This window comes from Pecten maximus, chromosome 11 (assembly GCF_902652985.1).
Source record: "Pecten maximus chromosome 11, xPecMax1.1, whole genome shotgun sequence".
NCBI lineage: Eukaryota > Metazoa > Mollusca > Bivalvia > Pectinida > Pectinidae > Pecten > Pecten maximus.
In genome coordinates, this window is record NC_047025.1 from 29,507,186 (window position 1) to 29,633,621 (window position 126,436).

Genomic DNA, 126,436 nt, shown 5'->3' on the forward strand with positions numbered 1-126,436 from the left:
TTTAAACCCCTACCAGTGAGCCAAAATTTTGGGAGGAAAACTTAGAAGGGAAAAAGTTTTTATATTTTTTCTTTTTCCAAACCCCCCCTTGGGGGGGGGAAAGGGGAAAAATTTTCCCCTTTAAAAACCAAACCTAAAGGGGGAAAAAATTTAACCAAATTTTTCAAAAAACCTTCAAAAATGAAAGATTTGAAAATTTTTTTCTAACCCCCGGGGGGAAAGGGGGGGCCAAATAGGGGGAAATTTCTTCCTTAAAAGCTACTGCAATTTTGAAAGTTTTTTAAACCAAATTTTCAAAATTTTGAGAAACTTTGTTAAAAATTTTCCAAAACCCCCGGGGTGACCCAAAAAGGGAAAAAGGGACTTTTAAAAAGTACTTCCTAAAATTTTAAAAATTTGAAAATTTGGGCAAATTTGGAATGAAAGGTTTGTATAAATTTTTACTCTGAACCCCAGGGGCCTGAGGGCGGGGCCAAATAGGGGAAATAGGGTTACTCCTTTAAATCGCTACTAGTCATAAAGTTATGAATGAATTTGAACCAAATTTGGTCAGTAACATCCTTGGCAGAGGGTGAACAGAGTTTGTATAAATTTTTACTCTGAACCCCCAGGGGCCTGAGGGGCGGGGCCAAATAGGGGAAATAGGGTTACTCCTTTAAATCGCTACTAGTCATAAAGTTATGAATGAATTTGAACCAAATTTGGTCAGGACCATTCTTGGCAGAAGGGGAACAGAGTTTGTATAAATTTTTACTCTGAACCCCCAGGGACCTGAGGGGCGGGGCCAAATAGGGGAAATAGGGTTACTCCTTTAAATCGCTACTAGTCATAAAGTTATGAATGAATTTGAACCAAATTTGGTCAGGAACATCCTTGGCAGAAGGTGAACAGAGTTTGTATAAATTTTTACTCTGAACCCCCAGGGGCCTGAGGGGCGGGGCCAAATAGGGGAAATAGGGTTACTCCTTTAAATCGCTACTAGTCATAAAGTTATGAATGAATTTGAACCAAATTTGGTCAGGAACATCCTTGGCAGAAGGTGAACAGAGTTTGTATAAATTTTTACTCTGAACCCCCAGGGGCCTGAGGGGCGGGGCCAAATAGGGGAAATAGGGTTACTCCTTTAAATCGCTATTTTTCATAAAGTTATGAATGGATTTGAACCAAATTCGGTCTGGAATATCCTTAGGGGAAGGGGGAAAGAGAGTTTATATAAATATTGACTCTGACCCCCAAGGGGCCTGAAGGGAGGGGCCAAATAGGGGAAATAGAGATTTGAGTTTTAAATGGATTTGAACCCAATTTGGTCAGAAACATCCATGGTGATGGGGATACAGATTTTGCATAAATGGTTACTGTGACCCTCAATCCCATAACTATGTATAGTATCGCTGGGCATTAAGGGATAAACACAATTCTTATGTAAAAATAGGCCAAAGGGTTTTCCCCACCCTAAGGGACTTAGTTTCTTTAAACACCATTATGGTGTAAAAATAATCCATATGGTCTTTCAGAGAGTACATTTTTGTATATGTATTAACAAATTGAACATGAACATTATTTTGACATTTGGTCAAATCCAACCAGGTGAGCGATACAGGCCCCATGGGCCTCTTGTTTTTCTGTTGGAATTGTATCACAAACAGGATTTCCCTTATTTTTGAGCAAGTCGATATTCAGTTCTTCAATTGGTTCATTACCGTAATTTGACAGATAACACGTTTGGACCTGACCAAACTCACATGTTCGTTGTATTCATTTTAGTTAGCCAAAAGCCGTTTGAAAGTGTTAACATAGTTGTTTTATTGAATATGGTTGATGTTAACTTATTGCAACACATGTTGTTGACTTCTATTACATGAACGCACAAGTCAAATGTAACTAATTTAGGGCCTTTTGATTTTGTGAAGCAGTGTCAAGGTAAAAATGAATGTCAGACGGACACTGCAACATTTTGAAGCGTTTTACCCTGGTCATTGTATTGAGAAGATTTAGTGAAAAGACTATTCCGACTCTCAACGCTATCAGATTAATTAAATCTTAAAGAATGAAGAATTTGGTCGGACTCTACTAAGTTTAAGGAAACCCGCCATATTCTGATTCAGTCATTGCGTGGAAAGGGTAGGTGGTATATCTTATCAATAAACGGGCCACAAATCCACCGATTGCAAAAGTGGCAATCGAACATGGCCGAACTGTTAAGGCATGTCAATCTGTTACTAAGTTTGATGGAAATCTCTCGGACTACGCATACTCCCAAACAACCTAAAATTCTACTTGCACACACGTATTAATGGCAACCCAAGATCACATATATATGGCTTGGTCAATGCCTCCATAATATTTATATCTGTTTTCTATGTCAATGCCATGAAATTGCGAAAAAAAAGGGGGGACGGAGTTATGAGGAAGAGTACCGGGAGCTGGCAACGGTGTTTGGTGGATTTGAGATATTTGCCGAAACGGACTTAGAATTACCGAAACGGAGAGAAACAAGAGACCCCAGAGGGATCTTGGCGTCCACCATTGAATGATTTGTATAGATTCCATGTCAGATTGATCTTCTCTCTATTTTCTCTTCCTCTTACTAATCTGTGTAAATTGAGAAACATCCCTCCAGTACTTTTTAGTTTGGTTTAGTTTGTTTCAAGTCCTATTAACAGCAAGGGTGATTTAAGGACGTGCCAAGTTTTGTAGGTGGAGGAAAGCCGGAGTACCCACCGGCTTACGGTCAGTACAAAGGGAACCTATATATGAAATTTGGGATTTAGCGATAATGGCTGTCTGTCGTCCATGTTGTTTTCAGATTGGTCCCAAAATACAATACGAGGGACTAAGAGGAACCTACATATGAAATTTCAGGAGGATCCCTTCTGTACTCTCTGAGAAATAGCGATAACAAACTTCAATTGTCAAAATCTAAGATTGCTGCTTGTCGGTCATGTTGTTTTCCGATTGGCCCCAACATGAAATATGCATAACTAGGGACCAAGGACAACCTACATATGAGATGGTGGGCTAAAAATGGGGTCTTAATTGGTATTAATTTCAGAGAATGGACTCAAATATAATTATGTTCTTCATTGCACAACTGTATCATATGTAAAATTTTAGGGGTTTATTTTTTAATCATTCGTGATTCACAGCCCGATTTCCGTCTGAGTTGAACATTAATTCAATAATTCTATATGTTGTTTAAATAGCATAATTATTAAGACATAAATTGAAATATTAAAGACACTTGAATAAACTGTATATTATTCAATAATCAACACAAAGGTTGCTGTATTGAAATCATTTAAATTTTAAGAATATCTTGTTTTGATATACATATGTTACACCATAACTTTTTTACACGTTTTATAATTCCAATATCCTCATTATGCAAATTCCACATGAACTTGTATAATAGAAAATAAGAATAAACGATAATGATTTAATATATTATCCATGGTTATGCATATTAACCTATAGAACTCCATTTTTCACCTGCGAGATATACCCAGAATTTCCTAAGACTGTCTTTATAACAACTTTAACTAGATGTAAATCATCTTTGACTGAAGGTTTAAAGATACAGTATAATTTATCGTTTTGTATCGGATTAGAAAACTCTACTGAGCTAGATCTAGTTATACTTCTTTTGCATTAAAACATATGTACTTGTGCAATTAATATAATAATTAGAATAAGACCATCAAATGTTAGATGGCTATTAAAATTCAAACTTTACACGGTGCAGATATGATTAAAAAATTGTTACATTCCAATTTAAATATATAAAGTCAATTTCGGATCAATATTAAAACGATTTCCGGTGAAGATAGACGACAGAGTTTTTACAAGAATTTATTTAATATATCTGTGTTTCTTTTATACTCAGAACATTTTAAACATACAGTTATTACAGTCACAATATGTATATAAGTATATATACGTCTGTCTTTTTTTTTTTTTTTTTTTATAAAGATTCATGTTTATAAGTTTCGTTTGAAAAAAAAAAGAAAAAAAAAAGAGAGATTTTGCCGATTTTTGTGAGAGAATGCCTGCAGTTCAGTCCCAATATTCTTATGTCAATTGAAATATACTGTCTCTTAGCAAATATATTTAGGTTGTAAATAACATGATTTCACTTCAGGTAAAGCTGTTAATTGGAGAATTCACCTGTGACCCAATTTGGCGACAGTCGGAGTGTTTTACGGTTGGCTGACTCTTGTAATTAACCCCTTAGGGTCAATTAGTGTCACTGACCATAGCCAGAGACCTATATAGGTCTCTGCCATAGCTAACCTACACTTTGGTGAGTCTGTATATAGGACAACACAAAAGAACTTACATGCAGCACTAGTGTTAGTCAAAATTTGAAGCGTCAAATTGACGAGCGGCTCAAATTATTTTCTGCGTCAATGCACTGATTTAAGATATTGAAATTATTATAAAATTATATTTGCGAATGAGCTACGAAAAGATAGTACTCAAAATAAGTGTGATATTGATAAAATGATAATCGATAGATTTTAATCATTGTAGATATTACTAATCTCTCTGTATATATGTCTCTGTAGATATCAATGATAATGGATAGCATTTCTGATAGCTTATATTAGCAGCTACCATTTTTAACACGTACAAATGCAGGAAATATATACCAACAGCATTGTTATCGTATGTTTAATTCTCCTGAAAGTAATATCTTGTATTTTGTATATATGAGGGTTGGAGACTAACCATGTTCTACACTATAGGATGGTACAGTTGTAACTTTCATATATGCAGTGTGAAATTTAATTAATTATTAAGATGAGCAATTTGCTCATTAATATGCAGTACAATTATTTACTAATTAATTCAAGGCTCATCTGTAGCCTGATAATACCATAACTATTACAGACTAGTGTTAGTCTCTGAACTCCAAAAAATAAGTATGTGACATTGATAATCTATATATTTTAATCATTGTATAATTTAACAATAACGGATAGCATAATTGATAGCTTTTAATAGATTTTAATCGTAATTAGTGTCTCATAAGCCAATAATGGCTGGATGTCAATATGTATTTTATTGTTCTTATGTACATTTTTTAATCAAGTATTGTATTGACATGTGACACTCAAATAAAATAAAACTTGAACTTGAACCTGAACTTGAACTAAATCTATCTTTAGCCTACTGTACTACAGCTTAGCCTTACTGTTGTAAAAAAAAATGCGCGTTGCGTGCTCATCTCTCAAAAGCGGTGACAATAGTTTTAGCGCTAAAAATCAAAATCATATATTTACCACGGGAAACTTTACAGCCATGTTGGAATTACCACGGAAACTTTACATGTTATATCTGTCTGAGGAATTACCACGGGAAACTTTACAGCCATGATATATCTGTCTGAGGAATTACCGCGGGAAACTTTACAGCCATGTTATATCTGTCTGAGGAATTACCACGGAAACTTTACAGCCATGTTACATCTGTCTGAGGAATTACCACGGGAAACTTTACAGCCATGATATATCTGTCTGAGGAATTACCACGGAAACTTTACAGCCATGTTATATCTGTCTGAGGAATTACCACAGGAAACTTTACAGCCATGTTATATCTGTCTGAGGAATTACCACGGGAAACTTTACAGCCATGATATATCTGTCTGCGGAATTACCGCGGGAAACTTTACAGCCTTGTTACATCTGTCTGCGGAATTACCACGGAAACTTTACAGCCATGTTACATCTGTCTGAGGAATTACCGCGGGAAACTTTACAGCCATGATATATCTGTCTGCGGAATTACCGCGGGAAACTTTACAGCCTTGTTACATCTGTCTGCGGAATTACCACGGAAACTTTACAGCCATGTTACATCTGTCTGAGGAATTACCGCGGGAAACTTTACAGCCATGTTACATCTGTCTGCGGAATTACCGCGGGAAACTTTACATGTTATATCTGTCTGAGGAATTTCCACGGGAAACTTTACAGGCATGTTACATCTGTCTGCGGAATTACCGCGGGAAACTTTACAGCCATGTTACATCTGTCTGCGGAATCACCGCGGGAAACTTTACATGTTATATCTGTCTGAGGAATTACCACGGGAAACTTTACAGCCATGTTACATCTGTCTGAGGAATTACCACGGGAAACATTACAGCCATGTTATATCTGTCTGAGGAATTACCACGGCAAACATTACAGCCATGTTATATCTGTCTGAGGAATTACCACGGGAAACTTTACAGCCATGTTATATCTGTCTGAGGAATTACCACGGGAAACTGTACAGCCATGTTATTTCTGTCTGAGGAATTACCACGGGAAACTTTACAGCCATGTAATATCTGTCTGAGGAATTACCACGGGAAACATTACAGCCATGTTATATCTGTCTGAGGAATTACCACGGGAAACTTTACATGTTATATCTGTCTGAGGAATTACCACGGGAAACTTTACAGCCATGTTATATCTGTCTGAGGAATTACCACGGGAAACTGTACAGCCATGTTATATCTGTCTGAGGAATTACCACGGGAACCTTTACAGCCATGTTATATCTGTCTGAGGAATTACCACGGGAAACTTTACAGCCATGTTATATCTGTCTGAGGAATTACCGCGGGAAACATTACAGCCATGTTATATCTGTCTGAGGAATTACAGCGGGAAACTTTACAGCCATGATATATCTGTCTGAGGAATTACCACGAGAAACTTTACAGCCATGTTATATCTGTCTGAGGAATTATCACGGGAAACTTTACAGCCATGATATATCTGTCTGAGGAATTACCGCGGGAAACTTTACAGCCATGATATATCTGTCTGAGGAATTACCACGGAAACTTTACAGCCATGTTACATCTGTCTGAGGAATTACCGCGGGAAACTTTACAGCCATGTTACATCTGTCTGCGGAATTACCGCGGGAAACTTTACATGTTATATCTGTCTGAGGAATTTCCACGGGAAACTTTACAGGCATGTTACATCTGTCTGCGGAATCACCGCGGGAAACTTTACAGCCATGTTACATCTGTCTGCGGAATCACCGCGGGAAACTGTACATGTTATCTCTGTCTGAGGAATTACCACGGGAAACTTTACAGCCATGTTACATCTGTCTGAGGAATTACCACGGCAAACATTACAGCCATGTTATATCTGTCTGAGGAATTACCATGGGAAACTTTACTGCCATGTTATATCTGTCTGAGGAATTACCACGGGAAACTGTACAGCCATGTAATATCTGTCTGAGGAATTACCACGGGAAACATTACAGCCATGTTATATCTGTCTGAGGAATTACCATGGGAAACTTTACAGCCATGTTATATCTGTCTGAGGAATTACCATGGGAAACTTTACTGCCATGTTATATCTGTCTGAGGAATTACCACGGGAAACTGTACAGCCATGTAATATCTGTCTGAGGAATTACCACGGCAAACATTACAGCCATGTTATTTCTGTCTGAGGAATTACCACGGGAAACTTTACAGCCATGTAATATCTGTCTGAGGAATTACCACGGGAAACATTACAGCCATGTTATATCTGTCTGAGGAATTACCACAGGAAACTTTACAGCCATGATATATCTGTCTGAGGAATTACCGCGGGAAACATTACAGCCATGATATATCTGTCTGAGGAATTACCACGGGAAACTTTACAGCCATGTTATATCTGTCTGAGGAATTACCACGGGAAACTGTACAGCCATGATATATCTGTCTGAGGAATTACCACGGAAACTTTACAGCCATGTTATATCTGTCTGAGGAATTACCACGAGAAACTTTACAGCCATGTTATATCTGTCTGGGGAATTACCACGGGAAACTTTACAGCCATGTTATATCTGTCTGAGGAATTACCACGGGAAACTTTACAGCCATGTTATATCTGTCTGAGGAATTACCACGGGAAACTTTACAGCCATGTTATATCTGTCTGAGGAATTACCACGGGAAACTTTACATGTTATATCTGTCTGAGGAATTACCACGGGAAACTTTACAGCCATGTTATATCTGTCTGAGGAATTACCACGGGAAACTTTACAGCCATGTTACATCTGTCTGAGGAATTACCGCGGGAAACTTTACAGCCATGTTACATCTGTCTGAGGAATTACCACGGGAAACTTTACAGCCATGTTATATCTGTCTGAGGAATTACAATGGGAAACTTTACATGTTATATCTGTCTGAGGAATTACCACGGGAAACTTTACAGCCATGTTATATCTGTCTGAGGAATTACCACGGGAAACTTTACAGCCATGATATATCTGTCTGAGGAATTACCGCGGGAAACATTACAGCCATGATATATCTGTCTGAGGAATTACCACGGGAACCTTTACAGCCATGTTATATCTGTCTGAGGAATTACCGCGGGAAACTTTACAGCCATGATATATCTGTCTGAGGAATTACCACGGGAACCTTTACAGCCATGTTATATCTGTCTGAGGAATTACCACGGGAAACTTTACAGCCATGTTATATCTGTCTGAGGAATTACCGCGGGAAACTTTACAGCCATGATATATCTGTCTGAGGAATTACCGCGGGAAACTTTACAGCCATGATATATCTGTCTGAGGAATTACCACGGGAACCTTTACAGCCATGTTATATCTGTCTGAGGAATTACCACGGGAAACTTTACAGCCATGTTATATCTGTCTGAGGAATTACAATGGGAAACTTTACATGTTATATCTGTCTGAGGAATTACCACGGGAAACTTTACAGCCATGTTATATCTGTCTGAGGAATTACCACGGGAAACTTTACAGCCATGATATATCTGTCTGAGGAATTACCGCGGGAAACATTACAGCCATGATATATCTGTCTGAGGAATTACCACGGGAAACTTTACAGCCATGTTATATCTGTCTGAGGAATTACCACGGGAAACTTTACATGTTATATCTGTCTGAGGAATTACCACGGGAAACTTTACAGCCATGTTATATCTGTCTGAGGAATTACCACGGGAAACTTTACAGCCATGTTATATCTGTCTGAGGAATTAACACGGAGAACTTTACATGTTATATCTGTCTGAGGAATTACCACGGGAAACTTTACAGCCATGTGATATCTGTCTGAGGAATTACCACGGGAAACTTTACAGCCATGTAATATCTGTCTGAGGAATTACCACGGGAAACTTTACAGCCATGTTATATCTGTCTGAGGAATTACCATGGGAAACTTTACATGTAATATCTGTCTGAGGAATTACCACGGGAAACATTACAGCCATGTTATATCTGTCTGAGGAATTACCACGGGAAACTTTACAGCCATGTTATATCTGTCTGAGGAATTACCACGGGAAACTTTACAGCCATGTTATATCTGTCTGAGGAATTACCACGGGAAACTTTACAGCCATGTTATATCTGTCTGAGGAATTACCACAGGAAACTTTACAGCCATGATATATCTGTCTGGGGAATTACCACGGGAAACATTACAGCCATGTTATATCTGTCTGAGGAATTACCACGGGAACCTTTACAGCCATGTTATATCTGTCTGAGGAATTACCGCGGGAAACTTTACAGCCATGATATATCTGTCTGAGGAATTACCTCGGGAAACTTTACAGCCATGTTATATCTGTCTGAGGAATTACCGCGGGAAACTTTACAGCCATGATATATCTGTCTGAGGAATTACCTCGGGAAACTTTACAGCCATGTTATATCTGTCTGAGGAATTACCACGGGAAACTTTACAGCCATGTTATATCTGTCTGAGGAATTACCACGGGAAACTTTACAGCTAAGTTGGTATATTGCCCGAAAAGAATACATGATTGTATTAATGACACATACTAAAGCAAAGTCGTGAAAACTAAATTCAAATGAAATAAATGTGTATCTATCTTCCTTTTCTTGACTTCCATTGCAGTTCTATATATAAACACAACAAATAAAGATATGCCTCCATTTTTAAATGTCAGTCAAAGCTTGTTTAACACGTTTTACCTGTCTGCCCACGCACATTTCGCGTTCTTCACTTGTAGAACGCAATGTTCTGCATGTCGTTACAGGAACCCATGTGTTATCGTCGTACAGGGCCGACTCGTGGTATTGTTTAGTGCACTTGAACTTTGTAGTTTTCGGCGTTTTAAAACATTTTAATGGAGAATAATGCGGACTACTTATTTTTATTCAACTTTGAAACTTTATGAAATATTAACCATAATTGGGATCCGATTACTTTTTCCCCCAATGGATTAGTTTCCCCGCCTTGTAGTGATGCTATGTACTGTTACATCATGTCGGGAATTACGAGGTAGTATATAGCTTTACTATCAACAGTTGTCAAGATAATTTTACGACTGCGATATTAAAACAAGACTTTTACGGTCCCCCTGGTCGCAGTCCTCCCATTTAAACGATTTCTGGCTACGCCCTGATCTGTATCGCCTATTTGTGTTTTGTTCATCATTCAAATTGTATACTCGGTCAAATCTACCTGAAATAAACGTTTCAAAACGCTGAAAATACTCTAAGGTGGTGCAACTTTTACACAAAACATGAATTCCTTAGGGAAAACATTACCGAAAAAATACACCAGGGAACCCCAAAAAGCCCGAGTAATCCATGCTTCACAGTCATCTTCCATCTCCAGTCTTGTCGAGGATTAGGAAGTCTGCTAGGTACCTGATGCCTTATTAGTTTTCATGACATTGATGTTTTTGGTCTTCAATAACTGTGAAGCGGCTACGTACAACACTCTCCAATGAAATACGGTGACATCTGATTGTCATTCGCTTGCAATGAAAAAGCCGAAATTTGATATTTGTTAATTAGGTTGTGTATTTAAACATGCATTAATAAAACCTAATCGACATGTGATGATTGTGTCTGTCCGTAACTGAACTCATAGACCCGTAACTCATAGACCTGTCGACAATTGTGTCTGTCCGTAACCGTAACTCATAGACCTTCCGACAATTGTGTCTGTCCGTAACCGTAACTCATAGACCTTCCGACAATTGTGTCTGTCCGTAACCGTAACTCATAGACCTTCCGACAATTGTGTCTGTCCGTAACCGTCACTCGTCTATAACCGTAACTCATAGACCTTCCGACAATTGTGTCTGTCCGTAACCGTCACTCATAGACCTTCCGACACTTGTGTCTGTCCGTAACCGTCACTCATAGACCTGTCGACCTTTGTGTCCGTTCGTAACTCATAGACCTTTGCGCGCATACTTATAAATCAAGGGTTAAACGTACCTTTTCCAATATTAAACAAATATCGGATATACTTTATTAATTGTTACAGCTGAAAAGGGCGGTATTAACATGGCCTGTTCTAGACAAAGACTTTCAAGAATCGGTCTTGGTGGTCTGTACTTTTGTTCTGAGTGTTTTCGTTTACAGTACATTGTATCTTGTAATTTAATAAGTTAAAGTATTTAATATCATATCGATTATTTAGACACAAAGTAAAACCACATTACGTAGATGAAATGCAGTCGGTTTTTTAAGTGTCTCTCACATTAATTAATTAGATAGTATTTCTTGAGGGCGTCTATAGGAACGACGAAATCAAAAAAAAAATAGCTTATTCACATTAAGGGGATTCATTGGTGTCAAGAAACTATAGATAAAGTCGGTCTCTCCCCTATTTTGCGTAAATACTGTTTTAACAATGCGACATCTTTGCATACGAATATCATTGCCGGCGATGACCTGATTACGATGTACACATGTACCTTTGCAGTGTGCAAAATTCATTAGATCCATATTGATCTCCATTTTATCAGTAATGCTTAATATGCACAATTATTATTGATAACGTCAGTCAGGAAATCGACCCCCCCCCCCCCCCTAATAGTTGATAAGATTGTTGTAATTACCTGGGCCAAGTTGTTCAAAAGGTGATTAGCTTAATCACTTGATTTGTGAAAATTTCATTTCTCATTTGTTGCAAAACCTGTGAGTATATCATCTTTAAATTATGCCAGTTGGAAGAGAATTGAGAATTACATAATTTCAAAAAGTTTTGACAAGCTAGTTCTACCAGAAATTATTATATCAGGATCTGGAAAATGTTGTAAAAATGTGATTAGCCTAATCACCTTACAGCGATTCAGCGTAAGCCTAATCAGTATCTTTTATTGGAGATAGTATTATATACTATTATTATGTGTTCGTTTTTACATAATATACCTGAGAACATTAGAGTATGTCGACATCACCAGTAGTAAAGTCGAGAACGGTGTACATGTGTTTTTTTTACCTGGAGTAGATATAATCACGTGACTTGTCTGGAGGTGTCGGCGGAACCTGTCATGACAGCGCCCCCTGTCGGAGTGATTGAGTTTGAGCGACATTGTAGACTGTCTACCGGATTCGGATATAAATCGCATGAAATGTAGTGTATGGAGTATTTTCTACTTATCTCAGGTAAGTTTACAACCCTGTCCTGTTTTAACCAAAACTAATTCAGTCTGTGATTTCTTTCCCGATACTCTTTTACGAGAGTGTAGCAATTCTTCGTTGTCACCTGTTTTTTCAGGTAGTTCAGGTGTGCAAAGTGTGACAAGTCGGGAAAGTGTTGCTTATCCGCATTAAAGCCACAATGTATACCTGATTGGACGTGTCCTGTTCAAACTTCTGATCAGATAGGTTATAACAATGTCAGAAATACCCCGATGCGGATAAGAAACATATGTTTTGGGATGGGAAATGTCCGAAGGGGCCCAAGACGGGGTGTGACCCTCTTAGTCATTTCACCTGTCGCAGTAATTGTCAAATGCCTGTCGTAATAGGACCTAAAAGTTGCTTAGAAGAACCACTGTCCGCTTCTGATACGTGTTACCTCCAGGGAGCGTTAATTATACAATTCTTAATTTTAATATGAATAATTTTATGCAAATATTCCAGGTACAAATTGCATTTGATAAAAAGTCAACTTTGTTTACATTACCTGGTGTATACCTGGCAGACATACATTTTCTGTTTCCTGTTAGGTATCTTTCGCTGTTTGTATTTTGATGCTGACTCATGTCTACCTACATGCTCTCTTACCTAGGATACCTACCAACATATCTATATATCTGTACACACAGTATTATCAAAATGTATACAAAACTATTCTTAATCATATGTATACTAATTAAATGGTGATATAGTGTTAGTTGTTTCTATCTGATTGGTTATATTTTATTATTATAACAGTTTCTACATAGAGTGGGAAAATGTAATGAAATAAAAAAATCCATTTAGATAAATAAACCTACCATTGTCAACTAGTGGAAACAGTGTTTTTTTAGGGTGTTAAACAAAAAACATCACCAATTGTAATGGATATATATGTTCATGTATTACTCATCTCTGCAATAACTGCACAGTAAAAGTTAGTAAATTGATAAATCTTGATAAATTTTGAAAAATAAAAGAGGAATAGACTGCCTTTATGTGTGGTATGATATATACAGTCCTGTATATACTGGACATGTGGTATGATATTGTCCTGTATATACTGGACATGTGGTATGATACAGTCCTGTATATACTGGACATGTGGTATGATATTGTCCTGTATATACTGGACGTGTGGTATGATACAGTCCTGTATATACTGGACATGTGGTATGATATTGTTCTGTATATACTGGACGTGTGGTATGATATTGTCCTGTATATACTGGACATGTGGTATGATATATACAGTCCTGTATATACTGGACATGTGGTATGATATTGTCCTGTATATACTGGACATGTGGTATGATATATACAGTCCTGTATATACTGGACATGTGGTATGATATTGTCCTGTATATACTGGACATGTGGTATGATATATACAGTCCTGTATATACTGGACATGTGGTATGATATTGTCCTGTATATACTGGACATGTGGTATGATATATACAGTCCTGTATATACTGGACATGTGGTATGATATTGTCCTGTATATACTGGACATGTGGTATGATACAGTCCTGTATATACTGGACATGTGGTATGATACAGTCCTGTATATACTGGACATGTAGTATGATATTGTCCTGTATATACTGGACGTGTGGTATGATATTGTCCTGTATATACTGGACGTGTGGTATGATACAGTCCTGTATATACTGGACGTGTGGTATGATATTGTCCTGTATATACTGGACATGTGGTATGATATATACAGTCCTGTATATACTGGACATGTGGTATGATATTGTCCTGTATATACTGGACATGTGGTATGATATTGTCCTGTATATACTGGACGTGTGGTATGATACAGTCCTGTATATACTGGACGTGTGGTATGATATTGTCCTGTATATACTGGACGTGTGGTATGATATAGTCCTGTATATACTGGACGTGTGGTATGATATTGTCCTGTATATACTGGACGTGTGGTATGATACAGTCCTGTATATACTGGACGTGTGGTATGATACAGTCCTGTATATACTGGACGTGTGGTATGATATAGTCCTGTATATACTGGACGTGTGGTATGATACAGTCCTGTATATACTGGACGTGTGGTATGATATTGTCCTGTATATACTGGACGTGTGGTATGATACAGTCCTGTATATACTGGACGTGTGGTATGATATTGTCCTGTATATACTGGACGTGTGGTATGATATTGTCCTGTATATACTGGACGTGTGGTATGATACAGTCCTGTATATACTGGACGTGTGGTATGATACAGTCCTGTATATACTGGACGTGTGGTATGATATTGTCCTGTATATACTGGACGTGTGGTATGATATTGTCCTGTATATACTGGACGTGTGGTATGATACAGTCCTGTATATACTGGACGTGTGGTATGATATTGTCCTGTATATACTGGACGTGTGGTATGATACAGTCCTGTATATACTGGACGTGTGGTATGATATTGTCCTGTATATACTGGACGTGTGGTATGATATTGTCCTGTATATACTGGACGTGTGGTATGATACAGTCCTGTATATACTGGACGTGTGGTATGATATTGTCCTGTATATACTGGACGTGTGGTATGATATTGTCCTGTATATACTGGACGTGTGGTATGATATAGTCCTGTATATACTGGACGTGTGGTATGATATTGTCCTGTATATACTGGACGTGTGGTATGATATTGTCCTGTATATACTGGACATGTGGTATGATACTGTCCTGTATACTGGACATGTGGTATGATACGGTCCTGTATATACTGGACATGTGGTATGATACGTATACAGTCCTGTATATACTGGACGTGTGGTATGATATTGTCCTGTATATACTGGACGTGTGGTATGATATTGTCCTGTATATACTGGACGTGTGGTATGATACTGTCCTGTATATACTGGACGTGTGGTATGATATTGTCCTGTATACTGGACGTGTGGTATGATATTGTCCTGTATATACTGGACATGTGGTATGATACAGTCCTGTATATACTGGACATGTGGTATGATATTGTCCTGTATATACTGGACGTGTGGTATGATTTAGTCCTGTATATACTGGACATGTGGTATGATATTGTCCTGTATATACTGGACATGTGGTATGATATTGTCCTGTATATACTGGACATGTGGTATGATACTGTCCTGTATATACTGGACATGTGGTATGATACTGTCCTGTATATACTGGACATGTGGTATGATACAGTCCTGTATATACTGGACGTGTGGTATGATACAGTCCTGTATATACTGGACATGTGGTATGATACTGTCCTGTATATACTGGACATGTGGTATGATACTGTCCTGTATATACTGGACATGTGGTATGATACAGTCCTGTATATACTGGACGTGTGGTATGATACAGTCCTGTATATACTGGACATGTGGTATGATACTGTCCTGTATATACTGGACATGTGGTATGATACTGTCCTGTATATACTGGACATGTGGTATGATATTGTCCTGTATATACTGGACGTGTGGTATGATTTAGTCCTGTATATACTGGACATGTGGTATGATACAGTCCTATATATACTGGACATGTGGTATGATATTGTCCTGTATATACTGGACATATGGAATGATATTGTCCTGTATATACTGGACATGTGGTATGATACTGTCCTGTATATACTGGACATGTGGTATGATACTGTCCTGTATATACTGGACGTGTGGTATGATACAGTCCTATATATACTGGACATGTGGTATGATATTGTCCTGTATATACTGGACATGTGGTATGATATTGTCCTGTATATACTGGACGTGTGGTATGATATTGTCCTGTATATACTGGACGTGTGGTATGATACGGTCCTGTATATACTGGACGTGTGGTATGATATTGTCCTGTATATACTGGACGTGTGGTATGATACGGTCCTGTATATACTGGACGTGTGGTATGATATTGTCCTGTATATACTGGACGTGTGGTATGATTTAGTCCTGTATGTACTGGACGTGTGGTGTGATATTGTCCTGTATAATGGACGTGTGGTATGATATTGTCCTGTATATACTGGACATGTGGTATGATATTGTCCTGTATATACTGGACATGTGGTGTGATATTGTCCTGTATACTGGACGTGTTGTATGATATTGTCCTGTATACTGGATGTGTGATATATATAAACATTGTAGTACCCACCAGGTGTAATATCTTACCATGCATATAGGTAATTCTATGATACTTTGATAAACTAGTTCTGCCTTAAAGCACAGATGAAATCGTCCCGTTGAATAATGAATCATGATCTACAAAATTTTACTATTTACATCATGGAACAGGTTTTAAAGTTCCTTTTCACCGCAGATCGACTAGAATTTATGTTAATCTAGTGATGTCATTTGTTATTTAACAATGGCAGCTCCTTAACTCAGGTAAGAAGTTTATAAAATTTGGGTAAAGGTAACAAAAAAAAAATTACCTGTTTCAAATTCCTGATAAGAGATCATAGCATCGATGTGCTCTTTCATAGTAGAAAAAAAATACATGTAAATAGTAGAGATAGAGAAATTCATTGTCAAGGTAAGGACATTAAAGCTGAGATAAGGATATTCTCCCTTGGACAGGTGAATCGGCATTTTACTGGTGTGAAATTAATATAATCTTTTTCCCTTGGGGATGAGATGGAGGGAGTTTAAAACAGTCTTCCTAAGTGGTTGGCAGCTTGTCCTGAGATGGTCAGATGGCCGTTTGTTGGTGACCTTGACCCACATCAATATTTATGTGTTGGTGAGTTGTCACAACCTATTATTTGTGTGGTCAGTCAGATTTTATAGGTTACAGTTGTTATTGTGTGGTGAAGCATGTCCAGGATTTCCAGATGTAGTTCCTAATAGAGTTGGACAGGCACGGGATCTATTTACGTTACTGTATGTGATAACGTTGGTAACAGATGTAAATATCCAAATTGTAGAGAGAGACTTTTCTCTTGGCCTGGACAGGGAAAGTATCCATGATTTGTTTATCCTGTCTTACTGTTGAGACAAGCTACATTCTCTTTGCATGTGAATACTTTGTATGAAGCCATGCATGAAAACAATAAAATTATATCACATCGACAAATAATCAGTGACATCATGCAACATTATAACATAAATATAGTATAAATCAATTAATTATTCACCCCTTTGGGAGTCAGAGACAGGGAGATTTCAACCCTTAGACTTGGGACAAGATTCTGAAGCTGCCAAATAGTCGGCAACTCTCATTTTTCTAAGAATGATCCAATCGATCATCCCCCTCAGGTTGAGATCCCCATCTCGCCCTAAAGGGGTGCAAGATTTAATTATACCTGGGATGCATGTGATCTGCTTTTGTTGAGGTTCTTTATAAATAAAAAAAAGACATGGATTCTTGTCTCCGCAGCTCTGGAGCTTCACTGAACTTATATGTACCGCTTCTGATAAAAACACGATAAAAGTGGTATGGGAAACTGTTCTATCTGAAATGGTGATGCTTTTACTAACCTTCCCATCCTCCTTCCAGATATCTGCAGGTTGTTGGTGACAGCTACAGGGCTTGGATTCGACAATAGATGCATTCACTGCTGTTTCACAGTCAATCCAATTTCCATTCACTGTTATTAGCTAGATGTTCTCACAGTATTTGGTAGATGAGGTGGCCCATTCAGTCACGGAGAGTGTTTTGACTCAAGGACATGTTTAGTCAACAACAATGGCCTTCAGACATGCTTTTAATGTACTTTTTTAATCACTCAAAATGAAGATGAATTAAGATATGACAGGTCCACATTACATGTATTGAGTGGGCTGTTACACAGATGTCCCTACTGGATGTCACCACATTTAAGTTTTACTAGAGGTTTGTAGGTCCATGTCGTAACTATAGTCTCGCTCCCAAATGAGATTAATTTTATCACAAAACACTATCTAAATCTATGCATATCATAAATGCTTTATCAGAAGATATTTACAAAGTGTTCGAAATTTAGATAAGTAAAAATGATAATAAAAGACTAGAAATCTGTACATTTTCATTTGACATCAAATTTGATTGCTCGATCAATGACATTTGAAATACATTTTTAATTGGATATAATATCCCTTGATATTTTCATTTGCATATGAATCCCAGATTTACATCATTGTCCCTTTCTTAATCATAAATGGTAAACCTCCAGTCATTTTGAATAAGCAGATGATTTGAATACATAATTTTTCCAATAACATTATTTTTTTTCAATTTATAATGGTAGTTTGAACCTGGCTGATTCATATATGACCCACATTTAAGATATAATGAATTAGCTAGGCCTTAATTACAAGACGATAAAAGCTAAAGTTGATAAGAATTTATGTATCAGCAATTGAAACATCAGCCTCTCAAAAATGAACAACATATGACATAGAAAGAAATTTAAGTAAACTTGTGATAAATGGAGTCCAAATTTTACAAAAAACTCAGAAATTCAAATTTTAAAGGTTTAATATTTCAGTCTTTTAGTTTGGACAGTTCGAATATGATTGTCAATATTTATTTTTGTTTGAACTGAGTGCATGAAGTTTGCCATATCATGGGCAATAGTGTGACCTTGAATGAAAGGTCAGTATGATTATAAGTATGCTTTGCTTTGAATTGTTTAATATTTATATATAGCCATTATCAATCTATGGCAGAGTGTACATCCTACATTTCTGAAAAACTTTTAAAAGCAACCATCTTATTATCATTTTATTAGATGAATTTATAGCTTATAAGAAGTATGAAAAAAAATCCAAGTTTCATATTTGCGCTGGCATAGTTTGGTTTTTGTACTACAGTTTGTATATCTGTTTTACTGGCTCAGATAAAACTCCATTTGTTACAGTATATATATATAATTCAATACCCATTAAGGTTAAATTCACAAGATGGAGACTGGAACATCCTAGGTAAAATCCTAGGACCCTCACGTACGTCCTAAAAATGCATCTGGAATAATTAGAACACTGTAGCCTGCATACTGCTTACACATACCTTTAAACTTATATCAGTGTGTTTTGGCCTGTAAAATTTCCCCAATGACCTTTGAACTGGTGTAAGGTACATTTGTATATGACATAAATACACAATAAAATGTATGTGTATATATATACATGTATACCATTAAGGTGTAAATGTGGACCAGTGTTTCACTGTCCAAGTCTGCTAGCTGTGATGGATGGTGGTAAATCCAATCTGGTGGCCCTGATTTGTAGAGTGATCGCATGTTGTGACATTATTGGACGGTGAAGCCATCATTATAATAGTCATTATAGCTGATAATAGATTAACTTTTCTATCATTATATTAATCAAAAAAGGCGCTAGAATTCCAGCACCTGAATGTTGGTGATATCTTTGTAATTGTAAGAAATAGAATCTGATATGTCTTCATCAGTTGAACCGTATTGACAAGTTGATGATGCCAAGAATGTCATTATCTTTCCATGATGCCAACAGATATGTTTCCTGAAGGACACAGATCCTGTCATTTTCCTGTAGTAATCTTTATACCTGTCAAGTTTTTACAGTCAAATTTCCATTGTAGAGAATGCAGAGGCTTTTAAATTCCAAACCTCCTACAGAACATTAACAGGGTTTCCAGTAGGTAGTCACATTTGAGAGTGTTTTTACTCCCCAAACAAGATTCAAACCTTCAGTTTGAAGGGACATGTTTTAACCTATCAGATTTTCTAAGAAATGATGTTTTGACTTCTGAAATTGCTAAAAGTCCAGACTTAATTTGAAGCCATGCGTTCATAATTTTTATACCAACTTAAACAATGATAACATTAAAGAAATATTTTGAAACTGCTCTGTTTGATGAAGTAATTCACTTTTCGAAATTTTGAATAGTAAAGTTTTACTGATGTCTAAAATTAGGGCCAAAAATCAGTAATCTTCTGATGAAATAGCTATATATATATAGACAGGCCTAGGGTAAGTGTGACAGTTTTATACATTTTACTATGTTTTATATATGTCTGGATTTATTTAAGCATTGATGTCATTTTTTTTTTAGTTTCATCGGGGTATGAAACAAATTTTGTTTGCAAACTGTATGAATCCGCGTAGTGGATTCTTACAGAAGTTTGCAAAAAAGTGAAACTGAAAAATAATTGGCATCAATGCTTAAAATTAATTTTTGAAAATGTTTTTTTTTAATTTAAAACATGTTTTATGTACAATTTTACTGGTTTTAAAAAGGGATTCTTCTTCTCAAATCAATATGCAACGTCAATTGACGTCACATTTTTCGCGCCATTCTCAGAATTTCTTTCATAGAAGAATGAAAAGAATTTTTCGACCAATCACATTTGAGTATTTACCATGAAAACAAAGAAAAATTAATTATTTAAGTATAATGAACAGTAGTACCATTTTATCAGATTTTATTTTGTAATTGATCTTTTTGCACATCTGTTATATCAGCATTTACATGCTTTCTGATTTAAATCTAATACGTTCATTGATATACATGTATGTAGAGAGAGAGTGTGTGTTAGAATGAAATTTATTTGAGAAAGTGCCATGGGAAGTCAATCACCAAAACTAACTTTTCCTGAGATATTTAAAAATTTTGTTGACATTTTTATGTCGGAAGAGATTTCTAATTGATCAATAAAGAGTTTCATATTGTGAGGAAAGTTCTCCCGTTCATTGTGCAATACATCCTCAATTTTGGGGTGATGCCAATTCCAGATTCAAATCTCTTGGGCATTGTAAAATGTTGTTTCTTTGGGGCATGTATAATTGCTTTTAGCAAGAAATACAAATACTTCCAAGAAATATAATATGATAGATGGTTTGTCTGATTAATTTCTTTTTAGCCTGCAGTTGCAGTCAATATCTTGACCTTCAGGAATTTAAAGTTTGCTTTGAAAATACATTGTAAAATTTTGTATGTTGGTACATGTATTCTAATACCATTCATATTTATATTTGTAGCAGTGATTATTCTGAGGAATAAACTTTTATACAGATGAACTCTGACCTCAATATATCTCATAAAAGGTTCCAGTTCCTGTACCCAATGACCCCTTTGAGTTGTGCACTGATCTATCTACACCTGGATTTCATACATATAATATCCTAATTCCTGCATCTGATGATCTCAGCATGGTGAACTTTGACCTTAATATATATATATATACTTGATATAAGGTCCCAGCTCAGGATCCTGTATCATATGACTGCTTTAACCACAATATCCAGTGTACTTCAAAAAAGAATCCCAGTCTATTTCCAGGTGAAATCACTGCAAGGTGAATTTTGACCTTATATAAGGTCCCAGCTCATATGACCTATGTCAGATGATGAACTTTGACCTCAATATATCTCACACAAGATCCCAGTTACTTCATGTTTTATTATATCATATGGACTGGGGGTGTATACTTCATGTAATATCCTAGTTCCTGAAACAGTTAAACAACAACCTTAAATATTTTCCCATATATGTATATATAAATATATCATCTCAGATATCTGGAGCCTCTAAGGGATATACTGCTTATATGTAGTATGTTATATTTACATGTACACCAGCCCATGGCTCCGGACGGATCACCCCTCTAATTTTAACCCAAGTCTGATGAAGCATTCAGATTCTGACACAGGTGAATTACCATGTAATTAATTAGCCTCGCATGTATACACAAGTACACTTCTGACACATAAGTATGACCATGACCCCATGGCCACCATTATATCTTTAACAGTGCATATGATCACCACCAACATCACCCAGTCACCCTGCTGAGTATGTGCTGGTCTCTCTCATAGCCAGTATTGGCCTTGCCCTATCATGTGTAGTTCTCACGATCAGAGGATATTGGCAGGGGATGTAGACAGCTTCATATCCAGCTGGTTGTTGGACTTTTCAGGAAATTGTGTCTTTTGTGATTTACCTTAGATTTGTGTTTGGACTACTTCACATGTTGTTGACTGGTCCAGCTGTAGTGGCCTGAACTTGACCACAGCTGGTCAGTGGTGGACAGTGGTACTCTAGGATTATGTAATATCTCTTGTTTCCTAGTTAATCAGCTGATATGACCTGGCAGGTAAGACTGATTATGTACAGTAGAATTGTTTATTTCACTAATGTATAGAGGATAGGTATGTGTGGTATGTGTATATAAACGTGAGCAGGCCAGGCAGATTAGACTAACCTACAATATCTCAAGTCTTATCATTCTCAATTAATTTTTTTCTGATACAAAAGTTTATCACTTAAACTGCTTGTTTATTATTTGAATTAAGTATTATTATATGGTGATTAGGAGTGTTATAATATATGAAAACAAGTTGATAGTTTAAAAATCATGAGACCAGTATACGTAGCTTTCTTCTGATACAGGAGATATGATTATTCTAAATCTGGGTCCATACAGGATAATTACAATTTACCGTCCGTGTTGGTGACAGACATTGATTTTGATAAACGATATAAGTTTATTTTTGTTTACCTCCTGATGCCTAAAATACTGATACTACGTATAACAATCAGCTACTGTTGTTGTTAAACATCGATGACAAATTTATAAATTATAAAATAAATTTATCAATAGCTAATGTGTATTCTCTTCATTAGGACTATTGAGAATTATGTAATTGGGCGATCCTATTTCTGATCTTTGTGACTACTTTATATCTGTGACAATTACCCCCAGTACTATAATGCTTGACGTTAAAAAAATGATATATATATATATATTTATAAATATTCAATATTTTAGGGATTTAAGATAGATATATTACTGATATATATACATCTATGTACACGTCGAATATAAATTGAACAATCAATATATATCCCTATAACAAGGTACCTGAAACTCATTAAATCTCTGAAGTTAATTATAATTACTATGACAATATGATAATTTCACCAAGAGCAAACACATCATAAAATAATTACAAATGGCTAAAATATAAGTTTTTCTTCTGAAAGAAAACAAACAAAAAACCAGCTGCAGTCTGTAGAATAATACTGTATTGGAACATTTTTCTGGTTCCTGTCTTTCTTTTAGTCCCACTAGGGAGAAATCACCATTGTATTTAAATGTCTTACAGTAATTGAAAATCAATAAAAGATGACATAGATATAGACAAACATTCCTCAGACTGAAGAAGGAGCCTAGAAGTTTTCAAGAGTATTAGTATGGAACTGGCTGAGGCATATATACTTCTCCTCGGAGAGTATTTGGTCATGAAACTATCACGGTCACTTTTTCTACCAATAGCCAACGGAAATGCTACAATCGTAAAAATAATACCGCAAAATCGTTTGCAAAATTATCAAAAGCATTTCGAAATATCAAAAAAGAGATTGAAATTATTAGATTTTTTTTAAAGATCGTATGACAAATTGAAAATCTTGCAGAAACATTGTGAGTTTTTGACAGATTTAAATATTCTTATATCAAGGGAAATCATCAGTAAACCTAACTTTGACAATGACATTTAAAATACATGTACTGTCACTTGAAAGTTCAAATTGAAATGTTTTGAAAGTTCAAATTGAAATGTTTTGATAGATTTGTCTATGTTTTGTTCATGGGATAGGATACGTATATGTACAGTATAATTATAAGCAATAATATCATTTAGTTATAAGTAGTATACAAAAAGATGTTTTATGTCTAGCTCAAGCCTCTTAATTTAGACGAAGTTTACATTAACACCAGTGTAATATTCTATTTCTCAAACCTCCTTCCCCCATTACAGTAACAGCAGCAGTGCATATGTGATGGATGTGTCATACTAAATTATCCACAGCTTTGACGGCAGTTTTAATTTCTGTATTTCAAAGTACGTTACCATTTCAACATTACATATTTGTATGGATACCGTGATCAAGCAATATGGAATTGGTTTGGGGAATTGCAATCCCACGTCATTATAAACAGACTGTCATAACTGTTTCACCTGCACAATGTTACAATCAGCTCAAGATTTATAAAGACTCACATGGACAAAAAAGTTTGGCTTTGGCTCCAAATCAACAATGTCAGAGCAAAAAAAAGTTTTTATTAAAATTTTTAATTTCCATGCTGTTAGAATGCATATATATAGCTTTAGTTTTTGTGATGATAACAATCATATCTGGCTTGGTAGAATATTTTTGGCTGTCAGTCAAAGGCTGAGGTATATATGGAACATATATATATGTACTTTGTTTATTTGCTGTCATTTTTTTTTAATTCCTTTGACAGAAATGATTTTCAAAATTTAAGAGAGAACACTATATCTGATATATCTTATAGCTATTTTTGAGTTAATCACAGAAACTGGTTGATATTTGAGTTAATCACAGAAACTGGTTGATATTTGAGTTAATCACAGAAACTGGTTGATATTTGAGTTAATCACAGAAACTGGTTGATATTTGAGTTAATCACAGAAACTGGTTGATATTTGAGTTAATCACAGAAACTGGTTGATATTTGAGTTAATCACAGAAACTGGTTGATATTTAGAGATTGATGCTACGGAATGTGTCCATTAGTTTATGAGTTATTCTGTGAAGTTTTTGCTGTGATGGGGACATTATATGCTGTTTACTTGTTGATCATGCCTTGATGTTGTTGAATTAAGACTGGGAGATTTGTGATGATTTAAGTAGGTTCTAAGATAACTATAGAATCCGTCAGATATTATCAGCAATGCAATTAATGTATTAGGATGGTTTTGCACACAACATCTAGGAAACGATGGCTCTGCTGGCTCTGCGTGTTGGTGAGTCCTAAACCGTCACTGCCTCAGAATTTCCGGCTCTCTCATGATCAATGTACCATCTACTGTAGGCTTGGTTGATTTCGTTCTGGATTTTGTATTTACAAGGTATACATTTGGTCTCTTATTACACACATGGACTTAAAGGAAAATAAGAAAAAAATCTCCAAATGTTGTTAACTAAAGTTTTCCAACTGCCTGAATACAATTGAAGACTTCATTGCAAAACAAGTTATATCAACCTGTATTAATCAGTCGTGTTGGCTTGGATGGAAGCGTGCGAATGGTCTTACGGCGGAATAGGAAACCAGAGTACCGAAGAAAACCCATGTGGCCATGGGCAGGTGAACCCATACCTTTTTCTCGTCTGTTGGGGAATCCAACCCAAGGTCAACTAGGTGAAAGGCAAGTGTACATATTTAATTATACCGCTGTGCCACCCAACCACCCACTGGAAAATATGGTTGATTTAGACAGTACCTTGCAGTATAACTATTTTAAGTGTACTTCATCCTACATGTACTTACTAATAAGGAAGTTTACAATAATCCAGGTTTTCATTTGACAGTTAACAATTACTGAAGTTAAGTGATACGTAACTTTATAAAATTTTGCGTGCCAAAACTTACATCAATTACACATCAAACTCAAGAAAGTCCATGATTAAATAACCTTAATTTTGGTTGTGTTTTTTCAATAACAGGCTTACTATGTTCTTGAGTTCTATCCATCATGTTTTATATTTAAGAGTTGCTCAAGAATTTGAAATATTATTGGTGTGTTCTTTAAATATCCATAAAAGTATATGTACTGTATACAGACTTCGTTTACAGTACGTCTAAGACTGTGGTGAAACCAAACCAATTTGGGTACAGTATACATGTGCATTTTAAAGGAAAGAAAAGATATATTTCAGATTAAACATCATGATTCTGTCTTACCTGATATCAGCTGAACAAGAATCTGTCCATTTAAAGTGTAGCTCAGAAATTGATCTGAAGCATTACAATTCATACACATGGTATCCTGAGCTGTAGACCCTTGAGAATGAGTGTTTTTGACTCACATAAATGAGATGTATCCAACTCTTGGGATTAAAGGGACATTTCTATTTGACATATGTTTTGACCCTTCAGATTTCTGAGAAATAATGATTTTACTTCTGAAATAGCTAAAAGTTCAAGGGTCAGCTGGATGCTATGTACACATATAGAAGATATGTTTATGACTGTTGCCCTGACCTGCAGGCCTCAAATTTAAACACACAATCTACAGTACCTGATCTCCTCTCCAGAAATACCTGCAGCTAATACCACTGCACCACATTCATGGTTTTTAAAAAGAACTTTTCATTGGTGCAGTGATGGTCGGCCTGATACCCTGGTGTAATCATAGTGACAAATCATCTATTAGATGATATGAATACCTGGATCACAATGTATAACATCTACATAATTAATAACATCTACATAATGAAATGGATGCGAATTGTACATATTTCACATGTATTCAACACAGTACAATTATGGCAAGAAATACAAATCTTTAACCTGAAGATCTAATTACTGATATACAAGTTCTATGCATGGATGTTTAAATATTTTGAACTTCTTTAAATTTCTGTTCCATTGAACACAATTAGCAATATATTTGGATAGACAATGAATTGTGTACATCATTATTAACCAGACTACAGGCACATCAGCAAGGCAGTCTTGTGATCAACAAAGAAAGGAACATGCTCAATACAAAGTGGCTGTAAATTATTGATGAGAACCAGGACTGGGTGTAAGGCTGCATGATAGATTGACTGACACCAGTGTTGTAGAGGGATGGCAGGTCAGACCTCCCTAATCCTGATTGTATAGGAACTTATAGCAGCCCTATCAAGTGATTCTGGGAAGTGTGTGACCCCTATTAGAGTTGATATCTCCCCATTGATTGACAGGCTGAGTCCTGGAAACTAGTGCAGGTTATATAGATTAATTAAGGGACTATGTGAGGATATATATCTGCCTATCTAAACTTCCATCCATAAAATACCATACACACTCTATAGTGTATCACAAACTTTAAGTTTGTAGTTTCTTGAAGATTATTAACCTGGCAGTAACAATGTCAGTTTTTTTTATGAAAATAACCCACCTTGATGAAGTTTCAGGGAGGGACCTGTTTTCCGAGATATTTCAAAAATGCATAATGGATCTTAATTTTTCAGTTATTTTCTATGGAAACGGATAGACACTATAAATAGACATTTATATTATCATAGTCATAATTCAGTGCAAACAGCACTAAAATAAGTCTACCACTAAAATATTTCGGCTTACAGTATCTGGTAGTGGTTTATGTTTGGTATTGTAACATGAGGTCTGGTCGGGACCAATGATGTTTTCCCTCTGTCTTGTTATGACTAGTGGAAAGGTTGTAGACACACAGCAGGCACCTAATTATGACCCCAGGGTCCTGTATATATGCACAGCTGGTAGAGTAGGAATGCACTCTCACAGATTCATAGACATGACCAAGACTTTGTTGTGTGAAATAAATAGTTCACCAAGCCGTTGTGTAAAACCAGTGTGTATTGTGTCAGAATTCAGTGTAATTAATCACAAAGATAAGTGTTATTTGATAACAGACTTGTTATATCAGAAATACACCTGCTGGTGGCCTGGCTTTAGTCAGACTCTCCTATGCTTCTTACACGCAGCAAATATCTTTAATGATGTTTTTATACAACAAACCGGGTATACAGGCCACTCTTTCTTTTTGTCAGAAGTTGATTCAAGGCCAGTTCATGATCATTACTGTCTAAGGTTTCAGTACAAGCCTGCAGATGTAGGGAAATGTGTGATGGATTCAATAACATTTTGTTTTCATGCTGGCAATCAGTAATGATTTGAGAAAACAACCAAAACAATGCATCTATACAAGAAACAATTGGTGTAGTGTTTGTTGTCACTTACTCTATATACAGTATGTTTGTTAGTTAGTTACCACAGGAGTACCAATCTACATCACATTGGGATAGTTTGGTTTATTTTGTTTAATGTCCTATATTAACAGCCAGGGTCATGTAAGGACTGCCTGGTTTTGAATTTGGAGAAAAGCCGGAGTACCTGGAGAACAGCCGCTGACCTGCAAGCCTACGGTCAATACCAGGCAACTGCCCCATGCATGTGGGTTTCAAACTTGCTACCCAGTGGTGGAGGGCTAGTGATAAAGTGTCGGACACTTTATACCACTCTGCCACCGCAGCCCCTTAGTATTTCTATTTAACATTAATGACTGTTAGAAGTTATTGATATGACCAACCTGCTGGTGATCATGAGGTGGTCAAAAATGACTGCCCTAGCCTCTTATGAAGTAGATAATATAGGCATCTACATTCATGTTTCCAGCTTCAGAAAAGTTTTCATAGTGACTGGTTGAAGTTATTGTATCAGAAGATACATACCCTGGGTATAGGTATTTTAGACAGGTAACTTTTACTATTTGAAATTGTGTCACTATCACTGTATCAGACTGTATAATACTCCTCTCCTGTCATGGCTTCTGTTCTTAAGAAAAAACTAACAAGCTGTATCATTCCCCTTCTCTCGAGGAGTCAATTAAGTCTATATATAATGTTAGTCCTTGAACTTATTACAGGATAGAGTAATTCTGTCCACATGGTAGAGATAGTAAATGGGAACTTATGGGTACTGCAGGAGAAGTTGAGGGTGAGGGGGTGTGAGGGGTGTGGACCAGGCATACAGATATATTATACAGTATATATACACGCAAGCGAAAGAACCAGCATCTTAACGATCTGTCTGAACATTGTAGCAGTCATAAATGAGAATCAACACCTTCCTGTGTCAAGATGGCTTTATTTCCATTCAATCAAAAAATGACTGCTACCTGCAATACATACACATACTATAATCAGTTAATTATAAGCATTCTTGAGAACTTTCACAGGAAACATTTTTGTGATCTTTCTTCAAAATTTTCCCATTTTTCTTGTGGCAGTTATATTCTCTAAAAGTATCTTAGTGGTTCAGATGGTTTGTACCAGCTGTACAAATACATGTACAGTCGAACCCACTTAATTTGAAATCGGATATATTGAAATATTGTTTAATTTGAAGAGAAATAAAATCCCCGTCCAAATGCCTTCTTTGTCTTTGTATTGTTTCATCGGTTATTTTGAAATCGGTTTATTTGAAATATCGCTTTATTTGAAAGGAAATTATTGCCCCCGGCAATGCTAAACCATTGTTTATGTATCGCTTAAATTGAAAGTCGCCACGACTGGCTTCGATTATATAATTTACCGACCATTACGGTACGTGCGTCCGATCAAAATGACAGGTAAAAACGAAATTCTGATTTACACAATACAAATAAATTGTTACTGTTAATCATTAAATGCGTTTGTTATGTGCATGAATCTGTATGTTTACGAGTATACATTGAGGGAAACAGCTTATTTTGGCTTCTGCTACATATACAGTATACATCAAAATTGACTCTCATTTAACTACACGTGAGACAATTACAAATGACGAGGCCATTATTAGGGATTTACCAGACAATGATAACAACTTAACCAGAACAGTGATATTGACAACGACCCTCAAACAATTCGTGAAAATCCATCTATCACCGACGTACAGGTCCGATTTCAGACGGTAGTTCTTGGAAAGTAGCCCGGATGTACCGGAAACTGTTCTAACGTGTGTCCGGGAACTCAACATAAACAAAAACAAGCAACAGTTGAATACTTCTCCCGTCAAATTTAACATTTTTTCTTATAAACTATGAAACTACTATCATTTTGGAATTGATTGTAAATACTGACAAAGTAAAATGTCGATTAACTATATTGAACAATGGTGTGTTGTTTGACGTAGCGCGATACTGAAATATGTCGGCAAAGGCTGGATCCCGGTTATATTGAAAACCGGTTAATTTGAAGTATTTTTCCATTCCCCGAGCATTTCAATATAACCGGGTTCGACTGTATACCAGCTGTCACAATTAGTGTCGCTGTAATGAAATGTCTGTCTCATCGTTAAATCAGTGTGGAGAAATATTCATTTAAAAACTCTTGAAATGATAGCCTAATGTATTGAAAAAAAATTTACCAGTAGATCACAGTAGCAATTTTTTTCTTAGAAAAAAAAAAAGTTTAAAAATTGCATATGCTTCTTGTACGAATTAAAACAAATATATAGACTTGTGTGTATTCCAGTAACTTGTGGTGCTACTTCAGCAGATATATATGTATATATTGATTAAAGAAAATTTAATCTAATTTCTAGCACACGTAGAAGATACCATGCAAGAAAAAAATCTACTTTACATATAGGGTAAGTCAGAATACAGTCTGATTGTCTTGTGAAACTTCAGCACAGGAGTGGGTGTGGGAGTCAGGCTAATGTATACCTGAAATGATTGTACCGGTCGTCTGTCATGTTCACCGAGATATAACCTGCAGGACCATGGGTCTTCTGTCATGTTCACTGAGATATAACCAGGACCATGGTAATTATAGTTCCAGTATAGTTATATATATATATGACTACAGAGACAATAAATTGTGTAAACAAACATACAAGTATCCTTATATTTCATTTTCTGTATTGATTTAGAGAATTTGAATTTGCATTTAAACACAGGGTTACTTCTAAAATCCATTGTCTGCTTCAGAATTAAGGGGTTAATTTAATTTGTTCTTGGGAAGGCACCCCTATCTGAACTCAATCTGCCTATCATGTCTTGAGGGATTTTTGAACGGTTTTGTGCGATTTTATCATTCCATGTGCTTGGTATTTTGCAGAAACATGTTCAGTGTCTGATAGCTATATATGTTGCAGAAACATTTTCAGACCTGATAGCAAAGACTGGTCATAGCTGGGCCCAGCAGATGCATGCTACTCGGATCATTATACATCATTATTTAGTCCAAATTTGGTACGATAGATTAGGTGCTTATGCGTGATATATACTGGATAAGGAAACTTGGCCAGGTATGTTATCATGGTAGACTGGCCAACAGCCCCTTAGTTTTTGAACGGAATTGCCCAGCTAGATTTATTACAATATTATCTCCCCTTGTTTGAAGCTTAAAACTGGACATATTATATGGAACTCAATTATAAAGCTCATTTTTTTAAATTTAAAATCTATGATATTCTAGAGAGGGCTGTCTGTTACCATGGATTGTATTACTGTAAAAGTGGATATTTTCGCTTGTGTAGATAATTTTCGCTTAGCCAGCTTCCAAAGTGTTCACGGTGTGGATATTTTCACGCCGTCAAGATTTTTTTGCGCTAACTTGTATCTTTTATATTTAGTATTTTTATGTGTCAATATATTCGCGTGTGGAAATTTTCGCGGAGATTTACTGATAGCGAAATAAGCGAAAATTTCCACACCGCGAATATTTCCACTTTTACAGTACATGTTTACATTCCCACCAAAAGCTGTCCTAACTAGTACCCCCACATCCCTATATACCTAGTTCGTGTACTCTCAGAAATGTGACTGGTCCGGATCCTGTTTAAGATAAAGTGGAGCCTCAATCTCAAGAGATTCCTGTGCAGATATACATGTGTTTCATTGGTTGTTAGCTGAGAGCCACAACCTTGGGACATGTTCTATCACAGCTGAACATGTACATTTCATTGGATAGTATAGAGCCTCATTCTCAGAGACTCTCTGCCACAGATGCCTTTCATTGGTTGATACAGGGCATTTTTTTCAGAATTTTCTTGTCAAATACATTAAGTTTGGTCATTTCCAATAATCTAGGCCCCCAATCGCAGAGATGGGCTACTGATATAATTGATTGTTTCGATTCCCATCTTGAGCCTCACTTTCTGTGTCTTTTCCTGAAGAGTGATGTGTTAAGATAGTGTTCACAAGCCCAGGAGTATATTCCATGTAGCATTATATTACAAAAGACTGCTGCTGTTGTTTACTTTGATATGCAGTAAAACATATAAAGAGGGAAGAATATAGTATTTATGTTCGAAACTCTCACGTGAATTATGCCTCTAAACATCAAGCAGGATCGGACTTGGTTATATACATGTAGCACCAGTACAATCTTGTTACTGTCTTTTATTGAAATACATTAACTGTGTACTAGTATTATTTCATTAAGTAAACATAATTATGAGTAGTCCCTGGGTGCTTCAGTTTAATATGATGCATGTTTAAATAGATAACATAGGATTTGTTTAGTCCATCCACTCACATTTCTGCACTTTTCCCAGCCATGCTTCAAGGTATTTTGGTGGTATTTGGTATGTAATATAACTTCAGCATGAGTAGCTACAGATCAAGTTTTAGTTTCAGGGCAACATTTTCCAATAATGCTCTACCGATGGAGTTTCACGTCCTTTAGATATCTCTGGGACTGTTTAACAAAAATGGTTACAGCAAAAACAATGCATATTTTAATTTGTGATATGTAAACAAGGAAAAACTCTGCTTATCAGTTCCTCAAAGACTGATAGCTATATATAGTCTTTGACATTTTTTTTGACATTTTTTTTTTTCTGAATGAACTTACATTCTGTCAGTCAACATATAACATTCTGTCAGTCAAGATTTATCAGCAATAACTTCTCCTAGTTCCTAAGTTTATGTTTTTGATAGATAGACACAACCAGAAGTGGTGCGGATAGTGTGAGTAATATCAACACAGAGCTGCGGGTATTGCACTACTTCCCAGACTTGGTATATCAGACCATTGTAATACACCATTGACTACCATTACTGTTATAGATTGTTGCTCATTTAGATATCAGGATGATAGCTGTATAAATTTGTCTATTCCAATATTGATTGTATATAAATTTTCTCTTGTCTACTTATAATTGTTATTTAGTAATTTTATAACCCGGTTTACAGTTTGGTTTCAAAATTACATAATAGTAAAATTTCGATCCTCTTGTGATAATCAATTTCACCATCCAGTTAATAATTTTAATATGGAGGATGTAGAAGTACACAAAACTTGATTGAGTTAGATTAGGGGTTACTCTCTTTCTCTTGGTTGTTTAACTGTTCGGAAGGTGATTATGGATGGTAGTATCCTGGCATAAACAACAATCAATACATAAAGCTGGTAGATTATGGAGTCCAGGACTTATATATACAGTTACCCAATTATCACAAGTAGAACCAAACTTTACTTGAAACAAAATTATCTTGGTTAGGATATGAAAGCCATTTTACATTAATAACACAGGAAGTTTGACCTTATATGAAGGGATGAACAAGTGGGCATTATCATATTTCTAGACATTTGTGACAAGGAGAACCTGTTATCTGGTTAGTGTGTACATCCAATCAAGATCACCAGATCCTATTAACTTACTGGATACCAAATAAGGACATGTTCTTAATTCATCAGTAGCAGCTCATCTTTCATTAGGGTGTCCAGTTATATATAATTATCCAACACTGGGATTTGAAATCTGTCCATGATGGAGCAGTAAGGAGAGTTCAGCCAGCTGTGATGTATGTATGGCATATCTTAATTCATGTAGTGGTCAGTGCTGCCCACTGGTCAGTGACTTTTTCCCTGTGTAATGTTGGAGGATTCTGCCATTGACCAGCTGAACAACATACCAGTCGTAGTGGACATGATCTGTTCTACACCATTATCTGGGATCCCCTAGCCTCTTGTCAGCATGACTATCATATTCCCTTTCCAACTTTCAGACCTCTTGTCAGCATGGCTATCATATTCCCTTTCCAACTTTCAGACCTCTTGTCAGCATGGATATCATATTCCTTCTCATCTTGAACCCATTAAGCACTGACTGACCTCTTGTTGGCATGGCTATTACATATCCAATGCATGCAACTTGTAAACCCCATCAAGTACAGGTACAGGTCAAGACCTCTCTCCATGTCTCTGGAATAAGTAAATAAAATTTATGTATGTAATTTTGGTCTCTTGGATATCGAAACTAAGGGAGATAATCTGCATGGTGTAATAGCCGTCTGCCCTATAACCACAGCTTAATGGCATTGGAAGATTAAAGGCTCAGTTCTCTTTCATGTTCTTTCTCATTTTCTTTGTACTGTTCAGTTTCCTTAAGTTAAAATGCTTGCGTCAGGGTATTAAGATTTTTATGTGGCCAAGGTAAATATAAGTTTACAAATGACAATTTTTCTGGAGAAGCAAACTTAGATCAAAGTTTAAGATTACTTCCTAGCATACATAGGTAAGAGGAAGGCAGATCAAAGTACAAGGATACATGTATGTAATCTACGGCACTGTGACCAGTATACTTATGTGTACAAAATTGACTTAGTCTAAAGTCATAGTGACACACATTCCAACATCGTAACTTATACTGTATCAGTAAATAATCCTGAATAGTTTCTGTTGTATGGACACAATAAGCTGTAGGAATGGTTTGACACTGGTATATTATGAGCATCATGGCAAATTGTCTGTTCTTTGAAAAAAAAGGAATAGCAAACATTGTTTTATATGGCTATTTGACACTGTTATAATATTTGGCTGATCTAGATATATACATAGAGAATTTTTTTTTTCATTTAGTCTTACTCTCCTACACAGATGTTGAAGGATATGTTTTAAACAGGAGCCTGGACAATTGACATTATATCCTAGCTGGTACTACAATAGACCACTGGGACCAGCCCCCTAGGCTGGGTTTATCTGTGAATTTTTCTGTTGTTATTTTCTCATTGACAGAGATGACTCATTACGTGTACTTTACTGCATGGACCAAAGTTGTACTGTATAAAGTATACATACTTCTAAGATACCGATGTATTACACATTTGTGTCTGGTTCAATAGATTTGTCGAAATGTGTACAAATAAGCATACAGTTCACTTATTGTTGTTGCTCAGTATTTCGGAATTTGAAAATTTAGGGAAATTCATTAAAGTTTGTCAATCAAACCACATTATGACCTATTTAATTCTGTTTTTAGCTCACCTGGACCGAAGGTCCGGTGAGCTTATGCCATGGCGCAGCGTCCGTCGTCCGTCCGTCCGTCGTCCGTCGTCCGTCGTCCGTCGTCCGTCCGTCCGTCCGTCCGTCCGTCAACATTTGCTTCAAATCGCTACTAGTCATAAAGTTCTGATTGGATTTTGACCAAATTTGGCCAGAAACATCCTTGGCAGAATGGGAACAGATTTTGCATAAATGTTGACTCTGACCCCTGAGGGGCCAAAGGGGCGGGGCCCAATAGGGGAAATAGAGGTAATTCCTTTAAATCGCTACTAGTCATAAAGTTATGAATGGATTTCAACCCAATTTGGTCAGAAACATCCTTGGGGGAAGGGGAACAGATTTTGCATAAATGGTGATTCTGACCCCCGAGGGGCCAAAGGGGCGGGGCCCTATAGGGGAAATAGAGGTAATTCCTTTAAATCGCTACTAGTCATAAAGTTATGAATGGATTTGAACCCAATTTGGTCAGAAACATCCTTGGGGGAAGGGGAAAAGATTTTGCATAAATGGTGATTCTGACCCCCGAGGGGCCAAAGGGGCGGGGCCAAATATGGGAAATAGAGGTAATTCCTCTAAATCTCTACTAGTCATAAAGTTAAGAATGGATTTGAACCCAATTTGGTCAGAAACATCCTTGGGGGAAGAGGAAGAGATTTTGCATAAATGGTGGCTCTGACCCCCAAGGGGCCAAAGGGGCGGGGCCCAATAGGTGAAATAGAGGTAATTCCTTTAAATCACTACTAGTCATAAAGTTATGAATGGATTTGAACCCAATTTGGTCAGAAACATCATTGGGGGAAGGGGAAAAGATTTTGCATAAATGGTGATTCTGACCCCCGAGGGGCCAAAGGGGCAGGCCAAATATGGGAAATAGAGGTAATTCCTCTAAATCTCTACTAGTCATAAAGTCATGAATGGATTTGAACCCAATTTGGTCAGAAACATCCTTGGGGGAAGGGGAAAAGATTTTGCATAAATGGTGGCTCTGACCCCCGAGGGGCGAAAGGGGCGGGGCCCAATAGGGGAAATTAAGGTAATTCCTTTAAATCGCTACTTGTCATAAAGTTATGAATGGATTTCAACCCAATTTGGTCAGAAACATCCTTGGGGGAAGGGGAAGAGATTTTGCATAAATGGTGGCTCTGACCCCCGAGGGGCCAAAGGGGCGGGGCCCAATAGGGGTAATAGAGGTAATTCCTTTAAATCACTACTAGTCATAAAGTTATGAATGGATTTGAGCCCAATTTGGTCAGAAACATCCTTGGGGGAAGGGGAAAAGATTTTGCATTAATGGTGGCTCTGACCCCAAAGGGACCAAAGGGGCGGGGCCCAATAAGGGAAATTAAGGTAATTCCTTTAAATCGCTACTGGTCATAAAGTTATGAATGGATTTGAACCCAATTTGGTCAGAGATATCTTTGGGGGAAGGGGAACAGATTTTGCATAAATGGTGGCTCTGACCCCAAAGGGGCTAAAGGGGCGGGGCCAAATATGGGAAATAGAGGTAATTCCTCTAAATTGCTACTAGTCATAAAGTTATGAATGGATTTGAACCCAACTTGGTCAGAAACATCCTTGAGGGAAGGGGAAAAGATTTTGCATAAATGGTGGCTCTGACCCCCGAGGGGCCAAAGGGGCGGGGCCAAATATAGGAAATAGAGGTAATTCCTCTAAATCTCTACTAGTCATAAAGTTGTGAAGGGATTTGAACCCAATTTGGTCAGAAACATCCTTGGGGGAAGGGGAACAGATTTTGCATAAATGGTGGCTCTGACCCTAAAGGGGCCAAAAGGGAGGGGCCCAGTGGGGGAAATAGAGGTAATTCCTTTGAATCCCTACTAGTCATCAAGTTATGAATGGATTTGAACCCAATTTGGTCAGAAACAGGGGAACAGATTTTGCATAAATGGTGACTCTGACCCCCGAATGGCCAAAGGGGCGGGCCCAATAGGTGAAATAAAGGTAATTCCTTTAAATCGCTACTAGTCATAAAGTGATGAATGCATGTTCTATAAACAATTCTTGAGGTCTTTCAGACCTTAGAGAGTCTGGACTTCATTAATCTTTAAAGCAGTTCGGATTCCCACACTATAACCATATATAGCATTGTTAGAGTTTTACAAATAAAACAATTTGAATATGAATATTATTTCAACATTTGGTCTAATCCAACCAGGTGAGCGATACAGGCCCCATGGGCCTCTTGTTTAGAATGAGATTTCTAGCATTTCACTGTCATTTTCACAATTCCCGTAGTATGTATCTATATCTTCATCTCATTCTTTAACGAGGTGATATATATATAATGTAAGCTCTGTCTGTTGTGTCTTCAGTCAATCTCTCTCTAGCATCTTCATTTCTTTGAGAATTTTGATCAAATTACCCCTGGTATGTAGAAAGGTCATATAACTGGGTTATAGAGTGGTAACACATGTACCCTAGCACCAAGGATGTGAAAAGGTTGGAGGTCATGATCACCTGCCTGTCAGGTTGGTTTTCACAAGGTATTCGGTTTCAATCCTGCAGTAAATATAAGACCCCTAGCCTCCAGTAATATCAGTTGATACGACTTGTTTGTAATTGTTGTAAAACAGGTTTATAAGAAATCATATTTCCACATGTGTCCACTATGCATATAAGACTCTCAAAGTAGGGGATATGCATATGCTTATTGTAGCTATAGGACACAGTGAAATTACATTTATATTATTGAGCTTATTTTCAAACATACATGATTATTGTTGGATAAATAAATATTTATATGTATATATATATGCTGTTGTTACTTATTTGGATTGTGAAAATGAAATAAACATTCTATTATGCTTGCTTGCATGACCAGTCAAGGTAAGGTACGTTATTTTTGAGCATATATTGTCTGAAATTGACCACAGTATGATGCTCATTGCCAGTGGCCTGCGGTATCCAGTTCTGTACACAGGAGAAGTCAACACACCTTGATGAGAAAACTGATTGAAACATAACGTATCAGGCCAAGACATTGAAGGATGATGATGTGTTTTACATGATATGGCCTCAGGGGTCATGCCTGATTTGACACAAGGTGACCTGAAGTGTGCTAACAGTACTAACAGACCAGAGTGGAATCCATTTAGCATTCCAAAGAGATGGGGGGTATAACCTTTGTAGGTATACGTATGATAGATGGTATTTTGAGGAGGTGAGAGAATGTACCCCAGTGTTTTGTCAGAGGAGGCTGGTCCTTACCCCACTAACAGTTCATCAATCTTCTGAGGGACCCAGACACTTAGTTTATAGCTTACCTCTTATTACCAGAACTATATATATACACCAGACAGATATCTAATTAAATACCTTCCATTGCAGGTTTTATTAGCCTAACAGAGTATTAACTGAGATTCTGCCCCCAGTAATAATCAAGTATTGGTATTTATAACCTGTCCAATAAACAATCATTGTGGTCAAGAGACCAGATGCTGAATACACAGGTAACACAGAACAGGTGTCGGTTGTTTTGTTGACCAGCTGCTTTGATTAGTATCCCTTTGTAATATATAGGTTTGTTACAGGAATGCTGATAATTTAATAGTTATAAGGGGCATGTAATCTTTTACTGTACTGAGCAAACTTGTGGGTATGATAGTGTACTTGAGGATGTGTATCACAGTTGGTCATTCAAGAGGATGGAATTTTGAGGTCAGTGGTCGAAGTTCAAGCTATTACACATGCATGTAACATCCAGATAAGTACACAATGTAGGCACATACCTATATACACTAGTGGCCATACATGTCAACTGTACGCAATTTCATTCATGCTTGCATTGATAAAAAGATTGTGCATGGCAAGAAGATGAACCTGTATTGAATCTGAATGTCAAAGGTCAAGGTCACCGTTGTCAGGTTGTTGTTTCTATACATTTGCTCTTGTAACTAACCACTTAATTTATTTCTTGGGGCAATTCATGTGTGTATTCCTGTTTTAAAGGTTCTGCAGTCAATATTACTGTCACCATCTACCCTCTACAGAATTCCTTGGTTACTTACAGACACTAAACTGTCAAAGAAATCTAAATGTTTGTACCTGGACACTGAAGTATGTCGATACTGTGTATTTATCAGGAATATAGGGCTTAGGACAGAACATATTCAACAGGATGTGAATTATAAGTTAACACACCATACTGCGATAACAGGTGTGTTTTGTCTGGTTTGTGAACAGAACTCAATATGTCAGTTTACACCTACTAGTGTTGTACCCTCATATTCAGTGTAAATTACAGGTGTTCTGTGTCACCTGACTTTTCTACAAAAGTCTCTTGAGATATGTCTTGTACATATGTTGTTTCTGGGCTGTGTATAATGTTTGGGAGGATAATTACTGTACATGTGTTCCGACCACATCCACATGTGTATCCCCACCACTAGCACACATAAATACCTAGCCCCGCATGTGTATCTCCACCACTAGCACACATAAATACCTAGTCCCATACGTGTATCCCCACCACTACACACATACATACCTAGCCTCACACGTGTATCCCCACCACTAGCACACATAAATACCTAGTCCCATACGTGTATCCCCACCACTACACACATACATACCTAGCCTCACACGTGTATCCCCACCACTAGAACACATAAATACCTAGCCCCACATGTGTATCCCCACCACTAGCACACATAAATACCTAGTCCCACACGTGTATCCCACCACTACACACATACATACCTAGCCTCACACGTGTATCCCCACCACTAGAACACATACATACCTAGCCCCACATGTGTATCCCCACCACTACACACATAAATACCTAGCCCCACATGTGTATCCCCACCACTAGCACACATAAATACCTAGTCCAGAGGTGGTAATACACCAGGTCAACTGGTTCACTTCATTCATGACAGAAAACAGGAACAAGATTACGATCAACACATGTTCAAATCAATGAGTTGAATTTGCTACAAAATTGAATTGACCCAGTTTTAGGTAATTACACGATGGTGTATATAGGGTATATATACACTGGAGAAAGTATCACTTATCTTTGATTATATGGTTAGTCTTTTAATTTAATCAGGAGATGGGTGATTAAATGTAAAACAACGGTTGTGAAGAATGGCGACAACTTAAAAAGGGCAATAACTCTTTAAATATCATTTATAACAGGACACAAAATCACCAATAGGAGTCATGGTATTACAGCTGTTAACAAAAAAGATAAAACAAAAACAGGAAGAAAAGTTATTATTAACCTTAACTTACTTATATTATCGATTTATTACCTATAGTGATCATCATGAGCTTATGTTGGGGTGTTTGGCATATGTCGTCTGTCTGTCCCTTGACAATTTTCCCTTTAAACAACTTCTTTCCAATAACGAAAAGGCCCAGAGATGTGATATCAGGTCTGCAGTATGCTAGGATGAAGTGATACCAAGACCAAGTTTAAAATTTGCTAAAATAAATTATCTTGACCCACTTTCAAGGTCACAGAGGTTTAATGTGCTAAAATCTTTAAACAACATCTTTTAAATAACCAAACTGCCCAGAGACGTGGTAACAGGCTTGTAGCATGCTCTGATGAAGGGCTAACAAGTTTGTTCTAATTAATGACCTTGACCTACTTTCAATTGGTTTGGTTTGGTTTATTTTGCTTACGTCCTATTAGCAGCTAAGGTCATTTAAGGACGGCCTCCCGTGCGTGCGAAATGCATGTGTGTGGTGAGTGCGTATGTGTGTTTTGGGAGGCTGCGGTATGTTTGTGTTAAGTCTCCTTGTGATAGGCCGGAACTTTTGCCGATTTATAGTGCTAACTCACTGAAGCATACTGCCGAAGACACCCAGCAGGACACTCCCGGTCACATTATACTGACAACAGGCGAATCAGTTGTCCCACTCCCAAAATGCTGACCGCTAATTAAGTGAGGCATTGTCAAGGGAGACATTAGGAAGAAGAAAGTTGTAAAGAAAGAAGAGAAAAGATAAAATCCCAAATTTAGTCGCCTCTTACGATCATGCAATGGGGGCAGCAGGTACAATTCTTACGCCCTACCTGCAGGGAAAGAAGTCACAAGGTTCAAATGTGTTAAAATCTGTAAACAATTTGATCACAATTACCAAAGGGCGCAAAGACCTTATATTGGGATAAATGGCTACCAAGTTAGTTCAAATGAACCTCTTCTGCCTACTTTCAAAGACTCGGCGGTCAAATTTGTTTAATAATTGTAGTGAAGACGTATTGTTCAGCTAGCGCTTAGTATTAACATTATGATGGCATATATAACTGTCAAAAGTTTTATTAGTAGCATGCAGTGTTTATTACAGTGATGTATTGTGAGAGTTACCTGCCATGGTTGTGGAAGATAATGATGCCAATTGTCTATGGTAACAGATTGATCAGGACGCACTGCTTTGTTATATTAACTGTGGTACTACAGCACTGTGTCAAGGCTGTCCGGTGTCACCACATTGAGCCCAATGTTTGTGTAGGGTTAATAAAGCGGCCAGATTGGCCAGCCGGCCGTAACAATTTGGACACATCCTAAGTTATTAGAGTACCCTTTCCTTCATCTGCCTCGTGGATCCAATTTGGCTGCACAGATTTGATTTTGTGTCCTTTCCAATGAGATGCAGTCCCGACAGAAGAGATGGAGGCAGCTGGTTTTACATATAGGACAGTTATTGAGATTAAAACATGTAAATGTCATTTGGACTCGGCCAGTTTGTAGATGGGAGTATTACTGCAGTGACGGGAGAACAAACCAATCTGCTACTGTGTGACAAGAGACGTATGTTACCAAACCAGTCGGGTGACAGTCTGATAGAAAATGGGTGACATTCTGTATCACACACTACTGTACGTCCTATTGACAGACGCCAGACCCAGTAGTCAAATCAATTAACCTGTCTTAGCCATCCACACTTCTTTATATAGAAAATTTAGATACAATTGGATGTGCCTATTACAGGTTCTGTAATTAGATACCCTTTAAATGCTGAAAATATTTGTTGTGCATTACTCTGTAAACATGAATCATACGAATATTTAGATTTTTTTTTAATCATGCATACAATACGTATGTACATGGAGATGTAATGAAAAAAAAATGTAACAAAGTACAGGGGACCTGGTGATTGCTTGAGGTTTTAAAAGAGTTCTTGAGACTTTGAATTGTTATAAGACAGAATACTCAATAAATGTGTTAAATTAATTTTATTTGTATTCCCTTTGGTATAGCATTCCTATATATACTTATAGCTACCAACCAAAATTTGGATTTCAATTGCACCAATAACCAATTACTATATGGGAATGTTTCCTTATCAGAGAGAGTTTTGGTGTTTCTGCCCTACAGATCTATGGAGGTGTTTCTGCCATATTTAATATACAGATCTATGGAGTAGGTGTTTCTGCCCTACACATCTATGGAGTAGGTGTTTCTGCCATATTTAATATACAGATCTATGGAGTAGGTGTTTCTGCCCTACAGATCTTTCTGCCCTACAGATCTTTCTGCCCTACAAATCTATGGAGGTGTTTCTGCCATATTTAATATACAGATCTATGGAGTAGGCATTTCTGCCCTACAGATCTATGGATTAGGCATAACCGTATTTATCCTCAAATAAGCCCTCAGGCCTCCGTTTATTGTAAAAATTAAAGTTTGGGGAGGGCATAATTGTGAACCACTTTTTCATTACTATTTCAAAATTTATGATTTTGTTAAACTTCTTTGTTGATAAAGGCTTAATTGTAACAAATTAATGTGGTACTTATCATATTAACTTGAGCAAGACCCATGGCAGCACTAAGAAACGACACCCCAGCATACATTACGTCAATGGTATATCATAAAAGGGTTCAGTATTTGATAAATTCTGAAGGTAGTGCCTTCCAATTTCAGGTAACAGATTAGCACAGTATAAAGTAACTACCCTCCTTGGGACTGGAGACATTAGTGATATATTGTCAGAATGTCAGTAAATTGAACTGTCAGGATTGTGAACAGACATAAGCAGAGTGATACCCATCGATACTTTGGATTCTCTACCCATTGTGTAATTCCATCTATGTTGGAGATAAAAATGTAGATGTATCTACAAAGACTACGATGTGCTGTATTTCCTAGTACACTTGTATATTACCATTTCAGCCGCTTGCGAGTCGTTTTACTGTAATTCAATCAATATCTCTAGATTTATTTGCTACAATAATGCTACAGTTCTTAAATATCTAGCCTCTTGATACTCCGATTTGGCTAAGGGAGTTTTCCTGTTCGTTCTATCATCTCCATCACTGACTCCGATAGTGCTGGGTTTAACTCTGGAAAAAAGGGGATTGACGTTAAAGTAGGAATATTGAGAGTTTGATTATTTTTGTCTGGATTTTGTTATGGTATACATACTGTAGTCTTTCGATGAATCTCAACATGATGGTGTCTTAAAATAAATACATACAGATCTAGATATCTACAGCCCTTTATTACTCTTTTGATTTGGTGCAAGTATCATCTATTTAAAAAAAAAGAAGTAAATTTTTGAAAATATATTTAGCATTACATCATTGCCAGCAGGAGATGGTGATTTTAGTGATATCACATACCAATGTTGTATATAGCTGACTGGGTTAGATTTGTACGGACTACTCCACATATACCAATGTTGTACTACCACTGACAGGGTTAAATTTGTACGGACCACTACATGTATACCAATTCTGTACTACCACTGACAAGGTTAAATTTGTACGGACTAGTACATATACCAATGTTGTACTACCACTGACAAGGTTAAATTTATACGGACCACTACACGTATACCAATGTTGTACTACCACTGACAAGGTTAAATTTGTATGGACCACTACGTATACACGTATACCAATGTTGTACTACCACTGACAAGGTTAAATTTGTACAAACCACTACACGTATACCAATGTTGTACTACTGACAGGTATAAATTTGTACGGACTACTCCACGTATACCAATGTTGTACTACCACTGACAAGGTTAAATTTGTACGGACTAGTACATATACCAATGTTGTACTACCACAGACAGGGTTTAATTTGTACGGACTACTACACGTATACCAATGTTGTACTACCACTGACAAGGTTAAATTTGTACGGACTACTACACGTATACCAATGTTGTACTACCACTGACAAGGTTAAATTTGTACGGACTAGTACATATACCAATGTTGTACTACCACAGACAGGGTTTAATTTGTACAGACCACTACACGTATACCAATGTTGTACTACCACTGATGGTGATGGTGGTGACTATATATTTGACCTTTACTTGCACTATTTTCTACTTAATATGCATTACCCACAGATCATGCCTTTACATGCATACTCATCATACAACCACACAATCATGTAATGATTTTCTTTAGGGATAACTGGGAATTCTCGAGCCATTTCCCACCCAGAAGATGGAACGGCCAATAGAGGATTAGGCAATTAGTAGAAGAAGTCATTTAATGGAATAGCCTTTCTTTAATTAGCCCTGTAACAGGTTATTTACAACCCATTAGCGGGAACCACACTACAGGGATGTACCATGGCAGATCGATGATTACAACTACCTGGAGACTAGATCATTTGCATAAATTGAGTGTTTAAGAATTGGCAGTTGACATGGAAATCATTTTCAGTAGAACTTTGGCCTGTTTTTAAGTGAAAATTGTATTATAAAATCTGTATTGGCATATGATTTATAGTACAAAGAATGAGTTACATTGCTGTTGTAGTAATATATAGTGATGATAGTGTGAATAGCTACATAAATTGATATTTGGGTATAACAGGCGATTTCAATTGGTTGTAAATATGTATATCATCCTCATAAAAGACTTCTTATTATAGAAATTTCAACTTATCATTAGTAGTCTTGATCATTGATCATTATCCTTCAACTAACCTCTGTAGTGATGTAGGCCTAGCCTCCGTCATGTGTTGTTGCCGTGAGATAGAAAACGTTGGGTCAAGTTTCACAATACAAAAACAGGACAATGTGTTTTGTCACAATTCAATATATGTGAAGAGGAAACCTGATAAGAATATTGGCTGATGGAATTGGTTAGGGGTGTCCGGTGTCCAGTAAGGAGAGGTAGGGACAGACAGACTGGTATTAACTGATCACTGTATCTGTGGTATGGCACAATATCTATATATGGAAGTGAGAGATTCTTCAGGTCTCGTATGTAAAGTTCTGAAAAAGTTCTTGTTTCTCATGTCCATTGGTACCGATACATTGGGCATGGTTATATTAACGTTCTACACATGCATATTAAAATGGTAAATTATTATGTTTTTAGTTATTCTATATTTCTGTACCCAAATATACATGTGTATGCGTACAGGTTGTTTGTTTAATTGCATATACATGTATAATTATTTACCAAAATGTATAGAAGGTTCACTGTGTAGGAACCAAAATGTATAGAAGGTTCACTGTGTAAGAACCAAAATGTATAGAAGGTTCACTGTGTTGGAACCAAAATGTATAGAAGGTTCACTGTGTAGGAACCAAAATGTATAGAAGGTTCACTGTGTAGGAATCAAAAGGTTCATACCAGGTTCCCATAAGCATAAATATCCATAGTAATAAATGTCAAGACAAATATTGATTTCTAGATGTAGATCACTATCTATTTAGAATATTACGTAAACATGGTCTTTCAGATTGTTTTATCAAAACTTTAGTTTCATTCAATACATTCTATATTTTTGTCTTTTTGTGATCAGGTAGTGGTCTGACTACTGTCACCATGGATACTCTTGGCTGACCTTGTGCGACCTTGTGGATTGCCCAGGATGAACCGCCTGTGACAACAGGAAAGACTACTGTGTTGAACCCACCTCATACCATTCATTGAGCCAAGAGAAATCCACATTCCAAAATGACGGACCACCAGGATTTAATCGCAGAGATTGCCTCTGTAGAGAAGATGGCCACACAGGATCGACTGAAACATGCAAAGAAACGTCGATCCCAGCAGCTTAAAAAATGGGCAAACTATGAAAAGCAACTAGAAAAGGATTCAAAACGTAAAAAATCAAAAACTCAACAACGAAGGAGTGGGAACCGGGCTAGGGTGCGATTCCCTGGCAAGATTGTTCTTCTGGAAGCAGCCGCCAGGAACGATATTGATGATGGTAAGAATGACTTTTACCGTCATATATTCACCTTCAAACATCTAAGTTATATAATCATTTTCATGTCGGTTGATGTAAGAATGATTATAGTATACGTATATGCCTCTAAACATCCAAGTTACATAATATACATCTTTAAATATCCAAGTTATGCAAGGATGACTATAATAAACGCCTTTAAACATCAAGTTGTATTATCACTTTTAATGCTCAGAAAATGTCAAGGTACTATCAGTATAGATGTACTGCTCTGAGGGAATTTCAGCAGCTTGTAGGCGTTTATGTTAAAGATTTACTGTTGCCATTTTAGTGTACTGTAATTACCCTTTGTAATCTATATATCCCTCATCAATGTTTGGTATTTCTACATTCCTCTAAATTGGAACGGTTTACTACCCCATAAATGTAGAGACTGGTAAAGATTTATAATGTGCCCTCACACTGGGGAATACAAAAATGGCATTTTCCTCGCCCCAAAGGGAATTATTAACATTTTCTTGAAATATTATCTTCGGGGCGAGGGGAATGCCATCAAGTTCTGAAGAATCACATTATATTCAGGAAAATGACATTGTCCTTAAAAAATGCCTCTTGTCCGAGGAAATTGACATTTTTGTCCGAGGAAATTGCCATTTTCCCGTCACGCCTGAGTGCTGCCAGGGTTTACCTGTGCAGCGGCGAGACGGCTAGCTAGCAGCACACGGCCGCCAGCTCGTTATCGACACACGTGTACGATTGACAACGCGGCCGACCACCACTGCATGTCGCGTAATCGGGCTTTACATGGAATGAAATCCTAAAATAAAAAAAGCTGTAACAACCATGCTATTAATAAACGTATCCGATATTTGCCTTACCTTTCTTATTTTAAATGGCACGGTTTGGTTCACGGTATTTTTTATCTCGCATCACGGTACGCTCATGATTCGGGCCGTCTCCGATTTTCTGCGCGGTAATTTGTATCGCCCATTTAAGTTTGATTTATATAGAAACTTTTCATGATCCGTGTTCAAAACAGGCGGTTTAAATTCATTTTAAATCGTTTCAGAATCAAAATTGTCGAGGCGAAGTGTTCCCGATCTACTGTCAGGAATCCTGTATTTTGATTGGCTGATGACGACTCACAGATCTAGGTTATTTCCTAACCTGAATAATGTTTCTCGCTGCTGCATTAAAGGCGTATTTTTGCTACAGATCGTACGGCGTACACCAATCATGCTCATCCTGCGTAAATCCCGGAGCCCTCCACACTTGACCCCGACAGGATAAACTAATGGGGCACGCTGTAAATGATACGTATCGTACCGTGAGACAAGTATCTACGTATCGTAGCCATCGTGGAGGAAGCGTATCGTTACAGCCACATGATATTGATAAACATATCTAATATTTGCCTTTTCAAGTCTGATTTGTAAACTACAACGAATTACCACTAAGATGTATTTTACAGCCAAGGGTTCATCTCGTATAGATTGATATTTGTAGGCTGGTTTACAAGGTTTCAAGGTTTTATTGATATCACTTGACACACTGACGTGTGTAACAAGAGATCACATATATATACATAATAACAATGATACATGGCGTAAAGCTATACAATCTTACTATGTTCTATGCAATAAAAAATTGTGATAATTACAAAGAACTTATTAAAGAATTTCAAAATTTTACCGATTAAACACTTGTATCTGAAATTTGTTTGTTTTAGTGTACTACCCATCGACAGCCATGCTCATTTCTGGCAAAAAACACACTTAATTGATTTTATTTGAGTATAAATACAGATTTAAAATGAAGACATATTTTAAAAGATTCGCATTGTTTATTCAGATCACTATGACTTTAGGTTGGTTAAAATAAAAAAAGATATATTACGAATAGATTATGTGACGTTTTTGATGTTTGTGTAACATTGAAGATAGTAGGTAAAATGACCTCAAAGGCTATTGAGATTGATTCCTTATAATTAGCATTATATTAGAAAGTGCCCAAATGCATTGCTGAAAGTCATAATTACGTAATCTATTATTAGTAGTGGTACTTCAAACGTCCGTATTCTGCGCAATATAGAATGCCGATGTATTTATTGCAATGAATTTTGCGGGATTTTTTTTTCGAGTAAACACTAGTGCTTTTTAAGGAGACTGCGTGGCCCTTAAAAGGGCTGTGATGGGTGGGTGGCCTTTTTATGATAATACCTATCTGCCTCATCGTCTGGATTGCATTTTCTATACTTTTTGTGAAGGCGAACTCCATCGTTACTGTCAGATGTGTGCCGTTCCTGCGTCGAATGACATTGGTAGTGTCATGTCTCCAAATCTTCTACTGTAAACTTTGGTTAGTATTTTTTTTAGTAGAGACGCTTTCTTGTTGTAGTGTCGATCGTGACGCGGAAATAATCCGGCCTGAATGAATACAGCGCTGTATGCGGGAAAGTCACATTCGACGTAATGATGTCCAAGTGTTGGTAGCTTTAGTCCGTAATAACGTGAAACCATATTGTTTATAAAGTTACATAACTATAATTCTATTTTTCAATTTGTCATTCTCATTACAAAATTTGAAACGAAAACCATTGAAGCAGATATCTGGACAAGTGAACGTACATGATGGACAGATGAAGAGATTGAAAACAATGGCATACCAAAGTAAGTCCCATAAACTAAATGTAGTAGAGTGATTTAATGTAGTTTTTAATAAAATATATAAAACATTGATGCTGTGTTGTTTTGTTATATATATATATATATATACATGTATATGTATGCATGTATAGAAGACCAGTATGCAGTATTTTACCTGTAATATGCCCAACATGTACTTTAATTTGAATTTTCGAATGCAGTGGAACCATGAGAAATCTTCGAGTTATCCGAGTTATCCGGACAGAAAGACAAAAGTGGGTATATTTTAAGACACTGACCATGAATTATATTTATCCTTCAGTGCTTAGCAAACATGGTAGAATTGACGTTTTATCCGATTTAATAGACAGCACTGACCGGCGACTGTTTCATTTCTAAACGTAGATAAGTTCCGCTTGAGCGAGCGGGTAGATGAATTGTTGACTATCGTGTGTACTGTTATCGGCGACCGCCTTAAATCTCTATAAAAACCGCCCAAGGGGGAGGCAGACAAATCGTCACTATAGAACGGTTGCTTAAGTTATAGTTATTGAATGACTAGACGAGTGTATCACGAGATATTTCGGTGGGCGGTTACGAGTTCGCGTAGCGAACGAGTAACGCCCACCGAAATATCGAGTGTACACGAGTCTAGGACATTCAATAAAATGGCTTGTATCATTGCCCGTCCATCGGCTGTCATTAAACTTCTAAAAACCAATCAGAATTGTCTCGGGTTTCTGAGTGAATTCCCCGCCAAAAACAATCAACGATCAATTAGGAGTACATTTCCCACCAAAAACGTTATCAGTTACATGTAGTTCAATGCGCACCCGACTTTGTAAGCGGTAAGCAGCAGGATGTCAACCCCTTCAGCTAGCTTAATGGTCAGTTTAAAGTACAGGGATTTCCTTTCATTACAAGGGGATGATTTTGACGACATTGTGTTATCTCAAGCATTCAAGGATATAGAAAACGAAGTGAAAGTTTTTGATGGGATTTCCGACATGTCGCTGACACCTAACGGGAAGGGGATGCAAAACATATTTAGGAGGACTGGAATACACCACATTACCAGCAAGAACAGACATTATTACAACCAAGAAGGTAAGTTATTTCTTAAATAAATGAGATAACGGTAAAGATGAAAATCAAATAATTCTTCAAACCCGATTTTAAAAATTATCTATTTGGATGGTACATAGGGACGTCGGGATTTCGCACGACACTAAATATTTAGCAAATAATCATACACATTCTGAAATCACGTTAAAAAAAGGAGTAATCAATGAATAAAAAATATATTGCTCGAAAACCCCAAAACTAGTCCCTGTGCTGTGGCCCTATTGATTCAGCATGAACATGTAGTTTATTTAAATCAATTTGACCTAGATCGATTATGATTTAATGATTTCAAGTTACTTGATTTCAAGTAAATTCATTTTTCTATAATGTTTTGTCATTAAAAAACTTGAATTCTATGAGAATATATTAGTTTTTTTTTTTTTCGAGATGCGAGTTATGTCTGATATTTCGAGAATCTTTTTTTTAAAACCTTTCTAAACCATGTCTAATACGACAACCTGTTAGCCCATCCTACCATGTCTTTATCATAGGATAATATCTAGTAATAACTTGTTTTCCCCCACTGACTTGCAGGTGACCGATGTATTCCGGAGTACTTCGATATGTACAATGATGTTTATACAGGAGACTTCTCGGAGGAACCCCCATTTGTTATGGAAGACAGGTCGTCGGTGTAAACAAACCAAAACAACATGTGAAAGTGAAAGGAAATTACACACAACTTACACTATTGTACAAATGCGGCAAACTGGACAACTGTTACACGTTATGTTAAATTTGTAAACAGGGAATCGTATACATAATATTTGTAACCAAACATGTTTTTTTCAAGTTTTAATAACACCTATGTACTACAGACCCTATTCGGCATTGATACAAAAACATCGAGATCGCTGTAAACACTTGCGCTTGACCAATGTTTATTTTACTCACCTGTATGTAATTGGGTCTTAAAACGACCAACAGCCACATAATTATTTTAATACAATGATTAATAAAAAAAAAATGTACGGTTATTACAATGTTCAAGCCTAGATAGGCCTAGATAATCTGATCACTTGTGTATTAATCCGTCACAGCGCCACCTAGGAAGGGCGATCACACGTAACGGTAAAACCAAAATCCGGCACGAACAATGAAGGACTGGATGTTTATTTTACCTTCCGGTCAGTGCAAAGTTTTCTAAGAGATTAATAGCCATTCTTCTCACCTGTGGATACACTGGTCAGTAAACAAAAGATCGATAATTACGTATACACACGCAAATGGCCAGTTTGACACGAATTACCGTAAGCTGTTCACGGCTCGGTGCACCAGGTAAATTTTTAGACACGACCAACTGGTCATAATTGTGGGAGTAATTAACGTTAATTAGTGGTCGTTGGGACTGCACAAGGTGGTCGTAATACGGAATAGCGGGGTGGTCGTAATAGTGAAGCGACCAATACAAAGATATAGAGAGAAAAAATCGGGACTGAAAAAAAAGTGCCCGTAATAGCGGGGTGGTCGTAAGGTGAGGTTTCACTGTATAATATATAGAGGACACGGCCTTCAGCTTTAATTTTCTGTGATCGGATTGACATGAGGACACTGAAGTTTAATAATTACATTAAATAGAACTAACATTGACTTTTTGCATAGACAAATTGGAAATGATTGAATGCCTTGAAGTTTTTGTTTCATTAAAGTTGAAAATTACGGAAATAAACTAATGGTTCTGTGAGTTTTTGACTGTATACGTTGCTGTATACCTTCGGTAGCCAGTAACATCCAAATTTGGGGAGTTAGTGTACACTTTGATGTACAACAACTTCCTAGTATGTGAAGTTATTGGACAACTAAGCTCCGCCTCTTAACTGGGTATTGGGATTTATTGTACACGCAACCATGATACACACTTACTGTTCATAAAACTGATAATACTGATTGATACTTTTTGTGTTGACAATCAGGGTAAGTTCATGCAAGGCCAGTATGTTTCTTTATTATAACAAAATTATTAACGCAAATCCATATAAAAAGATATTTAAACTTTAATTTAAACCTTTTAGTTATAGGCTGTAATAATTTGAATAACGATTTAATTAAACATTGAAATAACTTCCCTATAATGAAATCTGCATAAATGGTTATATCATCTTTTTTTTTTTCAAATTTTTGCTAAGAAAAACATCATTAAAAACTTACTGAAATCAATGCTGTAAATAGACCCTTGTGGAGAACCTATTTAATTGAAATGCAGAGGGACCTCACCAGGTGTTCCGATTGACACACCTGATGACCAATTTTCACGTATGCCTCCGGGTATAGAAGAAGTGGTGGTAGGCCGATCTTCACGACTCGGTGCACAAATATAATAAAGTGGAGTCTCTAATCCAACTTGTAGCTCTAGTCTGCCTTAGTTTGTTGCCAATACCAATAGTCTTTTTTTTTTGTCTATCAAACATGGTCTTTTTTTTATTTTATTTTATCAGTCATTTTATCAATCGAGTTTTAAACAATAATAATGTTCATTGATTTAAAGGAAAGTTATTAGTTTAAAAGATCCACATGACCCATAACGTGAACAGGTTACTTTGATTCATAATAAAAAAGATAAGATTCCGTTTTCAGAAAATGCAGATGTCAATTAACAAATGCTGCATGCATTGTACAGTATATTACTCTCCGATTGGACAGCTAGTATATACTATTCACGACTGTCTAGGTCCAAGCTCATTTAATTTATTGACGTTTTAAGCATTTATTTTAAACATTTACAGATTTCAGATTTTATTGATCACTATGAAATCACACATTTCTTACTTCCAATTTTAATCCGGAAGATTTTCAACAACGTGGAGAGAAGTTTGGGTCAGTCATCCGTGTCGACAACTGATCAGCTTGCCCGCTTACACGTTGTCAAAGCAACCGCTGCGAGGTCTTGGCCCCAGGCATTTACCTGTGCAGCACAGTTTTTGTAACCGTACTTTGTTTTTCACTACTTCGATTTTAAAGAACGGTTATAGACTGGCCCTGTTTTTGTTTCAAACCTTAAGCAACTGATAACTAGGGTATCAACAAATGCTATTCCGTAGTTAGAACGAGTCCATAAAAACATACGCAACCAAGATAAGATTATTATTGATCTGGAGTAAACATAACAAAACACCTTTGTGCCACTTTTACATTCTGTAGGGTAATGATTACGTAAATGTACAGTAGCGGGACGTAGCTCATGTGTACTGTTTGAAGGTCACCATGACTAATCCTAACCCTAAATGATGGTCCTCTTTAAATTTCGTTTATTTAAAATTGTAGAAGAATGAAACGTAAACCAAAACAATAATAAAAAAAAGAATTGATATTCACAAAAACATACCAAATCATTGATGAGTTGTCAATTAAACGTTTCCAAGTGTATGTAATCAAGGGAAATATCGCGTCCTCGACAAATTTATTCACAAAGTCCACGAAATTCAGCAGTCCGGAAAACTCGTAATCCAGACGGTTTGTGCTGGGACCAACAGTGTCCGGATTATCTTCGGTCTATTGTACTGTAATTATTGGCTCATGCATTTGATCCGATGAAGGAATTATGGTATGTGTTTTAGTGGACAATGGATTATTGACGTTTATAATGTATTGCATGTGTAAGAATACGACATGTATAAGTTTTTAATTGTATTTAAAGATAAATATTGTGTAGATCGTTTAGAACATTGTTTTATGATATAACCTTATGTAGTATCTTCATCTGAATCTTATATTTCTAGATATGTCTTTCTTCCTACCACTTTCTTTGCTTTCTTTGTAATCATAAATATAATGTGTCGCTTTCACTATCTTTGTAATATGAATTTTAGGGAAAGGGATTTTATAAGTTGGTAAAAATCTTTTGCCATATCCAATTGTGTGTAAACGATGATATATATATCTTAAGATAAGAAAAATATATAAAGAGGGTTGGTCATTTCCCGCTTATCCTGACCTAGGCCACCGATAGTCTGGACTAAACAATCAATACCATATGAAATAAAGTAAAATTGATACATTAAATATGAATTTTACACTACCCATCCATATATGCCTGTTGTCGTCGCTGCAGTTCATTTACATTTTACCGTGAATGATACGGGGTAAATCGGTTAAGTTATGATTTTGACTTTTTTTTATGTAAGTGGAATTTTTCTATCTCAGCATTAAAGTAATCAACAGACAAGCACGATAAGTGTGGTGTTGTAGGAATATCCGACACACACAACGCCAATCGACGGGTATTATTTATGTTCAAAGATGAGTCAAGAATCCACTTAGATAGCATTTACGGCCGTAGCAGGACGTATCGTCGTGTATGAGAGAGATTCTGAGATATCTGCGTCGAAGGACGACGTTCTCTTGGTGGTTGCAGTGTCATGGCTTGTGGAGAGATCACTGCCCATGGGATCTCTGCCCATGGCAGAACTTCTCTTGTAAGGCACAGGTATAATTTCACTGAAATTCAATACAGAGATATAATGATTAATCATTGTACAACATGTTGTGCCCTTCATCCGTGCCCAAAAATGTTAAGTTACGCTACAGCAAGACAAGGAGACATTTCAAGTGCAAGTTATTCTGAGTAAGAAATAGAACGCATAAACTAACGAACCGGATATTTTCAATATTACGAGTATTGGAATCCAAAACAATAAGCAAAATCAATACAATGTAATTCCAGTAACAGTAATAATCAGAAAATTACAAGAAATAACGTAAACAGGGTCCATGCCTATTATCATGACTAACATAATATTACCGTGACGTGAAATGGCGTGGATATTGAAAAAAAAACACCAGTATTGATTTTTACGCGATATGAAACTTGTCTTTATGTGAATATGTGAATACCATGACCCATAACGTCAATCGATGGAAAAGACGCCTTGAAAATGCAATATTCTGTGCCATTTTACGTCACGGTTATGTTTGTCACATTAATAGACCTTGTCCCTATCATTTCAAAGAGTTAACGATTGTCTACTTGAGTACACATTTAAAACACAACCCGTCTCGTAGACGAACATTTTCGTGTAAAATACAATACATACACCATATTTTTTTATTTGAGTTTCAAACATTTATACATATGTATACGTTTTAAGTACAATAAATTACAGGAAATAACGTTCAAAATGATGTCCTGTATCCAGCTTACGCTGAGGGGCTTTTTCATTAACGCACCAAACAAAATCGCATTCATCTTATGGCCGGGCGACAAACCTGTTAAAAACGAACACGGGAATCACTGGCTGACATTAAATCTTTATTTCAATTCTCTCTTTCACAAGATTATATATACAGAGAAAAACATACATGTATACATTTCCGATAAATAGCTGTGGGAAAACAATGTGGAGGCCTCCTTGGAATAAACAAGCATGATATATGTTATTCCGATGTGAACGAACTATTACATATAGGGACATTGGCATGCACATTAAGGACAAATCTTCACGTCTGCATTTATATATCTTTGTTGTTCGGAAATTCGGAATTTTATTTAGTCCCAACAAATACCAGAGACATATATCTATGTATATGTCTCTGCAAATACGAACCGTACACGGCGTACGTATTTTCACCCATGTTCTGCAGTAAAAAAAAAAATAACTACGGGACACGGCGCAATACATACAGTAGAGAAAAGAACGAACATCTTAAAAACTACTTTTTGTTTTCGTTCGTGTCACTGTACTGTAGAGATTTCAATTTCAGACTTTGATTCGGTCTCAACAGTGCACAATAAACTACGGAAAACTATAATGAGTAGGTCCTAGCCATTTACAAATCGGGCATGAAAAGGCAAATATTAGATATGTTTATTAATATCATGTGGTTGTAACTAGTGCTGCAACGACACGCTTCCCTCACGATACGATAGGTAGATACTTGTCTCGCGATACGATATGACGGTACAGCGTGCCCCATTAGTTGGCTCCGGGATTTACGCAGGATAAGCATGATTGGTGTACGCCGTACGATCTGTAGCAAAAATACGCCTTTAATGCAGCAGCGAGAAACATTATTCAGGTTAGGAAATAACCTAGATCTGTGAGTCGTCATCAGCCAATCAAAATACAGGATTCCTGACAGTAGATCGGGAACACTTCGCCTCGACAATTTTGATTCTGAAACGATTTAAAATGAATTTAAACCGCCTGTTTTGAACACGGATCATGAAAAGTTTCTATATAAATCAAACTTAAATGGGCGATACAAATTACCGCGCAGAAAATCGGAGACGGCCCGAATCATGAGCGTACCGTGATGCGAGATAAAAAATACCGTGAACCGAACCGTGCCATTTAAAATAAGAAAGGTAAGTCAAATATCGGATACGTTTATTAATAGCATGGTTGTTACAGCTTTTTTTTATTTTAGGGTTTCATTCCATGTAAAGCCCGATTACGCGACATGCAGTAGTGGTCGGCCGCGTTGTCAATCGTACACGTGTGTCGATAACGAGCTGGCGGCCGTGTGCTGCTAGCTAGCCGTCTCGCCGCTGCACAGGTAAACCCTGGCAGCACTCAGGCGTGACGGGAAAATGGCAATTTCCTCGGACAAAAATGTCAATTTCCTCGGACAAGAGGCATTTTTTAAGGACAATGTCATTTTCCTGAATATAATGTGATTCTTCAGAACTTGATGGCATTCCCCTCGCCCCGAAGATAATATTTCAAGAAAATGTTAATAATTCCCTTTGGGGCGAGGAAAATGCCATTTTTGTATTCCCCAGTGTCACATCACACTAAACCTACCTTACAGCCCTAATACAGATATCTGTTGAAGGATTGGTTATTTTCTCCCCAAGGACAATTTTTAGCTCACCTGGACCGAAGGTCCGGTGAGCTTATGCCATGGTGCAGCGTCCGTCGTCCGTCGTCCGTCGTCTGTCGTCCGGCGTCCGTCGTCCGTCGTCCCTCGTCCGTCCGTCAACATTTGCTTCAAATCGCTACTAGTCAAAAAGTTCTTAATGGATTTTGACCAAATTTGGTCAGAAACATCCTTGGCAGAAGGGGATCAGATTTTGCATAAATGGTGACTCTGACCCCCAAGGGGCCTGAGGGGCGGGGCCCAATAGGGGAAATTGAGGCAATTCCTTTAAATCGCTACTAGTCATAAAGTTATGAATGGATTTGAACGCAATTTGGTCAGAAACATCCTTTGGAGAAGAGGAACAGATTTTGCATAAATGGTGACTCTGACCCCCAAGGGGCCAAAGGGGCGGGGCCTAATGGGGAAATAGAGGTAATTCCTTCAAATCGCTACTAGTCATAAAGTTATGAATGGATTTGAACCCAATTTGGTCAGAAACATCCTTTGGGGAAGGGGAACAGATTTTGCATAAATAGTGACTCTGACCCCCAAGGGGCCAAAGGGGCGGGGCCTAATGGGGAAATAGAGGTAATTCCTTCAAATCGCTACTAGTCATAAAGTTATGAATGGATTTGATCCCAATTTGGTAAGAAACATTCTTGGGGGAAGATGAACAGATTTTGCATAAATGGTGACTCTGACCCCCAAGGGGCCTGAGGGGCGGGGCCCAATAGGGGAAATTGAGGCAATTCCTTTAAATCGCTACTAGTCATAAAGTTATGAATGGATTTGATCCCAATTTGGTAAGAAACATTCTTGGGGGAAGGGGAACAGATTTTGCATAAATGGTGACTCTGACCCCCAAGGGGCCTGAGGGGGCGGGGCCCAATAGGGGAAATTGAGGCAATTCCTTTAAATCGCTACTAGTCATAAAGTTATGAATGGATTTGATCCCAATTTGGTAAGAAACATTCTTGGGGGAAGGGGAACAGATTTTGCATAAATGGTGACTCTGACCCCCAAGGGGCATGAGGGGCGGGGCCCAATAGGGGAAATTGAGGCAATTCCTTTAAATCGCTACTAGTCATAAAGTTATGAATGGATTTGAACCCAATTTAGTAAGAAACATCCTTTGGGGAAGGGGAACAGATTTTGCATAAATGGTGACTCTGACCCCTAAGGGGCCAAAGGGGCGGGGCCTAATGGGGAAATAGAGGTAATTCCTTCAAATCGCTACTAGTCATAAAGGTATGAATGGATTTGAACCCAATTTGGTCAGAAACATTCTTATGTGAAGGGGAACAGATTTTGCATAAATGGTTACTCTGACCCCCAAAGGACCAAAGGGGCGGGGCCTAATGGGGAAACAGAGGTAATATCTTTAAATCGCTACTAGTCATAAAGTTATTAAAGGATTTGAACCGAATTTGGTCAAAAACATCATAGGGGGAAGGGGAACAGATTTTGCATAAATGGTGACTCTGATCCCTGAGGGGCCAAAGGGGGGGCATGGCCCCATAAGGGAAATAGAGGTAATTCCTTTAAATCGCTACTAGTTATAAAGTTATGAATTGTTTTTAACACAATTTAGTCAGAAACATCCTTTGGGGAAGGGGAACAGATTTTGCATAAATGGTGACTCTGACCCCCGAGGGGCCAAAGGGGCGGGGCCCCATATGGGAAACAGAGGTAATTCCTTTAAATCGCTACTAGTCATAAATTTATCAATGGATTTGAACCCAATTTAGTAAGAAACATTCTTTGGGGAAGGGGAACAGATTTTGCATAAATGGTGACTCTGGGGCCAAAGGGGCGGGGCCTAATGGGGAAATAGAGGTAATTCCTTAAAATCGCTACTAGTCATAAAGTTATGAATGGATTTGAACCCAATTTGGTAAGAAACATTCTCGGGGGAAGGGGAACAGATTTTGCATAAATGGTGACTCTGACCCCCGAGGGGCAAAAGGGGCGGGGCCCCATATGGGAAATAGAGGTAATTCCTTTAAATCACTACTAGTCATAAAGTTATAAATGCATGTTGTAAACTCAGAGAGTCTGGACTTCATTATTTCTTTAAAGCAGTTGGGATCCCCACGCTATAACCATAAATAGCATTGTTTGAGGTTAACAAACAAAAGGAATTGAACATGAACATTATTTTGACATTTGGTCAAATCCAACCAGGTGAGCGATACAGGCCCCATGGGCCTCTTGTTTGTCTGTGTTTTAAAAAGTAAATAACATAAATATGGAACTTTTTTTACTGTGATACGTACATATATATTCTGTTTTAGTCAGTGTTTCATCTCTCTCAAGGCATTATATGTTGGTTACCCAATATCAGCCAATGTTGAAAGTGCTTTCTGTGGTGAATAAAATTGTGTACAGTTCATGCCCTTTATATATTTTTTTTAATACTTTACTAAATCAGGACTTCAGCATCACTACTATTACTGCAGCTGGTTCTTTGGGCAAGTTTAATTTGGGTTCAAAAGAACTGTCCATACTTATACAAAAACGTATGCATCAATCTTACTGCTAGTCTGAATATTCAAAGCTGTAAGTTTTTCGGTTTAGATCATCAAGATGTAGGTGTTAGAGGAGCAACACTAGTATAGGTAGTTATATTTTGGTAATCCTTTGAAACAAACATAAATGCTCAATTTTTACTGAAGTAAAACAATGGATAACATTTTGAGGCAGGTCATGCCTTATCGTCACTTTGTCTGGTATGGATTACTTATGGGGTATTCTGCCCTTCTTGTCCAAATTTTTGTTCAATTCAATCGTCATTACAATTAGCAAAAATGTTTAAATGATAACTGTAAATTTTTGTCTTAGGTAATTTCTAAAACTTTCATATAAACAATTACAATTGTGACCAGTTGGGTCAAACCTGGGCCAGCCCCACTGATATAATTAGAATAATGGGAAATATCCTCTAGAATAAAGGGAAATACCCTCTAGAATAATGGGAAATTCCCTTAGAATAAAGGGAAATACCCTCTAGAATAATGGGAAATATCCTCTAGAATAATGGGAAATATCCTCTAGAATAAAGGGAAATACCCTCTAGAATAATGGGAAATTCCCTGTAGAATAAAGGGAAATACCCTCTAGAATAATGGGAAATAGCCTCTAGAATAAAGGGAAATTCCCTCTAGAATAAAGGGAAAACCCCTCTAGAATAATGGGAAATACCCTCTAGAATAATGGAAAATTCCCTGTAGAATAAAGGGAAATACCCTCTAGAATAATTGGAAATACCCTCTAGAATAATGGGAAATTCCCTGTAGAATAAAGGGAAATACCCTCTAGAATAATAGGAAATTCCCTGTGTCACAGCTGGTATACAATTAAATTCTGCTACAGGAAACCAGTCATTAACTGGTATGTTAGTTATAATCTTGTCATGTTGTGCTGGTGTCTGGAGAAAGTGTATGTAGTAGGAGTTGGTAATGCTGTCATACATTTTCACATCTTATCAGGACATCAGTTAACAAGCTGCTGTATCTGGCTGTCTGTTGTGATTAAACCTATATATACTATAGAATATGTTCATCAAACCATACACTTTCTTAACAGAACTTTTCTTAGCTTGATTCACAATTTTGTGTATTGAAATGAAATTAACCTTTTTTTTGTGGGAAACTGAATAACAATTTTCGTATTTTATACACAATATTTTATACACAGTATTTGACAGACCAATTATAGTCTGGCTATGGGCCAGCACAGAAAGACAGCAAAGACATGATCTTGGTATTTATATTGGTACAGACCTGGGCTTGTGTATACATGTATATATAATCCTCATGCATTCATGAAAACAAGAGGAAAAGAATCTGATTAAAGTAATGAAGCATGAAGTTTGGAGATAGAGCCATGGATGGGCCTACCATGTGAGTGAACGTGGAGCTCACTCCCTAATATTCCCTAGGAGCAGCAAACATCAATATATATATAAGGATGACCTCCCTGACCAGCAAGACTAGATCGGAGGGACATCAAAGATAGATGTTGATGTATTTGTCTTAGCATGCGCCATACAAATCATTTTCAATTTCTCTTTAAAGTGCCATTAATATTGCTATCAAGTATACATAACTATCATTTGTAATGTAGTACGTAGTGTGGCTGGGAATGGACTTCTGGTCGATAGACAGTCACCAATGCTTCAGAGGGCTCCAGTTTCCTATTGCATTTTTTCCTTTCTACAAAAAAAGGCTTAAACAACATGTCTCGTGATCAGCATGGTGTCTTTAATTTGCAATTGACCAAATATGGCTTCTAACTAGATATTCAATCCCCGACCATCATGATTTATTAACATGCAGTCTGCCATTACAAAGTGAGGACATTCATATATATTATGGTGAATTATCAATATATCGTGACTGAGAGGATGCATCATTAGGCGGATTTGTTCCTATGTATCCAGCTGTTGACCATCTTCCAATATTGTAGAGGCTGTACAGATCAAGAATGATGTAATTTGTTACAGATCTAGAGACTTTGAATATTTCTTGGCAATTAAAAAGTGATACGTATATATATACCTGCTGGAGAATCAGAGTTCTTAGTCCCAGCTAGACACAAGTTAAAGATGTTCTCTTCTGTCATTTGTGTTTACAATCAAAATGAAGATCTAAGCTTTCAGATTTGAACTACCTGTCGTAATTTAGAATTTGAACTACCTGTCGTAATTTAGAATTTGAACTACCTGTCGTAATTTAGAATTTGAACTACCTGTTGTAATTTAGAATTTGAACTACCTGTTGTAATTTAGAATTTAAACTACCTGCCGTAATTTAGAATTCAAACTGCTTAAAATAATTGTATTTTGTATCTTACATGTATCTTGTCTTGTTAATAGAAACATGATTGTGAAATCCACATCCCAAAGGGCGGTATATTTATTCAGACCTATTTAAATCAGCGATTAACCTTAAGAGCTATGCATATTGTTATTGTCTATTTACATTTCCATACAGTGAATCACAAATCCCCCTCAATCAGTTCTCTGAATCACAAGTATGTATTCTGGAATTAAACAAATAAATAAGAGACATTTAATGTAGCCTGAACAATTTCTAAATCTGCCGTTAGTTTATCTTCACTTACGTACCTTCTGTATTCCACAGAGAGATCCTGATATTTTACCCTAAACTTAGACATTAATTTCTTTAGAATTCTTACTGGCGCTATCCTAATTAGCATACTTAATACTTCAGAAACATTTTATTCAAAAAGCCCTTTTGATATTATAATAAATTATATGAGTTCACGCTTCAGATATGTTGAATTAGAACCATCCATTATTTACGCAGGTAACTCCTAGTTAATTCATTTATATCATTTTTCATAATTTTGAAAATGGAATCAATTCAGCTGAAAAATCAGCTTAGAATATGTCTTGTTTCAAGGTTAAAGTTTGTGAAGAGGATGTCTGTAAAATATTTATATGCGCCATGGCCAGGAAATTTTAAACATGTTCGATCGAGTTCTCCTCAATGACAATTTCAAGAAGTTGACAAGTATATCTACAATTTCGCTAAAAAAAATAACAAAAAACTCGCCCCACCCCCTCCCTCTGCCCTGGTTAATGTGGATGTTAACACAATGGCATAATTAAGTGACCATCATTAGGATCATCTGTGGTGAATTAGGCCAGAGTCTACCTTTGGGCCAATCAATAGGAGGGGATGAGGGAGCATTTAACACCCTTATTAGGTTGTCGGCCATGATGGCCATGCCAGACCGGGCAGATCGGTCCATATTCCCAGCCTGGTAGATCTGTAATTGTATATAGTTGCGATGATAGAAAATCTGCCACATCCTTATAAATATGAATTACAGATTAGTGCCAGTGAAAGGACTGGGATACAGCGGTCACTGTCAATGAAGCATAAGTTATGGCTATTAGCTATGGATCTGAATGATGGTCTCAATGACTGACAAATTTAACTGTACTGTATAGGAATCTCACAGAATAACAGTATTATGTAATAAAAGTGGTAATAAAAGGAGATAATTAGAAATGTTTACTGTTATATTTTACCTTTTGACACTTGGAGGTATTAAACGTTTGTGATGTGTTTACTAACATAATACAACAATCACTTACAGTCATAGTTCTCCTCCACTGCTGGGTGTATAAGTGAATAATAGAGGCAATAGTGTTCCTGCATGGATTTATTATGTAATATAACGATATCATCGCCAACAATACCATTAACATCATTGCTAATACAAGCATTGAAATGACTGGGCTTACAGATCTAGATAAAAGATTCTTCCTCAGCCCTATCTAAAGTACACCTCCCCGATGCTGATTGTATACAGTATGCAAAAGACAACATGCCATTTCCCTTCATTGAATTGAATTTCTGGTGGCCCCCAGATATGTTGAAATTGAAAAGAAGCTGTTGTGACAAAGTTGACAAGTCTGGCAGAAAAGATTATGTAAATGTTCATCACAAAGGAATGGGCTTTGGAATGTGCTCCGAGACTGCACATTATATATACAAATTATATATGTAGGAAGTCCTGTCATCAGAATACATTGTACATACAGTCCGGGCATTTGTTCTTGCCTAGCTAGTCTGCTTTAATGTAGAGGAATGCAATGTCATCATACAAAGAAATCCTATATACATTGTACATAAAACAAACATACAATAAAAACTTTTATAACATTTTGATCGATGAAGTTTCACAGATTATCAATTTGGTAAAAACTGATATCACTGCATGCTTACATCATTCATCGCTTATCATCGTCAATATGACTTTCGTTTTTGACCAATAAGAACGGTTCTTTCTATTCACTGGATTAAAATCTGTGTTTTTGACCAATAAGAATGGTTCTTTAATTTGTATTAACCAATTGAAATCTATATTTGTGACCAATAAGAATGGTTCTTTCTATAGTTACTGGATTGAAATCGGCTGATTGTTCTAGATCTGTTTCTCCATTTTTTCGTCATTAAGAAATGAAATAAATAGAAAATTTAATGTTTTTTTGTTTCTTATATGCAGTATATTTCATGACTATGACAGCATATCAAAGCTTGAATGAAAAACTTTGTTTATTCTGTAATTCGAGTGAATGATTTGATATCCTCTATATAATACAGCACTTCAAACTGATTCAAACAGAAGGGATTTTGGAATATGTGTACTTTTTATCAAACAAGATGTACATTATCACAGGAAAAATTCAGGGGAATTCATGATATACGGTAAACCTCCGGTTAGATCGAACACGCGGATAGTTCGAACACACATTTTTTTCTAGAAAAATAATATTTTTAAGCTAGAAAAATAATATTTTTAAGCTACTAATAGTTCGAACTCAGGTTGTTTATAACTGACACTATTTCGGATAGTTCGAACTTGTCAAATTAAGAACGTAAAGTAAGATTTTTTTCCCGGCAAACTCCATTGAAAGCTCGCAACGACCCGGCCCCGATGACTCCTAGAAAAAATGCCAAGACTTGCATTTGATCAACAGGCACGTTTAGGTTATTAGATTGCATGCGTGATCATTGGAATGTGTCTGTGATTTAATATATGCCACATATTTTAGCGTTAATTCAGTTGTTTACATTGCAAAATACACCATGCACGAGACAGCCGATTGCAAATTTAGGCCCCGACAATGTATAAATAACATTCGATATTTGTGTTGCGCTGTATGGCAAACTAAGAAATCATCCATGTATTTTCAAATATAGTGTTAACTTAGCATTATGATTATCTAATTGTGACTGGATATCTCTTAATTATTGCCAATCAAGGTATTACCTGAAAACCTGCGACCTCGCGCTAGGTAATTATATAAGCAGGCCACGCAAGGTGTTGCTTGCCCGATCGTGCTGAGTGATGTGATAAGCATTCACATCCAGTCAAAACAATCCACAGGTGTCCCAATTAGTGATGGATAATTTTGCAGGTATCAAATATGTTTGGTAGATAATATACGACTGAGCAGACATGTTGATGTTCTGACCTAATTTTATCAACATATATCGCCTGTTTTTACAGTAGTGCTTTCGTAAACGCAACAAGTTATGTAGACTATGCTTTCAATGTATTAAAGAGACCATTTATTACAATAATAAAGTGATAGTTTCTGATTCAGATAAAAAATATAGCAATGCGGAGATTATACTGTACAAATGTTAACTTTTGTGTCACAAATGAAACGTGTATTGAACTGTTTTGGGGCCTATGGCTATGCATTGCCCAAGCGGCTTCGCGCAATAACCATCGTAATTATTGCAAAATGAACAACATTTAACGATCAATTGACATTGAATTAAATAAAATACTATCATTTTACTTATTTATAAATGTGCCATTGTTCAGGCCGCCATTGTTACATATCAGATTTACAATGGATGTGATTGTGTCTAATGATTTTACTCTGCCGAGATTTTCGCCGATATCGACTCTTATTTTCTGAAGCATAATTTCGAATAATTCGAACAGGTTCGTCAATATTTATTTAATTTTATTCGAACTAACCGGAGGTTTACCATAGTTCACTCGATTAAATTAAATGTACATTGTAGTTTTGATATCATATATTAAAATATGAACAATAAATATCAATTTGACATGGCTACAAATTAAAATTTATATCAATTTTTTATTATTATCTTTAGTACGGAGACTTTTGACCCAGGGAGTGAACCCTAACTCCACCAATGAGGATGGACTGACAGCCCTTCACCAGGTATGTACTTGACAACTATTATTTGAGTCTGTATTTGTCTGACTCTTTCATGTATTTGTCTTTATGTGTGTGTTTTTTATAACTCTGTACAGTAGTTGAATACAGTATATGATACAGATGTTTTTTTTAAAGATCTGATCAATAATTTGTTTATAGAAATCTGACCAGAAATCTGTTGTTTTAAAAATCTGACCAGAAATCTGTTGTTTTAAAAATCTGACCAGAAATCTGTTGTTTATAGAAATCTGACAAGGAATCTGTTGTTTATAAATATCTGACCAGAAATCTGTTGTTTATAAATATCTGACAAGAAATATGTTGTTGATAGAGATATGACCAGGAATCTGTTGTTTATAGAGATATGACCAGGAATCTGTTGTTTATAGAGATATGACTAGGAATCTGTTGTTTATAGAGATCTGACCAGAAATCTGTTGTTTATAGAGATCTGACCACAAATCTGTTGTTTATAGAGATATGACAAGAAATCTGTTGTTTATAGCGATATGACTAGGAATCTGTTGTTTATAGAAATATGACCAGGAATCTGTTGTTTATAGAGATATGACAAGAAATCTGTTGTTTATAGAGATATGACTTGGCATCTATAACATTTATGAATAATACACTCTACCTTATGATTATTCCTGTTATAACATGATGTCTCGTCTCTTGGATTTCCACATTGTATTTCTAGAAGTTTTTGGTTCTTCACATTATGCTTCCAGATGTTTTGGCTTTTCTGACATAAATATTGATAATCTGCTAATGCTGTGTTTTTCTCTGGAACCATATATAGCTGTGAAATGATGTGATTATGGAACTACAACCGACAAGTGCAAATTAACTGGGAACGGTCGTAATAGATTGATATTTACATGGATGTAAACGTTGGCAATTCGTGTGTTAGCATCGCAGTAATTACTTCTGTAGATTAATTCACCATTAGTCATATACCTCTATCAGTCTACTGAAAACCCAAAGCTTTCTTCCAATATATTCAAAATATTCACCATTCTGATCATAATTCCAACTCTGTTGATTCTGGTGACAATTCTATCCCTCCTACCATTCTGGTGACAATTCTATCCCTCCCACCATTTTGGTGACAATTCTATCATTCCTACCATTCTGGTGACAATTCTATCCCTCCTACCATTCTGATGACAATTCTAACCCGCCTATCATTCTGATGACAATTCTAACCCGCCTATCATTCTGGTGACAATTCTATCCCTCCTACCATTCTGGTGACAATTCTATCCCGCCTATCATTCTGGTGGCAATTCTGTCCCTCATACCATTCTGGTGACAATACTACAAAGCTCCCAAAGCTACCATTCTCGCCACAATGCCATATAGGACTTAAGATTGTACTCGGTAGATTGTACTCGGTAGATTGTACTCGGTAGATTGTACTCGGTAGATTGTACTCGGTAGATTGTACTCGGTAGATTGTACTTGGTAGATTGACAAGGTATAGTAGGTTGATACATTATGTACTTGTGGTTGATTGACAGTAGCTTTGCTATTTCTTACCTGATAGATACTAGCCCTCCACCTCTGGGTTTCTAGTTCGTAACCCATGTGGGGCAGTTGCCTGGTACTGACCATAGTTTGGTAGTTTTTCTCCAAGTACTCTGGCTTTCCTCCTACTCCAAAACCAGGCACGTCATTAAAAGACCCTGGCTGTTAATACGACATTAAACAAAATATACCAAACCAAACCTGATAGATTGTCACCTCTATTTCCAGTGTTGTATCGACGACAGTGAAGAGATGCTGAAGCTTTTGCTAGAGTTTGGCGCCCAGGTGAATGCTCAGGACAGTGAGATGTGGACAGCGTTACACGCCGCCGCCACCTGTGGTCATGTGCACCTCTGTAAACACCTCATAGACAAGTAAGTACTGACGGCTTTAGTCGTGGTCAAGGTCATTACATTTGTAAGGCTTGGAAGCTGAAATACATCAGAATATAGAGGTGGTTGATATGTGTTAAAGATTGGAATTGGTAAAACGTAGTAATTTGAAGATAGTAATCATTGATATAAGCTCTAAACATGGTTTTTGCGATTTTGATATGTAAACTAAGTACGCGTGGGGGTAATTTTCATGATCAATCCACTTTCGTTTGTAGTTCGAGATTATGCAAGTTGATATCAAAATAATATGAGTGGGGGAAATTTTCGCAATCAAAAAGACTGTGTAATTAGCATAAATTTCCACGTTTACTGTAGGATATGAAAGATTGCTGTGTGCAAGGCTAGTAAGGTGTGGGGTTAATGATTTGTTAAAGGTTTGGAATCAGACTTTCTGATGTTTAGAATTTGAGATTGGTATGACTTAGAGAGTTGTTAAGTGTGTAAGGTTTTAAGAGACAATAAGCCGTCCTAGTGCCAACTCCTTACTATAGGGTTAACCAGTGTTTACTGTTAACTCCTTACTATAGGGTTAACTAATGTTTACTGTTAACTCCTTACTATAGGGTTAACCAGTGTTTACTGTTAACTCCTTACTATAGGGTTAACCAGTGTTTACTGCCAACTCCTTACATTAGGGTTATTAAAGGGTTAACAAGTGGCTACCAACAGTTCCTTTAAAGCTAAAAGTGAAGCGGAGAGCTATTAAAGACCCAATTTGATAGACTCTTGTTTGCCCAGCTAAGCAGAGAGAACTCCAGGTAACCCTATCACTCATTCCCCAAGGAGTCCTCGCTCGATTGGGAGGATACTAGTACTCTGAACTAACTTGGATATTTGTTTTGAATTTGTATATAACAACTTTAGTCAGCCCATTTGATAGTTAGTTTGTATATTGCATGACAACATGCATGGTGTCTTGAATGATCTTTACAGTTCCTTATCACAGACCTGTGGCTGTGTAATTGACCAGGTCATTGATAGAGTATTGGGCTTTCACACCAGATGGCACACTAAGGCTATCCGATCATCATCAATTCTCCACTCTCCTTGACCATGCTGCCTGTTTTCATTGGTCCATCAATAATTTGACACCTATATGTTATGGGAGGCTCACCCAGGCTGGGTCACTGACCATTTGTATTTACCCATGATAGATTTATGTACATTAACTGTTTGCTGTGTGTTTGAGGACATGGGGATATAGGGATGGCTGGGTCACTGACCATTTGTATTTACCCACGATAGATTTATGTTTGAGGACATGGGGATATAGGGATGGCTGGGCCACTGACCATTTGTATTTACCTATGATAGATTTATGTTTGAGGACATGGGGATATAGGGATGGCTGGGTCACTGACCATTTGTATTTACCTATGATAGATTTATGTTTGAGGACATGGGGATATAGGGATGGCTGGACCACTGACCATTTGTATTTACCCACGATAGATTTATGTTTGAGGACATGGGGATATAGGGATGGCTGGGTCACTGACCATTTGTATTTACCCATGATAGATTTATGTTTGAGGACATGGGGATATAGGGATGGCTGGACCACTGACCATTTGTATTTACCCACGATAGATTTATGTTTGAGGACATGGGGATATAGGGATGGCTGGGTCACTGACCATTTGTATTTACCCACGATAGATTTATGTACATTAACTGTTTGCTGTGTGTTTGAGGACATGGGGATATAGGGATGGCTGGGCCACTGACCATTTGTATTTACCCATGATAGATTTATGTTTGAGGACATGGGGATATGGGGATGGCTGGGTCACTGACCATTTGTATTTACCCATGATAGATTTATGTACATTAACTGTTTGCTGAGTGTTTGAGGACATGGGGATATAGGGATGGCTGGGTCACTGACCATTTGTATTTACCCACGATAGATTTATGTTTGAGGACATGGGGATATAGGGATGGCTGGGCCACTGACCATTTGTATTTACCCACGATAGATTTATGTTTGAGGACATGGGGATATAGGGATGGCTGGGTCACTGACCATTTGTATTTACCCATGATAGATTTATGTTTGAGGACATGGAGATATAGGGATGGCTGGGCCACTGACCATTTGTATTTACCCACGATAGATTTATGTACATTAACTGTTTGCTGTGTGTTTGAGGACATGGGGATATAGGGATGGCTGGGCCACTGACCATTTGTATTTACCCACGATAGATTTATGTTTGAGGACATGGGGATATAGGGATGGCTGGGCCACTGACCATTTGTATTTACCCACGATAGATTTATGTTTGAGGACATGGGGATATAGGGATGGCTGGGTCACTGACCATTTGTATTTACCCATGATAGATTTATGTTTGAGGACATGGAGATATAGGGATGGCTGGGCCACTGACCATTTGTATTTACCCACGATAGATTTATGTACATTAACTGTTTGCTGTGTGTTTGAGGACATGGGGATATAGGGATGGCTGGGCCACTGACCATTTGTATTTACCCACGATAGATTTATGTTTGAGGACATGGGGATATAGGGATGGCTGGGCCACTGACCATTTGTATTTACCCACGATAGATTTATGTTTGAGGACATGGGGATATGGGGATGGCTGGGTCACTGACCATTTGTATTTACCCACGATAGATTTATGTTTGAGGACATGGGGATATAGGGATGGCTGGGCCACTGACCATTTGTATTTACCCACGATAGATTTATGTTTGAGGACATGGGGATATAGGGATGGCTGGGCCACTGACCATTTGTATTTACCCATGATAGATTTATGTTTGAGGACATGGGGATATAGGGATGGCTGGGCCACTGACCATTTGTATTTATCCATGATAGATTTATGGACATTACTGTTTACTGTGTGTTTGAGGACATGGGGATATAGGGATTCTCTTAATGAAAAAAAGACAGATTAGAGTTTATAGGGATATTCCTATCCTCCTCAAAGTCAGATTGTGTCGTAATATTTGCTCACCTGATTTCTGTCAAATGAGCGGGTGTACATGTGAAATTCTTCTTCTGCTATGTTGATGAAGTAGTCCGTTCGTCAATATCCTAGAAATCTGGGGTGAATTAACCTAAATTGACTCTGTATAAATCTGTGAATAAAACTACCAAACAACTACTTTTATGCTATATTTATAACCCTGAGTTTTAATGTCTTGATACTGCACAGTGGCTACGAGATGTATATTTTTACGAGGAATGATCACCAGGTTGGCCTACAATGTTCTCATCATTGTTTCCTCCTATCGCTACCTTATTTCACCCTCCACAATCAGGACATTTCAGTAAGGGCATATAACACCACTAAAAAACTACTGACCTCACCATATATATATATATATATATAGACCCCAGGTTGATTGACCGAGCTACTACCACGCTGACACTTGCGCATAAAAGTAGCCTTATTTGAATATTGACGTTTTTTGAAATGTAGGTCAAATACCAAATGTTCCGAAGTCCCCAAATCCACGATCAAATATTTTGGCGTCTGAAAATCTGAGGAAATCCTTTGTTGATAGAATACATTAGCTGTGTGCATAGTGATAAGAGTGTAATGTGCTTGCCTCTGATACAACCTGCCCTTGATTTTTTAGTGTGACCTTTTGATATAAATATCATAATTTTTCATAATTTGCTCAGAAATATTAGACATATTTTTTTTTGCAGAAAAAAATGCATGTATTTGCAAGGAAGACTACATCTTCCTAAACTATATCTGGAGATCTGTTGATCAGGCATATAGAATAAATTCTTTGTTGCTTTTCACACATTAACATGAGACATATTGGGCATATTTGAGGGACGTGAAGGATATGTGGGATACACATTGTCATCATGTTGCCCTTCTGATTGTCCGATTGATCCGTAACATTAATTCATCTTAGCTGATGTCAGCAACTCAAGTAGAATGGCGCTGCCATATTTTGTGATCATCGTGTGACAAAGTTAATCAAGTACAAAGCTGAGCTATTGATTGTAGAATTGAATAGCTTCATTGCAATACTGGAAGCTGAGTAATGTATACTTTGTCATCCATATAAGGCAGGGTCATTCCTCAAAACTTACACCTGGTATTGTATCGCATCGCTAACTGACAGATATATATATTACGTTGAGCATTTCCTTCCTTTTCCACTTAGACCTTTTATATGAACACAATTTTACATTCAAGTTTCGCATGAACTCAGACAATGGTGAGGGCAAACCCCTTGAGCAAAGAGGCTGATTACTTACAGATATTATATGTAGAAAGTATACTTTCTTGTGTCTATTAGTCACATTATAATAACATTTTTGTAGGGATACAATAATAGGTTGCATAATACATTACAATATTGCCATTATTCATTATTTAATTATTAGTCACATTATAATAACATTTTTGTAGGGATACAATAAATAATAATAGGTTGCATAATACATTACAAGATTGCCATTATTCATTATTTAAGACCCCCCCCCCATAAGCATATGTGTTACAACTCTAAATATTTTTATAAGAAAAGTCTAAAGCTGAATTTATTTGTTTCTTTTGTCTGAGTGATCTGTTTAAATCCCTTTTATATTTGTTAGTTGTAGGATGTTCTATTCTCGGTGAAATGTTTTGGGTCAAAATTGACATTACTCTAGAGCTAGTTAGTTATGCTTTGAAGAGATGAGCCCACACACAATCTCTTCTAGAATTATATTCTATTGAACATGTAATTTATACAAATTAGGGACCAACTATATATAAGGAAGGATCAGTGTAGCCCTGACTTCCTGTGGTAATGACAAAAGATTAAATCTCAGACCTATATTTGGGCTAGAGCTAGCGCTCTATATCTAATGATGATTGTTCCCAGCTAGTTATATGTAGAAGACTTTCTTGTAGAAATCACAGACCAATGTTACCACATCTGCTTGTAGAAATTTCTCTCAGATGTCAATGAGATTTTAGTCGGGATTGGTACATGTTATGCGTAACTGGGGAGGACAGCTATGCATAAAAGATAATTTCTCGACAGAAATTTTTTATTTTTCAAAATTGAAATAGTTATATTCGAATTGAATTTCAGAGTGAAAATACTATTACCATAGTAATTTTGATATGAATAGTTGTAAAGTGCATAAGAATGCTGATTGCATTGTAAGATATTGAAAGTGCTGACAACCATAACAAAATTTTATTTCAATGTTTCTAGATTTTATTTTTTCATTCACTTATGATTCTTCAAAAATGTCATTGATTCGGCTAAGAATGACAATATGCACTTAAAGTTTTTTTTTGAGGATGTATACATTGGGAGTTAGATTAATGAGGGTGAGGGTATGTAATAGAGATGGCATTGTATGCTGTATGGATGAGTGTATGGTGTTGGTGAGATACGGCTTGGTAGTATTTGGTGGAGATGTGTATATATATGGTAAGGATGAGTATATGGTGAGGATGAGTATATGGTAAGGATAAGTGTATGGTGAGGATGAGTATATGGTGAGGATGAGTATATGGTGAGGATGAGTGTATGGTGAGGATGAGTATATAGTGAGGATGAGTATATAGTGAGGATGAGTATATGGTGAGGATGAGTGTATGGTGAGGATGAATGTATGGTGAGGATATGTATAGTGAGGATGAGTGTATGGTGAGGATGAATGTATGGTGATGAGTATATGGTGAGGATGAGTATATGGTGAGGATGAGTATATGGTGAGGATATGTATAGTGAGGATGAGTATATGGTGAGGATGAATGTATGGTGAGGATGAGTATATGGTGAGGATGAGTATATGGTGAGGATGAGTGTATGGTGAGGATGAGTGTATGGTGAGGACGAGTATATAGTGAGGATGAGTATATGGTGAGGATGAGTGTATGGTGAGGATGAGTGTATGATGAGGATGAGTATATGGTGAGGATGAGTATATGGTGAGGATGGGTATATGGTGGGGATGAGTGTATGGTGAGGATGAGTGTATGATGAGGATGAGTATATGGTGAGGATGAGTGTATGGTGAGGATGAGTGTATGGTGAGGATGAGTATATGGTGAGGATGAGTGTATGGTGAGGATGAGTGTATGGTGAGGATGAGTGTATGGTGAGGATGAGTGTATGGTGAGGATGAGTGTATGGTGAGTATGAGTATATGGTGAGAATGAGTATATGGTGAGGATGAGTATATGGTGAGGATGAATGTATGGTGAGGATGAGTGTATGGTGAGGATGAATGTATGGTGAGGATGAGTATATGGTGAGGATGAATGTATGGTGAGGATGAGTGTATGATGAGGATGAGTGTATGATGATGATGAGTGTATGGTGAGGATGAGTATATGGTGAGGATGAATGTATGGTGAGGATGAGTGTATGATGAGGATGAGTATATGGTGAGGATGAGTATATGGTGAGGATGAGTGTATGGTGAGGATGAGTGTATGGTGAGGATGGGTGAATGGTGAGGATGAATGTATGGTGAGGATGAGTATATGGTGTTGGTGAGTGTATGGTAAGGATGAGTGTATGGTGAGGATGAGTGTATGGTGAGGATGAGTGTATGGTGAGGATGAGTGTATGGTGAGGATGGGTGAATGGTGAGGATGAGTGTATGGTGAGGATGAATGTATGGTGAGGATGAGTGTATGGTGAGGATGAGTATATGGTGAGGATGAGCGTATGGTGAGGATGAGCGTATGGTGAGGATGAGTGTATGGTCAGGATGGGTGAATGGTGAGGATGAGTGTATGATGAGGATGAGTGTATGGTGAGGATGAGTATATGGTGATGATGAGTATATGGTGAGGATGAGTGTATGGTGAGGATGAGTATATGGTGAGGATGAGTATATGGTGAGGATGAGTATATGGTGAGGATGAGTGTATGGTAAGGATGTGTGTATGGTGAGGATGTGTGTATGGTGAGGATGAGTATATGGTGAGGATGAGTATATAGTGAGGATGAGTATATGGTGAGGATGAGTGTATGGCGAGGATGAGTATATGGTGAGGATGATTATATGGTAAGGATGAGTATATGGTAAGGATGATTATATGGTAAGGATGAGTATATGGTGAGGATGAGTGTATTGTGAGGATGAGTATATGGTGAGGATGAGTATATGGTGAGGATGAGTATATGGTGAGGATGGGTATATGGTGAGGATGAGTATATCGTGAGGATGAGTGTATGGTGAGGATGAGTGTATGGTGAGGATGAGTATATGGTGAGGATGGGTGTATTGTGATTGATGAGCATATGATGAGGATGAGTATATGGTGAGGATGTGTGTATGGTGAGGATGAGTATATAGTGAGGATGAGTATATGGTGAGGATGAGTATATGGTGAGGATGATTATATGGTAAGGATGAGTATTTGGTGAGGATGAGTATATGGTGAGGATGGGTGTATTGTGAGGATCAGACCTTCAGGGAAAGATGTTGTAACTGATGATCATCAGTCTGATATTAGGCAAATGTCAGCCTATGACTTCTTATCTACAACATGTCACTCTCAATTTCATTCTGTCTTGTTACTCCATAAATTATTCCTGTGTGTAAAATAAGAAAAAAATATGGCATCTAAATTATTCACATATACAATGATCCTTACATTGATATCCGTGAAGTATAACAATTGTTACAGTTATCTTAAAGATGTTTCCATGGTTACAGATAAAAACCATTCCCTCATTTCTTATCAGTTTAGGTTTTATCCATAAACAAAGCTTGTTATCACAATGAGACATATTAAGTGAGTTGTGTTAGTGAACAGAATACCTATGTTTGTATATTTCATCTTTCGTGTTATAGGGCTGGGTATAAAACAAGAAAGGTGTGTCAGTAAAAGAATACTTATATATGTATACTTCATCTTTCGTGTTATAGGGCTGGGTATAAAACAAGAAAGGTGTGTCAGTAAAAGAATACTTATATATGTATACTTCATCTTTCGTGTTACAGGGCTGGGTATAAAACAAGAATGTTGAAATAATAAATTTCTCTTAACACGAAGAGAAAATATTAAAAATCACATTGGAAAACTATGAGATTGATATTGTATATTGATGATACTGATGTGCAGTGATGGAATTTCATTCCAAGCAGGGACTACATAGATTGTTGGGTAGAGTAACATTAATCTACTCCGTAAAGTACACAGAGTAAGATTATACCAGGGAACCACAAATACATTCATTTGTTAATGGACTATTGCTTCTATGGAATTTGAGAAATGGATTGATGTTGCCATAAAATCATTTGTATCTTAACTTTGATTTGTCTTCATTACCAGAGGTTGATTAGGTTATATAAGGCTAGTGATAAAGTGCTGGTTGGTTAAGTTTATCACTTTATCACTAGCCCTCAACCTCTGGGTTGCAAGTTCAAAACCTACGTGGGGCAGTTGCCAGGTACTGACTGTAGGCCAGTGGCTTTTCTCCGGGTACTCTGGCTTTCTTCCACCTCCAAAACCTGGCACGTCCTTAAATGACCCTGGCTGTTAATAGGATGTTAAACAAAAAACAAACCAAAAATGATGTTGCCATAAAATCAGTTGTATTTTAACTTTGATTTGTCTTTATTACCGGAGGTTGATTAGGTTATATATATATTTGTGTAGATGTTAGATAAATCAAGGCTTTGTGTAAGTTCTTATAAATTTGTATAAAAATGGATTCTTCCTTACCATTGATCAAATGAAATCATCTACTTATCAAAATTGCATGCAAATGCTCAAAATGTATGACAAATAGTAAATATTGTATGAGAGAGAGAGCCGAACAGTTAAATCAAGCTTAAAGAATGCAACTTGGTATTTCTAAATTACTATTTCTTCAAATTTTCATGTTAAAGAATGTGACTAACAAGTTGTTTAATACCACAGAAAAGCAGAATAAATTGGATTTTAGCATTAAGTCTTTGTTTTATAGGGGGGCAGAGCTTTTAGCTGTGAATGCTGATGGAAACATGCCATACGACATTTGTGAGGATGAAGTGACCTTGGACTATATAGAGACAGAGATGGCTAAGAGAGGTCAGTATTATAAAGGTCAAGGCCATTTGTTTCATAAACTGAAGCAAAGTTACTTCACAAACATAGGTCTGTAAGTTGTAGTAATTAAACTCCCCAGCATGACACATGAAGCAGAATATATATACAGAGGGTCATATTGAAAGGAAACAATTGAAATGGTCATGAAGATAAGATCGTCAAGGTCATTGAGTTTTTTTAAGATGACTGGGCTTGTCACGTGATGATCAACCTACTGATTGTGTTGGAATAGGAGACACATTTGATAGGATTTATTTACCATAGTTGTATTTACCAGTTGTCAGAAGTCTGTCTTCCCTGGCCACACACCAAATATACATGTATACTCTACGTAATATAGTGGTAGAGGAGCAGCCCTATAAGATGTGAGGGATATGCCAGACCAGATCTATGTCATTACAGCTAGGCGGACAAGTTTGTCTAGACATAGTGCATCATGATGTCCGGCTCTCAACAGGGACTTAGGCATTCATAGCAATTACTTTGTGGCCAAAGTCTTCCCCGTTTTGTCTGTTATCCTGTTAGATGGTGGGACATTTAAACACCCAGTCTACACCTGTCAGCTTGTTACTCTGCCATTACAACATTATTCCGTGCATCAAGTAATTGATGTAACTACAATCTTAATTTAGTTACTGATAAACTAATTGCAATTGAACGTCATCGATGCAGAGATGAAATTTCACATCATTATTGTTATTATAATTAATGTTTAGTCTCTGTTAGAAAAAAAAGTAAAATTGACCTACATCTTCAATGCTCCTTATGTCATACAAAAATTTTACATCCTGCCCTGCACAAATTATACAAAATGTCATCAACCTCATAAGGTTATGAATTATATGTCCCATGTTTTGACATTGAATTCTTCCATTCACGAAAGGAAAACATGGCTCTATCTTCATATCATAGCCTCAATATGTGTATGCCATAGGCCTTAAATGATACAAATTGATGAAGGGCATTAAAACAATACAGCATGCATGTGTATGCCATCTAGGGATACAATATTGTTATCATGTTGTGGCTATCAATGTAAAAGGGAGACAAATATTATATACTATATTATACAAAAAATGTTCTAAAAACCTTCTTGCTCTAAATGATGACCAATTTGGCTGGGAAGCATAACATTTCAATTAGGCGTGGAGTGGACTGTATACATCAGGGTTGGAGTGGCCCTCCAGCTCAAGTGGTTAATACAGGAGCTATGATTCTAGTGTGGAAACACTAGCTTTCTGTGGCCAACTGTAATTGAGCAGAATTATATGGGGCATTTGTTTTACTCTACATCTGTGGCAGTCATTGAGAAACGAAGTAAATTGATCGAATAGCTTTGTGGAGGGTGTTTTGTTTGATGCATATTTGTGAACAATTTTCCATACAATGAACATGTAATTCTCTATGGAAAAGTTGGGAGGCAGCACAACATATTCTGTGTTTTATGCTTGTTATTTGTGTTAACATTATCATGATAGTAAATGCTTTCTAACTGTAATTAAACCATAAACTGGAAGGTGTTTCCCCTTGTTTACAAATATTATACTGTATTCCAATGTCAAAGTGTCTCCATACATTGAAGTGTATTAATATGTCTCCATACATTGAAGTGTATTCCTATGTCTCCACACATTGAAGTGTATCCCTATGTCTCCATACATTGAAGTGTATACCTGTCTCCACACATTGGAGTGTATCTCTGTCTCCATACATTGAAGTGTATCCCTATGTCTCCATACATTGAAGTGTATCCCTATGTCTCCATCTCCATACATTGAAGTGTATCCCTATGTCTCCATACATTGAAGTCTATCCCTATGTCTCCACACATTGAAGTGTATCCCTGTCTCCATACATTGAAGTGTATCCCTATGTCTCCACACATTGAAGTGTATCCCTATGTCTCTATACATTGAAGTATATCCCTATGTCTCCACACATTGAAGTGTATCCCTGTCTCCATAATTGAAGTCTATCCCTATGTCTCCATACATTGGAGTGTATCCCTATGTCTCCATACATTGAAGTGTATTCCTATGTCTCCATACATTGAAGTGTATCCCTATGTCTCCATACATTGAAGTGTATCCCTATGTCTTTATACATTGAAGTGTATCCCTGTCTCCATACATTGAAGTCTATCCCTGTCTCCATACATTGAAGTGTATTCCTATGTCTCCATACATTGAAGTATATCCCTATGTCTCCACACATTGAAGTGTATCCCTGTCTCCATACATTGAAGTGTATCCCTATGTCTCCATACATTGGAGTGTATCCCTATGTCTCCATACATTGAAGTGTATTCCTATGTCTCCATACATTGAAGTGTATCCCTATGTCTCCATACATTGAAGTGTATCCCTATGTCTCCATACATTGGAGTGTATCCCTATGTCTCCATACATTGAAGTGTATCCCTATGTCTCCATACATTGAAATGTATCTATGTCTCCATACATTGAAGTGTATCCCTATGTCTCCATACATTGAAGTGTATCCCTATGTCTCCATACATTGAAGTGTATCCCTATGTCTTCACGCATTGAAGTGTATCCTTATGTCTCCATACATTGAAGTGTATCCCTATGTCTCCACACATTGAAGTGTATCCCTGTGTCTCCATACATTGAAGTGTATTCCTATGTCTCCATACATTGAAGTGTATCCTTATGTCTCCATACATTGAAGTGTATCCCTGTGTCTCCATACATTGAAGTGTATCCCTATGTCTCCATACATTGAAGTGTATCTCTATCTCCATACATTGAAGTGTATCTCTGTCTCCATACATTGAAGTATATTCCTATGTCTCCATACATTGAAGTGTATCTCTGTCTCCATACATTGAAGTGTATCCCTATGTCTCCATACATTGAAGTGTATCCCTATGTCTCCATACATTGAAGTGTATCCCTATGTCTCCATCTCCATACATTGAAGTGTATCCCTGTCTCCATACATTGAAGTGTATCCCTATGTCTCCACACTTTGAAGTGTATCCCTATGTCTCCATACATTGAAGTGTATCCCTATGTCTTCACGCATTGAAGTGTATCCCTATATCTCCATACATTGAAGTGTATCCCTATGTCTTCACGCATTGAAGTGTATCCCTGTGTGTCCATACATTGAAGTGTATCCCTGTCTCCATACATTGAAGTGTATCTCTGTCTCCACACATTGAAGTGTATCCCTATGTCTCCATACATTGAAGTGTATCCCTATGTCTCCACACATTGAAGTGTATCCCTGTCTCCATACATTGAAGTGTATCCCTATGTCTCCACACATTGAAGTGTATCCCTGTGTCTCCATACATTGAAGTGTATCCCTATGTCTCCATACATTGAAGTGTATCTCTGTCTCCATACATTGAAGTGTATCCCTATGTCTCCATACTTTGAAGTGTATCCCTGTGTCTCCATACATTGAAGTGTATCCCTATGTCTCCATACATTGAAGTGTATCCCTATGTCTCCATACATTGAAGTGTATCCCTATGTCTCCATACCTTGAAGTGAATGTCTCTATACATTGTAGTGTATCCCTATGTCTCCCTCCATCTCCATACATTGAAGTGTATCCCTGTCTCCATACATTGAAGTGTATCCCTATGTCTCCATACATTGAAGTGTATCCCTATGTCTCCATACCTTGAAGTGAATGTCTCTATACATTGTAGTGTATCCCTATGTCTCCCTCCATCTCCATACATTGAAGTGTATCCCTGTCTCCATACATTGACGTGTATCCCTGTCTCCATACATTGAAGTGTATCCCTATGTCTCCATACATTGAAGTGTATCCCTATGTCTCCATACATTGAAGTGTATCCCTATGTCTCCATACATTGAAGTGAATGTCTCTATACATTGTAGTGTATCCCTATGTCTCCCTCCATCTCCATACATTGAAGTGTATCCCTGTCTCCATACATTGAAGTGTATCCCTATGTCTCCATACATTGAAGTGTATCCCTGTCTCCATACATTGAAGTGTATCCCTATGTCTCCATACATTGAAGTGTATCCCTATGTCTCCATACATTGAAGTGTATCCCTATGTCTCCACACATTGAAGTGTATCCCTATGTCTCCATACCTTGAAGTGAATGTCTCTATACATTGTAGTGTATCCCTATGTTTCAGTCCTTTAGTCACCCCCCACCCCCCCACCTCCCACCCCCATTCCCCGCCCAGCTTTTAAACTCCTGTTTCTGAGACTCTTATCACAAACTCCAGGGAGACTTGAGCAATTTTTTTTTTCTGTCTGTAATGCATTTAATATGTTTTTGATCACCAGGCATCACGCAGGAAGAGATAGATGATACCAGATTGATAGCAGAGAAAGAAATGTTAAAAGATATGGAGTACATTGTCTCTCAGAATGGCAACTTGGAGTATTACACAGAGAACGGTACAACTCCTGTAAGTAGGTCTATGTAAATCTGATGTAAATACATGAAGATATCGTAAGAGAGGATAGAAAATGTATGGAGAAAAGGTCACTGGAACCATAAAATACAACTGTAAAAGATATTTATTGCAGTTTTAAGCTTACTTTTTTGTGCATGTTGTATTTTTTCAATGATTAGTTTAACAAAACACATTTTTTCTTGAATAATTGGTATTCAGGTATTAAAAAGAACCTACAGTTTTTGGGTTGTTTAAAATGTACCTGGGGAATGCTGACTAAGTCAAGTCACAAGTTGTTGCATTCCATGTACATGCTTGCCTTATCCATTTGATTTCAACATGTCTATTTAAACCAGCTGTTGTTGTTTTTCAAATTTCTGTTTAGTTTTATCCATACATAAATCTTCAATACACTTCTACCTTGTATTAGTGGGATATAAATGTGTACGGAATTTGATTTTGTCTACTGTACAACCTGAGATGTCAGATTGTTTTTATCCTGATGAATGATAATCAGTTAAGTTATAACTCAGCTAGGTCTGTTTACTTTAACAGTAAAGTTTAATATCTTAATCACAGAATTATACTAACAGTACATGCAACTTCAAAAAAATTTAAAAAGTAAGAAGATATGTGGGACATTGACTTCAACTTTTTTAAAGCTCTCGGAACTTTTTGCGAGCCTGTAAAAATCCTGTCGGACCAGTTATCTAACTTTTTCCTGACGGCTTTTTCATAGGGTAATTATTACAAGTGACATTTACTATAGTTAAGTTTGTAACTGGTATTTTCAGATAATTTGTTTAATGGCAAGCTACAGTAAATTCATCTGTAAATCAAATTTTACTGCAGCAAATAGATCGAGTGACTTTTATTTCACAGATTTTTTATTCAGTCTTGAGAAAATTTGTATTTCTCTGAAGACATTATCAGTGCTTACACATTGTTAGATTGTAACAGATTCCCCTTTGATATACTTGAGGATGGTACCTGATGTTTATGGGGCCGCACGCGGTGGCCGAGTGGTTAAGGTGTCCCAACACTTTATCACTAGCCCTCCACCTCTGGGTCACAAGTTCGAAACCTATGTGGGTCAGTTGCCAGGTACTGACTCTAGGCCGTTGGTTTTTCTCCGGGTACTCCGGTTTCCTCGCACCTCCAAAACCTGGCATGTCCTTAAACAAAAACAAAACCAAAAAAAAACTTATGTTTCAAGCAAAAAAAAACTACATCAAGCAAACATTGACCAAATACCCAGAGTTTTCTATTTTACGCAAATTTCAAATGGCTACCATAGCAACCATAATTGGCATTATAAATATGAATGTAGATATCTTATAATGTTCGTAACAATTAGGTAACAACGTATTTGGAAGCAGAGATTTAAAAATTCATTTCAGTTTAGAATTTGATAATTGATAATTATATAAGTATACAAAGCTGAATCGGGCCAGAAAGAGTTCTCTGATGCATTTTGATTACCTCATATGCTTTACTTGAACAGTAATGTGCCACTTTCTCCTAAATTAGAAAAGGATTACAGCTGAATCTTCCTTAATTACAATGGTCATTCGATTGATAGAGCACTGCGACAAAATGATTGAGTTTTTTGGTTTTAGATGGTGTCAGTAGTGCAAAATTATTCTAGTATGGTGAACATGAGCCCGCGAGATTACATTCTTAGAAAATAATTGTTAATTAAACAATAGGCTTACGCGATTTTGAAGTCGGTGAAATTTTGAAGATTCATGAACATGCATCCAAAACAAAAAATGATCCTGTCAACTAATCATGGAAAAGAATAAATTATCCTGTCAACTAATCATGGAAAAGAATAAATTATGGAATGGTAAATTTTTTTCAGCTCCACATCGCAGCTGCCAATGGCTTCATACATGTAGCTGAATTTCTGTTGGATCATCATGTTTCTGTGGATATGAGAGACCGGGACTCGTGGCAACCAATCCATGCTGCAGCTTGTTGGCTTCAGGTAGAGTTATCTCCCTTAGTTTAAAATGTCACCAATTCATGAGAAATTTGTTAACGATAGTATATTATATCAGAAATTTTGTAATGTATTTTCTTGCAAATTGAAAGTAGGTGATACATAAGTTAAAATGTTTTTAAAAATATCTTTTGAAGCACTATTAATGTTATTGAATTACTTGCAAGGAAATCTAAGAATAATCAAGGTCAAAGGTCATCTCTACAAAATTCATAGGTTATTAATAATCTAATGAAATCTGCAATGCTTTTCATAGCTTTGATTGTGTATCCTGTCACGGTTTTTAATTTCAGCCTGAAATGATAGAACTACTAGTAAGGAATGGTGCCGATATTGACTCTAAATCCAAAAATGGCGAGACTCCTTTTGGTAAGATCTTTGTGAATGACGTTTGATTTTTTTGCCTCATATAGAGAAACATCAGGCAAAGAGACTCAAAAAAATATTTATTTACAGTATTTAAATGAGTTCAGCATCCGGATAGAGTAACGTTTTCATTGTATATACGTACAGTGTGTAAAATTCCAAATAACCTGGTAATTGGCATATTATACCCTATTGGGTACAGTTGTTTAAAAGGTGATTAGGCTAATCACAGTTTAACAACAGTTTTAAAATCCTGATAAAATCTTTTCTAGTAAAACTAACTTGACAAAACTTTATGAAATTATATCACTCCTCAGTTTCTTCCTACCTGCCTGTTTTAAGGACTACACACACTCGGGTTTTGAAGTAAAGGGGAAATGAGATTTTCATTTACAAGTGATTAAGCTAATCACCTTTTGAACAACTGGGCCCTGATTGTTTTTAAACTCTAAACAACATTTGTCTAATTTATGTTTAGAAATTTTATTCTGTAGTAAATCATTTTAAGTGGTGACAGGAACATTTAAATTTCTGGTTGGCCATCCTTTAATGACCTGAAATGCTGATAGGACGCTAATCAATACCAAACCATTTCTGGTTGACAGGAGAAAGAGAATTAGTAAACTTTTAAAAGGATAGATGGAATATAAATATCCACGATTTATAGATATACACATATCTGTCAAATGTCTGAAAACATTAAAGATTGCTATGGAATAAAGTACAGTTTATGTGTAATGTAAGAAATTTGTGTGAGATGCTGAGATAAAGATTGTTATGGAATAAAGTGTGTGTAATGTTACATATTTGTGTGAGGATGCTGAAATAAAGATTATTATTGAATAAAGTGTGTGTAATGTTACAGATTTGTGTGAGGACGCTGAAATAAAACAGAAGATCCTAGACATGAAGGATGAGATAGAGAACAACAAAGCCAGTCGATCCAAAGACAATGTCCGACGACATAAACACAACACAAGATCGTAAGTATAGCTGGTCAGCTGGTTCGTGGTGCTGGCATTATTACCTGGATAGTACGCTGTCATTATTTGGATCTAACATGTAGCGTACCTGTACGGTTCGGTCACCACTGCAGGATTTACCTGCAGGGGAATTTTCTACATGTATGTTTCCATGGAGACGGTAATAACCTCTTCTTTATTGGTACAGTTTTATTTAGCTGATAATTGGCATAACATTATATCTCGATCAGACAATATTTTATGCTGGTTTATAGATTTTTTTATATTACTAGATCTGACAATCACATCATCATTGAGTTATAATGTTCAGTTTAGAATTCTGATATAATGATATTATCTCAACAGAACAGAAATTGGCTGCTATGTATAGGATATTCATATATTAATTAATCTTGACATCAATCTGAGATTGATCATAATCAAAAGCTATTGGAGCAGTCAATTGATATTGCTCATAGAATGTCCTAGTTTAATAACCATGGTTACTCCATACATGTAAGCACTGCCCAGTGACCTCTCTAAAATGTTATATTATCCACGGCTGTGACTTGGGACTGTAAATAACCCTACCAAGTGTATGCATGTTGATTATATAAACAGATATAGTCCAGTATCACTAAACGCTGTCAAGCTTCCAGCAAATCATTTAGATTTTTTGTCCTGTCTGGCTGCCTGTCTAGATATTATAGAAATGCACTTTATCATTGTAATATGGTTTCCAATATTTTGCTTTGACATTTTGCAGAACTTTTCATCAATTTATTATAATCATCCTTTTTTATTTCATCATTAAACCATTAAAATAACAGATTATCTTTTTTTTTTTTTTTTAAACATTCCATTTTTTAATATTTTGAATTAGAAATAGAAATTCTGTCTATTTTGATGTGGAAAAAAGTGTTTGAATGAAAAAAATAAAATTAATGAAAGACTTTACAATTGATATATAAAATCTTATTTTTATGTTAGTTTTTAACCATTTAATTTTGTAGAAATAGTGAGTAGAGCTCTGTACGTATCCTAGGAAAGTAAATGATTTCTAGGGGGCGTTTCTTGTTTTAGGGGTACCTCTTCCACGTGAGTAACATTACATAATAGGACATTTTACATACTAGTTTCTTTATATATTAATACTCGCTGTTGACTCATCTCTCCTACTGCTAATGGTGCAATTTGGTCCAAAACAGTTAATAATGGGTTGTTGTTTTTTTCAAAGAAACACAGATGGAATACTTACCGCCTTAAAGCTTTTCCTTGTTAGCATAATTTGAAGTAGTGAAGAAGACACTTCCACTGATCAGGTCATTAACAAATAATCCACTGTTGTAATGATATAAGGGGGGAATTGGTTATGCTTTTATGTCTTATAAGATATATTGAGAGCTAAATCATGAGTCCATTAGTTAGAGTGTTAAACCTGTGAACTTAAATCTTTTTGTGTTGTAAAATTACTGTAGAGATGAGCGAGTCGACTGTGAAGACACTTACTCCGTTAGGTACAATAAACACAGAACAATTATTTCATTTGGATCTCTGAAAGGTTCAAAACACAAAACTTTTATTTCGTATCTTTTATCCTGTATTTTTATATTATTGCATGTACATTATTTTTCAACCTGTACTTTTACAAGCATATATACATACTTTGTATGTCGACTAATAGCACAATGTATATATATTTGATACTTTGTATGTCGACTAATAGCACAATGTATATATATTTGATACTTTGTATGTCGACTAATAGCACAATGTATATATATTTGATCTTGCTTGCTTTCTGATACTCTGTAGTAATAGCTTTTGTCTAATGATTACTCAACACCTATCTTGTAGTGTATGTATCAAGATAAATTTGATATTTATCTGGAAGCCTTGTTCTTATGTAAACAAATACCTGGTATATATATTGTTCATTCATTTTGATTACATCTTCCTTATTCCCCATTTCTGTCTGTATCTTTGACATACATAGTGTGTAGAGATGTCATACACGATAAACTCTTTGTGTAGAGATGTCATACACGATAGACTCTTTGTGTAGAGATGTCATACACGATGAAATCTTTGTACAGGTATGTCATACACGATAAACTCTTTGTGTAGAGATGTCATACACGATAGACTCTTTGTGTAGAGATGTCATACACGATAAACTCTTTGTGTAGAGATGTCATACACGATAGACTCTTTGTGTAGAGATGTCATACACGATAAACCCTTTGTGTAGAGATGTCATACACGATAGACTCTTTGTGTAGAGATGTCATACATGATAGACTCTTTGTGTAGAGATGTCATACACGATAAACTCTTTGTGTAGAGATGTCATACACGATAAACTCTTTGTGTAGAGATGTCATACACAATAGACTCTTTGTGTAGAGATGTCATACACGATAAACTCTTTGTGTAGAGATGTCATACATGATAGACTCTTTGTGTAGAGATGTCATACACAATAGACTCTTTGTGTAGAGATGTCATACACAATGAAATCTTTGTGTAGAGATGTCATACACGATAAACTCTTTGTGTAGAGATGTCATACACGATAAAATCTTTTGTATAGAGATGTTATACACTTAAAATCTATGGATAGAGATATTGTACATACAATCTTTCTGTAGAGATGTCATCGGTGTAAAAACATTCTGTAGAAATATTAGAAGTGAAAAACTTGTTTAAATTTTTTTCTTGTTGAAAATTTTATCAAATGAATGATATATCAGTTAGAGAAACTATAAAAGAATTAAGTTTTACAATTATTTTGTAACTTTAGACAGGTGGTGTTTTATAAATTACTACAGCAGATTCTTAAGGTATTTTTTTTAATGAGGTATGATGTCAAATAAAAGAATTTCGTTAGTGTTTGTCAAATCGTTCAGAAAAGATGACTTTAAAATAAATACAAATGAATAAAAACAATTAGAAAATCTATCTGTTCTACATGAATGTCACAGTGAGAATAAAATACATTATAAAGAAGAAAACTTCTCCAAAATGAAAGATGAATTTATATTTTGTCCTGAACTTTTTATATATTCTATGACAGTATTTAATGGAGTGGTCTCCCTTTGATAATGGTAGTTTTGGTTTTTTTTTTTTTTCAGCTTCTCTAATAGTTCCGCCTCATTATATAGTTCCAGTACCTCTCTGAGTGACAAACCACACAGGTATCCCCTCATTCACCCCTCATTTACAGGCTAGGATGAACTTGTTTTATACCGCTGACTGAGGTAGATCACTAATCTCTTGGCTAGAACTGTGAATAAAGATCTCTGTGATTGACGAATTCCTTAGAGATTCAGGCTTTCTGCTCACATACTGTGTTCTTATTCAATGAAATAAAAAATTGACAATATCTTAAAAGTATTCAAAATGATGGTCTGAAATCACACTTGAAATCTTGTTAACGAGCCAAAACTGTGAGCATAAAGAGACTATGACAGATTCACTCAACAGCTTTGTGAAGCAGACTTCCTTTAAATGAGAGTAGCATCTGCATGTGATTAATTTTCAAAAGGATTCCTGTGCTGCGTCAGATTTGTAAGTGCAAGTTCATCCTAACCTGAGGCCTTCCTTCATCATTTACCTTGCCTTTACCTCGCTAGACACTATAGTTCAATGGCATGTGACTCGGTAAACTTCAAATATAGCCACTCATATTGCAGATTCAACCTCTCTCAGCAAATTTTGTCTGTCCTAGAGGAATTCATCATACATTAGTCTACAATGCTGGCTATGTAGACTTATAGGTGAATTATTGGGGAGAAAGTCGTTGTTTCAAGTACATTTGTATAATAAAAATGCCAATTTTTTCAAAAGAATATAATTTTTCAGCTTGCTAATATTGAAATTTATATGAAGAAAGAAAGCACATTTTAATTCTAGTTTGATCTCTATTTACTGGACCATTGAGCTATATAATATGTACGATCTGTACCTCTACCATTACACGAAGGTGGCTGTATACAGGAAGGATATGGATTTACTTATGGTTTTAGTGCTATACCCTGAGAAACTTTTCTTATTGATATTTTTCAAAGAAATTTTTTGTTACACCAAGACCTTTTCTAATATGTATATGAATCACTGTGTTGATTTTGGCAACAAAATCAATGTATCAGAATCATATAACTTAATGAATTTACAAGTAATCTTGTGAACCAAAACAGATGGATTTTCTATGTATATTATATGTGTATACAGCCACTTCGTATATGAGGTAAATACCCAGTCATCTCCTGTTAATTCCCTGTTGTCATAAACCAAGCAGCCCTAATCATGTAGCAGTACTCCGACGAAAACGCTTTGAAATTAATTTGATATGTTTTGAGATCAAAGTTAGAGTGATCGTTAATTATTGTACTTGGATCCAGTAATTTGACAATTGTTACAAGTAAATCTGAGAAAAACTTACTGTATTTCAAATTTTAAATGCTATTTGATGTGACAATCCAGCCCATACCATGTTACTGACAAATGGCATTTCATTGTTGTTGGTCCCCTGGGCTTATTACAGGATAAAATAGTAGTTTATTAACTTAACCTTATCTGGAGTTATGCAAGGGAGATAACTGTTCCCCACAAAACAGGGGCAGGTAACTCCCACATTGATTTGCTGCTTTGTAAGTGATCCCTGGAGTTTGCCTTGCCAGTTATCTGTTAGCCGTTGTTTATCAATGAAACACAAGTATTACATATTGGGAGAGTTTAGCCAGTATAATATGTATATATGGAGACGGACAGATGTTCATGGAGATAAAGGAAGACGATTGTAATTACGTATACCATATATGGAAAGGAAGACGATTGTAATTACGTATACCATATATGGAAAGGTTGACAATTGTTATTACGTATACCATATATGGAAAGGTAGACAATTGTTATTACGTATACCATATATGGAAAGGTAGACAATTGTTATTACGTATACCATATATGGAAAGCTGCATGTTTGTAATTCTTGTACCGGAACATTTCACTTGGTCAGTGGCTTCTGATTCTACCTGGTGATATTCTTTTTTATATAGATTTTAATATTATGAAATTTACAATATCTTTTTATCTAAAAAAAAAACAACAAAAAAACAAACATTTATTTTGGGGTTTCATACTTGCAGGATCGAGTGGTCTTAATCAAAGTCTGCTCTAGTAAAAACAATTATTTAAAGATTATTTCCAATATTGATAGACACTGATGCCAATCCACAGTAATAGGCAAGCAGATTAAAAAAAAAAGATTGTAAAAACTTGGTTTTCCTGGACTTTGAAGTAGTCTATAATGCCTGCTAATGCCCAAACTCTGTCTGAGCTATTAAGTGATAAAGAGAAATTTAAGGCCCCCAGGGCCCGCCTGGTCCAACCAGGACTGCCTCAACTTGGAGAGATTTGTGATATAGAGTCTGACAGACTGGTATGGTCTGTGTGCTTATCAACCAAGCTCAGATCAGCTCAGGGGAAAAATACTTGTGTTTAGAAATTGGCCACAATATATTGGTCTGGTGATGTGGACTTTTTACCAGACAGCCCACTATTAGCTGGGGATAAACACCCCAAAGTCGCACATACAACACAAACATTCTAGCGACATTGATTCCAATGCATATCTATAACACTACATCAGTTGTCTGTATTCACTGTTTGCTGTCGAGAGAAGATTCGTATACAGTGTGTCAGACCCTTGTTAACAGGGTAGGACAGCTCAAGGCTTCTGGCATATGGTCAATAGTTATAAATGTGACATGAAAAAACATTTCCGAGTAAAAATACTACTTTTGTCTGTACTCTTTTAGGATTTTCTTTGAAAGTGGCTATAGATGTAAAAAACTAAATTCATTTCATCTGAATTTATTTAGTATAAATGGTGGTATACAGAATTTCCTTTGTACATTTGAAGGTGATTGTGAAGGTCACATAATGTCAAGTCCAGACTTTTAAGTGAACAATATGTTAGGGTGTACACATCTGTCGGATATATGGCGTATAATGAGCCTATATTGGGTAGTGTAGCAGATTACCATGACAACCATAAAAAAAAATTACTGAAGATAACCAGTTGACCTTTAAAGTTCCAATGTCATACGTGTCATCATTAGGTGATAAAGATAGTATTAATTGTTTGAAGGTCTTTGGAATCCATCTCTCCCTGTGCAACACTGGTTTTTGTAAATGTCTCTATCATTATGCATTTGATCTCAGGGATATATCTTAGGAAGATGTGGGCTCCTTGTGTGGAAAGTAAAAGGTACAGATTATTGTCAGAAAAGTTTGCTTGCCAAAATCTCTAGAGGACTCATTCCATGATTGATGTTATATATTTGTCATCTCGGAGTATTAAGGAACGAGATTTGCTAACTGTAATCAATCAGCAGTCAACAGGCCATGGTAAATCAATTTTTACTGAAAGAGAAAAATAGTCTAAAGCAGTTCATTTCTTTGTCATCTCATGACATTACAGATCGTTACATATATAACTGCCATTTTAATTTTATATTTTGTTAAAACCACATCGCTATTCAGTGGGTAGTAAGAAGAGAAAAGAAGATGAAATCATAGTTTTACTACATAATGTGACCGAGGTTTGTTTCTGAACCCGCCCATGTTGGTTAGGGTCAGGTAGTTAGAGGATGGTGGAATATTTCTGGGAGAGATTGATTTTGAGTATAGCAGCAGTAAATACTGGGGTCAAGGGTCAAACCTACCTCTTAATAAGGTTGCATGGGCTCTCTGTGGAATTGTATGGGTCAAATGTCAATCAAAGTTAATTACTAGTCAGTACGGATATGTAAGATATACTCCGCCTACGGCACTTTAGACCCATTACTCCTCAAGTATGTTTGTACTAAAGGGTAGCCAAGTCTGTCTGCATTGTCTGTTCAACTTTTTTCGTGGTTTTGTTTTTGACTTTGTTTCCCATGAGATATTTGATAATTTAAGTTGTAATGAGATATTGCCTCACTTTAATTCTAATTGTAGAAATGCATGCATATTACATTTATTTTACAGTAGCAATTGCATTATCTCCCCAGAAACTTTGTTATTACATTTTAAGTGAAGTTAAAAATGAAACCTTCTCAACAACTCTATGTCTTAACTAATGAAGATATATTTCATAATATTTCATGATACATAGAATAGATATATGGCAAACGAATGTTGTAATTCTAGGTCCTTATTTTAAATTAATGTACATGTATGTGTTTTAATTACGTGTAGGTGTCTTGCGTGTGATTTCCTATTATACATCTTGTGTATGTGTGACAGATTTCGCCTTGTGTCTAATTTTAATTAGGTTTTAAAATGATTTATTTTATTTTGTTTCATATTAAATATTGTATGCCATAATTATTATCCTTGCATGCTTGTTTTTAACTGTTCAGAGAATTTCACTGCATTTAAATGTCTAGATTTTTCTTCTTATTTTATTTTTATTAATGTAATTCTTAGGAGCATTGTTTCATAAATAGGTATTTTCTAAACAATTCTTTTGAACATATGAAATGATGGGATAGAAAATAAAACATCAGTTCTGAAGATTAAATTGGTTAGGCAATGAAAAGTAACATGTTGATAGAATGATATGGAATGAAGTTAGTGTGTATAAAGCTCTTAGCAAAAGTGTCTGCTTGCAGCTATGATAGATTTCAACAATGAAGAATTAGATCTCTTATGTGTCGTATAGGCGGAAAAACAGAGTTAAAAAAGGGGTATTTCATGTTAAGTCTGTACAGCAGATCAGAATTTTTGACTCTGAGTGCAAGATAAAAAAAACCCCCAGATAACCGTATTTAAGCCGTGCTGGTAATGATAAACCTTTTTAGGTAACGATGATGGATAGTCTCCCCTGGTCTCCATAACTGTGGTGGGTAGTCTCCCCTAGTCTCCCTAAAGATGGTGGGTAGTCTCCCCTGGTCTCTGTAATGATGGTGGGTAGTCTCCCCTGGTCTCTGTAATGATGGTGGGTAGTCTCCCCTGGTCTCTGTAATGATGGTGGGTAGTCTCCCCTGGTCTCTGTAATGATGGTGGGTAGTCTCCCCTAGTCTCTGTAATGATGGTGGGTAGTCTCCCCTAGTCTCTGTAATGATGGTGGGTAGTCTCCCCTGGTCTCTGTAATGATGGTGGGTAGTCTCCCCTGGTCTCTGTAATGATGGTGGGTAGTCTCCCCTAGTCTCTGTAATGATGGTGGGTAGTCTACCCCGGTCTCTGTAATGATGGTGGGTAGTCTCCCCTGGTCTCTGTAATGATGGTAGGTAGTCTCCCCTGGTCTCTGTAATGATGGTGGGTAGTCTCCCCCGGTCTCTGTAATGATGGTAGGTAGTCTCCCCTAGTCTCTGTAATGATGGTGGGTAGTCTCCCCCGGTCTCTGTAATGATGGTGGGTAGTCTCCCCCGGTCTCTGTGATGATGGTGGGTAGTCTCCCCCGGTCTCTGTGATGATGGTGGGTAGTCTCCCCTGGTCTCTGTAATGATGGTGGGTAGTCTCCCCTGGTCTCTGTAATGATGGTGGGTAGTCTACCCCGGTCTCTGTAATGATGGTGGGTAGTCTCCCCTGGTCTCTGTAATGATGGTGGGTAGTCTCCCCTAGTCTCTGTAATGATGGTGGGTAGTCTCCCCTGGTCTCTGTAATGATGGTGGGTAGTCTCCCCCGGTCTCTGTAATGATGGTGGGTAGTCTCCCCTGGTCTCTGTAATGATGGTGGGTAGTCTCCTCCTTTCTCTGTAATGATGGTGGGTAGTCTCCCCTAGTCTCTGTAATGATGGTGGGTAGTCTCCCCCGGTCTCTGTTATGATAGTGGATAGTCTCCCCTGGTCTCTGTAATGATGGTGGGTAGTCTCCCCTGGTCTCTGTAATGATGGTGGGTAGTCTCCCCTAGTCTCTGTAATGATGGTGGGTAGTCTCCCCTAGTCTCTGTAATGATGGTGGGTAGTCTCCCCCGGTCTCTGTAATGATGGTGGGTAGTCTCCCCTGGTCTCTGTAATGATGGTGGGTAGTCTCCCCTAGTCTCTGTAATGATGGTGGGTAGTCTACCCCGGTCTCTATAATGATGGTGGGTAGTCTCCCCTGGTCTCTGTAATGATGGTGGGTAGTCTACCCCGGTCTCTGTAATGATGGTGGGTAGTCTCCCCTGGTCTCTGTAATGATGGTGGGTAGTCTCCCCTGGTCTCTGTAATGATGGTGGGTAGTCTCCCCTGGTCTCTGTAATGATGGTGGGTAGTCTACCCCGGTCTCTGTAATGATGGTGGGTAGTCTACCCTGGTCTCTGTAATGATGGTGGGTAGTCTACCCCGGTCTCTGTAATGATGGTGGGTAGTCTACCCTGGTCTCTGTAATGATGGTGGGTAGTCTACCCCGGTCTCTGTAATGATGGTGGGGAGTCTCCCCTGGTCTCTGTAATGATGGTGGGTAGTCTCCCCTGGTCTCCGTAATAATGGTAGGTTGTCTCCCCTGGTCTCGCTTAAGATGGTGGGTAGTCTCCCCTGGTCTCCCTAAAGATGGTGGGTATTGTTCGCTGGTCTCCTGGTGACCATGGTTGTCAGTAGTGTCCCCTGGTCTCCATAATGATGGTGGGTTGTCTCCCCTGGTCTCCCTAAAGATGGTGGGTATTGTGCGCTGGTCTCCTGGTGACCATGGTTGTCAGTAGTGTCCCCTGGTCTCCATAATGATGGTGGGTTGTCTCCCCTGGTCTCCCTAAAGATGGTGGGTAGTCTCCCATGGTCTTCATGACCATGGTTGTCAGTAGTGTCCCCTGGTCTCCATAATGATGGTGGCTTGTCTCCCCGGGTCTCCCTAAAGATGGTGGGTAGTTTCCCCAGGTCTACGTAACTCTTGGTTAGCATATCTGTGTTCAACAGAAATATAAAAAAAATAAAACAAAAAAAGTGCATATTGCACCCTATATTTACAATGGCTAGTGCATTTAAAATACATGGAGGACATACATGTTTAAAAAAGTAAATGTAAAATAATACTTAAATCAGAACTTTGAAATGCATACATGTGGAAAAAGATCAAAATTTTGATTGAAATTTCAAAATAACTGGATATAAGAAAATGTGGTTATGTTTTACTATCATGCATTTATAACTTTAATATTTTCTTTAACACAAACATAAAGCACATACCTCTCACTGTTTTTAACCATTAAGTACAATATGCTCATACAATAGAGGGACTATTTCTTTCAGACATAAGGGAGCAAACCAAGAACAGCACCTCAGGTAGTAACCCATAGTGGAACACATTATGCTGTAGATTTGCAGTGTTCTGATTGGCTCAATTATCAGTACCCATGGTTTCAAGGTTGTTACAGCTTCTGATTACAATTGATAGCTAAGTTACTAACTGCATTATAATAATTACTGAGATTGGGTCTTCTTGTGTTTTTTTTTTTTATTACAATTTTTATATAAGTGTTCCATACTAAAGACTTGCATGTTAATTGTATTCATATAACTGTATGCTAGAATATTTAATATAAGCTTTTAGTTAAGTTAGAAAAAAAGTTTGAGGACTCTGCCTTTGGTTGTTCTTTATTCCCTGAAACTGAACCATGTCAGGAGGCATTACTAATTAACCCGTGATAACAACGGAGGGTAATTTTATATACATAATCTGTACAATTGTATGTTTTATCACCAAATAAAACTTCAAACAATTCAAAGAAGAAAAATAGATGAATTTGAATGCAGCCCATCAACATTATTTTCTGATTATGTGTAAATAAGTTTTTTGTGTAGTATTATACTAATATAAACTATAATCTCTGGTATATATTTAGATATTCCATATAAATATTTACACAATCAGGGACTTGTTTTACAGAATTGTTAGCTTATTCTAGTACACTCAAAATACAGTGTGTATATAATAGATTTTATATATATCATTCATATATTTACCATGTATACTTTTTGCATGTATTTTTTTGGTTTGTTCAATATATTAACCTGAATTAACTTTAGATAAAATTTGATATGTCATGGTGTCATTACTGTACCAATGTTATAACATGAGACCTGGTGTCAGTACTGTACAATGTTATAACATGATAACTGGTGTCAGTACTGTACAATGTTATAACATGATAACTGGTGTCAGTACTGTACCAATGTTATAACATGATAACTGGTGTCAGTACTGTACAATGTTATAACATGATAACAGGTGTCAGTACTGTACCAATGTTATAACATGATAACTGGTGTCAGTACTGTACCAATGTTATAACATGATAACTGGTGTCGGTACTGTACCAATGTTATAACATGATAACTGGTGTCGGTACTGTACAATGTTATAACATAATAACTGGTGTCAGTACTGTACAATGTTATAACATGATAACTGGTGTCAGTACTGTACAATGTTATAACATGATAACTGGTGTCGGTACTGTACCAATGTTATAATATGATAGCTGGTGTCGGTACTGTACTATGTTATAACATGATAACTGGTGTCAGTACTGTACCAATGTTATAACATGATAACTGGTGTCAGTACTGTACAATGTTATAACATGATAACTGGTGTCGGTACTGTACCAATGTTATAACATGATAACTGGTGTCAGTACTGTACAATGTTATAACATGATAACTGGTGTCAGTACTGTACCAATGTTATAACATGAAAACTGGTGTCGGTACTGTACAATGTTATAACATGATAACTGGTGTCAGTACTGTACAATGTTATAACATGATAACTGGTGTCGGTACTGTACCAATGTTATAACATAATAACTGGTGTCAGTACTGTACAATGTTATAACATGATAACTGGTGTCGGTACTGTACCAATGTTATAACATGATAACTGGTGTCGGTACTGTACAATGTTATAACATAATAACTGGTGTCAGTACTGTACAATGTTATAACATGATAACTGGTGTCGGTACTGTACAATGTTATAACATGATAACTGGTGTCGGTACTGTACAATGTTATAACATGATAACTGGTGTCAGTACTGTACCAATGTTATAACATGATAACTGGTGTCAGTACTGTACAATGTTATAACATGATAACTGGTGTCAGTACTGTACCAATGTTATAACATGATAACTGGTGTCGGTACTGTACCAATGTTATAACATGATAACTGGTGTCAGTACTGTACAATGTTATAACATGATAACTGGTGTCAGTACTGTACAATGTTATAACATGATAACTGGTGTCGGTACTGTACCAATGTTATAACATGATAACTGGTGTTGGTACTGTACTGTACCAATGTTATAACATGATAACTGGTGTCAGTACTGTACCAATGTTATAACATGATAACTGGTGTCGGTACTGTACCAATGTTATAACATGATAACTGGTGTCAGTACTGTACCAATGTTATAACATGATAACTGGTGTCAGTACTGTACCAATGTTATAACATGATAACTGGTGTCAGTACTGTACCAATGTTATAACATGATAACTGGTGTCAGTACTGTACAATGTTATAACATGATAACTGGTGTCAGTACTGTACCAATGTTATAACATGATAACTGGTGTCAGTACTGTACAATGTTATAACATGATAACTGGTGTCAGTACTGTACCAATGTTATAACATAATAACTGGTGTCAGTACTGTACCAATGTTTTAACATAATAACTGGTGTCAGTACTGTACCAATGTTATAACATGATAACTGGTGTCAGAAATGTACCAATGTTATAACATGATAACTGGTGTCGGTACTGTACCAATGTTATAACATGATAACTGGTGTCGGTACTGTACAATGTTATAACATGATAACTGGTGTCAGTACTGTACAATGTTATAACATGATAACTGGTGTCAGTACTGTACAATGTTATAACATGATAACTGGTGTCAGTACTGTACCAATGTTATAACATGATAACTGGTGTCGGTACTGTACCAATGTTATAACATGATAACTGGTGTCAGTACTGTACCAATGTTATAACATGATAACTGGTGTCAGTACTGTACCAATGTTATAACATAATAACTGGTGTCGGTACTGTACCAATGTTATAACATGATAACTGGTGTCGGTACTGTACCAATGTTATAACATAATAACTGGTGTCAGTACTGTACCAATGTTATAACATGATAACTGGTGTCGGTACTGTACCAATGTTATAACATGATAACTGGTGTCAGTACTGTACCAATGTTATAACATAATAACTGGTGTCAGTACTGTACAATGTTATAACATGATAACTGGTGTCGGTACTGTACCAATGTTATAACATGATAACTGGTGTCAGTACTGTACCAATGTTATAACATGATAACTGGTGTCAGTACTGTACCAATGTTATAACATAATAACTGGTGTCAGTACTGTACCAATGTTATAACATGATAACTGGTGTCAGTACTGTACAATGTTATAACATAATAACTGGTGTCGGTACTGTACCAATGTTATAACATGATAACTGGTGTCAGTACTGTACCGATGTTATAACATGATAACTGGTGTCAGTACTGACATCAGATCTCGTGTTACATATGTGATGATTGTTTACGAACTAAACACATGATTTAGCTGTACATAGGGGAGTTGGTTTGGAATATTGTGTTCCTCATTATTTTGCTTTATTTATGTTAGAAATTGTGCTGTAGAGTTTTGTTTTCCTCTTTATTATCTTGAACTCATTTAAACCTCGGTGATATGGCTGAATATATATCCTATCTACTTCCTTACTTTTCAAAATATCCCCTCTATTTCTGATGATCATGTTGACCCCTGACAGTTGATTTTCCCGCCTGACTGTTGATTATCTCCCCTGACTGATGATTATCTCCCCTGCCAATGAATTATCTCCCCTACTTTTCTGTCTATTGCAGTGCCTCCATCAGGAGAAGTAGTATGCGTGGGGAGAAAAATCCACTGTTTATGAAGGAAGCCAAAGAGGAGGCGCTGCATTTTGGATGGAGAAAGGATAATAATGACGATATTGTGGTAATGTTGCCATATCATATATAGCTATATCATGTCATAATATAATTCGGGGAAACTGTAAGTTGTAAAATTTGATTAGATGTTTTATCAGTTGTAAAGTGCTTAATTGTTGTTACACAATGTATATCTGTACACAAATTTTATGCACCAATTTATGGTTGAAATTGCATGACCAACAGACCAATATAACCTTGACACCTATACCCCAGCCAAGTATTTATAGTCCAGATGAAAGTCAGTTTAGACAGGTTATACTGTATACATTGTCCATGTCTTAATGTTATTCACTCAATTGCAGGAAGATGAAAAGGAAAACCTTCCCTCAACAAATATTGATGATGTGCAGCTTATAATTGATGATGGTGCGGAAGACAAGAGGAAGCAGCCCCAATCCTTGATCGAAACTTCACTCAACGGCAACACTGACACTGTCGAGTACACTCGCATGATTTCAGATACCATAGACATTCGTAAGCAACAGAACAGAAATAGTAAATCGAAATCACCTAATGAAACAAAAACTGTGAATCGAACTTCTACTACAGACAGACCTTCTGCCCCAGACCAAACAGCCAATCAGCAGTCAGGTCAAGGGACAGCTCACCAGGGGGGTCCTGGGTTAACTAAGAAACGCAGCTTTACACGAAAGTCAGAACAAAGCCCACCGCAAAGGCAGAAGGCAGAACCATTGGAAGAGGAGCAGCTTACTGAAGAGGAAGATGGTGAAGGAGAATCTGGGTCAAAGGTCAGGTATCCCTCAGGAACGCCCTCGATTACTTTGTCTGACCTGAAAAAGCACAGGTCTGAGTCGCGTAGTCGTGAGAACAGTGTAATTGACACGCAGGTGCAGAACCTATTCCTTAGTAGCCTCAACAGTAACAACAAGAAATACAGCAGTTCTTCACTCCCCAGGGGGGACAACTCTGATCACCATACTGATAGCAACGGCCACAATAACAATATGAAGTCTTATCCTAATCATTCAGAAAATATAAGGCGCTTCACTGCACCCGGTCATTCACCAGCTGTTGGAGGAGAGGAGAAGCAAGGCTGCTGTGTCATTTTGTGATGCATGCTGGGGGGGTGTTAGATGTTCTCTTTATATGCAACAAATGATATAACTGCAGGAATGGTAAAATGGTTACCATGTAAATTAAAGAAATCATTGCCACAGGAACTACCAAGGGAATTGTTACCATGGGAATCCCTAGCCAGTGAATCATTGATACATGAATTGTTACCATGGGAATCTTTGTAATGGAAATCGTGAACCCAGACCTTTCCTACTGGAATCATGACCATGAGGATTTTTTACCATGGAAATCATCAAAGCAGTTCTATGTGAAATCAGTAGTTTTGTTGAACATGTAAAGTGACATTTAAGATATTTTTGGAATTCGAGACTGATCTATTGTTCTATATTATTATATGTATTATCATTGGAAAATTTTAAGTGGATCAAGTAGCAAACAGGATCAAATGACCCCATGACATTGACTTCCATATACAGAAGTCAGGTATGTTTTTACTAGTGTAAACTGGCACCCAATAATCCAAGTTGGGCACTCAAAATAATGAGGACATCAAGAATTCATATAGAAACTCTTCATGTTGATATGACAAGGGGAAAGATCAACGTCTGAGCTATATTGTTAACTAGGAACTTGTAACCATGCCGACTATGGTATGTTACTAGGGGTATCTAGTAACCATGCCGACTAGGGTATGTTACTAGGGGTATCTAGTAACCATGCCGACTATGGTATGTTACTAGGGGTATCTAGTAACCATGCCGACTATGGTATGTTACTAGGGGTATCTAGTAACCATGCCGACTATGGTATGTTACTAGGGGTATTTATCAAGGAGTAAACCTATCATAGAACCATTAACAGTACTACATCTGTATAGGACAGGATGTCAGATTACACAGGTTCAGTATGCTTGGATATAATTCTGTGACTATAAGGTATATACAGGTTTATATTGATAAAGGAATGTAATACAGGTATATCTAGGTACAGATTGATATACAGGTGTATCTTGGTACAGGTGTATAGAAAGGTATATCTTGGTACAGGTAAATGGACAGTTATGATTTATTACAGGTGTGTGGAAATGTCCACTAAAGAGTCCGAGGAGATCCATAATATCAAAGATTCTGTACCTTAATCTGAAACTGGTTTTATTAAGGTAATAAATCTATAGTAGATAGATATTATTTATTGCACTGTAGCTTTGCAGAACTAGCTTTGAATATTAATGAAATTAATAATCACAGAAGTAAAAGTGAAAATAATCTGAGTAGATGTAGGCAGCTTAAACAAGTCCTCAAAGCATGAGTATGTCCTGTTGAGGCCACACAATACCGAGGGATTCTCTCAGCGATTTCAATAGTATTCAATTACAGGTCTTAACCAAATGCTCAATTATTGATAAAGATTTTTTTCTATGTAGTTTTGTGATGAGAATGTTCTATTGTTTTTTTCCAGTGATAGGTCCAATGGTTATTACTTAGTTTTGTCAATAAGAAGTGTATAATACTGTACGTGAAAACTTCCTCAGAAATCAGACAGACAGGACTTGTCTCCGAATAGGTTATGAAATGGGATGGTCTTATTCCTGAGTGTGGACTTATCATCAGTAAAATTGGTGTTAAACTGAGAGAAAACTTTTTGTGATGTACCGATCTTCCTGTTCATGTACCAGTATAGATATTAACTAATTGAGTGCTAGGAGTTTAAAGACTGGAAGTTTTTTTTTTTTTGTTTTTTTTTTGTTTTTTTTTTTTTTAAAAAGGTTGTGAATTTTACTGTATAATATGTAGTGTATATCAGAAGTGGATTTTTGTATCTTAGTTGTCTCCCTTTATTTTGTTTAGTATATATTGATTAATTCACTAGATAATGATATGCATCAATTATCACATTTGACTGTATGAGGATACATTCCTAAATTTGTATGTATAGTGATACCAATATCATTACAAGTCACAGAAATCTCAGACTCCCTGAACCTTTTTGTTTTAAGCATGAAAGCATCTTAAATACTATTTTATTTGAATATTGATTTCATTATATTTACCAAGGATTTAGATACAAATATAACAATGCATAGGAAAATTAGTCGAGAAAATATAGGATATAATAATTATATTGAAAACTTTTTGGAATAAATTCTAGTTTGTATAGATGAAGGCTGCTGGAGTTGTCTCCCATATGTGGAGTTACTCCGATAGACTCTACAGCAAAAAAGTTTGATATGGAAACTTAATTATTTGGAATCTGATCATTCATAAAAGTATTTTTGTATAATTTAGAATTTACAGAGTAAATTTTCATCAAACCTGGAAAGTAGTTGTTAGCTTACAATTGTTTGTTTTGAAGATAACCCAAATATTACTATCACTAGTACAGATTTATTACTTTTTGAGAACATTGTATTCATTGATAAATAAATTGCATAATGAATTAATAATTTGAGTGCACAAGTGCAATATCCAGTGTATTACGACTGTTGTCTCTCCCACAGATATATGTATTACAGCTGTCGTCTCCCCGAGATATCTGGGTTCTACATTCCCCGCATTACAGGTGATGCAATATGTAATGATGATAAAACAATACCACGCTTATATATATATTTTATAATTATCTGCACTTGGTAAAACTTATCATCTAATTGTCGATAGATTTCATTTAGAACTATGTTATCCTTCATATTGTTACCTGACTTATTACCAGTCTATTCAGATGACGTGAAGTAGGCCAGTTAACACATGTACATTGATACATGTATAAGGTACAGATATGTATGATATAGGTATAAGTTTACATTCCAGTTGATTGGCCAGTGGTACAGTTGTTTTATGACTTTGGCTGATTATCATTGTAGAGTGTAACTATTTGGTCCTGTAGTTATAGACAAATGACAAAAAAGTGTTTTGCTACAACTGAGTCAAATGCAGAAATCTGACATTATTGTGATGTGGTTACAGCGAAAATTTGGTACAGAAACCAGAAATCAGACATTGTCGTAGTGTTGTTACAGCCAAGTCAGGTACAGAAATCAGACATTGTCGTAGTGTGGTTACAGCCAAGTCAGGTACAGAAATCAGACATTGTCGTAGTGTTGTTACAGCCAAGTCAGGTACAGAAATCTGACATTGTCATAGTGTTGTTACAGCCAAGCCAGGTACAGAAATCAGACATTGTCGTAGTGTTGTTACAGCCAAGTCAGGTACAGAAATCAGACATTGTCGTAGTGTTGTTACAGCCAAGTCAGGTACAGAAATCAGACATTGTCGTAGTGTTGTTACAGCCAAGCCAGGTACAGAAATCAGACGTTGTCGTAGTGTTGTTACAGCCAAGCCAGGTACAGAAATCAGACATTGTCGTAGTGTTGTTACAGCCAAGTCATGTACAGAAATCAGACATTGTCGTTATGTGGTTACAGCTAAGTCGGGCACAGAAATCAGACATTGTCGTAATGTGGTTACAGCCAGGTCAGGTACAGAAATCAGACATTGTCGTGATGTGGTTACAGCTAAGTCAGGTACAGAAATCAGACATTGTCGTTATGTGGTTACAGCTAAGTCAGGTACAGAAATCAGACATTGTCGTAGTGTGGTTACAGCCAAGTCGTGTACAGAAATCAGACATTGTCATAGTGTGGTTACAGCCAAGTCGGGTACAGAAATCAGACATTGTCGTGATGTGGTTACAGCCAAGTCGTGTACAGAAATCAGACATTGTCGTAGTGTGGTTACAGCCAGGTCAGGTACAGAAATGAGACATTGTCGTGATGTGGTTACAGCCAAGTCAGGTACAGAAATCAGACATTGTCGTGATGTGGTTACAGCCAAGTCGGGTACAGAAATCAGACATTGTCGTAGTGTGGTTACAGCCAAGTCGGGTACAGAAATCAGACATTGTCGTAGTGTGGTTACAGCCAAGTCGGGTACAGAAATCAGACATTGTCGTAGTGTGGTTACAGCCAAGTCGGGTACAGAAATCAGACATTGTTGTAGTGTGGTTACAGCCAGGTCAGGTACAGAAATCAGACATTGTCGTAGTGTGGTTACAGCCAAGTCGGGTACAGAAATCAGACATTGTCGTAGTGTGGTTACAGCCAAGTCGGGTACAGAAATCAGACATTGTCATAGTGTTGTTACAGCCAAGTCAGGTACAGAAATCAGACGCTGTCATGATCATATCATCAACTTTCATTTTGTAACCTTATTGTTTTCAATATGTTTGGTATATATTTAGTTATGTTTATTTTTATTCACCGAGCTCACCATCCATCTTAATATTTATATTTGAATTGTTGTTCAGACTTTGGTTTCACAAAACATCTTATTAACTAATATTTTCACTGTTACCTTAATTTTGTCTTAGTTAAGGGAAACCAAGGCCTGTTGACTGTTGTATTAACCTGGAGTCAATTGTGGATAAAGACAAAAGACAAAGAAATATGGATGTGTTTGATGGAATGGAAGATTTCTTTTATGTCTATTTTTCAATGTTGTAAATTGAAAGGGTTGAAAAATATCAAAATTTATATTTCTGTACAACTTATATTGAGATTTTTACATGTTTTTTTGAGAGTCTGTTCCTGATATCTTAACACTTATTTTTAGCTAACATCCTAAGTACCGTAAATAGCCAATTTTTTTTTAAATTTTTTTTTTTTATACAATTTAAAATATTATGAAGGTTTATGTACTTATACAAGATTCTGCTAAACCATTTATCATAGACATTGCTGTCTCTATTTTCTGCTGGGTTTTCTCACTAATTCAGATCCATATACTTCTCCATGACAATTAAATTCAGTGAAGAAATTAAACTTTCATCTGTGTATAGAGGATTACAGTAAGCAAACAAATTTAAGTTATTTTATTTAAGTAAATTTTATGCAGAAATTACTTCAGTAGGGTATGACTGTGCAACTTTCATTTTCTATAACAAATATTCATGGTGTACTGTAATGTATGCTTATCTGTTAAACTTTGATAAGGCATTACAATTTTGAGTGGATTTATAATAATAAGGATGTATGCAATATTATATATCTTATAAGTGATCAGGCCATTATGTACAGCTATTGTATTAAAGCTGTATGATGCTATAAAATACTTCACAAAATCTCCTTCAAACATGGCGTATGGTTCCTTTTCTTAATGATAAGCCCTCAGACAGATACATGATATCTAAACAATATTATGATATAAGTAACTTAAAGAATTCATTAGATAAAATGATATGCAAATGAATCTCCCAAAACATAAGCAGTTACAGTATTTTGCATATTGAGTTTGATCTACTTGGTGTTAACATGGACAGTATAGATACAGCACATAACAGATGGTGAAGGAATCGTGAATCCTAGACTTGGAAATAATTCAAGGTCAGTTTCTGTCAATCAGACCCACGATACAACATTTATCTGTCCAAGGTCATTTTCATTATGTGAGGGTATGTGTTACTGGGATTTGTATGTCTAAATGAAATTTCCACTACAAGGCAAGCCTCAAAGTGTTCCAAGGAAATGTTTTAAGTGAATAAGAATCTAATTTCCATTAATTTATTAATCTGGAAAACTGGAAAAGAAGACATCAGGCTCTGTACCATATACATGTACTGTCAAAAAAGACTACAAGGAAAACATTTCTTGTGAAAGTTTCTCATAATAAATTAACTTATGAATTTCAAAGTGCTGCTGTGCAATAGTTTTAAATAAGAAATGCATAAAGATTATCATTTCAATTTAACAATCATTGTATGAGATGTGATGAGTTTGAAAGTCGATGAACACATATACTTCAGTATAACTGTAAGATAGCCATGTCTAGCTGGATGAGATACTGTGCTGTATGATCTATTGTTTGCGTACGGTCTGTATCTCGGTTCCTAAACATGAGTGTCACAGGGTACATAAATATTGGTTGAGAGACAACTCAGAAAGAGTACCGGTACTGTAGCTTGTGGGTATGTGTTGAATAAATATACATGATCTGCAGGATGGGAGTTCAGCGATAGGGTTTATTACAGACAGTATGGTAACAAGGCATATCAATTTATTATGGACAGTATGTTAAAAAGGCGACCGGATTTGTTATAGACAGAATGGTTAAAAGTCAGCTTGATATAAACAGTAGAGCAAATAGAACACTTAATTTATGATAGATGGTACAGTAAAATTGTAGACTGAGTATGGTAAAAAGGGGGCTGGATTTGTGACAGTACGGTAAAACGGGGACTCGATTTATTATAGACAGTACTGTAAAAGGGGACTTGATTTATTATAGACAGTATGGTAAAAAGGGGGCTGGATTTATTATAGACAGTACGGTAAAAAGGGGACTTGATTTATTATAGACAGTACGGTAAAAGGGGACTCAATTTATTATAGACAGTACGGTAAAAGGGGACTCGATTTATTATAGACAGTACGGTAAAAAGGGGACTTGATTTATTATAGACAGTAAGGTAAAAGGGGACGTGATTTATTATAGACAGTACGGTAAAAAGGGGGCGTGATTTATTATAGACAGTACGGTAAAAGGGGGACTGGATTTATTATAGACAGTACGGTAAAAGGGGAATTGATTTTAGTAGAGTAACAAGTAGTGTTATCTATATATCCCTCGTGTTCATGTGTATGTCAATGAAGTGTTTCTCCATCTTAGAATGAAAGATATTAACGTTGAGTGTGAATTCTATTTTATCATCCTATTGTTTTGCTGTTATGGTACAACATTTTATATTGATTATATATATATATACGTTTATACAGTATTGTAAATATCTTTAAAACGGCTTGTAAATAAACAAACAGAGTACCATGTGTATAGGCTAAACTTCTTAAAGGAAATTGTATTCTTCAAGGGAGCTCACTCTTGTTGTAATAGTAAGACTTGTTAACTATTGGACTGATTGGGAATACAATGCACTACATAAACATTTTTATAAGATCCTACTCTTGTTGTTGTTTATCTTTCCAATGACAACCTTCGTGTGATTTCTTCACAAAATTCCATAATTCTGTGATTAATTCCACGACAATTACAATCTCGCTTAAAGTCATAGAGGGATTTTCCGATTGACCGAGAGCTTGACAGCAGGGTGTCAGTCTGGTAGAAGCACACTACTACTCGAAGGTTCTTATACTCCAGCAGTTATATAGTTTTCTATAACAGATATCATGAAAGTAGAAAAAATATGGAGCACATTACTGTAAATTTCACAAAGTACCATGAAAAATACACCCTTTATGCTTCAAACATTTGACAAAACTATTAAAATTTAAACAATTGTTAACTTTAATTTCCTCTTTGCACTTTGTCATTATAATATGGAGTATTGAATGGAAGATTACAACATCTGCAGCTACCAAAACTCCTATTGAAGGATTAAAGGAGAGATGATGGACTTTATCAAAATAATAAACAAGATTTCTGATGCTACATCTAGTACCTTGGTCAAGAATTGGGATGATATGGCTTCGCAGCATAGCGGTAGGGAAACACTCCAAGAAATTATATTCCCTTAAGACAAAAACTTCACTTAAAAAAATTCTTCGTAAGAGTAGCGAGTACAGTGAGCCTCCCTGAGGATGTAGTATCGGCGAAAAGTATTAACAGTTTCAAAAACAAAACTCGATAAAAACTGGAAAACCAGGAAATATTAGAGCTAATTTTTAATAATCTGTAACTATGTCTTGAGTCTAGTATAGAGGATTCCCATCATGCATCAGCAATAAATCTAGTCTAATCTAATTCGAGTTCAACTTCCCAACCTTCTGGGGTCGAACATGAGTGATTATGATTTCCATTCTATGTTAATTTTTCTGTGGTACCAATGCACAGCTAGACATTATCTAAAATAGACAAACAACTCTATTAATCAAAAATCTGTTTATTTCAACATAAATGTATACTTACAAATAATCTGATACTGTACAAATGGATGAGAATGAGTGCATCTATGTGTTATATATCACAATCACCATGGGAATGTACATATAATGGGGTAAGGACTGGTCATTGTGATTTACATACTTTTTATCATTATAAGCATTAAGGCAGAGTGAAATCTAATGTTCTTAATTATCAATATTCGAAACATTTGCAAATATAGGTATAATGAAGAATGAGTTTTCTGGCCAAGTGTAACTGTATAACTGACCAGTTCTTATGCGAGTGTACCTGTTCGCCCCGCTGAGACAGTGTTCAATTTACTTATGTCTAGAATTTAATCCTTCAACTATCTGTTTTTTAAAACAAGATTCTTGAGTTTGTCAGGACCAGGGGTTTAGACTGTCTGGGTCATTCACCACTAGTCCAGGGGTTTAGACTGTCTGGGTCATTCACCACCTTCAACCTAGGTAACTATTCTAATACAGTGCACTTGTTATTATTGTAAGCATATTAAATTTTGTTCTCACTTGAAAGCACAAAAATTAGGGCCTCACATTGAAGCACATTAAGCATTGGACAAACTAGGGCCAATGATGAATTAGCACACTTGTCATACTTTAGAAAAAAATAAACAGTTTGATGAAAGTTAACCTCAAACAGCAGATGGTAGCAATAGCAATACAATCTGAAATTGATGGATAACAATAGAGTTATGGAGGAGAGTATAACAATGGAATGGGGCTACAGAGGGGAGGATAACAATGTGATGGGGCTACAGAGGAGAAGATAACAATGCAATGGGGCTACAGAGGAGACGCTAACAATGCAATGGGGCTACAGAGGGGAGGATAACGATGCAATGGGGCTACAGAGGGGAAGATAACAATGCAATGGGGCTAATGAGGGGAGGATAACGATGCAATGGGGCTACAGAGGGGAGGATAACAATGCAATGGGGCTACAGAGGGGAGGATAACAATGTGATGGGGCTACAGAGGAGAGGATAACAATGTGATGGGGCTACAGAGGGGAGGATAACAATGACATGGGGCTACAGAGGAGAGGATAAAAATGCAATGGGGCTACAGAGGGGAGGATAACGATGCAATGGGGCTACAGAGGAGAGGATAACAATGCAATGGGGCTACAGAGGAGACGATAACAATGTGATGGGGCTACAGAGGAGATGATAACAATACAATGGGGCTACAGAGGAGACGATAACAATGTGATGGGGCTACAGAGAAGATTATAACAATGGAATGGGGTTACAGAGGAGACGATAACAATGCAAGGGGGCTACAGAGGAGAGGATAACAATACAATTGGGCTACAGAGGAGAGGATAACAATGTGATGGGGCTACAGAGGAGAGGATAACAATGACATGGGGCTACAGAGGGGAGAATAACGATGCAATGGGGGATAACAATGTGATGGGGCTACAGAGGAGAGGATAACAATGTGATGGGGCTACAGAGGAGAGGATAACGATGCAATGGGGCTACAGAGGAGAGGATAACGATGCAATGGGGCTACAGAGGAGATGATAACAATGTGATGGGGCTACAGAGGGGAGGATAACAATGTGATAGGGCTACAGAGGAGAGGATAACAATGTGATGGGGCTACAGAGGAGAGGATAACAATGTGATGGGGCTACAGGGGAGAGGATTACAATGTGATGGGACTACAGAGGAGATGATTACAATTGAATGGGGCTACAGAAGGGAGGATAACAATGTGATGGGGCTACAGAGGGGAGGATAACGATGCAATTGGGCTACAGAGGAGAGGATAACAATATGATGGGGCTACAGAGGGGAGGATAACAATGTGATGGGGCTACAGAGGGGAGGATAACAATGCAATGGGGCTACAGAGGGGAGGATAACAATGTGATGGGGCTACAGAGGGGAGGATAACGATGCAATGGGGCTACAGAGGAGATGATAACAATACAATGGGGCTACAGAGGGAAGGATAACAATGTGATGGGGCTACAGAGGGGAGGATAACGATGCAATGGGGCTACAGAGGAGATGATAACAATGTGATGGGGCTACAGAGGGGAGGATAACGATGCAATGGGGCTACAGAGGGGAGGATAACGATGCAATGGGGCTACAGAGGGGAGGATAACAATGCAATGGGGCTACAGAGGAGAGGATAACAATGCAATGGGGCTACAGAGGAGATGATAACAATACAATGGGGCTACAGAGGGAAGGATAACGATGCAATGGGGCTACAGAGGAGACGATGACAATGTGATGGGGCTACAGAGGAGATGATAACAATACAATGGGGCTACAGAGGAGATGATAACAATACAATGGGGCTACAGAGGGAAGGATAACAATGCAATGGGGCTACAGAGGAGATGATAACAATACAATGGGGCTACAGAGGGAAGGATAACGATGCAATGGGGCTACAGAGGGGAGGATAACGATGCAATGGGGCTACAGAGGGGAGGATAACAATGTGATGGGGCTACAGAGGGAGGGGAGGATAACAATGCAATGGGGCTACAGAAGAGACGATAACAATTCAATGGGGCTACAGAGGGAAGGATAACAATGTGATGGGGCTACAGAGGAGAGGATAACGATGCAATGGGGCTACAGAGGAGACGATAACAATGCAATGGGGCTACAGAGGGGAGGATAACAATGCAATGGGGCTACAGAAGAGAGGATTACAATACAATGGGGCTACAGAGGAAACGATAACAATGTGATGGGGCTACAGAGGAGACTATAACAATACAATGGGGCTACAGAGGAGAGGATAACAATGGGATGGGGCTACAGAGGAGAAGACAACTTCAAATCTATTCACATACATATATACATCCACTGACTTCTTAAACTGACCATTCGTTGACACATTTCGGACACTACATGGATACTCTAATATTGCATAAAAATCCTACGAGTCTCTCCTCCGGCTTTAATTTCCTTCCACAGTTTACAGGAAGAATAAGACCCGTATATTCCTACTGTTTCCACTGTTGTTAATAATTATTATGAACTGCTGTCAAATTTCAAATGAATTTCATTGATATAATAATACATCATTGATCCTTTTTCATGAAATATGTTGCACTCATTGAAAAAAAAAGTATATATTTTCATATCATTATCACAGGAGTATTCACTCCATCAAACACAATTACGGGTAAGTGTTGAGATTTCTGGCACAATAATTTACAGAGTAAAATGTAACATCTTCAACAAACAACTATATAAACACATCATCAGTTTTTGTAGTTTGACTAGATAGTAAAAACAATCACATGGAGATTCACTGAATGAGTTAACAGTTTGGTACATGTTATAAATAAGGTGTGTGTAGCTGTACCTAAATATAAATTGTGTTATTGTGGTACATGTTATAAATAAGGTGTGTGTCGCTGTAGGTAAATGTATTGTGGTACATGTTATAAATAAGGTGTGTGTCGCTGTAGGTAAATGTATTGTGGTACATGTTATAAATAAGGTGTGTGTAGCTGTAGGTAAATGTATTGTGGTACATGTTATAAATAAGGTGTGTGTAGCTGTAGGTAAATGTATTGTGGTACATGTTATAAATAAGGTGTGTGTAGCTGTAGGTAAATGTATTGTGGTACATGTTATAAATAAGGTGTGTGTAGCTGTAGGTAAATGTATTGTGGTACATGTTATAAATAAGGTGTGTGTAGCTGTAGGTAAATGTATTGTGGTACATATACATGTAAAACTGTAACCTGATAACCACACCTGCTCCTGTAAGATCCCCCCCCCCCCCCCACCACTTTTTCAGTAAAAGAGGATAGGTGTGTTTATCAAAACATAGAAAGAGTGCCTTACCTCACTGATCTGCCAATGTAATCTTCAGTCTTTTAATCAATAGACTCTGAATTGTTTTCTCACCACAAAGGTAGGTAAATTAAAAAAAAAAGTTATTTTTTTCCACCCAGATTTCACGTGGAAACTTTTCCTTGTACGATGTACATGATGTTTTTGTAGGTCGAATAGAGTAAATGGTATATTGCACGAAGGTTTGACATTTTATATAAACCGGTATGAGCTAATTATAAACAAGCATGTTTGATCACAGCTAACATTGGACTTGGAACAAGAGTACTATGGGGCCGAACAATATATACCCATTGTAAGCCATATACAATGTAGTGTAATAGTAAACCCTCACCTTTACTTTCACTACAAAGTCAATGTATAATTTCTAACAGTTTGAGGAATACAAGTACTCAGGAGTTACTGCAATAGTCTCCATCTCATTAATTGATATGCTTATAAAGCCTACCGAGTTTCAATGAAATCTGTTCAAAAATCTAGAAGATCTCCGGATAAAAATAAAAAACCAAATTAAACAAAGGACAATAACTTTTGAAAAAATAGTCTAAGTAAAGTAAAATGCCTGTCAATGAAACACAACTATATATCATGGTTATAAAGCCTAATAAAATTCAAGGAAATTGGTCGAAAAATGTAGGAGCCAAAAATCAAATGAACCAAAATAAATAATGGGCAATAACTTTTGCAACATAGTCGAATCAAAATGCCTCTCAGAGAAACACAACTATGTGGGACAGTTATAAATCCTACAAAGTTCTGAAGAAATTTGTCAAATAATGTTGAAGATCTCTGGACAAAAATCAAATACCAAAATAAACAAAGGGAAATAACTTTTGAAAATGTAATTGAATCAAAATGCCTCTCAGGGAAACACAACTGTATAATGACAGTTATAATGCCTACAAAGTTTCAAAGAATTCAGTTGAAAAAATGTAAGAGATCTCTAGAAAAAAAAATCAAATACAGAAATTATAGGTAATAGCTTTTGCAAAATAGTCAAATCAAAATAATTTTCAGGGAAACACAATGACAGGTCATGATTGTAATGCGTACTAAGTTTCAAAGTAATTGGTCAATAAATGTTGAAGGAGATTTCTGGACAATCAAACGTTTATGCCAGATGCATACAACACCATACCACAATGCGGTACTCTTGTAAAATTTGATGAGCATATAAAAGTCATCGTCATAATTATATATAAGAGCAGTGTATACATGGGTAGGGTATGAATATTCATTCTAATTTCAAACATGTGAACAATGTATTATTTAGAAGAGCTTTTTATGCATCAATGAAAAGCTTGTCAAGTTTTGAACAGATGCATAAAAACAAACACCATACAATTCTGTCAAATGAATATGTACATTGTAATTTGAAGCATATCTACTAGTATTGAGAATGATCTTATTCAGAGTCTTTACTTCATCAAGTGGATTGTAATCCTAGCAAGAGATGCAGTGTAAATGAATAAATTACAGCAAATATTTTTGTTTGAAACAAAAATCTCAGAGGTAATGGGCAATGTTATTGCTTCTAGTCCCTTTAAAGCAAATTATATGACTATATTCACACATAAACATCTACATGGATTTACAGGAGTAGTTCATAGAAGTTATTCATTTGGAAATAATATAAATTATACAAACTAAAAAATAAATAATTCTTTATATACCAGGTAAACTCATAGGAATCTCAGGATATCATACAGTGTATTGTCATCATCAGCTGTGTGACAACACAACAATACAATAATATTCACCTAGCCTGAGTTTCCTCTGGCCCTTACACCATGTCAGGTGTTGTCTGGTGTAGGACAGACATGGTGTCAGCTAGGGCCAGAGGAAACTCGGGCTAATATTCACCATGTCAGCTTAGCTTTGGCTTCTGGTAAAACCAAACCAAATTCTTCACATATGTGTAAAAAATATACATCAGAAAAATTATATTAAAATCTTCTATCTGAAAAATATACATCAGAGAAAAATTAAATTAAAATCCCAGATCTGAAGTAAGAAATACATCAATTTCATCAATTGCAGACAACATAACATTTAACTTCTACAACAAATCTCAGCAAATGCACCATTTAAATATAAAACACAACAGATTTCAACAAGCAGATTCTAATTATGTCTCAGATTCTGGAAACAAATCCAGCCTATAAAAAGACTGTTATCCTGTATCAATAGATGATTTAGATAGAAATTCACCATACCATAGAACCAAACAAATGTGTTCTGATGGTTATAGATTTAGATAGGTTAGTATGCCATATCTCCGGGACACAGATTCTTGTCCAAATGAGACTTTGACATTAAGTTACGATACTGTATTCTATCTTAGAATGTTTTCCTAATCATGAGAAACTTTGACACAATGTTACTATACCATGTCCCTGAAATCACAAGGCTTTTTCTGATGATTAGAATTTTAACAGACACCATAATATATCTGAGAACACTAATTGTTTTCCTAACTGTGGCAGTCTGACAGACTTAAATAAAAAAAAAGTCACGATATGGTTAAATGTTAACTTTTGAACCTGTCCAGTACAAGAGCCTTTAGATTTATATCTTTGTCAGTGTTGATGCCATCTTTTCGAAGTTGGGCTAAATTTGCCTCCAGATGAGCTTTGTCTTTTCCCTGCATCCAATGAAAGTAAATATCGAGATGTAACAAGGGGAGGTAATGCTTGTCACGCCTATTGCCATGGAGACATGACAGGGCAGAATCTGCATACTTGAGTGCCATGTCAATCTTATCAATAGCGTGATAGCAGATGACAAGGCTACAGAGAGTCCCTATCACATCTGGATGCCAGTCACCTTGTAACTTCTCTTGAACTGGAAGACACTTCTCCAGAATGGATATAGCATCAGAGTAACACCCTCTCTCCATGGCAGCATAACCGTTTCTAAGATCCTCCTCATAAAAAAATGCAACAAAATCGGGTGAGAACCTTACCCTATGTATGGAGAACAGGTGAGTAAGATACTGCTCAAAGGCACGGCTTCTGCGAGCGATGGTCTCATTTCTAAAATTACCCATCAACAATTTCCCAGGAAATGACACTTCCTCCATCAGTTCTGGAAAGCGTTTTCGAAGACATGTGTTCAACTTTTCAAAATCTGAATATCTTTTCTCCACTGTGCCAGGAACCTTCTGGATCTTGTTATGACCACTGACCAGAATAGTATATTTCTGTAAAATACAACATGGACAGAGTTACAGCAAACTGTCTGATACATCATAATTCTACTAAAATAGCCCTAACACATCAGAGATCATAGTAGCCAAACAGCAACATGATGGCACACCCTTTATAGCAAGGAAGGCTAAAGTGAAAAATGTGATACAGTTTTGTTACAAGAGCCACATGTAATTTTTTGCATCAGATTTAAAAACAAATATGTAAATATGTCAGCAAGAAAACAAACTTCATTGTACGTTTATGTATATACTTACCACATAGCTTGAGCGTCCATCTTTGATTTTATCTGCAGAAACTACATCAAAACTAACGGCACCTGTCCCAGGGAAGTCACCTTCAAAAGATACTGATCCAGCAGGGCTGGCCAAACCTACAACAAAGATACATTATCAATTAAAACACCCCAGCAAGTTTCAGGTAATTAGCCCGAGCTGCCTCTGGCCCCAACAACAGGCATTTCTGGTGTAGGCCAGACATGGTGTCAGGGCCAGAGGAACTCAGGGCTGTAAACCTAGGCCAGACATGGTGTCAGGGCCAGAGGAACTCAGGCTGTAAACCTAGGCCAGACACGGTGTCAGGGCCAGAGGAACTCGGGCTGTAAACCTAGGCCAGACCATGGTGTCAGGGCCAGAGGAACTCAGGCTGTAAACCTAGGCCAGACATGGTGTCAGGGCCAGAGGAACTCAGGCTGTAAACCTAGGCCAGACATGGTGTCAGGGCCAGAGGAACTCAGGCTGTAAACCTAGGCCAGACCATGGTGTCAGGGCCAGAGGAACTCAGGCTGTAAACCTAGGCCAGACATGGTGTCAGGGCCAGAGGAACTCAGACTGTAAACCTAGGCCAGACATGGTGTCAGGGCCAGAGGAACTCAGGCTGTAAACCTAGGCCAGACATGGTGTCAGGGCCAGAGGAACTCGGGCTGTAAACCTAGGCCGGACACGGTGTCAGGGCCAGAGGAACTCGGGCTGTAAACCTAGGCCGGACACGGTGTCAGGGCCAGAGGAACTCGGGCTGTAAACCTAGGCCAGACATGGTGTCAGGGCCAGAGGAACTCAGGCTGTAAACCTAGGCCAGACATGGTGTCAGGGCCAGAGGAACTCAGGCTGTAAACCTATATGTAAACTTCAAAAAATCATGATATGATCCACCTTCATTCTTATAGTGATAATTTTGTAAAAATTATGCAGCTGTGCCATTTTATAGCTGTTGACCTACGTGGGAACTCATATGCTCCTGCATGCATCAATTAGTATGGTTGATGGCTGCTGCTTAAGCTTGCTGTGCTGCAATATTTTTGTTGAAAACCTGCCCTGCTTCGAGCTCCCTCCCAGTATATATAGTATTACTGACGGTTAAACTAATTTTATTTTTGCAAAAAATGTATCTGATGTTTAGACTTAACCTTGCACCGTACTGAAACTGTATTTTGTCATACATATGAACATTTTTGAGGATGAGGGGATTGTTTTTGTATGTATATGTAATGTTTTCTGATATATCTTTGGTTATAACAAGAGCACACTGAGGTCAATAACGTTATGGCCACTCTTTGACAACTTGTTTCTGTTTTCCTTTTATGGTAATATAAGATAAATTACAGGCATAAAAAGCTCTACTGTACAGAGATTATGTTGTCTGTAATACCAGAGACATATATATGTAACAGGAGAGGAGAAAATGTAGCGGCCAGACCGGGGTTCGAACCCGGGACCTCTGAACACTATAGCCAGATGCTCTACCATTTGAGCTACCTGGTCACCAATGATCGACCCAGTCCAGTCCCGCTACACACCTCCCTCCTTTTTTCCAAGTCTTCGCTCTCGAAGACACACGAGACCCTTATACCACCACCGTGGGTATTTTAGTTGGGCGCCAATTTTGTAACAGGAGAGGAGAAAATGCAGCGGCCAGACCGCTTTATAGCTGTTGACCTACGTGCATGCATCAATTAGTATGGTAGGGTTCGAACCCGGGACCTCCGAACACTAGCCGGATGCTCTACCATTTGAGCTACCTGGTCACCGATGATCGACCCAGTCCAGTCCCGCTACATATATAACGTTGTCTCTGGTAATACATCAAACAATTATGCAAATCAGTGTTACATTTGCGTCCCTTACACTATTAAGGAACTGACGATGAAAGCGTTCAAATGAATGTTTTTTTTACACAACTTGACTTAAACTAAAAGTCTAAAACAAACTTTTTGAATCTTCATCCTTGTCTTCAATTTCTAGAGTGAGGTTTGTTTCAGGAAATGCATCACTTTCATCTAATAACACGAGGTCTTGGACATCATCCCTATGAATACATGCCCTCTCCAAATTATTTTTTAGATTATCCTTCCGGAGGAGAGAAGCCATAATTTCAGGAAATAAAAAGTAAACAGTAGAACCAAAATGTAAACATTGTTTTCATCCCTCAGCAGACAGGAAGTTTATCTTTTGTGAGCTTGGGGATAACTCCTTTTCTACGAACAATACACTATTCGGAATATCTCTGGTTTAATCCAGTAAAATTAGAGAAAACGAAAATAATACGAATGTCTTGAACTGGGAGCGGTCAATGTGGCCGAACATTCATTTCACAATTTTAAGAATATCTTATCCTTTGTATTACTTATACTATATGCCGCAACTTTTGAAATTAAACTTTAGTTAGTTTAAATAGATATTATAATTTTCAAGCGGTATAAAATATTTTCGACCAATTAAATTTCAGTATGATATCGTTGTCAATTCCAAAATGGCGTCAGGTGAGGAGAGGAAGGCGTCCTTCGGGGATGAAAACCAGCTTCAAGCAATACTGGTGGAATTAAATTCACAGAGAAACATATCAAGGTTTTGCGATGTCATCCTGAAAGTATGTGGTGATCAGATATTCGCACATTCCAATGTATTGGCAGCAGCTAGTCCTTATTTTGCGTCCTTCCTCGGACTTGGACAGGATTCACCACGGGCATTTTCTCAAAAAAATCCTCAGATCATTGAGATCCATATTGATGGTAGCGACGGGGACAGTGGTTATGGAGACGCAGTTCACAGGGTTGTAGACTTCATGTACACTAGTAATATTCACTTGAATTACAATGTACTTACTCCTGTTTTGGAAATTGCTAAAATCATGCAAATGAACAAAATTCTGGAATTCTGTGATCTATTCCAACGTGGTGAAGATGGTGTTAAACCAAAAGAAACAAAAATTATAAGTGATGCAAACACCCAGACAAGCGTGACTTATTCCCATCGTATTCAGTCTGATCCACCCAATAAATATGATAAAATCGAACAACCGCCGAAATCGGAGGTAAAACGAAAAAGAGGTAGACCAAGGAAAATTCAAGAGCATATTCCATTAGATATTCCAACAGCATTTGATCAAGAGGAATTGAAGGATGAGACAGAAGAAGTTGAGGAAAATGATAAAAAAGAGCAAGATATTTTAGAGACAGAGGAGGAAATGTATATAAAAGATGTTGATCATGATCAATCAGACTTATTGACATATAGTGTAGACAAATTTGAAACTTCAGTTGAAAACACGAATGAAGATGAACCTGAAAGTACACCTGATGGTCGACCAATTAGGAGGGTACGTGGCAAACGACCAAAACACTTCGAAAATTATGTGGACAGTCCCATGGTATGTTACAATGTCACGAAGTCAAAATCTGGGAGAGAAATATATGAATGCCAGGATTGCCCTTACAATTCAGAAGTCATGTATCATTTCAGAAGACACCGCTCTTCTCATTTGAGTGCCGGTTCTAAATACAAATGTGACAAATGTGACTTTTCTACCCCACGACTAAAAGTTCTCACTAATCACCACCGGAACCATTTGCATGAAGACAATAAATGCAGCTTTTGTGATTTTCAGGCTGATGACAAGCAAATACTGAAAGAACACCTGGAAAAACATTCTGGACAATACCCATATTTTTGCCAATTTTGTGAGACCAAATTCAAAACAAAAACTCAACTAAATATTCATCTTCCAAAGCACTTGGACAACAAACCATTTGTATGCACAGAATGTAATGCTGGATTTAAATGGAAGCATGCACTGAAGAACCACATGATTACTCACAGCCAAACGAAGGACCACCTTTGTGATATCTGTGGATTCACCACAGCACATAAAAGCCAGTTGAAAGCACATAGACTAATACACACTGGAAACACATACAAGTGTGAAGTTCCTGGTTGCACATTCCAAGCAACAAAGCGACAAAACTTGAAATATCACATGCTAACACATACTCATGAAAAACCTCACCAATGTGAAATATGTGGACAAAGTTTTTCTCTGGTAAAAAATATGAAGAGACATATGCTACTGCATACAAATACACGACAGTATAAATGTAAATTATGCATATTTTCCACAACCCGCTATGACAAGCTCAAAGACCACATGTTAAAACAGCATGGAGAGGGAGAAATGCCAAAAAAGAGGTTCAGATTAAATGACTATCAAAAAAGTGTCGTTCCTGGAGAAACCATAAACTTTGAGGAACTTGGGGATGGTGAAGTGATACCAAACATTGTTCATGTTGAAAACACTATGAGTACAGCACAATGTAAGATTGATGAAAATGCCACTGGTGAGCAACAAATTTTCATCACAAACCCGGCTGGGGAACCTTTTCCGATCACCCTTACCAGGATAGACAACATGGAGGGTGTTAACACTGGCTGTTACCAAGCTATCCAACTGGTGACACATGTGGAATAATTAACTGGTGACACAGGTGGAATAATTAACTGGGGAATAATCATTAATGGATGGCTCATGTGGAATATGGCTCATATACCTTATTTGACCTAATAAGGGCGCCCCCTCCCTTTTTTCAAGGAAATAAATCTTTGACCGAGTGTCAAAATGGTGTTCAAAAGTAATAATTCATGTGAAGTGTTTTGCTACTTTATGTGTTGAATTTTCTTCTGCAAATTAATATAAGTAACTGGAACACAGTTTTTGCCACATTTTGTCTATTCCTACAGATGACATATGCATGTCAGTGCAAAGAGCACCCGAAACTAAACGCACATACAAATAATAACTTACCATTTTTATTTGAAGATAAAGTAAAAGACTTCATTCTTGTTGATAAGTAACTTTTGTTCAGAACAGAAAGCTAGTAAAAGACATTGTAAATCAATTATTAGGTCAAAGAAAACGATGTCTGATATATGATCTGGGAAATCACCTGTGTCTATAAATAGAACATAAAAGAGTTCCATTTGAACATAAAATGGTGGAACACACGTTCTCTGGTCTAAAGATCAGCTGGCATGGTTTATAAGTTTACAGGAATATTCAAGTGATGTTTAAGCTTAATATATGATAATGAATAGATATCTTCATCTGGAAATTTTTTATGACTGAATATTTTACCGTTTCCACAGCCTTGGGTATTCTGCTATAAGGTATATAGTCTGTTTCATAAAACTTCAGAATTAACTAATCTTAATAAGGACGCCCCCACTGTCAATTACCCGCGCTCTGTGCCCTTATTAGGTCAAATACTGTATATATGGAATAGTTATAACGTTGTATAAGTTCATTATGGGTGCACGCGTACGTGCATGCGTGGCTCACCTGGAGTAATCATAACTTGGCTCATAATTATATAATACTGTATAACAGATGGCTCACATGGAACATCTTTTGACTCATGAGATCACTTTGGGTGAATATAACTGGTGGCTCGTGTGGAATAATTATAATGGATATAGCTCACAACGAATAACTCTCACTAATAAAGTGATCGTGACTTGCCCTGAATAATTATAAATAGTAATATTAATTTAGACTAGATATAGTTGATGGCTCCTGGTGACTCGCATGAACACAATGAATAATAATGATTAACTAGTGGCTCACCAGGAATATTTTAATTGTTGCCAAGTACATAGTTTGCATTGTTTTATATATTGTACATGTATTACATATGCTTGTACATTTAGTAGCTAGTTGGAAGTAAAAATACTAAATGCATGCAGGCAAAACACTTTGTTAAATTTTTCAAGCAATATAATATTTGTATTACCAGCAATTTAATATGTAATTGTCTTAATCATGACCAACTTCAAAAAGAAGCAGATTGCTTTGAAAATTTGTAAAAATAAAATTTTTTTTCCTATTGATCATTACATTTGCTTTTACTTGCATGATATACATATGCATGCATATGTAGAACTAGAGCAAATGTGTCCACCTTGTAAAACAATCAAATTATGTACATTCCGGGGATCCTCATACACAAATACTTGTATTAATTGTTGATTCTAATTAAACATGTTCATGTACTGTTGTCGAAATCATTATTTACACACAATCAAGGTGATGTTTTATTATTATCTATAAGGAGTAGACTGATAGGATTGAAGATAAATTAATATTTGATATTTTATTTCTGAGTAGCTATATAGATTTTGATATTAACTTCAAACGATTATTGTAATTTAATTACACAAGAGTTTTATTGTTTTCTAATGGATTTCACAATTTAATCTATAATTCAAATTTAAACAAAGGTAAAATACTGGCACACCACACATTTAATTCTTGGGTTGCAATATATGGTCAAGGTCGACATCATCATAACTATATAAATATATATATCCATCTTTATTCTGTATTTGTGAGCTTAATTACAGATCGGCTAGATACGGCTGGTAATTGTTATGGCTGTGATACATTTTGTATGTCATTTAATTTGCAATTCCTTTATGTGTAGCCAAAAAAACATGTTAATGACTCGAACTTAACTCAGAATAATTGTTATAAATGATAATAAGCTTTATTAATGTTTGTCACCATGATTTTAAATTACATTTTCATATACTTATAATAGTCAACTGATCTTGAGAGTAAGTTAAGACATGTTATAAAATGCATAAATATTATTGATGATTTCTAGTACCAATAAAAAATAGCTATACAGGCACATAAATTTGTAAAGTTTATACTAACTAAATGAACAAATAATATGAATTGATAATTAAAGAACAAGCAGTTAATTCGTGGAATTTATATCCCCCGCTTTCCTGGCATATTGTAGGTAAATGTTTTTGAGGTTGAAGGGACAATAACTCTCTTCCTAAGTTTGATGAAAATCTGATAATATGTGTGGGAGTACTAGTAATTGCATGGAAACAGCAGAAATAAAATTTTTCATTAAGGGGTCATAACTCTGCCAAATCATTTCTCTCAAAAGTGGCAATCAAATTTAACTTGACCTAGCCCTTCAGGCAATTAACATTGTTATCAAATTTGAAGAAAATCTGTTAACAATTTAACTGTTCCAATTATTTTATAGAAATGAAGTGTGACAGACGGACAAATCCAAATTATTTAATAGCCTGATTTCGGTGAAAGCCAGAAATAAAAATACAATTCATAAATATAGAAATTTTACATATACCAGTAGTGTCCATATAGCTGCTACATTTAACCTGTATATGTGAACGCGGAAAGATTAATAAAAAGTGTTTCTCCTCGTACCTACCTACCTAGCTACCTACCTACCTAAATGTTGCCAAGTTATCTGCATTTTGTTTGCCAGTACTATTATCTGAAAATGTTTTTCTTGTTCACCTGATTAATTCGGAATGACATGTTACTATACTGTTGATAATTTTGGTATGTGTAGAAATTTAACTACAGTAATTATATACATGTAGTTTCAAAAGTTTTTAAGACAAATGAAAAAAACATTTTCTTAAGATACTTTTTTTTAATTTGTCTATAATTATTGAATTAATGACAAGAATTAATCCTCTTTTCATATATATGGGGTATTCACATTTACACAGAACTTGTACATGTTTAATCTGTTAAAGTAGTTAAAACATTATGGAAGGGGGCCTGGGGCATATTTAAAATTTGCTATCTCCACCCATTATACTAGTACTGTATGTATACGTAGGAATCATAATGGTTATGCTGAAAAGAACATTAATCCCTAGTTCTTCTAGATAAACTTAGCAATATTGTTACAGTTGTTGTGAAGTTGAGATTTAAGCATACCTTTTTACACAGTTAAAGAATCGAAGTCATGAGAAATCTTCAACATTAAGGATCCAACTAAAAATGTTAACAGGTTTGAAATTTTTAGGACGGTATCATGCACTAAATATTTTTACCCAGTATTTATTTTCATCAATAATATATTTATCTGCAGAAAAACAATCTGACTGGACCTTTAAAAATACCAATTTATAACCAAATATTGAGAGCTTCTGATCCATGCCCATTTTCGCAGACTACAATATTTACAAAATACAAACTAGCTGCCATAAATTATTGTTTAATTCACACAAATCCTTGCATAATTTATTGATGAAGTGTACAACAAAGAATGATTTTTAAAGTCTTAATTTGTTAAGTGCTTCAAGTTGCACAAGTTTATTATGTTGATATTATATTGCATTTGAAGTTGTGAAAAAAATCATTAAAATATTATATTATAATATCGTTTTGTTGTCTTTAAGAGTTATCTTTCTTGGATCATGTCATGGAATTCCACAGGCATGGTGGTATATGTTGTACAAATTCAAAGTACTACATGAACTATAACTATTGGTGAAAACTTGGGAAATGAGGTTACTGTCAGAAAATTGACATTTGATCAAAGGATTTTTACAACAAATAATGAAACAGCCACATTCGTATAATTTTACGTTTGTACTCGTGTATAGTGACATTTGTTTAGGAAGATTCAATACTTCGGATATCTGGAATGATAACAAATATTTCCAAAGATACATCATAACTACTGAAGCTGGTAATCCTAGATCAGCTACACGTCTAGGACTTTCCGATGGGAGTGGATAACGGTTATATATCCCAAGTCGGTTAACTTGGCTAGTGTCTGTTGTATATGAAGAGATCAGTGTATGACAATATCTACAACAGAAGTCGTATTGACTCTGTACGGTGTGGTCTTGAGAATGATGGGAGTTGCTCCTTTCTGTATGCCTGCTGCTCTGTAGCTGTCTCAACAGTCTTATGTCTTGTTCCACAAATTTTTGTATCACAGCTGAGTAGACTAATGGATCTCCATTCAGATTCAAGCTCTCAATCCGTAATGGAAGACTTGGGAAATGTAATGGACACACCACAAACTGTTTGCCACTGTCGTGCCAAGTGGTTGTCCATCCTTAATACATTGGAAATGTTTGCCATGCTAAATACAATGGCCATACTAGTACTGCCTGACACTATCTTGCTGGATGTGCAAATCCCCAATATATTGGACATACTACTCGGCACAACCTTGTCATGATACGCACATGATTCTTCTCAGATGAAACACAATCTTGTCTGGCTTATGGAAATCAAGCTTTGTTGCTACACAGCAGTGTGCGGACGATACAAGCTCATCGTATGCCGAGCTGTTTGTCTTTACTGTGAGCTGGGGGCTCGTGGTCACTGAAAACTCTATGAAAGTGCCTTCTTGGCCCTCTCTCTTATTTCTGGATTCAGGATGGGATGTCGGTCGTTGTGAGGTCAAAGAAAGTAGGACAGCAATTTTGTAGTCGTTAGTTGAATCTCGATAACTTTTTTCTTGTAACATGATAATAAAAGATACAAGAAGGAAACAGCCACTGCATCGTCAGAAACAGCAGCAAAACATAGTGTAGACTAGATGGAGCACAGATCGTGCCGTTCTCTTGAAGCAAATTATGCTTCTGGGCAAGTGTGGCAATGGGAAAACGATCTTGTTTCACACTCTGAATTCTAAGGTGCTCAAACATACTGCTAATGAAATACGCTGTATCTTATCTCAACGAGAAATGATTCGACCACGCTCCGAAGATTGGTTCATCTGGTGAAACTTCAAAAGACTATATCTGCTTCACAAGTTAATCACCTCAGTGACCGACGTACGGTGGCATCTACTCTTCTCTGCACTCCTCCTGAATATGGCGACATCTCTTCATCTGGTGTGATGGGTTGACCATACTTATAAAGTCAGGCCTAGTTATCTTACTACCCAGATCTACCTTTATCTTTCAGGGATGTTACATGATAGAGGGGACGTGTTTGTGTCTTTCTCTTCCATGCTGTTGTTTCCCCTAGGATGGCAGTTGCATTCTGTTCATTCTCTTCTTCTGTTGTTCCATTTCCATGAGATCTGCTATTTACACGCATAGCAATGTCGTGTCTCTTCCATCGAATGTGTCTATCTGATGGCAAAGTTAACTCCCCCTATTTCGTTCTGGTGCATTGACAAATGACTATCATGAAGGGCTTCAGCTTCATTTCCGCTTTTGCCCCAATTTTCTGTTGCTCTTCTTTCTCCCTCCATCCTCCTTATTTTTCTTTCTTGTATTGGCCTTCTTTCATTGCTGTTTTTTTGGTTGGGGTGTGGGGGTTGTTGGTGAGGATGAGTGACTGTGTTTGGGTGGGTGTAAGGGGGGGGGGGGGGGGGGGGGGGGGCTGTATACAATGCCTTGACTCAAAACACAAATGTTCCCTAAGGCGTGTCTCAATTCTATTACTATCTGTATCTGATTTTGCCACAAACCACTCACGTTCCTCCTGTCCTTGTCTGGAAATTAATGCCTCTCTGATCTCCTCAACTTCTATGAACTTAAGTCCTGGATTTGTAGAATTGTAGTGAACTAGGAAATAGACAAGTTTTATATGTTATGTGTTCAAAGTTACCTAGAGTAATTAAAGCTATACGCGATATGCAGCCAAATCTATTTGAGTTGCTTCCCTTAGATCAGTAGTTAATTAACCCGTTTTAGGTTTACACCCTTCATTCTATATCAAGGTAAAATATAACCAAACGGTAGCACCTGAAAGTCAGTCGTTATTAGGTAGCACACGGTCCGTGGGACCAGTAATGACGTTATGGGGTGTAGATACGCCCATATTTCGGGTAAAGGTCACGATTGGTCAATTGACCACATCGTCATTTCATACATATTAATTAACCCTTAGGGGATATACAAATACTTGCGCGTTTTGCATAAGAAGTTTTCCAGTAGTTTTTAGACAAAACGGACCTGAGTGCCGTTCGGTTGTAAATATGTAGACTTAGATTTGTTTAAATGTGTGTGAACTGTTAAGTGTGAATGCGCCGGCGATAGTGTGGAAGATGGATAAAACTTCATTGGATTGTATTGTACCTTCGGGATTTTCCTGTGGATTAATAAATATAAGTAAACTTTATATCCAGTGTTGAATTATGTTTATCACACCACAACCATCCCAAAAAGAACTTTCACGTCCCGTGTTCATGGAGAGCGGACGTTACAATTGGTGGCAGCAGCGGTGGGATGGTTTTAAAATGTGGTTGTGATAAACTGGAACTAACACTGTGGATGTTTGAATTCTACGAAAAACTGTGATGTCTTTCGTTCGACGGAGTTTGGTACGATTGGATTCATACAACTCGTCAAATCCTATAGTGCTATCGAGAGCACGAAAACTGTGTGTTTTAAGTCCGTTACTTTTAATTTACAAAGGAACGGCATATATTCGGAAACTTTGTTCGGAAATGGATTTTTAACCCTAGAAGTGCTTGCCTCGAGCTTGTGGATTTATCTCCGCTACCCACATCATATAGTTGTGTGTTTCACAAAGAAATGTTGAGTAATGGAACGTTTTGACTGTGTGTTTAGCAGTTGTGTTCACTATTATATTGAAGTTGTAATGAGAGATCTATTTACTCGGGATATGATGCAGGACATAGGTCTGGGATTTTCGGAGGATATTTACCCTCGGGAAGCTGAGGATTTTTCTAGTGGTTTCCGAGTTACTATGGAAGTTAACTCATTGTGTTTTCTCGCGTTAATAGTGCCTAACGGAGAAGTATTTAGGAAATTAAAAGTGAATATTTTCGCTACTTGGAAGTTAAAATCCGACAATTTTCCGGGATTATATACAGGATATATACAGGACATGTATAGGACATTTTATCCAATGAACCGTGAGTACATTTAAAAATCATCGAAATATTGTCGAATAACGGTTATAAAAGCTGTGACGGTGTCAAAGAACTTTCGGATTG

At 36.8% G+C, this 126,436-nt stretch overlaps 4 protein-coding genes across 13 annotated transcripts; 3 read left to right on the plus strand and 1 right to left on the minus strand.

Annotated features, from left to right (window-relative positions):
• The first annotated feature begins 12,352 nt into the window (after positions 1-12,352).
• On the plus strand, positions 12,353-106,385 carry LOC117338242 (protein phosphatase 1 regulatory subunit 16A-like). Of its 10 annotated transcripts, XR_004534991.1 has the most exons (15): positions 12,353-12,450; positions 45,987-46,397; positions 65,617-65,687; positions 67,443-67,588; positions 76,541-76,644; positions 80,968-81,092; positions 82,945-83,070; positions 83,379-83,454; positions 84,317-84,434; positions 85,497-85,511; positions 87,548-87,610; positions 94,627-94,659; positions 98,291-98,405; positions 98,704-104,776; positions 104,817-106,385. XR_004534991.1 is itself a non-coding variant. In XM_033899504.1 (14 exons), the coding sequence occupies exons 2-14, from the start codon at positions 46,142-46,144 to the stop codon at positions 99,472-99,474; spliced, it is 2,019 nt and encodes a 672-aa protein (XP_033755395.1). In that variant the 5' UTR covers positions 12,353-12,450; positions 45,987-46,141; the 3' UTR covers positions 99,475-106,385. The 10 variants fall into 10 exon arrangements, 9 of the variants coding, with proteins under 9 accessions (XP_033755395.1, XP_033755400.1, XP_033755398.1 ...); XM_033899504.1 differs by having other exon boundaries at positions 98,704-106,385; XM_033899505.1 differs by lacking the exon at positions 12,353-12,450 and adding an exon at positions 21,960-22,552 and having other exon boundaries at positions 98,704-106,385.
• On the plus strand, positions 49,567-51,024 carry LOC117338243. Its single transcript, XM_033899514.1, has 2 exons — positions 49,567-50,128; positions 50,681-51,024. Exons 1-2 carry the CDS (start codon positions 49,882-49,884, stop codon positions 50,782-50,784), a joined length of 351 nt encoding a protein of 116 aa, XP_033755405.1. The 5' UTR covers positions 49,567-49,881; the 3' UTR covers positions 50,785-51,024.
• A 925-nt stretch (positions 106,386-107,310) lies between the features above and the next one.
• Positions 107,311-116,866, minus strand: LOC117337591 (sorting nexin-21-like). The gene is made up of 3 exons (XM_033898636.1): positions 116,606-116,866; positions 114,657-114,772; positions 107,311-114,392 (listed from the first exon to the last, which is right to left on the minus strand). Exons 1-3 carry the CDS (start codon positions 116,763-116,765, stop codon positions 113,721-113,723), a joined length of 948 nt encoding a protein of 315 aa, XP_033754527.1. The 5' UTR covers positions 116,766-116,866; the 3' UTR covers positions 107,311-113,720.
• Positions 116,867-117,145: 279 nt separating this feature from the next.
• On the plus strand, positions 117,146-119,489 carry LOC117338248 (GDNF-inducible zinc finger protein 1-like). Its single transcript, XM_033899518.1, has one exon. The coding sequence runs from the start codon at positions 117,148-117,150 to the stop codon at positions 119,137-119,139; it is 1,992 nt and encodes a 663-aa protein (XP_033755409.1). The 5' UTR covers positions 117,146-117,147; the 3' UTR covers positions 119,140-119,489.
• Positions 119,490-126,436: the final 6,947 nt, after the last annotated feature.

What these genes read in the sequence shown, in the direction of transcription:
- LOC117338242 (XM_033899504.1), top strand. Translation starts at nt 46,142, where the DNA reads ATGACGGACCACCAGGATTTAATCGCAGAGATTGCCTCTGTAGAGAAG. An exon ending in CTGCAGCTTGTTGGCTTCAG is followed by an intron (nt 83,071 to 83,378) that starts GTAGAGTTATCT and finishes TTTTAATTTCAG; the next exon opens with CCTGAAATGATAGAACTACT. An exon ending in ATAATAATGACGATATTGTG is followed by an intron (nt 98,406 to 98,703) that starts GTAATGTTGCCA and finishes ACTCAATTGCAG; the next exon opens with GAAGATGAAAAGGAAAACCT.
- LOC117338243 (XM_033899514.1), top strand. Translation starts at nt 49,882, where the DNA reads ATGTCAACCCCTTCAGCTAGCTTAATGGTCAGTTTAAAGTACAGGGAT. An exon ending in ACATTATTACAACCAAGAAG is followed by an intron (nt 50,129 to 50,680) that starts GTAAGTTATTTC and finishes ACTGACTTGCAG; the next exon opens with GTGACCGATGTATTCCGGAG.
- LOC117337591 (XM_033898636.1), bottom strand. Translation starts at nt 116,765, where the DNA reads ATGGCTTCTCTCCTCCGGAAGGATAATCTAAAAAATAATTTGGAGAGG. An exon ending in CAAGGATGAAGATTCAAAAA is followed by an intron (nt 114,773 to 116,605) that starts GTTTGTTTTAGA and finishes TCTTTGTTGTAG; the next exon opens with GTTTGGCCAGCCCTGCTGGA. An exon ending in ATGGACGCTCAAGCTATGTG is followed by an intron (nt 114,393 to 114,656) that starts GTAAGTATATAC and finishes TGTATTTTACAG; the next exon opens with AAATATACTATTCTGGTCAG.
- LOC117338248 (XM_033899518.1), top strand. Translation starts at nt 117,148, where the DNA reads ATGGCGTCAGGTGAGGAGAGGAAGGCGTCCTTCGGGGATGAAAACCAG.